The sequence below is a fragment of the Micromys minutus genome, assembly GCF_963924665.1.
Source record: "Micromys minutus genome assembly, chromosome: 10".
In the NCBI taxonomy this organism is placed as follows: domain Eukaryota; kingdom Metazoa; phylum Chordata; class Mammalia; order Rodentia; family Muridae; genus Micromys; species Micromys minutus.
In genome coordinates this window covers 42,956,160-43,098,642 of record NC_137979.1, presented here as the reverse complement: position 1 = coordinate 43,098,642, position 142,483 = coordinate 42,956,160, and the positions used below count along the sequence as shown (strand labels likewise).

The 142,483-nt window shown below is 46.1% G+C and overlaps 5 protein-coding genes and 1 pseudogene across 8 annotated transcripts; 2 read left to right on the top strand and 4 right to left on the bottom strand.

Annotated features, from left to right (window-relative positions):
• Positions 1 to 6,949: 6,949 nt before the first annotated feature.
• TTLL6 (tubulin tyrosine ligase like 6) lies at positions 6,950 to 31,794 on the bottom strand (the record flags this gene model as incomplete). The annotated part of the gene is made up of 14 exons (XM_080924410.1): positions 31,591 to 31,794; positions 30,636 to 30,669; positions 29,883 to 30,001; positions 29,659 to 29,789; positions 26,871 to 27,027; positions 26,025 to 26,168; positions 25,370 to 25,455; positions 20,943 to 21,168; positions 19,034 to 19,209; positions 14,215 to 14,403; positions 12,955 to 13,120; positions 11,456 to 11,734; positions 8,798 to 9,128; positions 6,950 to 7,188 (listed from the first exon to the last, which is right to left on the bottom strand). Exons 1-14 carry the CDS (start codon positions 31,768 to 31,770, stop codon positions 6,950 to 6,952), a joined length of 2,457 nt encoding a protein of 818 aa, XP_080780536.1. The 5' UTR covers positions 31,771 to 31,794.
• A 44,653-nt stretch (positions 31,795 to 76,447) lies between these two features.
• LOC308425209 (nucleoside diphosphate kinase B-like) lies at positions 76,448 to 86,265 on the bottom strand (the record flags this gene model as incomplete). The annotated part of the gene is made up of 2 exons (XM_080922431.1): positions 76,448 to 76,512; positions 85,824 to 86,265. 2 exons carry the CDS (start codon positions 86,263 to 86,265, stop codon positions 76,448 to 76,450), a joined length of 507 nt encoding a protein of 168 aa, XP_080778557.1.
• Positions 86,266 to 95,706: 9,441 nt separating this feature from the next.
• Positions 95,707 to 96,437, bottom strand: LOC308425617 (acidic leucine-rich nuclear phosphoprotein 32 family member B-like; annotated as a pseudogene). Its single transcript has one exon. The product of its transcript is annotated as an acidic leucine-rich nuclear phosphoprotein 32 family member B-like (transcript).
• Positions 96,438 to 98,982: 2,545 nt separating this feature from the next.
• Positions 98,983 to 101,636, top strand: ATP5MC1 (ATP synthase membrane subunit c locus 1). Of its 2 annotated transcripts, none has more exons than XM_080922223.1 (5): positions 98,983 to 99,016; positions 99,604 to 99,650; positions 100,579 to 100,656; positions 100,963 to 101,141; positions 101,423 to 101,636. In XM_080922223.1, exons 2-5 carry the CDS (start codon positions 99,612 to 99,614, stop codon positions 101,535 to 101,537), a joined length of 411 nt encoding a protein of 136 aa, XP_080778349.1. In that variant the 5' UTR covers positions 98,983 to 99,016; positions 99,604 to 99,611; the 3' UTR covers positions 101,538 to 101,636. The 2 variants fall into 2 exon arrangements, with proteins under 2 accessions (XP_080778349.1, XP_080778348.1); XM_080922222.1 differs by having other exon boundaries at positions 99,006 to 99,086.
• Positions 101,637 to 109,235: 7,599 nt separating this feature from the next.
• Positions 109,236 to 126,766, top strand: UBE2Z (ubiquitin conjugating enzyme E2 Z). Its single transcript, XM_080922212.1, has 7 exons — positions 109,236 to 109,741; positions 111,593 to 111,665; positions 113,496 to 113,683; positions 115,985 to 116,096; positions 118,290 to 118,402; positions 121,195 to 121,285; positions 123,919 to 126,766. Exons 1-7 carry the CDS (start codon positions 109,419 to 109,421, stop codon positions 124,087 to 124,089), a joined length of 1,071 nt encoding a protein of 356 aa, XP_080778338.1. The 5' UTR covers positions 109,236 to 109,418; the 3' UTR covers positions 124,090 to 126,766.
• Positions 126,767 to 126,803: 37 nt separating this feature from the next.
• On the bottom strand, positions 126,804 to 136,500 carry SNF8 (SNF8 subunit of ESCRT-II). 2 transcript variants are annotated; one of them, XM_080922210.1, is made up of 8 exons: positions 136,382 to 136,492; positions 136,058 to 136,108; positions 132,641 to 132,779; positions 131,240 to 131,344; positions 129,906 to 129,978; positions 128,770 to 128,911; positions 127,819 to 127,893; positions 126,804 to 127,021 (listed from the first exon to the last, which is right to left on the bottom strand). In XM_080922210.1, the coding sequence occupies exons 1-8, from the start codon at positions 136,433 to 136,435 to the stop codon at positions 126,884 to 126,886; spliced, it is 777 nt and encodes a 258-aa protein (XP_080778336.1). In that variant the 5' UTR covers positions 136,436 to 136,492; the 3' UTR covers positions 126,804 to 126,883. The 2 variants fall into 2 exon arrangements, with proteins under 2 accessions (XP_080778336.1, XP_080778337.1); XM_080922211.1 differs by lacking the exon at positions 127,819 to 127,893 and having other exon boundaries at positions 126,804 to 127,023; positions 128,765 to 128,911; positions 136,382 to 136,500.
• Between the last annotated feature and the right edge of the window lie 5,983 nt (positions 136,501 to 142,483).

The window sequence follows — 142,483 nt, the reverse complement described above, 5'->3', positions numbered from 1 at the left end:
TATGTGGTAAGTATTGAACCCAGGGCCTCTTGCATGCTGAGCAGGTGCTCTGACGGTGAGCCAAGACAGCCACAGCCTTACCCAGAGAAATTTTTACTTTTATTAGTTTTTCTTTCTTTTTTTAAAAAAAGATTTATTTACTTTTATTTATATGAGTACACTGTAGCTATCTTCAGACACACCAGAAGAGGGCATCAGATCCCATTACAGACGGTTCTCAGGAGACAACGTGTGGGTGCTGGGAATTGAACTCAGGACCTCTGGAAGAGCAGTTAGTGCTCTTAACCGCTGAGCCATCTCTCCAGCCCATTATTAGTCTTTCTTGTACGTACCAGGTGACATTTGGTGCCTGAGGAGACCAGAACAGTTGGGAACCGCCACCTGGGAGCCTAATCCATGTCTTCTGTAAGAGCAGCCAAGTGCTCTCCACCACTGGGCTGGTTCTCGTCCCTGTATCTGTGGTGTGCGTGCATGTGTAGGCACGTGTGCTATATAGCACACATGGGGCCATCAGAGGACAACCTGCAGGGGTGAGTTCTACCAGGGACTCAAGGAACTGAACTCAGGAAGGTCAGGGTTGCTGGCAAGTGCCTTTTCCCTCTGAGCCATGCTTCTAGCTGGCAGGATGGTCATTTTTTACAATTTGGTCATTAGGGGCATCTCAGTCTAGGTTGCTCTTTTAGGGTTGACCAGGGGACAGGGCTGCATCCAGATGCTCTATGGAGCAGATGAGCTGATCTGTGTTGCTCTCTTTCCTTGTTTCTTCTATACACCCAGCAGCTGAGTGCCAGCTCTCCGGTGTGCTTGTCGCTTGACACTTCCGTTTTCTTTCTTCCCTTTTTTCTAAAGATTTATTTATTTATTTATTTATTTAATGTATAAGAGTGCACTGTAGCTGTTTTCAGACACACCAGAAGAGGGCATCTGGATCTCATTACAGATGGTTGTGAGCCACCATTTGGTTGCTGGGATTTGAACTCAGGACCTCTGGAAGAGCAGTGACTGCTCTTAACCACTGAGCTATCTCTCCAGTCCCATGCTTTTATTTCTACAGCCTCATCTTCTTACACTGAATAAAATCTCTCATTCAAACCCTTTGAAGGTCTCCACTACACTCCGGATTATACCCCTCCCAGGATAGCATTTTAGACCAACTTCATACTAATTCATTGAGCAAACATTTATTGCATCCCTATTGAAGTTCTTGTCGCTGTGGTTTAAAAGCGAGGAGCAAGGGGCTGGAGAGATGGCTCGGTTATGTGAGCACTGGCTTCTCTTCCAGAGCACCTCACCATCATGAGGGGTCAGGATGGAGTCCCCAGTGTGGTCTTTCTCTCTCTGTCTTTCCATAGTCATTTCCCAGCATTCCTTGGTAATTCAACTACATTGCACAAGACCTTATATATCTATTATGTTCAGGGTTATTTTCTCCAAAGCTTCTCTACTGTAGCCCACATCCCATACCTATTGTTTAAAATCCTCTCTTTTATTTTTTGTTTGTTTTTAAAGACGGAGTTTCTCTGCGTAGCCCTGGCTGTCCTAGAACTCACTCTGTCGATCGTGCTGGCCTCAAACTCATGAGGTACTCCTGCCTCAGACTTCTGAATGCTGGAATTACAGGCTTGCACCACCACTGCCCTGAGCTTAAAATCTTCTTTATCCTTTTCTGACACCTTGAACTGAAATGGACTTGGCTACCAGATGGATGTGAGGGGCTTCCTTCTCAGTCATAGATCCTGGAGCTTAACTCCAGCTCGCCTGCAGCCTTCTCTACAACACTCCACAGAGCAAGGTATTATCTGTCCCGTCTCCCCCTACCCCCATTAGCATTCAGTGGACAGTTCTTTCTGCAGCCCATGGATGGGCAGAGCCACAAAGATAGCCTGCAATTTCCCCTTCTCACTGGAGAACCCAGAGCTCTTAAAACAGAAAGCCAAGTGCAGGATGCTCACACAGACTCACTGTCCAGAAATAACTCAGCTTTTAAAGATGGGAACCCCAGAGCATTAAACAAGGTCCCAACCCTTCTGTGTTCAGGGCTCTGAGTGACTGCAATGATTCCGCGTGTCTGTGTGAAGGCCACCGTGGCTCTAGCAGCAAGGGTGCAGGTACCAAAATGTCTGTTAGGGAAAATAAGTGTAACTTTATTATTAACAGAATTCAGGTCCTTGGATAATTTAGGTCTTTGGCTTGGGGATACTGTGGGATTGAATGCCCCAGACATTGCTGAGGTGGGAATCCCATTCCGTTGGAAATCCACAAACACTGTGACACAGCGCTCACCTGGACCCTCCCCATGCTTCCTCTACAAAGCTTCCTCACCACACTCATCCCTAGAAATCCAACTCCAGAAGACCAGATGACACAAAGGTCTTATGTCACATTCCTGAAGAAAGCACATAGTGAACGGGCTGATGGGAGGAGATGTTGTATATACCTAGGGTCTAGCTGAGGTTCTCTGCTAGCCAAAGGAGAGGTATCAACTATGCCCCTCAGACAAGTCAATACAGGACCCAGGATCCTAACAAAGAGAGCAGGGCTTCCTATGGAGACCATTCATCCCAAGAAATACTTCAAAAGCTCCTGACACATTTCTATAGGTCAGCGAAGGGTACTCAGGGCAACTACTGTCCCACCTCCCATTCTGGACCAGGCTCCTTGCTAGTATTGAGCATGACAATTTATTTTATCAATGTATACATGAGGGAAGACATATAATTTCTGCAGGTCAATGGAAGAATCGCCTGCAGGCTAGATACTCTCACATTACCTGTCTTTGCCAGCAAGACTGAAGGGAAGATAGCAGCAGGAGGCAATCAGGTGCTAGGGCGGCAGGTCTTTGGGCTGGAGAGGGAGGTAGTCTCTCTTCTGCTGGTGCATTTGAAGCCATCCTGCTTCGTTCCACCAAGACTCAATTCCACCACACTCATTCCTGACTTTGCCTTCCTTTTCTTTAGAGAGGAGGACAGGGTTGGGGGGGAGGAGGATGGGGACTAGCACAGGCTTGCAGGTGGAATGAAGGCTCTGGACTCCTGGAAATCATGAGTCCTCCCCTCACTCCTCCCTCAAGTTGCTTAACCCTGGGGGGAGTTTTCTGGATGACAGTGGCCATTGTGCGAGGGACCCAGAGGAGCATCACAGCTAAGGCAACTGGACTTTGTCCTAGGGAAGCAGTGCTCTACCCCTGCAAGTCCTGGTCCCACACACACAGTGCCGTGAACTAACAGGGGCAGCACAAGAGAGAAGACCGCTGTCCTCAAAGGTGCCAATTTCTAGATGTGGAAATGAAACTTCAGGTCTATTCTGTAGATGTTGTAAACACTGCAGGAAGAGACGAATAATTCCCTAGAGTAAGAGATAGGGAAGGGAAAATAGCGAAGATCCAGTCCGATTCTAGAAAGGAAAAGAAAATGATTTTTGTTTTTTTTTTTACATTTATTTATTTAATGTCTATGAGTATATTTCACTGTCTTCAGACACACCAGAAGGCATCAGATCCCATTACAGATAGTTGTGAGCCACCATGTGGTTGCTGGGATTTGAACTCAGGACCTCTGGAAGAGCAGTCGGTACTCTTAACCCCTGAGCCATCTCTCCAGCCCCAAAATGTTTTTTTCTTAGATTATCTTTTACAAAGGTTTCTGGAATGGTAAGGTCAGTTCGCCACTTTTTCTTTTCTTTCTTTCTTTCTTGTCTTTGTGATGCTGTGGATTAAGCAGGGCAAGTGCTCTGCACTGACCTATGACCCAGCCCTAAAGTCATCATCATCATTTCTACTAGTGTATCTATTGTATTGTGTAGGTATTTAGGAGAGTCACAACCGTACTCATCAGAAACAACTACCTGTAGCTAGGGGATTAGATACTGAGAGTACTGTCCTCATGTGCACAACCCCCACAACACAGATCATACATACATACATACATACATACATGCATGCATGCATACATGCATGCATACATACATACATACATACACACATACATACATACATACATGCATACATACATACATACATACATGCATACATACATACACACACATACATACATACATACATGCATACATACATACATACATGCATACATACATACACACACATACATACATACATGCATACATACATACATACATACATACATACATACATACATACATAATGTATATATGTGTGTGTGTGTGTGTGTGTGTGTGTGTGTGTGTAAAACTCAGAGGTTAGGAGCACTCACCTCGCTTGCTCTTGTTCAGTTCCCAGCACCCACATGGCAGCTCACAACCATCTGTAACTCTAGGTCCAGGGGATCTGATGCCCTCTTCTGGCCTCTGTGTGCACCAGACATCTGCATGGTGCACATACACAAATGCAGACAAAACACTTGTACACATTAAACAAAAAAAATACATATTGTTACACAACCCTAGCTGCCCTGGAGCTCACTGTGTAGACCAGGCTGGCCTGGTGCTGGAGCTCACAGAGATGAGCTGTGAACAGAGGCCGAGCGCTGGGGTTAAAGGAGCGCACCCGCACATCTGCCTGAAATACGTACGTAACTCTTAAAAATGAAAAGAATCAAAACAAAATGTTTAGGGAGAAAGAAGATAAGAATAAGAGTGTTTAGCCTTTCCTGTTCAGGTTCAAAGTTTTGTTCTATGGTCAATGCAAGAAGTACTTTAGCCTTTACCACACCCTCTTTTCACATTTCTTTTTTTCTTTTTTCTTTTTTCTTTTTATTTTTGAGACAAAACCGCACTCTGTATACTAGACTGGGCTTAAAGTTGACATGATCTGTCTGCTTCAGCCTTGCTAGGGTTGAGCTGCCACACTTGGCTGTCATGTTGTCCCACTATAACTACCACCCCCCTCGTGTGTGTGTGTGTGTGTGTGTGTGTGTGTGTCTGTGTGTGTGTGTGTCTTCTGACTCGAATTATTGCTTTTGTCATTATTATAATCACCTGTGGTATTGGGAACAGTGGTTAAAGTACTCATTGCTTTTCCAGAGGACTGAAGTCTGAGTTCCAGCATCCACATGGGGCATGAGTTGGCTCACAACCACCTATAGTTTCAGCTCCAGGGGATGCAATGCCTCTGGTCTTTGTGGGCATGTGTACCCATTGGCTACTGTTTCTGAGGTCCCAGGTTCAGTTTCCAGCACCTACATGGTAGCTCATAACATTCCATAACTCCAGTTCCAGGGGATCTGATGCCTCTTCTGACCTCCAAGGTCACTACATGCACATGGTATATAGACATACATGCAAGCAAAAACACTACATATAGAATAAAATAAAGATCAGAAATTTTAAATAATAAAAATAAACTCTAAATAAAAAAAAAAAAAAAAAAAAAACACGTGCAGGTCAAAAGACAGCTTCCTGAATTGGTTCTTTCTTGTCACCTTGTGAGATCTGGTGACTGAATTTGGGCCGTCAGGTATGTGGGCAAGATCCACCACCCTAGAAGCCCCTCACTGGACCTGAGTGTGAGTGAAAGCTTTCTGTGGTGTCGCTGCTCCACACTTTCTTCTTTTGTGAGACAGGGTCTCACGTAGTCTAGGCGACTCTCAAAGTGCGTGGATCTCTTTAACTCCTGGTCTTTCCGGCTCCCCATACAGCTATGAACTACCAGGCCCATCTTCTTTGAAACAGGGTCTCATTTTGTAGCCCTGGCTGGTCTAAAGCTTGCTATGTAGACTAAGCTGGCTTTAAACTTGTGGTGATCCTCCTGCCTCTTGCTTCCCAGTTGCTGGGATTACAACACCTCTAGCTGGATTTAAAAAAAAAAAGATTTACTTATTTTATGTATTTATGTAGCTGCCTTCAGACACACCAGAAGAGGGCATCAGATCCCATTACAGGTGGCTGTGAGCCACCATGTAGTTGCTGGGAATTGAACTGGAAGAGCAGTCAGTGCTCTGAACCGCTGAGCCACCTCTCCAGCCCCACCCCACCCCCAGCTGCATTTTAAAACCCATTTTTGCAGGGTTTTGCTGTGTCTATCCTTGCTTGCTTGTTCAGGATACATGGAGCTGCTGGCCTTCATACCTCAAGTACTGGGAACACAGGCATGAGACACTAGACACTAACTGCGCATTAAGAATCTTTACTGTGTTACTGGGGGTGGGGTGCACATTTGTGGAGGTCAAAAAGACAAATTGCAGAAAGCCATTCTTATTTTCTACCGTACGAGCCCTGGAGTTTGAACTCAGGCCATCTGGCTTGGCAGCAGGCACGTTTATCTGCTGAGCCGTCTCACTGGCTCTAGAATAAGCATTTTCACAAACACCCAGCTGATGCCCGTGGCTATTCTTACTCAGGGGTCGTCTACAGCATGAGCCACTGGTAACCAGGGGCCAGGTCAGTACATCTGGTAACGAATGATCTGGCTTCCGTGGCAGGAGTGGAGGTGATGGTGGACCTCTGAGCAGCACCAGTCTCTTCTCATGGATTTTTATACACAACCTTCCTTCAGAGGTCCCAGACTCTGAAAGAGTGCTCCTTACAGCCCCGGCCTTTCCACCCAGTGGAATCCTCCAGATTCCTCTGCCCCTTTCAGTACAGGGCCAGCCTTTGATGACAGTGACATAGGCTGGAGCCAAGCCTCTACAGCTTAAGAGACACGAGTGTCAGTCCATTGATGTTGACAAGCTTCTTTCTGGTTCTGGGACCTGTATTTATGGCTGTCTCAACTTCAGCCATAGGCAGACGGGCACGGGTAAGGTACATCTCATGACAGATGTAGTTCAGCACCATAGAAACAGGCCAAGCAAGGGGCTCGTTCTGAGGAGAGTCCCAGCTGTTGACTTACCTGTAGGTCTCCCTCAATCCATCTACCCTCCTACATCCTCAATTCTCCGGGGGAGATCAAGAGAGGAGCTGACACCGAGATGACCTGTCTGTGGAATAAGGATGGTACCTACCTGACGCCTCTCGCGACCTTTCTGACCAGACTTCAGGCAGTGGCACTGTGCTTTGGGTCCTGTGTGCCAGACTCCCTTGTCGTAGTGCCTGAATGGCCCCTGTTGGGCCGAGGGTCCAGACGGGCCTGAGTGGCAACTACCAGAAGGTCATTCAGAGATTCAGCACGGCTGTGAGAACCCTGTAGGACGATGATGGAGGGTGTATCCATCTTCTTCTTCCTGCTGGAGCTGCGGCTGTGGGAACACCGCTCCTTGGACAAGGATGGGTACTCTGCAAAGGCATAGTCAGTCAGCACGGATTCCTGGCGACCTCCTACCAGGCCCCCAGGCCCCAAACTGGCTGAAGGTCTTGGAATCCAGAGTCAGTTTTGCTTTTCTGCCTCCACTCAGTTTCTTTGATCTCTCAAGACTGGCACAGACAATAGGGCTTATCTGAACAGGAGCAGTGGATGTTGAGTACCAGCTGACTCTTGCTCAGTGGGGATGGAGACCCTCTGAAAGCATGAGCTCCATCTTCAGATAGAGAAGAGGATGTAACCTTTCGACCTTGGGATCTGTTCCAACCTCTTCCCCTCTCTTTAATCCTATATGATTTGAATCTTCTTGTCACTATTAGTTTTGTTTCTTTTTTTTGGGGGGGGGGTGGGTGGGTGTTGATTATTTGTACTTTTTTTTTTAATCGGTGTTTTGCATGTCTGTCCGTCTGTGTACCACGTGTATGCCTGATGACCACAGAGGCCAGAAGAGGGCGCTGAGTTACCTGGAACTGGAGTTACAGAGAGTTGTGAGCAGCCATGTAGGTGCTGAGAATTTAACCTGGGTCAGAACCAGCCAGTGCTCTTAACTGCTGAGTCATGTCTCCAAGCCTCTAGTTTTGTAATGTAAACCGTTGTACTATTGTTGTGCCTGTGCGTGTTTGCGTGTGGGTCCGTGGAGCACAGCACACAGGTGGAGGCCAAAGAGTAATTTTGTGGGCTCAATTCTTCCCACTCACCTTTACGGGGGTCCCAGTGACCAAATTCAGGAGGTCAGGGTTATGTGGCAATCACTTTTACCCACTGAGTCATGTCACCAGCCCTGGTCACTTTTAATTATTTATATTTTTAAACATTTTATTTGTTGGGGCTAAAGAGATAGCTCAGCAGTTAAGACACTGTGGCTGTTCTTTCAGAGGACCTAGGTTCAAATCCCAGCACCCACAGAGTAGCTTACAATTCATTGTCTGTAACTCCAACCCCAGGGAATCCTCCAAGGGTCTCGGGTATACATATAGTATGAAGACACGTATGCAGACAAATGGCCCATATACATAAAATAAGTATGCTATTTGCTTTTATTGATGTGTAAGCTCACACTCATCCATGGACCATATGGAAACAGGTGCTCAGAGAGGCCAGAAGGGGGCGTTGGATACCCTGGCCCTGGAGTTATACAGACTCTTATGAGCTGCCCATTACAGGTGCTGGCACTTATGTGTTTATTTATATGCTGGTGTTATCTATTTAATGTTTTAGAAGGTGTCCTGTTGTGTCTCTCAGGCCTCTTGGCTCAGCCTCCTGATTGCTGAGACTGCCGGCATTGTGTCACCAGACTGACCCCTAACAGTTTGGAAGTCGAATGTCACCCGATGCTCCTGAGAGGATATGGAACCTGTGTTGGCTAGCCATGAAACAAGTTGGTTTCACCCACCACTGTATGAAGGCACACTGCCACCCAAGACCTAAGACACTGGGTCTGTCCGGTCATCCACCAAGCCTTTGAAATCCATGAGCCTAAAACCAGCATATTCTCTTTAGACGTTAAGGACACGAGTCACAGTAAGAGAAAGATGACTTCGGTGCCTAAGCTCTTGGCACACCTCAGCCTACACTGGTACTCACGTGACTTGGGAGCTAGGAACAAGGGGCGTTTCTTCTTTATTTGAACCTTCTGCAGTATCTCTGACATCAGATACTGCCTCTTAATGTCATTCTTCATCAAGGTACAGTTCAGGTTCGACTGCCTGGATTTGGAAAACATGAGAGGCTTGCATTTCTTCTCCTGGATCGGTTTGTGGGAGGCCTTCTGCTGCTTGTGCTTGTAGGAGACCACGTGGATACTCTCGGGGCTGCTACACTCAGGGCTGGTGGAGAGGCTCGTGCTTGCCAGGGATTCCAGAGATGTTGAGATGGGGGCTGTGGCATCTGGGGAAGTCTCTACAGATGTTATGGGCTGAAAAAGAGAACGGCCTGGGATGAGACTGCTCCTGAGAGAAACATCAGAAATGGCCACAGTGGTGAATTAGGAGCTGCGCTCAGGGGCTGGAGAAGTGGCTCTAGTTCCCAATGACCCCTTCTGCTCTCTATGACTACCTGACACACATGGTGTACATGTAAACAGGCACACACACACATACACACACACACACACACACACACACACACATACACACACACACATACACACACACACAAACACACACACACACACACACACACACATATACACACACACGATTTTCATTTTAACGATTTGTCTTTGTTTTGAGATATTTTTAAAAGAATTATTTATTTTATTTTATGTATAGGGGCACACTGTAACTAACCGCCTTCAGACAAGGGCATCGGATCCCATGACAGATGCTTGTGAGCCACCGTGTGGTTGCTGGGATTTGAACTCAGGGCCTCTTGAAGAGCAGTCAGTGCTCTTAACCACTGAGCCATCTCTCCAGCCCAAGATATGGCTTTACTGTACAAACCTGGCTGTCTTCCAGACTGACCTCGAACTCACAGAGACCTGCCTGCCTCTACCCTCCTGAGTGCTGGGATTAAAAGGTGTATGCTCGCTACCCAATGTATAAGATTTTTGAAAATTAATCTCATTAAATCTTATTTTTTAAAAAGGCAGCGTTAGGCAGTTCTCGGTGAATTCAAGGCAATACTGGTCTACATAGTGATTTCTAGGCCACCCAGGGCTATCTAGTGAGACCCCATCAAAAACAATAACAAAAAATTAGAATCAAAACACGTCAGTAGAGAGACAGAGAGAGAAAGGATATGCCTTGGGGATCCATGGCTTTGGGTTTGACAGTGACTGTTGTTTGGTACAGCAACCAAAGCAGAAGTGGCTAGACTTCATCAAACTCACACCCTCAGAGTAATGGCAACAATTAGGAGAGCAAAGCAAATCCTGAATCTGATCAATTGTTTTCACTCGGCTCTGGCTGCGGGAACCAAACACCGTTGAGAGCCGTACAGATGGCTCTGCTGTGGACTGGAGAGGTTGGGTCAGCCATGAAAGAGGTTCCAGGTTCCACAAGACTGGGTTCAATTCCCAGCACCCACACGGCAGCTCAGAGCCCCAGGTGACCTAACACCTGCACACAGACACACACATGCAGGCAGAACACCAATGCACATAAAAAAAAAACCATTAAAAAGAGAGAGAAAGGATGGCTGTGTGGGTAAGGGTGCCTGCTGCCAAGCCTAGACACCAGGATTTCAATGCCGAGGACCCCGCGTGGCAGAAGAGAACCACATTCTGCAAAGCAGCTCTGAGTGTTTACAAACAGAAGAAACTTCGTCTTTTAGAGTACTGGAGGTTGAGAAGCTGAAGATCAAGGTGCTAGCTGGGTTTGCCTTTTTTCTTTTCCCCCTTAAAATTTTTTTTAAAATTCATGGTGATGGGATTTGAACCCAAAGCCTAGTGCCTCCAAGACTAACAGCCTACATCTGAGCCGCACACCCCTAGCCTGGTTTTGTGTCTTTGAATCCTAACTCTTCATAAACAGCCCATTTCTGTACCCTCACATGGAGGAAAGAGCTAGCTAGCAGCTCTCTCGGGCTGTCCTTTCTTCACAGGGCCTCACTATGTGTCCCTGGCTGGCCTGGAGCTTGCTGTGCAGGTCAGGCTGTTCTTAGACTCAAAAGACTCACTTGCCTCTGCCTAGTGAGTGTTGGAATTAAAGGTGTGCTCCACCACACTGCTTTGGTATGCTAAAAGAGTGACTCTGGGTCACTCTGGAGTCAACTTTTAGTGTGTGTGTGTGTGTGTGTGTGTGTGTGTGTGTTTGCTTGTTTTAAGACAAACAGGCCTCTCTCTACCCCTGGATGTCCTGGGATTCACTATGTATACCAGCTTGAACCCATAGAGATCCACCTACCTTTGCCCTTTAAGTGCTGAGATTAATGGGATGAGTCTCCACACCTAACCCAAGATGGAGGAAGAGAAGGATGACCTGGATCTATGTGGCTTTAATGAGCCACAGGTAGCTATGAATATCTTTTTTTTGAAGGCCTTTTTAAAAAATATATATATATTTATTATATTTATTGAGTACCCTGTAGCTGTTTTCAGACACACCAGAAGCGGAGCTGTGGGAGGGAGCCTCCTCAATCCATCCCAGCAGGTATGTGTTCCACTGTTTGAGCTTCATGTATGGGGAAACAGAGGCACAAGCAGTAGCAGTGGGTACCCAAAGAGCTACAAGTTAGGGACAGAAAAGGGACGAAAAAGCAAGATTCTCCCCACCCACTCCCAGAGCACGGCCCTCTGCTTACCTGGGCACTTCTGACTATGTTCACCGAAAAGGCCGACTTGACTTCCTTGACTTTGGAACTGGGCATATGGAAGTCCGACTCGGAGCAGCTGGGATTTGAACTCCTCAGGTCGGGGACAGAACTGTAGTTCCTCGCAGACACGGGCTTGCAGGGCATGAAGCTGGCCTCCTTCTTGGAGTCCTTCTGGTCCGGGATGCCCGCAGTTGCCGTTTTCTTTAGGCCTCTGATATTTAAGAGCAAGCCAGATGGGCAGGGCACTAGAGCCACCGGATGTAAGGACTGGGGAGGAGGAAAGCAAACACACAGCCCGTGGGGAACGGGGTCCTGTCCGCCATCGGAGTCATCCGCACCCTAGGGAAGGTGCAAAAGAGGCCAGGAGAAAGCAAACCGGAGACACCAAAGACTTTCTAATCTGGAGCTCTTGGCCTGGGTTCTGGATCCCTTAAAAGCTCATGGCTGGATTATGAGAGGGAGTTCACAAAGTGTTGCATAGCTTTCATGAGACTCCTAAAGAGTCTGTGATGCCCCCCGCGCCCCAACAGAGCTGAAAATCATCTCCAGCTCAGCTCTAGATCTGTCCTTCCAGCTGAAGTCTTCAAGACTAAGGAGATTCTCAGGCATGGTGGCTCACTCCTGCAATCCCAGCACTCCAGCAGGAGGATAGCCATGAGTTGTAGCATAGTCTACATAGTGAGTTCCAAGCCAGCCAGCAAGGGCTCCGCAGTGAGAGTGAGACACTTTGAAAGTAAATAGAAATTTGGAGGGAAGCTGGTGATATAGCGTGATTAGCAGGCTAGCATGCTTGAGGCCCTGGTTCAATCTCTAGCACCATTAACCAGGCTTCGTGCCTCATGCCCGTAATCCTAGCTTTCGGGAAGTGGAGACAGGAGGGTTAAAATTTCCACGTTATCTTGGGCTACCTAGCCAGTTTTGGGTCACGGGAGACCACTATCTCAAAACAAAGCAAACGAGACTGACAAGGTGCGCTGGAAAATCATCTGCGCCACTGAGGTAGAAGAGAACAGGAGGCTGGAGACGGACAAACCAGACTCAGATTCCAGGACAGTGAGGTGGCCACCCTGCACAGACAGCATGTCGGAAGCACCCTGCCCTGTTTAGTCACTCCCATGGGATGTCCTGAGGACCATGTCTCCCAGCAGCCCTCTGAGGAGCTTACTGAAGGGAGCATTCCCACCCAGGCTGGAGATGAAGGCATTGAGTATACACAGTTGGGGAGCACACATGCTAAGTCTCTAGCACAGCCAGGCAGCTCTCACTTCCAGAGACAGACCAGTGTGAGTATCCTCTACCACCGGGATGGAGGGATCATCGTCTAACAGATGCCGGGCTCTGAGTGCCCCTTTCCTGTAGTTCAGCCCTCCGGGCAGCCATCAGTGTGTCTGTGCTCGGAGCAGAGGTCTCCGTGGCCCCCTCCCACGGATCGGCCCAAGCCGGGGCAAGGTGCTGGCGACACACACCCCCCCCTCCTCGGAGTTTACTTGTTTGGGGGGACAGGTGGCCGTCTTGCACTTCGGCTGCTGTCTGTGTCGCTGGAGTCGCATGATTTTCTGCTCATCCGCAGACTCGCCCTGCATCTCTTCCTTCCTCTCCTTTTTTCGGAAGAACTTATTTTCCTGTTTCTGCCTCAGCTCCTGGATCAGCTGCCTGTCGATGGAAGAACAGGTGGGTGTCATGGGCGGGCGCTCCCCTTAGGGGACGGATGAGATGGAATGAAGAGGGGGCTGGAGAGACGGCTCAGTTTGAGTCCCAGCATCCCACATGACAGCTCGAAACAGTCTGTGTCTCCAGTTTCAGGAGATCTAATGCATTCTGGACTCTGCAGACACTGCATACATAGACATACAAGCAGGCAAGGCACCTATATATGTAAAATAGACAAAGAAGATGGGGGGGGGGAGGACCGCAAGCCTGCACACAAGTGACTGAGGGCCAAGGAGCAGAGCGGATAAGAAAGCACCATCCTTCCAGCCATCCCCAGTCTGGAGAATCGAATGTTTCCAAGGAAGGGCTACTTCTCAACACCACTGTGCCCTTGTCACTTCCCACTTCCCTGGAAAGAGGGACTGGGTAGGGGACTAAAGCAAGGGGCTCCTGTGTTGGGCCCCTTCATTTGCTGGACTCTCTGGCCAGTGAACCCTGGGCCTGGACCAAAGGCAGTGAACCAGATGAGATCACTCTAGAGAGTCAGGAGACAGGGTAATCCTAAGTCCTTCGGTGTCATCTTGATGTCTGACCTTCTCTATCTCTGTCTTCCCCTCTCATAACTGAGGTGCTTGGTAAGGACTGGACCTAATTGGATGGCTCTCTTCGAGTCCTTGGGTTCCATATAGTCTGGATTCATAACACATTCCTGAGACAGTTGTGGGCCGGGGTGTTGGTCTCAAGGATGAGTATCTAAAACAGAAGCTCATCTATTTAGTGACTTGCTGTGCTACAAAATCTCCCATGTCCTGGTCCTCTTGAGACTTGGACTGGGGCTGGAGACTTGGCTCATTGGTTAAGAGCACTGACTGCTCTTCCAGAGGTCCTGAGTTCAATCCCCAGCAACCACATGATACCCATAACCACCTATAATGAGATTTGGCTCCCCCTTCTGGTATTCGGGTATACATGCAGGCAGAATGCTGTATACACAAGTAAATAAATCTTAAAACAGAGAGAGACTCAGATTGTGTCACCTGCAGATCGAACACAGTTACCAGGACACCCTGTCCACCTCAGCCCCAGAGGGTGCCTACCGCGCATACAGCTCCCGGGCTCTGGAAGCAACCGTGTTCTGGAAAAGGGAGCTATTGTCCTGGAAAAATTTCTCATACTTCTCCAAATTCAGAGCAGGGTAGATGAGCCGGAAGCCGCCACAGTTTTTCATCTCATATTCCTCTGTTTTTTGTAACCTCGCCGCCTGGAAACCCTTGACTTCCTCCATCCTGTCAGAAAACAGAATGCAGGACTACAGTGATGTTCCCTTGAAAGGGACAGGTCCAAGCGGGGTGTCATCTAGGGCCCTGCACATAATAGTGGCTGGTCAGTAAAAAAAAGCAAGAGTGCTTCTGAAGGGGGCTTTAGCACCCCTGGGACAGCCAGTGTCACTATGTTGCCTGACGGGGCAGACTGCCGCCGCCTTCCCATTCTCCCTCCTACCCTTCTCTGGAGAAAAGAAGCTCATATTTTGCCACATTTGAAGGCTTCTTGGATGGACTTAATGAGCCTTTGTGAGCTGTGGTGACCTCACTCACCACGGGGGGGGGGGAAGAGATCAGGTAGGATAGCAAGATGGACTTCCCATACAACAGGGACACCAAGAGCTACTGAGCTATGGAGCCAACTGACACAAGGGAGGCCTGCGGTGTGGCAGCTAAGGTGTCAGAAACAGCGCAAGGCCTTCTGGAGTCCCAGGCAGCAGGTAGCCCCGGCTCTGGAGTTTAGAGCTGTCACCAGCCGGCTGAGCTCAGCCCATCCATATCAATTTCCCGTCAGGGATCCTGGTGTCTCTGGGACAGGACCACACTGGGCACACAGAGTAGGCATGGCACGAGGAAGTGCCGGGGAGTGTCTCCTGAGAGCAGAGCTGCTTTGCAGAAGCAAGACCCAGCTTTATGGCAAATGGTGGAGAGGGGGTGTCAGCACAGAGCAGGGCAGAGGTCGCAAAGGTTTGTTTGTTTGTTTGTGGGGTTTTTTTGTGTTTTTTTATTTGTTTGTTTTGTTTTTTTGAGACAGGGTTTCTCCGTGTAGCCTTGGCTGTCCTGGAACTTACTCTGTAGACCAGGCTGCCCTAAATTCAAAGAAATCCACCTGCCTCTGCCTCCCAAGTGCTGTGGAATTAAAGGCATGTGTCACCACCTCCCCACTGCTTTTGTTCCTCAGACTGGTAAGTTCTAAATCTTCATGTGATGTTAATCAATCTATTCCATATAATTATATGTATCCATCTTAATCTCCGGTTTCCAGGAACAAAGAAAGTCTTAATAAAACTGTTCAAGTTGCTAAATTCTTGCTGCAGGATATGTGATCATGTTGTGCACCCCAAGATTGTGTTATTTACTGAAAATACCTGTTTCTAGTTGTGGTGTGGCTCAGCCCTTAGCACATACCTTTAATACCTCTGGCTGGAATACAGACATACCCTTAGTATACACCTTTAATTCCAACAATGAAGGTAAAAGTTGATTGTAAAAGGAAGCACCCATGTTTGAAAGTGATGTTTGGGGAGGGGACATGGGGACAGGAATGGAAGGTGCAGGATCAGGTGTGGAAAAGGACAAGAGAAATGGCCAGATAGCCATGAAAATGAATGGAAATCTGCAACTGACAAGGGTGAGAAAGTAGGGGGCATCTTCATGATGAGAGAGATACCTGGAACAAGAGAGGTACCCAAGACTCAATGGGGTTGACCTTAGCTGTGACTCACAACACTGGGGTTGTGGAACCTGAAGGGGCCACCCCCGTAGCCAGGCAGGAACCCCAGTGGATCAATAGAGACACCAACCCACCTACAAAACTTTCAACCCAACATTTATCTTGCCTACAAGAAATTAGGCATGGGGGAGGGGGCAGAGACTCAGGGGATGGCTAACCAATAACCAGCCCAAATTGAGACCCATGCCATGGGCAAGCACTAATCCCTGACACTATTAATGATGTTCTGTTATGCTATACACACAGGAGTATGTTGTCCTCTGAGAGGCTCCGTCCAGCAGGTGACTCAGACAGACACAGACACCCACAGCCAAACAGTGGGTGGAGCTTGGGGACTCTTGTGGAAGAGAAGGAGGAAGGATTGTGAGCTCCAGAGAAGATGGGAACTCAAGGAGTCCCAGAGCAGTGCTGTTGCTGAAGCGCCCTACATACCCTCTCGCCCTCCCCACCCACACCATGCTCCGGTTCCTGCTTGGTCGTACTTGATGCAACGTGGTTGGAATGTATCTGCCTCAGAACCATGACATGACAAACCTGGCTAAAGAACTCGAAGAGACTAAAAAGAACCTGGAAGTCAAGAAGAAGCCCCCTCGTTCCTGATGCTCACCGGGCACTGCATCCTGGACCCACCAATTCCATCCTGGGGGTGGGGGGCTGCCTCCTTCATAGCCACATCCCAAGCTGTGTTCCTCTTAGGTCTGAGACCCTAAGGTTGTTTCAGATCCAACACAAGCCAGATGTAGAACTAGTTTTTCGTTTTAAGCATCCCCCCTCCCACCCCCCCCCCCGCCTTCCATATCTTCTGTCCAGCTGCTTCTGAGGCCTCAGACTGGAACTGTGGTGCTAGGTGAGCAAACACAACCATAACTAGTACCCACTCACCTGTGCTGTGGGAGTCCTGCCGTCTGTGGTCAAGAAATGACTGGATTTACTATCTAGAAGTGACAATAGGAGCTTGCTAGACAAACTAAATTTTGTTAAAATAACTAAAATGAACATGAATTAATTTATTATATACTGCTGTCAAGGAGGAAGAGAAGGAGGAGATAGAAACTCCACAAGAAAAAATAACCTGGACCTTTGGGGCTCTCAGAGTCTGAACCACCAACCAAAGAACACGCACCCTAGGCCTCACTGCACATATGTAGCAGACCTGCAGCTTGGTCTTCATGTGGGTCCCAAACAACTGGAACCTATCTCAAAAGCTGTTACCTGTACTCGGGATATGTTCTAACTGGGCTGCCTTGTCTGGCCTCAGTGGGAGAGGAAGCGCCTATCCTTGCAGAGACTAGAAATGCTAGGGGGTTGGGGTACTGAGGAAGGGCCCCACCCGCTCAGAGGAGAAGGGGAGGGGGAGATGGGAGAAGGATTGTGAGGGTGGGGTAACCAGAAGCGGGGCAGTGAGAGGGGATGTAACGTGAATAGTACAGTGGAAGAAAGGAGGCAGTTTTACCAAGACAATTTCACAGAGAGTGAAGAACGAATAAACTAGACACAGGCAAAGACAGACTGAGTCAGAGAAGGAGGAGCCAGAAGATTAGAACAGATTTCAGACTTAGTTTGAGGTCTGCAGAGCAATTCAGGAGAAGCTGAGAGAAGCCAGTTTGAATCAGTCAGTTTGAGCCAGAACAGCTGAGTTGAGCATCCAGAGTTTGGAAAGAACTAGAAAGGCCAGTTTATTCAGTAGTCTTAGAGGTGTAAAACATTCCAGGACTAGATCAGATCGTATGGAGACCAGAAACTTCCAGGACTGGGCCTAGGTTAGCAGCGGGAGGCAGTAAGGCTCCTAGGTTACAATTAGAGCTGGAAGAGAAAAGATACTGTTGCAAATTCTCCATCACAAATCAACTTTCTACACAGGATTATTATTTGTTAGCAATGGTCCACTCTATTGGGCATAGTGATAAACATCTGGAATCACAGTACTTTCGAAGCTGAATCAGCCCGAGTGTTGCAAGTTCTATGAAAGCCTGAGGTACATTAGAAGCCATCTTAAACAAAACAAAAGAAAACAACAACAACAACAAACTCACCAAAAGCAAGCAAGCAAAAAGATAAAAAACAAGGGCTGGGGACTAGAGAGATGGTTCAAGAGCTGAGGACCTGGGTCAGTATTCTCCCAAGAGCTGGGTGTGGCCATGCATGTCCACCCTTGAGGGCACACCAGCCTGACACCCAGATGCTGGGCAACAGCCTGGCTTCAGAGTCAATGAGGGACCCTGTCTCAAAGGAATGAGGGAGACAGTGACAGAGTACCTGATGTCCTTCTACAGCCGGCCCCATAGCACACACCCACAAAACTACAACAGAAATCCTGTCTCAAAACAAGCAAAACTACAACAAGCCTTCTATCTATTCTATCTATCTATCTATCTGTCTGTCTGTCTGTCTGTCTGTCTGTCTGTCTGTCTATCTCTGTGGTGTGTGTGTATGTGTGTGTCCTGTCTTTCTCTCCCAGGACCTCAAGCTCGCTAGCCAAGTGCTTTAACAATAAAATGCAGTTAGGAAACTTTTTTTTTTCCATTTGTCTGTTTAGTGTGTATCTATACATATGCATACACACTGGGTACATGGAGGTCATAGGACAGGTTGTAGAAGTTGGTTCTCTCCTTCTGTCCTATGGAATATAGGGATGGAATCCAGGACATCTAACTAACGGCATATGCCTTTTTTTTTCTTTTTGGCTTGTTTGTTCAGTTGGTTGGTTGGTTTCTTTGTGTAGCCCCAGATATCCTGGAACTCTCTCTGTAGACTAGGCTGGCCTCGAACTCACAGAGATCCACCTGCCTCTGGCTCCCAAGTGCTGGGATTAAAGGCGTGCACCACCATGCCTAGCTTGAGAGTCCCTTTACCTACTGAGTTGCCTCACTGGCCCAACACTCACGGACTTAACAGTTTCTAACAAACTATGGTACTGGTCAGGTACTAGGTCAGGCTTCCTGGGGATAGTGTCCTTCAGTCTCCCTAGCATCTTATAATCACATAGGCCCACCTCACAGTGAGGTCCCCAAGCCTCCAGGAAGTGACAAAAAGGCCACAGAACTGGCAGACTTTAGTCACAGCCAGGGACAAGACAGGCAGTCTTAACTGAGGGCCGGAAGGATGAGAACGGGCTGCCTGGAGCCAGGGGCTCTGCTCTACCTGATCTCCCGGTTTGGACACTGCTGCAGGAACCGCCCGCGCTGTTTCTCCTCCTCCAAGACTTTCTTTTTGTCACAGCTCCCCAGGTTGATGAGGACCAACGCATCATAGAGCAGGCTGTCTTTCACCTCTTTATCCAAGTCGGAGTCAGTGGAGAAGCTTGGAGAATGGTTGACCTGTGAAGAGATGACATCAACTGGGGATGGGGCTGACCAGTTGTGAAAGCAGAGATAAGGCCAAGACTCCACCTCCAGGTACCTCCAAGGACGGCCTCAGGGCCCTGACTGTGTACGTGGGACAGAGCTGAGAGCGGTCTAGACTGGAGTCACTGTGAAGAAAGCAGGGAAGACAGGAAGTGGAATTCCCTCTAGGGTAACCAGGAAGGATTTTGTTTTTGAGACAGAGTCTCTCTATGAAATCTTGGCTAGCCTGGACCTACACAGACCAGGCTGACCTGGAACTCACAGCAATGCACCTGCCTCAGTTCCCTGAATGTTGGGATCAAAGGCTGCACTCCCCTTCCCCCCAGTTCTATTTTAGTCCTTTCTCCTCTGGAAGCAACTAGAGTTCCTTCTCTATAGGTCCTCCGTCTCATGGGTGTGAGCAGCCATGTGTTCCCTCTCATATATACTGTGCTCTACACACAATGGGGAGGAAGGCAGAGGTCTAAAGCCACAGGTTTAACCAGACATAAGTGGCTCTTGCCTGTAAATCCCCCTCAGGAGGCTAAGGCAAGAAAAGAACCAAAAGTTTGAGGCTAAAATACAGTAAGTTCCAGAATAGTTTGTGCTATAAACTATTTCAAACAAACAAGCCACACACACACACACACACACACACAGAGAGAGAGAGAGAGAGAGAGAGAGAGAGAGAGAGTAGAAAAGACAGAAGGTTGGGAGGAATGAGGAAAAGGAAGGAGTGAGGAAGAGAAGAAGAGGAGGAGGGGAGAGGAAAATGAGAAAAGAACACCAGAGGAAGCAGTCCATACACTAATCCCAGCACTTGGGAGGCAAAAAGCAGGTGGATCTCCGTGAGTTCGAGTCCAGCCTGTTCTACAGGTGAGTTCTGGGTCAGACAGGGCTATGGAATGAGGAAAGGGGTCTAGGGAGGATAGAAGAAAATACAGAGGGAAACAGAGTTTGGAAGCAAAGTGATTCTTTCTAGAAGCCAATCAGGACTGAAGGAGATACAGAAGGCAGCTGGAAGACCAGTTCCTGCCCCCAGAAGAGTGCATGTGGTTCAGAAGTACAGTGGGACATTTGTGGAGTGCCAGCAGCTTCTGAGACTTGCAGTGCCAGCTCACTCTGTCCTTGGATGAGAGCTCCAAACAATGCCCCCTTCCCCAGCCTGAGAATAAGGGTTGAGCGGGAGGGAGGGAAGAGCCCCAGGATTCTACATCCTTGTCCCTCCAAGCGTGTTGAACGGTGGCTTCAGAAGGCTATGGAACCTAATCAGGAAGTAATTGGCTTAGAAATCTCTTCCTCTCCCTACCTAGGGCTTGTGCTTCCCCACTCTGACCACAGAATCACCTGTACTGGAGTTTGGAACTGGGTAGCTCACGTCCCCGAGAGTAAGGCAAAGCTGCTCTCATTTGAAACCAATCACTGGCAACCCAGTTTTAAGAAGGGACAGCCTCTTTGTGGGAAACACAGGAAGCAGAACGGTCTTTAGAATCACTCTGCCAGAGAATGGTGGCAGTGGTAAATCTGGTTGGACCTCAGAAGGGCACATTTCCCAGCCGTCTACCCCCCTCTGGTGGCCATTTCTCAGCTAAGCGTAACACCCTATGGGCATCAAGCACCACGGAAGGGGAAGTAACAGAAGTCAATCCAGGTGAACCAGGAAGTCAGAGTCCCCGGAGTTGGCTGACTCCCGAAATGGGAACAGTTTACATCTCCAACTAACCTACCTCCAGCAGCCAGGGTTTGAGCTTTCGGTCCAACAAGATGTCAAAGCCCAGGATTTCAAAGCAGGCACTGTTGATCGTGTGGCTCGGGAAGCAGGTGTGGTAATTGTGCTTGATGACTGGGTAAGCCGATATGAGGGTCTTAATGATGACATCCTCGATGCCCCTCCAGATCTGCTCCACATCGTAGCCGTGGGTCTTCATGTATAAGTTGAAGGTGGAGAGTTTCCTGAAGGGGAACACGGAGTATGGGGGAGGGAATTATTCCTGGTCGGCCAGTGTCCTGCATCATGAAAGCCAGGAACTTCTGGAGATGATAAGGCTCCAGATGCCGTGGAGAAAGAACATCCAGAAGCTAGAGTGACACCGAGGCTGGGTCAGAATGGAAGTGTTCATGTGCAAGTCACAGGCCCAGCCTCCTCAGGCCTTCAGAACATTGGAGTACACACCCTGAGAACTTTCTAAGAAACATCTGTGGGCTGAAGAAAGAGCTGTCTGAGGATTGGTTGGAGAGCAGCAGAAATGAATGTGCATTCAGAGACAGATGCTCTCTCTCTCTCTCTCTCTCTCTCTCTCTCTTTCTCTCTCTCTCTCTCTGTCTGTCTGTCTGTCTGTCTCTGTCTCTCTGTCTCTTGCTTTCTTGTCTCTCTCTGTTTCTGTCTCTGTTTTTGTCTCCCTGAATCACTCTCTCTCCTTCTTGCTCTATCTCTCTTGTTCTCTCTCTGTCTTTTTGTCTCTCTGTCTCCCCCCCCCCTCTATGTTTCTGTCTTTCTGTCTCTCATTCTCTCTCTCTTCTCACATTGCTGATTTGCTTTAGGAGCAATGGTTTCTCAGCCTTTGGTGACCTTTTGAAACAAGTAGGGACCTTTGAAAAACAATAACACCTTGGTTACACTTCAATCACTTGAGAGTCTAGGGAACCTAAAACCAAGTTCTGCTTTGGGGCTGCCCACAGAGAACAGCAGGCCCACCCATAGCATGTCCACACTTAGAGATACCAGCTGTCCCAAGCACACTACACTGTCCCCAATTTAAACACAAAGCCCCACATTCCAGGAAACCTTTGTCTTGGGAAGTCTGAGGTGCCTGGCCACCCTGTCAGAGAGAGTCACCTGCCAAACCTGATGACCAGAGTTTGATCTCCAGCATCCACACACAGAAAAGAAGAATTGATTCCTGCAGGTTTTCCTCTGACCTCCACGTGTGCACTGTGATACCATGGTATGTAGCCTCTCCCCCAAATAAATAAATATAATTACATTTTGTTTCTGTTTTTCAAGACAAGGTTTTTCTGTGTAGCCCTGGCTGTTCTGGAACTCGCTCTGTAGACCAGGCTGGCCTTGAACTCGGAGATCCACCCATCTCTGCCTCGAGTGCTGGGATTAAGTGCACCACTGACACCCGATTCTAAAAATGATTTTTAAAAAGCCGTTTCACTGGTTCCCGTGAAGGTTAAAAAGGAGCTGGCTGGCCAGTCAAGGGGCTTGTGGGAAGGGACTAACCAACAAGTGACCTCTGCACCTGCCACCTCTGTCATAGGAATGAGTCAGTACATGCAGAACACTCAGGATGTGTCTAAAGAAGGACAGACAAGCAAAGGCCTCTTCACACAAAGGGCTTTTCTTCACCCACCTTTGTCAGGTTGAACCGTTTTGCATAAATGGATCTTTCATATTGTTGGAAGAAAGCTAAACCTTTCTAGTGGGAAAATAAAAACTTTAATTTGCCTGATTGGGAAATAAAGTTTTCTGGAACAAGCTACACATTTCCCTGATTTCCTATAACACATGTTTCACAACACAACATAAGCCTTTCTTGATGATGCGGCACCCCTGCCTTGAAGATGCTCTGCCTGGTGATTTTCTTACGCTCCAGAGTGTCTCGGTTCACTTTGACACCAGGTGTGCCCCAGGCACACCGAAAGGCCCTCCAGTCTCACAAATTTTCTCTTTTCCTCTCCAACTGAATTCCTGCTCCTGCTGACCTTGAACCCCACTGGGAAGGTCAGGGCAAAACTGGGGGTGACCTCAGCTGCCAACTTTGAGGAGGCAAGATAGTTAGTATGGGAAACTGCCTATGTCTCAGCAGATGAGGGTTCTCAAAATGGGGGAGCAGGCAGAAAGAAAGGGAAGAAAGAGGGGAGGGGGCAGTATGGAGGCCGACACATATTATGGGGTGAAGAGGTTCCTCTAAGCCCAAGTGTTAGAAATGTGGCCCCCAATGCTGTAGTGTTGGGAGGCGACCTTTTTGCAAGGGCTCTGCCCTCTTAAGTGGATTAATCTTTGCATGGCTGAAAGGGCTGTGGGTGTGGCTCTGTTATAAAATCTCTCTGGCTGCACTGCACTTGCAGAGCTGAGAAGAGATGGGTCTCTAGGGGGAAAGGCTGAGCCAGGAGAGGACAGAGCGGAGCCCCTGGAGGCAGATGGCTGCTAGGATGGAGAGGGGCCCAGAGAAGAGGGAGAGGTCATAGCAGGGAAAGCATAGAGGCTGGGTGGGGAGGGGCAGAGGCTCTGGGCTGAAACACACATTTAGCATGTGTGAGGTCTTGGCTCCAATTCTACTACTGCCAGGGGGCGAAAATATTACCAGAAGTGTCTACATTTTATTCTGGTCTGGCCGTCCCCACAACACAGTGTCCACCAGAGCCAGAGGGCCTGAGGCCTGGTATGGTTTCAATGTTTTTACATTTACGTTTTCTCTCTCTCTTTCTCCCATCTTCCCTCCCTTCCTCTCTCCCTCCTCTTTCTTTCCTTTCTCCCTCTCCCCTCTCCTGTCTCTATCTCTGTCTCTATCCCCATCTCTGGTTCCAGGTCTCACTGTATAGCCCAAACTAGCCCAAAACTTATAATCCTCCTGCCTCAGTCTGAGAGCTCCAGAGTGCTAGGACCCAGTGCCACTGTATGTCAACCACAACGCCCGGGGAGGTGTCATTTCACACAAACGAAGGTAAATAAAGGCCCTAGGACTAAAGGAAACTAATAGAAACAGTACTAGGCTGCAGCATGGGTCACCTTGTCACACAGGGACCTGGGCAGGTTGCATCGTTGGCTGTACCCTAAAACCCAGGGATGGAGGCTCAGAGTCAAAGCAACTTGTACAAGCTTACTCAGTGGACAAACATCAAAGCAGGGGTTGACATGCCTCCCTGACCAGGATGCTGAACCAGTGCAGGGTCTGTGGCATCCACAGTCTGGGTAGGAAGAGGAAGTGCCAAGATTTTAAGACAACATGGGACTGCTATCCTCTAAAAAGGGGGGGGGGGAGTGGTTGAAGTTGAACATGGCAATGCACACCTGTAATCTTAGCACTTGAGTGAGAATTTGAGGCTACCCTGGGCTACAAAGCAAATTCTAGGCCAGCCTTAGCTACATATCAAGACTTATCTCTAAGACACTTGGGAAAGCAAAGGCAAGAATCAGGAGGTAAAAGCATCTTTCACTATAATCAAGTCTGAGGCCAGCTCTGGTATACACACATACAAAAACACACATGTACACACATATAGCAAACACACAATATACATACATATACGTACATACACACATATACACAGAACTCTCAAACAAACATGCACACATGCACACACACACAAATACATACAAGTATATACACACACACATACATGCTGTACTAATAATAGTCCATGTACAGAAACAGTGGACACAGCTGTTGAACCCAACTCTATCACTCAGAGCTGTGTGACTTCTCTGAGACTCAGTTTCCCTTATCTGGGAAACAATTGGTTGACCTAACATCACTCTCCACCCAGCCGTGTCCACAGTGTGGTGGTGAAACTCCAACAACAAATCCTTAGGCACCAGCTATCTGCCCCAACACCCAGACACTCCCTTTGCCCTTCTCTGCCCAGCCACACACACAGTTCTTGGTCTATCTATCTCTCAAATGCAAGCTGATGAATCAATAGCTTGAGGAGAAAAGCTGCATGTGGAGGATGGGGGTGTAAAACCAAACCCTTAGGAATCCCTTATTTCCCCTAGTCTGAAGGCTGGCTAGCCACAGGCCAGGTGACTCCAGGGCATCATGACACATCAGTTGAGAATCTGTAATGGAGTAACACCCCAGGGAACTACAGACCAAGGAATCACAGCTGCCAAGTCCTCCTCACTTGGCAGCCTAGCAATCAATAAAGTCTGTTGATCTGGAAATGTCAGGAGGGCAACTGTAACAAGGTATGTTTTGGTGTGTGTATGTGTTCTGCTGGGGAAACTGGTCATGTTTATCTCCCTCCTCCCAGCCGCCCAGGGTTTACGGCATGGCCTCCTTTTAATGATTAACAGTCCAGAGAGTCTGCTCGGGGCTGAGAGGCAAAGCAGGCTTTGCAGAGATCATGTGACCTGAGATGGAAATACTGGCAGGGACTGAGTGGGTTTGGGCAGAGCCCTGGAAGATGAGTGAAGCGGCCCTCTTACCTCTTACTGCCAGAGTAAGCATCTTGGATGAAGTTGGAGCTGTTCTTGTTGATAGAATAATTAGTCAGGTGCATACAGATCTCATCCTGGGGAAAGGACACAAGGCTGACAGGCTGAAGCAAGGGCCTTCTGGGTCCTTTTCCCCCCATATGCCCTGCACTGCCCCCAACCACTCCCATAGTTCTCGGGGCTTAATGGGAAGAGGGGAAATTTATAGGCATAAGCAAAGGGACAAACAGGAGGTAGAAACGTTTTCCCGTAGCCCGGAGTATAAGAGACTCCAGCTTTTCTAGGACTTGGGAGAGGAAGATTGGGAGCAGGGCTGCTAGGGAAGTGTATCCATGGTCTTTGCTTCTTGAGCACCTTTGGCCTGTAGCTCTGGTGTTGGAGTCAGGAAGGCCTAGCCTCAAGTCCCAGATGCAACACTTCTTAGCTGAGTGAGACCAGTCAAGTTCCCTATACTCTGCGAGTTTTAAGCTCATCTGTGAGCTGGAATACCAATCTCTGTCCTGGAGGGCTCCTGGTGGGATTGAATGAGAAACCCCGTAGAATCTGGGTCACGGTCAGTATTTATCTGATGCTTGCCAGCTCCCCAGAATCTGAGGATGCTACAGTGCTGAGGGGGAAGGGAAGGCCGCGTGTCCACTTGGCTCACCAGGTTGTCCGTGTTGGGGTGGGAGTAAGAGGTGGTGGCAAATCGAGCCAGTCCTTCATTGTACACAAAAACCCGGAGAGGGTCACAGGAGGTCACCAGCACATAAACCCGAAGGTCAAACTTGAACCCGTCGATGATGAAGGGCTGGGTAGAGAGGAGAAAAGTCACGCCAGCATCGGAGGTGACAATCAGAGGTGAGGATGTCTAGCCCCCATCTCATCAGGGATCGATTGCCTAGTGGTGTAACGAGAAGGCTGGCTTAGGGTGAGGAGCAGCAGAGACAGATGTGGGGTCGTCACCAGACCACACTGTGTCTTCAGTTCCTGAGCTATTGAATGCTTCAAGCAGTTCTCTCTAACAGCTGTCTCAGCAATGAACCAAGCTACAGAGTCCTAAAATGGGGCACACGTTCCCAGGGCTACATCACTTACTGCTGCCTTCTCCAAGACTCTTCCTGCCCCCCCCCCAACACTTCTAGAAGGATCCCTCCCTGAAGTGGGCTCTATCACATGTGGTCTGTGACTCCCCCCACCCCAGTCAGGGAGAAAAGCCGGTGACTATGAACTTCCCTAGATGACTCCCCTCTCCTAAATGAGACAGGGCTGCCACAAACCAAGCTTCTGCCCATTTGAGGGGGAGGTCGGCCTGTTGAGGCCAGATCTGTGGTGAACTGTGAAGGGTGAGGGACATTGTGATTTGTAAGGTTTGGGATGGGTCACATCCAAGGCATGAGACAGGCTCAGTTTCATCTCCACCTCTGCCTTCCACCAACTTCATTTCGAATTCTGTCCCACAGATCCCGAGGCCACCGTGGGCAATAAATACACAATCACAGTGAGGAAGTACCTTTGAGATATAGAGCTGACAGATCATATCCTCCCCTGGCTTGATTTCTTTCACCGACCGGGTAATGAATATGCCTTTCCCTTGGCAGCCCGAGTCCGGCTTACAAATGTAAGTCTTATTTTTTCTCATCCTGCTGTAAGTCTGCAAATCTCCCCAGCTGTCTCAGTAGGGAGAGGACAAGACACACCTTTAGTTTGGGAACCATGGCAAAAAAAACCCTAATCTTTATTTATTTTCATTTATTTCATGTGTGTGGGTGTTTTGTCTGTGTCAGAAGAGAGTGTCAGGTCCCCTAGAACTGGAGTCATAGACGGCTCTGATCCTATGGATATATATGTATCATATGTATATACTGCTGCTGGGAATCAAACCTGGGTTCTCAGGAAGTTAGTGCTCTTAAATCCTCAGCCATTGTTCTCTCTAGCCCCAGGAGGCTCTTTATGAAAACAAAACAGACAAGGTCCTGATGTGGACAGACAGACGCTCAGTGATCCAGCCATACAAACATTACACTTTAAAGGAAATTCATCCTGGGTTCAAACCTAGGCAACAACACTTCTCAGCTGTGAGACCTGTCTCATGCCTTCCTTTGTTCCATCACATAGATTGGGTAGAGTGATGTGATGTGCCCCAGGAAGTCTGACTTGGGTTTACACGTGAAAGAACTGAAGTTTTGCTCCCAGCTTGAGCTCTGACAATAGGACCACCTTCTCATACTGAACTAACGTCTGGACTCCAGTGCCTCACTGTGATGCCTCCCATTAGGCCAGGAGTACAGGAAGACAAATCACACTCTTGAATGCACTCTGAAAAAAGGGTGCTGAGGGATGGGGATGTAGGTCAGATGTAGGCCTAGTGTGTGTATGAAGCTCTAGGTTTAATCTCCATAGCCATATAAACTATGTAATGGTGTGTAATTGCGCAGGTCTATAGTTCCAGCGATCAAGAAGTGGAGGCAGGAGATCAGCAGTTCAAGAACATCCTTATTTATTATTTACATAGCATATTTAAGGCTAGCCTGGGCTACTTGATGCTATGTCTAAACAGACACACACACACACACACACACACATACACACACAACCAAAGTGTACTTAGAAGAAAGAAGGAAACCAGATTAGCACTGAATGTGGTAGTATGTACCTATGTTCCCAACACATAAAAAAACTAAAGCAGATGGACTGAGAGTTTGGCCTAGCCTTGGCTATATAGCAAGGTCTTCTCTCAAGAAATAAAGGGACAGGGATAAAGAAGCCAAATCAATGGATTATAGGTATTTCAGACATTGTTTTGTGCTTTAATTTAAAGGAATCTTCTGTGCACTGAGAAGTCAGAAAGTAGATTGCTCTAGGATGGCTGTGAAGCCTGGAGGCTCCTGTTATCTGAACAGCAAACATGCTTCCTCATTTACTTATGTATTTATGTGCATTGGTGTTTTTCCTGCACGTGTATCTGTGTGAGGATGTCCAGTCCTGGAGTTACGGACATCTGTGAGTCGCCATGTGGGTGCTGGGAATTGATCCTAAGTTCTCTTGGAAGAGCAGTTAGTGCTCTTAACAACTGAGCCACCTCTCCAGCTCCCTTTTAAATACTAGTTTTTTTTTTTTTTTTTTTTTTTTTAATTCGAGACAGGGTTTCTCTGTGTAATTTCTCTGGCTGTTCTGGAACTTGCTCTGTAGTCCAGACTGTCCTCTAAATGACAGACCCTGCCTGCCTCTGCCTCTCCAGCGCTGGGATTAAAGGCGTGCACCAGCACCAGCCAGCTAGCACAGGCTTCCTTTGAAGTTAATGCTATCCCTGAAGATTGTTCCAGACACATTAGGAAGAGTCTACAAGCTCCAGGGCTCTTGATTTGGGGGAAGACTTGGTGGAGAAGAGAGGATGAGATTCTTTGCAGCGTGAATATAATTTTTTGAAAACATTTCTATTTAATTTTTTTAGATGTAGAAGTATGTATGTGCATTGTGCTATTCTGGGAACCAGACCTGGGTGCTCTGCAAGAGTGACCACCAGTCTTAGCTGCCGACTGTCTGTCCATCCATTTGAATACGATCACTGCCACCACCCTTTCTTTGCAAGCCCTCATCATGCCCCAGGTCACACTCACGCCATCTCTCTCTGTCCCCCTTACTACTCCGGACAGGATCTAGAGGATTACATGTACTGGGAGTAGGTTTGTACTCTGAAAAAGGAGGGCATTCATTTGGAAGTGTCCATGCCATTGAATGGGACAGGCTAGGCAGCCTTCTCTGTTCTTGCTCTAGGTGCCAACCACAACCTCATTTTCTCCTTAGAAATTCAGATGGCTCAGTGGTTAAGAGCACTGACTGCTCTTGCCAAGGTCCTGAGTTCAATTCCCAGCAACCACATGGCGGCTCACAACCATCTGTAATGGGTTCAGATCAGACACCCTCTTCTGAAGACAAGTGAACTCATATACACACAATAGATAAATAAAATCTTTTTTAAAAGTGTTTTTAAAAATTCAGAAACTACACAGGCAGGTGGTTGGAACAAGTTCAAACCCAGCAGCTTTTGGGGGCAGAGCAAACTTTGATCCTAACTGTGGGTCCAGCCTCCAAGGCGCCCATCCCCGGCCTAATTGACAGCTCATTTTATGAGCTGTGTTTTCTCAACCTTGGACGCACCCTTACCCTTTTTCTTCCTGAACAGGAGGGAGAAATACAGAAGGTCTTATGGAAAGGGATTATGGCAGTTGGGAAATTGGGCAAGAGAGAAAAAAATAACAGTGGGAGGCGACAAAGGGGTGTGTGTCCTGGGCACTCACTCAGCAGGAAGACACCAGGTCCTGGGGAAGAAATGGAAGTCCTTAGGAAACAGCTTTAGCATGCGGCTCATATTCCGGGCCAGCAAGTCCTTGCGGCAGATCTCACTCATCCCAGGAAAATGATTGATTTTCTGCAAAGAGAGTGCCGTGAGATCCCTTCTAGAGCCAGCGGTACAAATGGGGTCACCACGGGCCAGATGCCACACATCCAGGGAGGCACATACCTGGTAGCTCTTCATCTCCATCACTCGCTCCAGTGACACCGAGTAGTCGGTCCAATAGAGAGTCCAGTCGTCATTGTCACCCGCCTCTCGGAGGCCATACTGCTGGGCGGCCCTGCGCACTGTGAAGAAGTCGAAGGGAAAAAAATGGTCTGGCAAGGGACAGAAGCAGGAGAGCTCTGTGCGGGAAGGTCCCTATCCTGTGAACTCCCAAATCACATATTGAAATTAGAGAGCTGGCTCCTTGGGACTGGAAGCCATCTTGCTTTATGGACAGAGTAAAGAGTGTGGGGAATGGACAAGGTATTGAAGGGTACATCTGAGGCTGTATGGGATGAATGTTAGGTTCAGCCTGGCTTCTTTTTCCCAGGAAAGAGTCTTCCAGTTTGTCTCCAAACGTTAAACCCTGGATGTAAACCAATCCTTAACCATAATCCAGGGCCAGGTTTAATCAGTGAGATAAACGAGTACAGAGGTGAGTCTTGGGCTAGCCTGAGTTACACGGTGAAATGTCTTGGGCTAGCCTAAGCTACACAGTGAAGCCCTGCCAACAAATGTGTGCATAAACAAGCAAGACTATACGTTGAGCATGTCACTGTGAGTTTCACAAGGAGATTTCCAGTTTCCTCTAACAGTTTATGGAGCCACGAGAACCAAGCATTTGGAGACCCTGTTTATCACCCTCGGGCATGCCCAGGACTGACCCATCCCCATCCTCCAGTCCCCATCACGGATCCCTTGAACACAGATGCTCACCACTGTCATACCGGCAGTTGGATAGATTGATCACCAATCATCTGGAAAAGAGAAAAAGGCAGACAGCAAGACACAGACAGATACCCTGGCCAGAACACAGGGCCCAGACCAGACACACATGCCCCACCCAGCTGCCACACTAAGCCCGGAAGGCCTGCCCCTCCCCCATCACTAAGGACAGGGCGCAAAGGACACAGAGCAGTAGGAACCCTGCACTCACAGTCCCATTATCCCGTGTGCTATGATGACGTTCGTGTTAACATCATTGCCTCAACCCCCTGCTTTAGTTTTGTCAGTGATGGGACTCGAACCCTGGGGCCTCCCGCCTGAACGTGAGGCACCCAACACTAGGCTACATTCCCAGTGGTCCCTGTGCTTTTAAACCATCAGCCCATCGGGGACAGGAATTTTAAAAAGCACATACTTCTAACTAAAATATTGTCTCCTTCCCCCCACTAAGGGAAGCTACTTAGAAGGTAGGCAAGCTCTCCACAAGGTAGAGAGAGAAGCTGAGTGCATGGGCTGCAGCCACCGGGGCTGGCATGTCACTGCGGTCCTGTGCAAGTATGAGAAATTCCCAGGACACACGCGAGCTTGCGCCTACGAAGGGAAATTTTTCTTGCTCCTTCAGCAAGGAGCTTCCTCTCCACCCTGTCTTTAAAAGGCATTGCAAACACAAGTGGAAGGAAAGTACTAGGTGTGATTCGAGGTTATACACGCTATTATGGGATGTCATAAAACAGAACGCTGAAAAAGTGGTGTGATCCAAACGAGACAAGCCTTTAGTGTCCCCTTTTCCCCTCATCAGCCAAGACTCTCTTCCCTCTTTCCTCCTGCTCTTATCAACACTGACAACACACACACACACACACACACACACACATACACACACACACACACACACACACACACACACACACACACACACACACCGTGCATCTTCGTTTTTCATTACTAACCTTTTTTTCTTCCTCTTTTTCTTGCCATGCTGCTGGGCGCTCTGGAGCTTCTTTTGTGTGTTCTCTCTCACAAAAGCCAGGGTGACCAATTCTTTTAGCTCCTCTAGATCTTCTGCGGAGCTCTCCTCCCTCTCTTTGGCCCCTTCCTCACTTTCTGAAGTCAGGCACTGTAGCATCTTCCTAGCCCTGGAGGAGGCTCTGGGGAAACACCATCCCTCCCTGGAGAGAAGGCAGAGCGATCAGCAGTTGCGTGGGTCCACCTGAAGGGGGCTCTCCTCCCTTGCTCATGTCGGTTCCCAACCGACTGGTTGGAGTTTATGAAAATGCTCCCCGCTCCAACTTCACTCCCGGTGTGCTGCGCTCTGGGAGAGAGCTAATTCCACCATTGCCAAAGGTTCTGACCTTGGGGACTCGCCTAGCAAACCCTGGCCTTGGTTTTTGCCATTTGGGATTTTCTGAAAGAGGCTGCGCTGTGTGCAACGGCATCACCTGGTAAACAATCTTATTATTAGAGTGAGTGTGTGCCTGGAGACAGCCTCAGAACTAAGCTTCAAGCCTTCCTAGCTGCTGGACTGAGTCCCAAAGGTGCGGTGGAGGTGGGCTGAGCTCTGTTAACCCTTGCAGTGCTGAATTCAGCCTCCCACAAGGCAAGATGCAGGCATGAATTAAGACACATGGGTGACTGTTAATCAACTGATATCCGTTCCCAACAATTCTGAGAAATGGAACTAAGAGCTTCTGGAAAACTAGTACTCTTAACTAGCAAGATATCTCTCCAGCGCGCGCGCGCGCGCACACACACACACACACACACACACCTCCAGTATTCTGCCTTCGCCTCTAGAAACACAGTCTGCCTCTAACCCTGGTCTTCCTGGCCACGTTCAGATCACATCCCTCACACTAAGGCTCTTGTGGCCTGTGGGGCCCATTTCCCAAGGCTCCCACCTCCTCCCTTCTTCCCATCAACACCATCAGGTCACCTTCTCTCCTTGATGTCCACAGGTCTTTTCTACTTACCTGCCTGTCCTGCCCACATACATCCTTTGGGTCAGACTTTTTTTTTTTTTTTTAATATAATATCTTTATCTTTCAGATTCTTGCTGAACTCATGTTAAAGGAGGTCTTAAAGCTTCTTTCTGCCCATTTAATATATCATAAAGCCCATTTATGCTGGCAAAGTTTGCATGTCTCTAGGTAAAGTATTTTGCATTCTCTCTCTCTCTCTCTCTCTCTCTCTCTCTGTGTGTGTGTGTGTGTGTGTGTGTGAGTACCCCATGGGAACTTTTACTATTTGGGCTAACTAGCACCAACAATAGGCAATTATAGCAAGCTCACCAGAGCCACGGAGTCTCTTAGGAATCAGCTCCCTTCTCTGCCCAACTCACTACTTCTAGACAACACCTATATCCCACGGCCAGCTCTTTGACCCCAGAGCACCTTACACTCCACTCTGCCCTCTGCCTGAACCTAACCTGGTGGTGATGGTTCGGTTCTAACTATGAAGGCTACCTATGACTAAGCCTTCATATGACATCATTGCTGCATTTTGCCAAAGGATTTTCAAATACATGTTCTGAGTAAATGCTCTCAACTCTGCTCCTGGGAAGGAGGGCAGAAGTGTTGCACTTGCCAACAGCCTTGCTGGTTTTTTCACTTTTGGAAAACATGGCTGCCCTTAGAACAACCAACAGAGAAAACCTCAGCCCTATGAGTCACTGTTCCCAGTGAACAGGCACACACTTGGCAATGTTTGAGAGAACTAGGGAACATCAAGTCTTGGCCTTGGGCTGCTCCCTTCCTCGAAGGTAAACCAGTTCCACCCCCTAGGCCTTTCAACAATGCTCCTCTTTACCAAGCCCTAGTGCAGGAGTGGCTCGTTTACCTAAAGGTTAATGTTAACTTGGGGAGAAACTGACCCCAAATTTGAACTCTGGAATTGAGGATTGTCTGCCTTTTTTTGAGGGCCTTGTCCGAGTGGTAAGAACAAATCGTGTCTGCCTCAAAGAGAAAAAGAGTTGTGTGGCTGAGGCAGGAGAATTATGAATTCTAGGCCAGTGTGAGTTACATGATAAGTCTCGGACCCTGTTACAAACACGCGCGCACACGCGCGCACACACACACACACACACAAAGTCAAAATCTGTTTGCTCTTGTGTGACAGAGCTCCAGCACACAGAGCAAGAGACCAAACCCGTGAACTCTTAGAGGAAGAGCTGGTCCATCAGCACCTACTTGCCCCCACCCTGCCAGTCCTGTGTTCCAGGCTGCCTACCACACAAGGGCCACCCAGACCAAGCCTAAAACAGGAGCAAGACAGCAAACAACAGTCTTGCTAAGTGTAAGCACTTTGGCTTTGGTCCCTATCTTTCTTCAGACTTGAATATTTTTATTTTATGTGTATGGATGTTTGCTTGCATCTGTTTGTGAGCTGTATTTGTGCAATGCCTGTGAAGGTCAGACCTTCTGGAAGGGAAGTTACAGATGGTTGCTAACAGCCACTTGGGTGCTGGAAACCAAACTCCAGTCCTGTGCACCCATCCCATGGCTGTTGTTTCTGACCTCGAGCTCCCAAAAGTTAGAATTACAGGTGAGAGCCACGCAGGCCCTCCCTTTGCTTTCTCTCTCCTGCTCAAACTCTGCAACCTGTTTTGTTCCCAAGACTGAATCCTGCTGCCTTCCCTCCAAACACTCCTAAAAGAACATCTCCTTTAAAATTATCTGCTTGCAGACTTGCACCCCAATATCTAGCCTATAGAAACACCCTCTGACCCACAGGAAAATGTGGCTGTGGCAAAACCGCAGCAATAATGTCATATGCAGGCTTACGTAGGAATACTTGCCAAAAAAAAAAAAAAGTTCCATTTCTTATAAAAGCTATGATTTCTATTTCTTTTGGGGAAGTGGGTCTCTATTCCTTCATGCTAATAGTTAAGAGCAGCTGGGCAGTGACTCCCTTAATGTTTCCTCCATATTACCATAGTGTCTATGATACAGAAACCAAGTGGCAAGTGGCTTTGTGTTTATAGTAGCAATGAGAGAATTGACCTTATTTTTCTTAGTGTCTGTGTGTGTGTGTGTGTGTGTGTGTGTGTGTGTGTGTGTGTATACACATGTGTGCAGGTGCATTTTCCCATGCGTGCTTATGCAGAGGCCAGAGGTCAATGTTGAATGTCTTCTCCTATTGCTCACTGTTTCAAATGTTGAGACAGGGTCTCTCACTGAACCTGGAGCCATTTTGTCTAGCCTGGCTGGCCAGTGAGCTCTGAGATCTGCCTGTCTCTGCCCTGCCAGTTCTGGGATTACTGGGGATCCGAAACCAGACCCTCATGCTCCCACAACAAGCATTTTACCTCTGAGCTGTCTCCCCAGCCCTTACGTTTTTGTTTTTGGAGATCATGTCTTACTGTGGAGTCCTGGCTGGCCTGGAACTTGCTGTGATCCTTCTGCCTCAGAGCGCCAAGTGCTGGCATTACAGGCTTGCACTACTACATTTGGCTCAACTCTGCATTTTCTTTCTTTTTAAAATTTTTAAAAATTGTGTGTGTGTGTGCGTGTGTTGCTGAAAATGGTTCTCTCTTTCCACCATATGGGTCCCAGAGATTGAACTCGGGTCATCAACCCTGGTGGCAGACCTTCTGAACTGCCACCCACACTCTTCTTTCTTGACCATGGGTGTTTCCATTTTCTCACAAGGCCTGGGACTCTATGTAGCAGTAGGTGGCCTTGAACTCAAACCTCTAGCCTCAGGCTTCAGAGTGCTCGGATTATAAACGGAGCCACCATGCCAGACCTGATTTTCTCTTGCAGCCCACGTCTCTTGTTGATACTATAAAGTCGGACCACTTACACATCTGAATTTACCAGTTTTGTGTCTGTTTATCATTAGCCTGTAGGCAGGTAGTCCGGTTTTTTTTTTTGTTTGTTTGTTTGTTTGTTTTGTTTTGTTTTGTTTGTTTGCAGTTCTAGGCGACTGAGCCCAGACTTTACAGGGCATGGGTAAGCACTCTGCTTCTGAACACTACATCAGTGCGCCTGCCGGGGGCGGGGTGTGTGTGTGTGTTTGTTCTTCAAGCAACTCTGAGTTAGAATAAAAGCTGCTTCATCCAGGGCTGAATCAAAAATCATTCGGCTGTTCATTTTTGTTGTACAGGGATTGAGCCCAGGGCCGTAAAAAAGCTAGGTACATGGCACAAGCTCTACTACCAAGCCTCTCTCCCTCCCCCAAAGCATTTTAATTTTCTGATATCAGAAAAAAAAAAAAAGAGAGAGAGAGAGAGCTGACCCAGCTAAACCCAGGCTGGGCTCAAGCTAGCTAAACATCTAATGATGACCTTAAACCTCTGATCTTCCTGGTTTTACCTCACAATTTCTGGCATCATGGGTATGTGGCCACCACACCCACTTTATGGGATACAGAGAACCAAACCCAGGAATGGATTTAGAACATTTTCTAAGCTCTCAAGGAATTCCTCAATATTACAGCAGGGAGAGACCTTGAAGAAATTCAGATTTAATCACTCATTGACTTTCAGGCCAGCCTTCCCTCAGGACAGAGATTGCACTTTCTAACTCTCGTCTGCACTAGGGAAGGGGAGCTGACTATCTAGACAAACCAAGTCATGGAAGCCAGGACAAATTTTCAGCTCCCCACACCCACACACAACATCTTTCTTTTAACAAGGACAACAGACAGACAAAATGGACCAAGTCCTTGGAGAGCTCAGGAGAGAAGGTTAAAAGTCAGGTATGGTGGTGTGTATCTACAGTCCAAGCACAGGGAGACTGAGAAGAGTTCCAGGCCAGCCTGGTTACATTCAAGACCCTGTCTCAAATATCTCAAATATATATAAACACACAGACAATGCAGTCAGACTCCTGTGAGTTCAAGGCCAGACTGATCTACACTGTAAATTGTAGGCTAACCAGAGATACATAGTGAGACCTGGTCTCAAAAACAACCAAAAAAACAAACAAACAAACAAACAAAACAAAACAAAAGAAACAAACAATGCCTCCTAAACAAACAGAAGTAGTTGTGAGTTTTGTTGTTAATGTATTAACAGACAACAGCATCTTTGTTTTCTCCTAGTGACATAAGAAATGTCCATTCCACCTTTCCAAATAGGACGCTTTAGGACAGTGTATACTGATGTTAGCACCAGTTCAACCTTGAGCTCTTCTAAGTTAATAACCAACCAACCAAATCTTAGTTAGACAGCATGGAAGTGAGCCACCAGGGGGAGGCAATGAGTACAGACAGGGCCCCAGTAAATGCCCTGCAGGTGATTTGGAAGAACAATTATTGGTGACTAGGTCTCTCTCTCTCTCTCTCTCTCTCTCTCTCTCTCTCTCTCTCTCTCTCTCTCTCTCTCTCTCTCTCTCCCTCTCTCCTTATCTCCCCCACCCTCTATGGAGGGAAAACTTGTATTTGTTTTGTTTTGGATTTTTGCTTTGTAACATAGGGTCTCACGTAACCCAGGTTGGCCAGCCTTGACATCCTGATCTTCCCCCTCCTAAGTGCTGGGTTCAGGAACAAGCACCAACAGGCAGCCCCTGTGTCCACTTCTGAAGGATTGTGCACAATTAACTACCCTTCTTCCCTGGCACTGTGTCAAAGGGAGGAAAACTCTTTCCTGCTAAGACTGAACAAATGTCGGAGCCCTGCAAAAAAAAAAAAAAAAAAAAGAAGGTTGATGAACAAGATTGCTGGGGGATAAAGCTATCTCACCACTTAGCCAAGCTCTTTCATCTCTGTGTTTGAAAGAACACGCTTTTCCCAGTCCACAGGAAACAGAGGAGAGGGCTCTCCTGGTTGCCTCCCCAGACTTCCTTTTTTCTCAACACAGGTTCCCCCCCCCCCCATTATCTCTCTTTTCATCTTTTTTGTCCTCTTTTCCCTACTAGGAGCACCTTAGGAAGGTCTCCAGTGGACAGCTGCTGGGAAGATATTCAAGGGAAAAACAAAACCAGGGGCTTTGGACCTAGCTTTGGCTTGGCCTCCTGATTTACTGTGGCACAAAAAGCCAGGCTACCTTTCCTTGTTTACTCTCTATCTTCTCTGAATACAAGAACACCGGAAGGATAGGAACTTCACATCCAGGGGTGCGGTGGCTCACCGCTAGAAGCCCAGCACTCAGGAGGCTGAGGAAGCTCCAAGTTAGCTTGAGAAACAAAGCAAGTTCTAGGGCAGGGAAAGGAGACCGAGGAGGTTCTGGGGGTTACACTGGATCTGCCCAGGCAATCCAACTAGTGCCAAGAATCACAGGCCGGGCAAGACTTATTGGCAACCGTATGATTCTGGTCCACTCGGGAGTCACCTTTTATTCTGCCAGGGACTGAGGACTTCTGTGATGCTAGAAGATGCAATTCTTATGTATTTTCTCATTCGTTTTTAAGGTGCAGTTTTCAGGCCGGGGTCACAGCCAGCCATTTCTTCCACAACTCTCAGGAAAACTATTAGCCAAGAGAAATCTGGCTAAGTCCACCCCTATTTCTTCCTTACCCTTCCTTTCCACGGGGTCTTACTATGCAGCCCTGGCTGACCTAAACTCTAAAATTCTCTTGCCTCAGCATCCGAATAGGCGGGGAGGGCAGGTGAGCGATGCTATGCCCAGCATTTTCCTGCTCTCTACAGTGGAGACCCTGGTTAACAGACTCTTTACTTCTCACTTTTCTCTTGAATAAGGATAATACTCATCTCACTAGGTAGTTCTAAAGACCATACTATTGTTTCTAATGTTCATCAAACAGTACTTGGTTCAAAATAAGCACCATACTGTCAAATAGAAGTGGGGGTGGCCAATGGCTTAGTATTGAAGCACTTGCCCAAGTCTCTGGGTCCAATCCCCAGCAACCCAGAATGATGATGATAATGATGGTGATGAGGATGACAGAAACGGTACAAATACCAAATAAAAAATTTTGGAGCATCTGCCACATAACAATGGTTAATGAATACTTAGCTCCTTTTCTACTTTATCCTCAACTGTAAAGAATATATTCCCCTAAGGCTCAAACTCAAGATAAGTTTCTCAAGAGTAAGAAGAGTATTCTTTCAGGATGCCCTCCCATCCACCCCCAAGTAAAAGACAAAAAAATAAAACATCAGGAAATCGGGCAATGATGGCTCAGACCTTTTTGGGACATAGAGGCAGGTGGATCTCAGTTTGAGACCAGCCTGCTCTACATACAGAGTGAGTTCCAGGACAGTCAGGGCTACACAGAGAAATTACGTCTCGAAAAACCAAGGAAGAAAGAACTGGAAAGGGAATGGAGCATCTGTGGGGGCGTGGGGTTATTCCAGGCATGAACAAGAAACAACAACAAAACCTAACTGCTTTCTGGGAGGATTCTTTGGGAAAAGGAAGAAAAATGATATAGAAAGGGGCCGGGCGCGGGGGGGGGGGGGGAAGGGGGGCACGGGGGCCGGGTGCGCAGTGTCCCAGAGATGGTTGGTATCTAAGAGATTGCCTCCAGGTGGCGTTAGGTGAGGAAAACAGTACAGAGTGAAGGGTTTATGAGGGGCGACACACCCTGCTCCCAGGCTTCCTTACCCGCGATGCTACTGCCCCGGCTTTCCCGGACTGGGAGGCTCAGATTTCCCGCAACCACCCTGGCCGGCCCATTCCTTCTCGGAGCAAGCAGCCAGGCTCCCATTGGCAGCCACACTCCGGGTTCTGCGACCCCAATGTGCGCCCCTCCTAACCTCGGGTCCTCCAGGCCCTCATATTTGCATATAGGGCCTCCCAGGCTTTCGATTGGCCCCTGCGGCAGGCGGCCATGGCCCCTCGGTCGGGAATCGGATTAACCGTCGCCGCGCCCGCAGAGGGTAATGCCAAGGTTGTCCCTGGAGACGCGGAGGACGCTCGGGCGACGCCGCCCTGCGCGAGCAGCTTGGAGACCGCTAGTCTCCGCCTGGTTCTCACCCCCACGGGGGTCCCCCCTGGGTTTGGGCATTATGGGGGCGTTCCCTACGCACAGGTGGACGGAACGCCGCAATCCAAAACTTCTGCACTTCAGATCAGCGCCACCAAAGGCTTATTTTGATTTTTAAGCTCTCTTGAGACAGTACTTATCCCAGACTAGAAGCTGGACGCTTGGTGAGAAAGCAGTGGATTGAAGGAACGAAATCAGTAATATATATATAGATACCAGGCATATTTGTAACTGTGGTGGCCTTGGGCTTTCCGGGGGGGTTAGCTTCTTTCCCAGTAAAATGAGTATTGCAACCTATAATGTGCCGCTCAGGGTTACAGAATCCTGACGTCGCCTCCAGAATTTGGAGGGGTCATGGTTTCCAATGAACTGACCAATAAAAACAAGTCCGGGCCGCCCACAGTCTGTGAGACTTAAGTGGGCAGGGCTCTCACAACAAAGCGCCTCACAACAATCAACAAAACAATTGATTGTATTTATGGTGGGGAACCTTGGTAGTGACTGGATTCAAACTATCAAGTCTTTCCTGCTGTCAAAACTTTTGCTACCCCCTGTTTCCCCCTCCCTCCCCACCCCCCAAAAAATGCTGTTCCTGCAAATGTTAATTCAGAATTTGTGGACCAAAGAATTGATTTGAAGCTATTGTGCTTTTAGATGGTTGGGTTTCTTGTCTCTTTTTTGTTTTGTTTGGGTTTTGGGTGGTGGCGGTGGGGGGGGGGGGCGGTGAGATAAGGTTTTGTCTGCCCTGGAACTCTTGCCTCTACATCTGGAGATCCTAGGTGTGTGCTGCTACTCCTGGTTTGGCCGTAGCCGGTCTATATTTAGCCATGTTGGGGACTGGTCACGGGGTACATTATGTACAGGATGCTGGACAAGCACTCTGCCAGCTGAACAGACCAGGTGAACTGGGTTTCAGACCGGGACAGGGGGCTGAGGTGCATATTTTACATCCAACATCCCTCAGTCCCTGCCTGGCATACCTGGTCCCAGGCCTGAAATTTCCAGCCCAGAGGCCAGGCTGCCTTTCCCCCCAGAGGCTCTTTCCTATATAATCCAGACATTTTGGTCTCCCACAGCTGATTTCTCTGCCCCTCCCCCCTCTTTCTTCCTCCCTTCCCTGACCTTGGTCTTTGGGGGGCCAGTGAACTCACCCCAGAGCAGCTTCCCAATAAACCTGATTATATACTCTAATGTGGCTTGATTTGGCTCATTTTACCAGCAGAGAGATAACTTATCATCACCCTCCTCATTTTTCGGTTTTTTTTTTTTTTTTTTTTTTTTTTTTTTTTTTTAGTGCTTGACTTGAAGTCACTGGAATATGGTCTCTTCTCAAGAGGATATTTTTTAAAAAGCCTTTATAAAAGCTTAAAGATAACATGCTGCCAAACAGTGAATAAATCCTTTCAGCTGGACCCCCTTGCAAGTAAGGAGAGAAAACAAGGCTAAAGAAATAGCTTTTTAAAAAGGAAACCTATAGCTGCAACCACGAAGAGAAGAGGCAGGCGCCCCGGGTTTGATGTAGAGCCTGCCCAAATTAGTCCAGAAAACATTCTGGAAGGTTGTTTTTGTTTTTAAAGCAGATTTCCTGGGCATTTTGTGCCCATTAGTATATTCTGGGGTTGGGCGATAATGGGCAGATCATGCAGGTGAGTTGGGGGTGGGGATGTGGGGACACTAAGGTAGGAGCCGTGGTGCACGTCTGCAATCTGTCATCCCAGTCTGAGTGAAATAGGATCTTATGCTGTAGCCAGCCTGGGTTACAGTTCACTCTGTCTCCGTGCCCCAAACAACCAAAATCTCTGCAATGAAACCCAAGGCCAATAGGCAATGAGGCCTCTCTGTCCCATCCCACGTTGACCTCATTGCTTTGTGCTGGCCCATGAGCCTTGCCCTTGAATGTCCTCTGAAGGTCCCTGGGAAGCCCCACATCCTTCTCCTAACTCTTTCCATAACTACACACAGGACAATCGCCAAATGTAACTGTAGTGGTTGTAAGACTCCAAGCAGTCTTAGCTCAGGACCACGACCCACAGCACACAATTAGACTATAAACCACTGCAATGGCAAGAGGTTTTTATTCCATGTACATGGCGTTCCTCATCCTCGCAGGGAGAGTCAACCCCGAACTCAAAAAAAGCATACATCTCTAATGCTTTTTTCTTTTCTTTTTTTTTTTTTTTTTTTTTTTTTTTTTTTTTGGTGAGGGGGGTGAACTACTGTTTTACCATTAGTCAGCAGTATAATTTTCAGAAAAAGGAGAGAAATGGGCGAGAGAAACTTTGGCAGTAAGGTTGTTGACAATTTGCAGTTCTTGGAATTCAGTACAGGGAGGGGTAGGAGAGTTGTTCCTAAAGCAGTCATTTTTGTTTTGTCTTAACTCAGCTTGGTCAGTATAGCTTGACCTGTCCACTAAAACTTTGTCTATACATTCTCAAAAACTTTGAGGGGGTTTAGGCTGATGATGATGTATATTTGGACTTTTCTGTGAGACCTTGTGGCTGTCAGCCAGTAAATTCTGTCCTTGTTTACTTTATCAAAAATGGGTGTTTTGAAAAAAATCTCAGAGCCCCTAAAAACTTTGTTTTTTATATCTCATAGTTCTGTCCTCAAGAGCCGCTTTCTGCCATTGCCCAGAGAGGAGAAGTTCCAAGCAGTAAGGTTTATTAAAGTCAGACACAGCAGACGGAGTGGTGGTGGTACACGCCTTTAGTCCTAGCAGAGGCAGAGGTGGGCAGATCTCTTGAGTTATAGGTCAACAGAAGTAGTCTACAGAACGTTTCAGATCAAGCAGGATTTCTCAGCCCTGTTTCAAAAAGCAGTAAAGAGGAGGAAACGAGATCACCCCCCCAACATAGTATAGAGTTATTATGTTTCAAAGTGAAAACATTTGCACTACATTGTATCAGAATTTGTATCTGAATTTCTGTTTAGCTGAATAAAGCAGCCAGAGCCATGACCCTAAGAGGGTTTGTCTATCAGAGAAACTTTCTACTAGGATATCCTAGAGTGTTGTGATGAGGTGTCTCTTAATGGCAACTTGCCTGGTAGGCACAGGGGCCTGAGTCTGGTTGCTAAGCAGTGGGAAAGGGGCATTGAGGGTTAGAACAGCTAATAAACCTTCATCCCCAGCTATATGGAAATCTAGTCTACAGAGCTGGTAATCTAAGTTGGAAATTGGCTTTTCACCAATTCTATACTGGGAGGAAGCTAGAGGCAAAGATTTAGCTTAACCTTGAGGATGGGGTACCCTGTGATCTGGTGACTACATTGTCCTTTGAATGAATAGAGACCAAGGTGAAATCAACAAAAGCCTACGGTTACACTTTCAGAAACCTTGATACCACCCACTCACACCCTTCCCTCTTTCCAATCTCCCTTCTAGTGCCCTAAGGGCCCAAGTGACCCCAATCAACTAGCCACCCCAAAGCTGTTTCCCGAAGACCAAGGGCAGGTCTCAGATCTCTTTGGTGAACTAGCTCCTCCCAGTAATTCACTAATCGGCTCTCTTTGACTGGGGCTCTATTTCCTGGCCATCCTGCCCCACCCTCATACCCCACCCTGCCCTTCTGGATTCGTATGGTATTGTGATGAAAATGAAGAAGATTCAGGAGGGAACTGCTAAGGTTTACAGAAAGGTTCCATAAAAATCTCTGGCCTCTGGTTGTTTACAGGAAAACTGTCTGCCTTGGGCAATGTCAAGGCTCTCCTTTCCAAGGAGCTGACCTGAGCAGGTAAGGTGAGCTGTACAGGCCAGAGCCAGCTTCAACTGTCAGGCATACCCATGGGACCAAGGGCCAAGAAGTCAGAGAGCCTTGGTGATTTGTGCTAGGTAAACCAGGGGATGGAAAACCACAGCTACCTAGAGGCTGAAGCAGCATTGGAAATCCAGTAGCCTGGATTCTGTAGAAAACTTCTAGGAGAGCCTGACTCCAAAAACAAACATAAAAACAGAGCAGATGTAGTCTTCATGTGCACAGGGTGTCGAGGCAGGAGAACTGTTTGAAGTTTGAGGCCAGCCTGGGCTGTATGGTGAGTTCTAGGCCACCCTGACTTAGAGTGAGACCCTGTCTCAAAAAAATAGGTTCGCACATGGTACTCCAGATGGCTGTTTCCCTGAGGTTCCCCCAAATGTGGGAAATGTGACCACATGCAACAGGAGATTATGTCCATGGGCCTTTTCCTCTGACAAAGTAAAAAGACCTATAAGTAAATAAATAAGTCAGGAAAGGTGAAAGGCAATGAAAGGTGTGGAAGGGTAGTTAAAGAGAAGAAGAAATGAAAGGGAGGGCTAGGCCTGCCAAGGCCCGATGCCCCAGTGTAGGGGAATGTCAGGGAAAGGAGGTGGGAGAGGGTGGGTGAGCACCCTCATAGAAGCAGTGGGAGAAGGGATGGAATAGGGGGGTTATGGAGGAAAAATCAAGAAAGGGGATAACGCTTGAAATGTAAATAAAATATATCCAATAAAAGTAAAATGAAAAAAAATGTATTTTTTTTAAAGAAAGGAAGGGCTGGAGATGTGACTCAACTGTAGAGTGCCTGCCTACCATTTGGAAGCCCTGGGTTTGGTTCCCCAGCACCTTATAGACAGGGTGTTGTGGCAGAGGCCTGTAACCACAGCACACACAGGGAAATAAAAAATTCAAAGTCATCCGCCATCTTCAACTTTATAGTTAATTCAAAGCCAGCCTGCATACTAACACCTGGGGAGAGAGAGAGAGAGACAGAGAGACAGAGACATGGGGAGGTTGGGGGGGGGTGGGCATTGACTGCTCTTCGAGAGGACCTGAGTTCAATTCTCAGCAAACACGTGATGTTTCACAACCATCTGTAATAGGATCAGATGCTCTCTTCTTGTGTGTCTTAAGACAGTGACAGTGTACTCACATCTATAAAATAAATAAATCTCAGAGAGAGAGAGAGAGACAGAGAGAGAGAGAGACAGAGAGACAGAGAGACAGAGAGGTAGACCAACAAGTCAGTTGCTTGGTAAGGGGCGTTTTAGACCTAGGTGTGAGAAATTCAAAGTGTTAAGGGTCTGTCCAGCTGTTAAAATATTTGGACTGGCTTCCACCTAAGAACTCTGTCTGTGTGTGTGTGTTTGTGTAAGTGTGCACCTGTGTGTGTGCTTGGGGAGGGGGGACAAACAGCACTGTTGAATTTTTCCTAAGGCACCTAGCAAACTCCTCAAATACATGTAAACAACAGGGATCCCTCAGGTGCGTCACCTGCTCAGCAGCTGATATTCCACCGGTCCTTTCCCAGGCCTGGGAGCCTTTCAAGTAATTACTTAGAAAAAAAATTAAGGATCTTTATTCAGATGCCCAAATCAAAGTCCATCCTGGCACCCCTTCTTTCTGTGTGGTCAAAATAAAGCCAAAAATGGATTAAAGGTGGAGTGTGGAAGAGGCGAGGGTACCAGGAGGTGACACAATACATGATGTAGGTGTGTTTTTCTTTTTTCTTTTTTTCCTATGTGTTTGCAGTGGTTTTTCTGTGTGGCCCTGACTGTCCTGGACTCACTGTGTTGACCAGGCTGGCCTTGAGCTCACAGAGATCTGCCTGCCTCTGTCTCCAGAGGGCTGGGGTTAACAACATGCACTACCATGCCCAGCTTCAGAAGCTTGAAATCAGAAGAGTTCTTGAAGACACTTCACCCTCGCCCTCAGAATGCTGCATTTTCAGATGGGGAAACCAAGGCCTAGAGAACTGACATGGGCCTTACCCCACCCCAGAGTACTCTTCCCTCCTGTTCACCTTCTCACCGGTAATGCCAGCAAAGCAGAAAAATAAATGGCTGCGGCCACCCTTCCTTCTTTTAGCTCCCACAGTTCACTGTGGCTGCTGGAAGACAGAGGCCAGGACATGGGTCTGCACAGCAGACCTCTGCCGTGCCCCCCTGTCCTCTCCATCCTCATATGACTTCTATGGAAGCAGCTTTCCTTGGAGAGAGCTGGTCATGGATGTTTTCAGGCATTTTCTTGACACACTCCAGACTACTTATGGTCCATGAGTCCTTCTATGTGCTGCAGGGCACATACAACCTCCTAGCCCAGTCCGTGGAACTGAAAGAAAGGCCCTCTGCAAAGTTGCCTTCTATTTTCTTGAAGCACCCATTTCTCCCTAATACTTATGGTGGGAAGGGTATAGGATTTCATGTAGCCCAGGCTGGTCTCAAACTTGCTATGTAGCCAAGGGGAACCCTGACTTTCTATATCCTCTTACCTCAGGCTCCCTGAGATAACTGTGTGACCCATAACATCTCTGGTTAAGTTAATGAATTTTTTTAATTTTTTATTAGATATTCTCTGCATTTACATTTGAAATGGAGTTAATGAAATTTTGACCCATGTTTTAAAAACTAGCAGTTTATAAAATAGCATGTTTGCTCCAAGTGTAGGTTAAAAACCAGTGATAACTCAGCTGAATCAACAGTACCTTTCTTTCTCAACCCCAGGCATGGAAACAAACTGTAAAGCCTATGTGATCCTTCCCTATCCTCTTTTTCCAGAATTCAAAGTTCAAAACCCAGATGGTCAGGGCCAGGCTGAGCAGGGCAGCAGTAAAGGTGGAGGGGAGAGTAGCAATTGCTACAAAGTAATTAGAATTAGCAAGGATGCTGCTCTCTTAAGAGGGAGCTACAAAGTGACTAGGATTAGCAAAGATGCTCTCTCTTTATTTTAAGGATTTATTTATATATGTAGCTGTCTTCAGACACACCAGAAAAGGGCATCAGATCCCATTATAGATGGTTGTGAGCCACCATGTAGTTACTGGGAATTGAACTCAGGACTTCTGGAAGAGCAGTCGGTGGTGCTCTTAACCATTGAGCCATTGCTCCAGCTGGCAAGGATGCTCTCCTTAACTTGCTTCTAGCTTCTCCTTTTTCCAGTTGTCCATACCTGATTCACCCAGACCCAGTTATCTGTACTAGCCAAGACAGTGATCACTTAGAGTTACCTGTGTCTTTCACTTCAAATGATATAAAATTCCAGTTTTTCTGGACTAGCATGACTCAGCAGGTAAAGGGGCTAGCTACATGAATCTGGTGACCTGGCTTTGAATCCCCAAACCCATTTAAAGGGAAAGCAAAGAACCAATTCCACGAGGTTTTCCAATGTTCTTTTTCTTTTTACTTCTTTCTTTTTTTCCTTCCTTCCTTTCTTTCCCTCCTATTTGATTTTTGAGACAGGGCTTCTTCTTCTTCTTCTTCTTTTTTAATGAATGACAAATAATACAAATTTATCTGAAATAAACAAAAATGCTTACACAGCTTTCACTTGCAAACAAACTCCTGCTTGACTGTATTACTGAGCAAAAAAAGAAAAAGGAAAAAAGAAAAGAAAAAAAAACCTGTTTTAACTTGTTTTTGGGGACAGGTAGGTAGGAAGATACTACTTGGTTTTTAAAAAAACTGACCTTCCCCTAAGGCCTGGTCATAAAAGTGTAAACAATGTGAATGAATCCACCGTTACCAGTTGTTAAAGATCATGTCACATTACCTGTGCCTTCTGAGATCACACACACATAACTGCCAACATACCTGGGAAGGTAGCTATATCAGGGTTACATATGAATTCTAGGCAGGTAGGATGAGGGAGAAAGAGTAACTTGGAATGAGCTTTACATGTTTAAAAGAAAGCACCAGCATTCTCTGAAATACCAGGTTATGACAGATGGATACTGTCTGGGAGCCCCCCTGTTCACTTTAGTTCATTCCAGCTTTGTGGGACACAGCTGTTTATTTGTCTGCTTACAGAACAATCCTACCAGAGAGCTTAAAGCACAGATACCTATTATTCCTTCACCTCTGTGTTTTCAGGTTTTATATTCTACTACATCCCCAGTATGTCAGCTGCTCTCAAATATGAAAGAGAAATACTTACTAATGGACAAAACTCTTCTGAAAATGCCAGCATCCTTCGAGGCATTCCAGCAGGTATTGCCACTGGCAAGAAAAGTGGACTCAGGATAAGAATGAAAACTTGGTGTAGGCTGACTTGGTCAGACTGGAGCATTAATCTCTTCCACCCCACCCCAATATTCTGAGCATTGTTTAGGCCCTAATACTGGCCTTTGTCTCTCAGTGACTAGAACTCATGCCTATTACATATCCTTCCTCTCTAGAATCTAGCTTAAGTTCTGTTTGTCAGTCAGTAGAGTTGTTTTTATTATATTATAAAGGTGCTTTACTACTTTGCAAGGGAATTTAGATGTAACCAGCCTGAAGCTTTGTTATGAGAATTGTCACACGGACACCCCCCCCCCAAAGTTCTGCCATGTTTAAATGTGTGGAAAAATTAAGACACAGGAGACAGGGTTTCTTTATGCAGCTCTGACTGTCCTGCTTCTAGATCTGTAGACCAGGGTGGCCTTGAACTCAGAGATCCACTTGCCTCTGCTTCCCCAGTGCTGGTTTTAAAGGCCTACACCACCATCGCCTGGCTCCATGGTTCCTTATGTGGGAAAACACCTAATGGTAGGTGACCCCTGTGCACTGGAGAACCACCATGACTTTGGGAACCCAGGATTGGGCTGAGATTGGGGGGTATCCTTGAAAGCATTCCTGTCACCAAGTTAGGCATCTTGTCAAGGACATAAAGATTGACTCCCTAGAGGAGATCTACCTGCTGTGGATATCATGGTAAGTTAGAGTTTGTGTATGTGTGTGTGTGTGTGTCTGTTTTGTTTTTCTTTCTGGGTTTTTTTTTTTTTTTTAAGATAGTGTTTCTCTGTGTAGCCCCATCTGTCCTTAGAACTCACTTTATAGACTAAGTTGTCCTTGAAAAAATCTACCTGCCATTGCCTCCAAAGTACTGGGATTAAAGGCACACACACACCACCACCACCACCCAGCCATATAGGATTTTATACATAAAAAATAAAGTGACCGGCTGAGAAATGGCGGAGTTAAGGGCATTTATTGTTAGTGCAGAAGACCCAAGTTCAGTTCCCTGACACCCAGATTAGGTAGCTGGTACTCCAGCTCCAGGGGTCTGATGCTTCTAGTCAACATGAGCACCTGTACTTATGTACACTCTGTGGGAGTGGCAAAGCCCTTGGTGAGGCCCAAAGGGTAGGCAAAGCTTTCCTGGGGCTCCAACTGAGAAAACCTGACCAGATAGTAAACAAATACAACTACAGCTTTGTCCTGATGTTTACAGCCTGAGACTGCTTACCTACAGACACCTCCCACAGAAACCCAATAACTCCTGTCTCTGTGCTCACCCTGATAAATATTCTGAGGTTCTGGGATAATGATGGTGGGGCTCCAACAGAGTTCACACAGCCCACCTGATCTCAGCTTCTCTGTGCATGGTCTGGACATCTGCCCTTTTTTTCATTTTCTCACTGCCTCTAGTCAAGGTTCTAAGACAGTCACATGGGATATGGCAAAAAAAAAAAAAAAAAAAAAAAAGAAAGAAAGAAAGAAAGAAAGAAAGAAAGAAAGAAAAAAGAAAAAGGAAAGAACCTGTTACTCATTATTGTGAGTGTTCTGCCACCGATCCCCAGGGTGGTCAAAAAGTGTGTCAAGGAAGTAAGAAATAGGCATCCACTAGAACTGGAGTTACAGATAGGTTGGGGGCCACCATGTAGGTGCCGGGAATCAGATCTAGATTCTAGCATATATGCCAAGATGGCCGTGTATCCAGCCTCAAGTTCTGTTTGGATTTTGAGGCAAGAACTCCCCAAGTAACTCTTGTTGGCCCAGAACTGACTACATTGTGTGGTGTTCTGGGTTACTCCGGAAAACTAGAAGTGGAACGTTTTAGGCTGCAAGGACATTTTATGCTTGTTACACAAAAGGTCTTTTAGCAAGTCAATTCCCCTTGCTAAAATATCTTATCTGATCTAGGCCTGTCTTAAGAAACCTTTACCTAAACAAACATAGTCAATATCAGAACTCCAGGTTTTCCTGGAATGTCCCAAGAATGAGGTTTTATGCTAAGGGCCTGAAATTCCAAGGAGGAGCAACCCCATAAATTTCACATAACAATCGCTGTTGATTTACAAGCAGATTACCTCAGAGTTAAGTGGTTGTCTCTCAGGAGTAAACACCCCAAGCAATGGCTCTTCTAGATTATAGAATTTATCCTATAGATACAACTTAGAGCAGGCTAACTCAAACTTTCAAAGATCCCTATGCCTCTGCCTCCCTAGTGCAAAGATTATAGGCTTGTACAATCCTGATTGGCAAGCTTTCCTTGCCTTCTGGGGGGGGGGTGAGACAGGTTCCCTGGCTGTCCTGGAATTCACTCTGTAGCTCAGGCTGGCCTTTAACTCCCTGGAATCCATCTGCCTCTGCCTCCTGAGTGCTGGAATCAAAGGCGGCAGCCATTTTCTCAGTTGTAATAGATTTGGCATTCTCTTGCCTGGGTGTATACAGAAAGTCCTTCATCTTCTCAGATCTTCTTTTTTAAAAATAAAAAAATGTGTTTATTGTTCCTATTGTGTGTTCATGACCATAGGCGGAGGGCATTGAGACCACTGTGGCAGGTTGTGTTGCCATGTTGGGTTTCTTCTGCCCTTCCTTGGACTTTGGGATAGAATTTGGGTCCCCAGGATTGTGCAGCAAGTGATTCTCTGATGGAACCATTTTACCAATCCGATGTCTCAGACATTATTGGAGACACTCATAGAGCATGCAGGAGGTACCCAAGACCTTCCTAGAAGGCAGAATTAGGATGTTTCCTCCCCTGTCTAAAATCTTAAAAAATGTTTCAAGAGCACACATGTTTTGGTTATGTGACACACATTTTCTTCCAGATTCAACTGTTGCAACTCCTTTGAGGACGGAAAGGACACTTCTGAATTTAATCTTCCATGGTCAGCACGCATTTAGAATCTTCTGAGTAATTACCAAAAAAAAAAAAAAAAAAAAAAGTAGCCAAGGTAGTGGTTCCTGTGATCTTTATAATCCTTGTACCTGAAAGCCTCCGGAGGCAGGAGGACAGCATCAAGGTCATATGCATCCCAAGACTGTTAAAATGGTTAAGAAGAATTTAGCAAGACAGAAGAGGAAAAAAATAGAAAAACCAAACCAAACAACAACAATAAAACCCAAGCAGATGTGGTGATGGTCCTTGTCTTTAACCCTAGCAGAGGCAGGGGATCTCTGAATTCAAGACCCTCCTGGTCCATAGAGTAAGTTTCAGGACTGTAGGGTTACGCAGAAAAACCTTGTCTTAAAAACAAAACAAAAAGAAAGGAAGAGATTCTGTTCACTCGGTGACTACAGCAGAGTGGAGAAGTCAGATGCTTACAGGGTCAGAACATGAGGATGCCAAGATCTTGGCCAACTTTGTCTACATAAGTTCAAAGCTAGCCAAAAAGAGGTCCTGTCTCAAACGCATAACCAAGGGGCTAAAGAGATGGTTCAGTGGTTAGAGCACTTGCTGCTCTTGCATAGCACCTGGGTTAAGTTCACAGCACTTGAATAGTGGCTCACAACCATCCACAGCTCACTTCCAGGGGATCCAATGTTCTCTTCTGACCCTCTGGGCACCAGGCACACAAGTGGTGGACATATATATATGTGCAGGCAACCCCCCATATATATAAAATGGGGGGGAGGGACTTTTTGAGTCAAGTCACAGGAGGCCCAAAAAGGAGCTTACCAGATTTCCTGTAAAGACAACCATGATTTTTTTTAAAAAAATTTTTAGACTAGGTCTCAGATAGCCCAGGCTAACTTCAAACTTGCTTTGCAACTAAATGTGACCCCAAACTGCTGATCTTTCTGCCTCCCTCTCAAAAAACAAAAACAAAAAAAAAAAAAAAAAAAAAAAAACAAAACACGCCTCATTTGTGTGCAAGTGTGTGTGCATGTGAGTGTGAGTAATGGGCTAAAATGCCAGTGTCTCACCCGTAGACTATTAGTGAATGTAGTGTTGTGGACAGGAAGGAGAAATAAAATAAACTCTCAAAGTCCTTTCAAGGACTCCAACTTTGAGCAAATTAAAATATAAAAAGAACAGGAACAACAACAAAAAAAAAAGTTTGTTCTAGTGGAGATAAAAATGCACACCCCAACTTGTCTCCAGAGGCACCAAGAGTCCTGTTGTCCAGCAGCGGGGGCGGGGCTTGTAAGGGTTGTGACTCCGAGGGCGGGGCCGAGCCATCCTTCTTTAATCAGGACCGCGGGGCTCTTTCCTGTGCTGCTGCTGTTTCGCTGCTGCTGGCAATTGCGCTCTCCTTCACCTGGTAAGTCCCTTAACTGGAGGGGTGCAATTGGGCCCTTGGAGTCCCAAAAAAACTCAGACTGAGACAGGGTCTACAGTTAGGACGCAATGTGGGGGCTTCAGTGTCACCCTGGGCCATCTTGGAGGGCTCGGTGTACCCATAGTGGTTGTGACCCCTTTCATATCCTGAGAAGCCCGGACCTAATTTCTCCAGGGGAGAGCCGGCCTGCAGGACTACTTTGCGAAGGTCTCCTGACAACCAGTTGCCTTATATTTGGGTTCGCGGTAGTAACCAGACCCTCCGTCCCAGTAAGCTGAGGTTCCAAACCCCCAGCCCCTTTACTGTGTCACCAGTATAGCCTTCCAGAGCTCTGCACCCCCCATACACAAACACACACACACACACACACACACACACACACACACACACACACACACACACACACACACGGCTCACCCTAAGTTGCTTTCACTATATATAATAAAGCCAGCTTTCCCTCTGTTTCAGCAAATTCGAGCCCTGAAGTCACTTCCCACTTGTGTCCTGTAACTGTAGGTTGCTCTAGATAGCCCAGATAGGAAAGGGGTCAGTTTCCTACTAAATTATCTTCCATTTGAGTTCTTTGCCCCGATCGATGGAAATCAACAAGTGGCCGTGGATGGAGCTTAGGAAAATTTTAGGATGTTGTATTATAACTTGGTAATTTTTTTTTTTGAAAACTCACATAACAAAGAACTTTATTCACCTATTTGCTAGGCAGTTGGTAGTGCATGCCTTTAATCTCAACTTGGTAGCACTTGAGAAGCAGGCAGGCTCTCATGTGGTTGTTGGAAAATTGAACCCTGGTCCTCTGGAAGAACAGGCAGCACTTAACCATTGAGCCATCTCTCCAGCCCCCTCTTCATTCCTTTTTTTGTGGCTTATGTACCAGGCACAATTACGCATACCTACACAACTTGCTGGACCGAGTATTGTCAGTTCTTGAGTGTTTGGAACTTTTTTTCTGCTAAAACTTGGAGCTGTGTTTTGCATACTCACCCTGAATGAGCTGTGGGCCTGGCTGTTGCTGCCTTGCTTCATAATAAAACCGATGCTTCATGGACCACAACTCATTAGGTGACAATGTCCGGTTTTCTTAGGTGACAAAAGTCAGTTCCTGGGACTCCAGACTCCTGAGCTCTGGAGTTTCCTATAGCCGTTTTTCTTTTTTTCGACAAGCAAGAAACAAAGCTGTTGCTATTTCTAAACGTAACCAGTTTTTTTTTTTAAGATGAGGAAGATAGGATTTCTTTTGACTGTACAAACCTCAGTGCATTAGCTTTTGTTCTTTGTGGGTGGGCTATCTGATTTTCAGTGTTTAGTGAGCTGCTTGTTTTTCTTCTAGATTTATTTACTTATCACTTAGGTACCTATTTTGTGAAGTGTACTGGTCTAAGGTCTGGGTACTACTTTATTTCACATAGGCCTCATAGCACCATTTAACAAGGTCATTATGGTCACAGCCCTGCTCAATTCCATCCTTTAGAAGGTGGTACCAGGGATACTGTTTAGCATTTATCTTAGGGTTTATGTTGCTGTGATTAGATATGACTCAGAGTAGGGGAGGGCTTATTGCAGCTTTATCACTGAGGGAAGTCAGGGCAGGAGCTGATTCGGGGACCATGGAAGGGGGCCTGCTCAAGGCTTACTCAATGGCTTGCCCCACCCACTTTTCTTATGGCCCCCATGATCAGCAACCACAGAACTCAGCCCTCCTTACCTCTGTCACCTATCAAGAAAATGCACACTAGGCCAGTCTGCTGGGGCCTTGTCTCAGCTGAGGTTCTCCCAGAATGACTCCAGCCACTGTCTCATTCTCCATTGCTTAGATAGAATGTCCATGGCGGGGCGGGGGTGGGGGGGCTAGAAATCTCCTGCAAACCCTTTGTGAGTTTATTAATCATTTAACTTTTCTACCGAGGCAGGTTCTGATACTCTCTCTTCCATATTTCCCAACAGGATTCCACCATGGAGCAACATCCCGCGGTTAGCAGGCTGAAAGACAGCAGTTACCCTCAGGTCCTGTTTAACAATGTGGAAGCTTGCTTTGCTCCTGGAGACATCACGTGCCTTTACACCTTCACTGAAAAGTTCATCCCTCGTAGCAAGGACTGGATTGGCATCTTTAAAGTGAGTATTAAGACTAGCAGTGAGTCTTAGTTAGGTTCCAGCTATATTATGTCTGCCCAACTAGAAATTCTAAACTACAATTCTATATATCACACTGGTTTGTATGATCCTAGGGGTTTTTGTTCAAGACAAGATTAATCTGTGTACCCTTGACTGTACTGGAATTCTGTAGACCAGGCTGGCCTTGAACTCAGATCAGCCTGCCTCTGCCTCTGCCACCCAAGTGCTGGCATCAAAAAAGCATGCATCACTTATGCCCAGCCAAGCCTGCTTTTAGTTTGTTTCAGCCTGATTTTTTTTTTAAATTCCAGGTGTCGGGAGGTAGAGGCAGAATGGTTTCTTCATTTGAGGTCAGCCTGGTCTACGTAGTGAGAGCCTTCTCTAAACCAACAAGTTTGCTTTCAGTCAAACTAAAAGATGAAAGATTCTACAATTCCCAAGTATTGTGCTTTCGGAGAGCAAATCTAGATTTAAATTTTTTGAGGGTTGGAAAGATGGCTTAGAGGTTAAGAGCACTCACTCACTGCTCTTCCAGAGGACCTGGGTTTGATACATAGCTGCCCCACAACAATCTGTAACCCTAGTTTCAGGAACTCTGATACTCTCTTCTGACCACCTAGCACCATACACAGTGAATTCCATATACAGATAAGTGCAGGCAAAGCACTCAACATTAACAAGTCAGAACAAGTTAAAAATATAAATGCATTATCCTATATTGAGATGTGCAAGTAGGATTTGGTAAGATGGAAGGATCTAGACAGGGTCTTATTGCTCCTTCCCTCCTTCCCTTTTCCCCTCATCCTGTCTCTCTCCCTGTCCCTTGCCCATGTCAGTGACTTTTAATTTGACCTTCAGTGTGCTACCTGCTCATGTGCCTGTGCTGTTCATCCAGAAATCAGATACCATCCTTTAATTGCTGGGAAGAAACACTTGATCCTTTACATCCTTTGTCTTCATTGTTTGGAAAACCCAGCTTATTGCTGAAGCATTGGTATCCAGAGGTGTGGGCAGGACCTGCAGGACACTGGCAGCTTCTTCTGGGACATAGTCATAAGACTATGTTCTGACACAGCGGGTACCCAGAGCTTTCATCTTGGAGAAGACACCCTAGGTGTTCCTGGTGTGAAGCAGAGTACACAAAATGGCCAGACAAGAAACAAGGATCTTCTCATAATGAATTCATTGTACCTTCAGTATATACAAATATACTGAAGCTTTTAAGAAATTACTGCAGAGGGCTGGCGAGATGGCTCAGTGGCTACTCTACCAGAGGTCCTGAGTTCAATTTTCAGCAACCACATGGTGGCTAAATCTTAAAATTAATGCATAAATAAGGCTTATTCAAGTGGTCAGGGCTGAATGAGTCTCTTGTTCTTGCAGGTCGGGTGGAACACGACCCAGGATTATTACACCTTCATGTGGGTTCCTGTGCCCAAAGACCTAGACATGGCATCAGTCACACAGAAAATCGAATTCAAAGGTAGGAAAATACTAGGTCAAAGATGCTGAGAATTGTCCATGACTGGGACAGGGTTTTTGTCTTTTTAAATGGGATAGCTCATTTTGTATTAAACACATTCTGCTTTCAGCTTATTATCTGCCCAAGGATAAGGAGCTCTACCAATTCTGCTATGTGGATGAAGATGGTTTGGTCCAGGGATTAAGTTACCCTTTCCAGTTCCATCCAGACCCTGAGGAGGATATAATGGTTGTTATCCAAAAGGTCTGTAACCATTTCCCCTCCAGCCTTCCTGGAACATAGCAGCAGTTCCTGGTCAGTACTGACTTTGATTTTGAAGTGACTATATAGTGTTGGAGAATCCTACGGTGCCATTCTAACCCACTCAGCAATAACTTAGGGATGCTTTTTTTTTTTAAATCAAACAATACACAATTTCCCCCTTCTCTCCTTTTAAAGACAGAACTATGACCCAACCTGGCATAGATAGAATTCAGGGCTGCCTCGGCCTCTGGAGTTAGTCCTAACATCCCAGTAGTGGTCATTCCACTGTTTCATTTTTTATGGCCTCAAGTTTTGCTCATCTTTCCCTGAAGGCAACCTCAATGCCTGCGCACAGCGTAACTGCTCTGTAGCAGATACATCCTCCCTGAGAATCACACTTAACAGCCTGTGGGAAGGACTTTAAAGTTACCTGCCTTTCCTTACAGGAAAAGGTAGACAAGATGGAACAGCTCAGTGAGGAGCTTTACCAAGAAAACCAGGAACTAAGAGACAAGTATGCTGACCTCAATGAGAAGCTGCTGAAGAAGCAGGTAAGATGCAGCCTCAGATGGCCTCAATCTGTGGGTCAGAACCACAGACTCTGTCCCAGAGGTTTTCTGTCTGATCTATCATCCCTCCTTCAACACCAGTGGTTCTCAACCTTCCCAACACTGACCCTTTAATACACACAGCTCCTCATGTTGTGGCGACCTTTAACCATGAAATTTTTATTGCTCCTTCATAACTGCTTTGCTACAATCGCAATGTCTGGGTTTTGGGAGATAGAGGTTTGCCAAAGGGGTTGTGACTCACAGGTTGGACAGACAGCTGCTTTGTTTTGTATCCGGTTTAAAAAACAATACTGCCCCCCTTTCAATGTGGCTTATTTTTCAATATTTGTGTGGGCTGAGATCTGATACCCTCTGTTGTGTCTGAAGACAGTGTACTCATAAATAAATGTGATCTCTCTTCACTCCAGGTGGCACTGGAGGAAACACAGAGGATGAATAAAAACTTAGTACAGGAAGTGGAATTGAAGACCTCTTGGGAGAATGAGAAGCTCCAGTAAGTATGGAAGGGGCTGATGCTAGTGGTAGGATTGCATGTCCTAGACCATGAATCAGAAGTTCAAGGCCATCCTCAACCGACACAGTAAATTAGAAGCCAGCCTGGGTTACATGATGGCCTGTCACAAGACTAAGTGTTTAAGAGTAATTACATTTAGGCCAAGCCTGTCTTAAATCACTTAGGTTCTGGTGGAATTAGTCTGGAGTCTGTAAATAGTCATTTCTACTTTGTAGCCTGAAGGAACTCATCCAGAAAATAACCTCAGAAAAGGCGGACATGGAGATCAAAATACAAAGGCTTCAGGTGGGTGATTCCCTATGTTTGCCAAAAGAGGATGTTCTCACCTTTCCTCCAATTAGCAGGCCAGAAAGGACCAAATATCTAACTGTATAAAGCTAGACACTGGAGGGACTAGTTGGCAACAAGGTAAGAATCCACCGTGAAGAGAGTGTGGCAGAGTGAGTTTAACAGCACAGCCTCCAGGAGCAAAAAAGCTCCACCTAGCAACCTTTCTAATACTCATGTATTCTACCCAAGTCCATTGAGGTAGGATTTCCCCCTTTATCCTCATCAGAAATGTCTTCAGGGGGGAGGGAGTGGGATAGAGACATGGTTCAGCACTTAAGACTACTATTATTCCAGAGGTCCTGAGTTCAAGTCCCAGCAACCATATGGCTCACAACCATCTAAAATGGGTGTGTCAGACAATGTACTCAAGCATAAAATGTCCTCTAATACGTCAGCACTGCTCAGTCTCCTAAGCACTTCCCAGTCCTGACAGTGTCGGACTCTAAGGTTACATATTTTGTATGATCAGTCTTCAATTTCAGATCATACTCCTTCCTGCATGTTAAATAATGGCCTACAAGGAAATTTTCATGTTATGTATACCATGAGTTAACTTTAAGGATGCCAGTCACCTATCACAATTTTCAGTCATAAGTTTTTTCAAGCAAAATCTTAACTCAAGCCTGTATTATAAAGCAGAACTGCTCTGTTTAGGGGGAAAGATATAAGAAAAATGCACTGGCTGTTGCTCATTGAAGGTTCTGAGAGTTCTTTGCAATTGGGAGTTGCTAAGGTAATACCTTCCCTCTCTGTACATTAGAATGGTGGTTTTCCTTCATGTCTTCCTCTTATTCTCTATGGTTTTAGACCCAGCTGGCCACCCTAGAAAAAGAAATAAAGGATCTCAATTTGAGAGATCAGATAAAGATGAAGGAGATAGAAGATCTCAAGATAGAAAACTGCCAGTATGCGGTCAGAATAATTAAACAGGTAAAAACAGGAAAACACTTCCAAGAGAATAACACTGCTCTTTTGGCTCTGGGGAAAAGTTTCAAAAGAGGCCTTTTCTTACCTCTACTACTTTGAGATGCCTTTGGCTAGCCTGGAATCCAGGTTTTCTCCCATCTTTAGTTCTGGGATGTTGCCTTTCTGGGATTAGAAGCCATGTTAGGAGGTTCAGCAGGTGTGTGTATCTGTCTGTCCCAGCAGTGGTACTAAAGTCTGTTTTCTGTGCAGAAGCAGCACAGCGAGATGCTTGAAGACATGGTGGAGACCTTGAAGGAGGAGAAAACAGCATTAGAGAAGAATTGGAAGGCGCTAGAGGCATGTTGTCTGCTTGTATGACTGTGTGAGAGTCTGAGAGAAAAGGCAGGTCTGTCTCCAGGACATACGATGTCAGGATAGTTGTCACCTCAGTGTTTTAGTTACTTTTTCTATCTAAAATGACATGGAATCTGCCATTGAAAAGATGCTTCAGAGACAGATGTGTCTGGAAAAATGATCAAGGAGTATTGAAAATCAGCACAGACAGTAAGTTAGGAGTCCTTGAGTAAGGAGCCATAAAAAACCTGCTCCTGGTTATGTGAGGAGCAATTAATAACTGGAAAAGAGCCATACAACAGAATTTGAACACCCAAAGTCAATTTTGTTATAATTTTAGCAATGAGAAGTACCTATGTAGCAATGCAACCCTAATTAGCTAGTACTAATTTCCTGTATATAGAAGTTCCTGGAAAAGAGGCCTCATGATGTCTGAAGCTGTCTCATTGTAGCTGCTTCACCCTTGCTCATCCTATTTGGTCAGTTTTTGAGAACTGACAATATAAAAGATATTTACAGCTCCCTCTTACTGTCCCAGGCAGATGGACAGTGGAGCCAAGAGACATGGGAATTCAGGGTCCTCCCTACCTGCACAATGGGTTTGAAGCCTGCACACACTATGATCAGCAGCCTAAACCCTCAAGTATGAAAGGTGAAGAGCAGGACAGAATTTGCAAACTGACAGATGTCGGATTCCCATAGGCTTTGAGAAACTGAATTACTTACTTCCCAACCTTGACCAGATTTTCCTACATTTCTTTCTGACTTCTAAAATGGTATCACCTGGACCCATTTAACATACATTACTGCCCTCTACTGCTCAGTCAGGGACTTGGTGGCTAGAGGGGTCACAGTTTCTCTGAGGATATAGTTCGCTGGTTATTTGTAGCAATGAGGATTGAGCCCCTGGCTTTGCATGTCCTCCCTCAGCACCCCAGGGCTTCTAGTCCATTCATATTCATTCAAACCACTTGTTACTACCCTGCTAGGCATATGTGAGTTTAAGTATTGAAGCAGGGGAAACTTTGTAATTAGTCTAGCTTTCCTTGTAACTTTTCAAAACCCAGGGACTTTGATGAGGAGGGTTTGGTGCCATGTTCAGCCTCTTAGGTCTGAACTACAGTCCCTTGCATAGAGTCTTTGTTTCTCAGACTAAAGCCCTCTAACTGCAAGGACTGTGTTTTACACTTCAGGAACCTAAGAAGGCAACAACAGAAGAGTTAGCGAGAGAGGTGGATCCCTTAAAGTTGAAAGTAGAGGCTGAGAGAGCCTGTTACATAGAGAAGTACAAAGAATGTCAGTGACTTCACAAGCAGATCAGGCAACTGAGGGCTTCTACAATGGTAGGTGGCAGAGTTTGGGGGCCCAAGGAAGTAAGGAGTGTGAAGGCCAAGTCTAGAAGATGAATACCATTACCGGGTTTGGGGAAAGGAAAGACCCTGCGTACTCAAGCCCACCCCTGGATTCCAGGGATAAAGGTAATTATTTGAGGAGATTCAGTGTAGACTCAGCCCTTTCTGCCTTTTGAGGAAGCTAAGCAGGACCAGAAGAGCCAGCAGGAGCCAGTGGGGATGGGGAGCACTGTCATTGGGTAGCCCCCTCAGGGTGCGCTAGAAGCACACAGTTCGGGCACCAGCATTCAAATAAAAACCACAAGTAGTAGGATTAGCTGAAGTGTGTTTGTGAGATGTATGCACTAATTATGTGTACAACAAACTAGACACGGAGGCTACAAAAGCATGAGGTAAAGTCACCCCATCTATCTTTCTGGGTGACTTAAGAGCCTAGGCTGTTTTCCTTGTGGAACCTGTGTTCATATCTGGAGAGTCCTCCCCAAGCAAGCAAAGCCCAAAGTAGTACCTCAGGCCTTGTGGAACTAACAAGATTATCATTGCCTCTTGCCTTACCTCTCTTCCGCTGCCAGTCAAACCAAATACTACAGCATCTCATTCATGCCTAGTCAAGCACTGGGTTGGCTAAGTCACCAGCACCTCCCTTTGGAAGCAAGCTCCTGTAGTCTCATACCCTGGGAGGCTACTTTACTGGCTTAGTTAGGTAGGGTTTTATTGTGGACAGATACCATGACCAAAGCAACTCTTAGAAGGGTAACTTTTAATTGGTTCAGTCCATGATCATCAAGCACAGCAGCATCCAGGCAGGCATGGGCTTGAGCTGAGAGTTCTACTGAAGGCAGCTAGGACAAGGATATCAAGACCCATGCCCACAGTGACACCACTTCAAGGCTACACCTTCGGATAGTGCCAAACATACAAATCCCCAGAATTTCATTATAAGATTCTAATCTGAATGTCTTTATTGTTGACAGGAAGAAAACTGGGTGCTGTGGGAGCAGCTCAAGAATTCCAAGTTCAATTTCCGCAGTCTGCGTGAAGAGAATGAGAAACTAATGAAAGAAATACTTGTAAGTGTGGATGGGGAAAAATCCCAAGGTTTCAGAGGGAAAGGCTGGGCATAGTAGATCATGTTTGCACAGTATGAGTCTAGATGTTTAGGGAAAATCTGGATTTGTGTGTGTGTGTGTGTGTGTGTGTGTGTGTGTGTGTGTGTGTACTGCTAGGCAAGCACTTGACCAGCTTAGAGAAACTGTAGCCAGTTTTTTTTTAAAGAGGTCCAGCCTGACCTCAAACTAGAAGCAATCCTGTCTTCCTCCCAAATACTAGAATTGTAAGCATATCACACAGTACTCAGTACATTTTCCTTTTCGTCCTTAGCTTGACAGTCTTTAACTCATAAGAAGCAACACTGGGCTAGTCATTCAGTCGCCCAATCCAATATTATGTGTGTATGCTAAACACACTGAATTGTTGACTTACAGCAGATAAAATGAACTACTTCAAGCCCCAAGTTTTCATTTCTACTTAGAAAAATGACCCCCACATAAAATTCATTGCTTTAGGTTTTTTTTTTAATTTATATGAAAGTACACTGTAGCTGTCTTCAGACACCAGAAGAGGGCATCTGATCCATTCATTCCAGGAGGTTGTGAGCCACCCTGGGGTTGCTGGGCGTTGAACTCAGGACCTCTGGAAGGGCAGCCTGTGCTGAGCCACCTCTCTAGCCCCTGCTTTATGTTTTTGTTTGGTTTATTGAGATGGGTTTCTCAGTAGCTCTGACTGTCCTGGAAGTTACTCTCTAAACCAGGCTGGCCTCCAGCTCATGCCACCTCACCTGTCTTAGCTTGGTGACCTGAGTTGGATCCCCAAGACCCATAGACTTCATTCCTGGTTCTTGTGACTGAAGAAAAGATTTAAGGTTTGTACTGCCAGCCTATATAAATGGTGGTACAAGCCTTTAATCCCAACACACAGGAGGCAGATAAGTCTGAGTTAGTTAAAAGATAGCATGGTCTATAGAGCACCAGAATATTCAAAACATAGAGAGACCTTGTCTTACTTAGATTAACATACATACAAGCTTAGGACTAGCCTGAACTTTGAGACCCTGCTTTAAAGAAAAGCAGCGGGAACAGCAAACAGTGGGCCACTAGCAACATGGCTCAAAAGGTAAAGGCGTTTTTCATGTAAGCCTGATAGCCTAGTTAGATCCCCCAAACCCATGTTAAAGGAGAAAAACGGCTCCATAGAATCACTCCATAGTCACAGCCACACTTTGGAACTTGCATGCCCCCACTCCCATGGTGCCCAGAAAAAAAAAATCAAACTTTATGTTCCTGTCCCTCAACATAAATTCTTTGCCTTTAGCGCCCGAAGGATGAGAACAAGGCACTACAGAGCTCCCCGAACAAAGGTCCCAAGGTCCCTTCACCCCAAAGAGCTGCTACGCCCGAGATCCCTTCAACTCAAGGAGCTGCTAAGCCCGACCAAGGAGCTGCTAAGCCTGAAGTGCCTTCAACTCAAGCTAAGCCCGAGGTCCCTCAAGCCGCTAAACCCGAGGTCCCTCAAGCCGCTAAGCCCGAGGTGCCTCCAACTCAGGGAGCTGCTAAGCCCGAGGTCCCTCAAGCCGCTAAACCCGAGGTCCCTCAAGCCGCTAAGCCCGAGGTGCCTTCAACTCAAGCTAAGCCCGAGGTCCCTCAAACCGCTAAGCCCGAGGTCCCTCAAGCTGCTAAGCCCAAGGTCCTTCAAGCCGCTAAACCCGAGGTGCCTCCAACCCAGGGAGCTGCTAAGCCCATGGTGCCTCCAACTCAGGGAGCTGCTAAGCCCATGGTGCCTCCAACTCAGGGAGCTGCTGCTAAGCCCATGGTGCCTCCAACTCAGGGAGCTGCTAAGCCCATGGTGCCTCCAACTCAGGGAGCTGCTAAGCCCGAAGTGCTTTCAACTCAAGCTAAGCCCGAGGTCCCTCAAGCTGCTAAGCCCGAGGTCCCTCAAGCCGCTAAGCCCGAGGTGCCTTCAACTCAAGCTAAGCCCGAGGTCCCTCAAACCGCTAAGCCCGAGGTCCCTCAAGCCGCTAAACCCGAGGTGCCTTCAACTCAAGCTAAGCCCGAGGTGCCTCCAACTCAGGGAGCTGCTAAACCCATGGTGCCTCCAACTCAGGGAGCTGCTAAGCCCGAGGTGCCTCCAACTCAGGGAGCTGCTAAGCCCGAAGTGCTTTCAACTCAAGCTAAGCCCGAGGTCCCTCAAGCTGCTAAGCCCAAGGTCCTTCAAGCCGCTAAACCCGAGGTGCCTTCAACTCAAGCTAAGCCCGAGGCGCCTCCAACTCAGGGAGCTGCTAAGCCCGAGGTGCCTCCAACTCAGGGAGCTGCTAAGCCCGAGGTGCCTCCAACTCAGGGAGCTGCTAAGCCCGAGGTGCCTCCAACTCAGGGAGCTGCTAAGCCCATGGTGCCTCCAACTCAGGGAGCTGCTAATCCCGAGGTGCCTCCAATTCAGGAAGCTGCTAATCCCGAGGTCCCTTCAACTCAAGAAATTATGATGATGAAAACATGGTACTATTGTAAATATGGTAAGACAACTTCCCATCTTAGTTGGAAGGTGTAACCAGTGTTAGCCACTCTGTAGGTTCTCCTCCTTCCCTTCCTGACACCTTTTCTTCCACTCTTTCAAACCTCCAAGGCTAGGGAAGGCCAATGAGTAAAGCTGGGTTGTGATGCTATGCTCATTAAGTACATTGAGTTCTTGGTAAGTTTCATCAAGGTGTATACCCCCTGTGGGAGGGGGTGTGAGTGTGTGCTAGAAAGGTTTCTTCCTTAATGGACTGAGCAATGGCGAGAGGCCAGTGGAGGAGTTAAGGATGTCTCCAAACTAGGCATCTGGGCCAATAATCATGATTTAGGAGAACTTGGTCTTGTTGGCACAGTAATTACATATATAAGGCACACCAAGGTGGATGTCCACTACCCAGGCTGCTTAGGGCCACAGTGACCACTGAGCTGCCCTCCCGACTGAGCTGGGGAAAGGGCTAAGTAAAGCTCTTTGGGGTCTACAGCTAGAGGCTACAACACTGCTGTAAGCCCAGTGTTCCCATAGTGATACATGAGGCTAGGCTATGTGAATGAGACCTGCTCCATTCAAAGCAGACTAGGCCATATGGATCGTACTTTGTCCTCTCTCTTGACAGCACAGCACCCCATAAGCCAGCAGTACAGGCGCCTTACATACACAATGTGTATAAAGCAGCAGATTCTAACAAAAGAGCCAAGATTGAGCCCCCTCCAAAGATAGCCAGGCATAACAGCATGCATGCTTAATCCCAGCACTCAGACAATCTGCACAGTCAAGAGTGGTCACAACTTATCTACTAGAAAACAGCTGGTGTTCAGGCTTGCTAGTCTTTTTCACTAAGTGAAATCCTTTTTATTCCCCTAGGTAACAATGGAAGTTCTCGTTTACCCAGGGTATGTATTGGGAGAGCAGTTCATTTCAATGGCTACAGGGGTTCGCTGGCACAATCTGTCCTGAGCCCAGGGACTGGGTGGCTTGTTGAAGGAAGCATTGCTCAGGGTCTCCGCCCAAAGATAAGCTGTGACAGTAGAAGGGGTGTGGCCTGGGAAGCCAACCAACCTAAAGCTAAGCTGTCAGTGAAGGGGTGTGGTCTGGGAAGCCCACCAAGCTTGGCCTGCCTAGTTAGTGTAGTGAGTGCCCTTGCACGCTATATCGACTGTTCTGGCAATAGTTGAAGCCTAGTTAATTAATCCCTTTCAGTTCCTGTATCACGCCTTTCACGCGTCCTTATGCCAGATAGAATAGGGTCGCCACGATGTGATGTATACATTGGTTCTGAACTCCTCCATTCTTTCCACTAGTACTCACCAGACTGGGAGCAGCAGGAGCCCCAAGATTTGTATTGTCCGTTTTGTAAGAAGACCTACCGAGCAACAAGGAAATGGGTCGCCTGGCACTCGGGTCCTGCCCTGATCCCTGCCTGAGCACCTTAGCCTGCAAGTCTGCTGGGCCAGATTCAGTGTAGAAGACTGAACTGGAAATACAGTTTCTACTGTAATTTAATCGGGATCGGGAGGGGGTTCATGTAGAACTGCTGTATCAAGCAGCAATATCAAATTATCCCAAAATTGCACGGTAGATACAAGTTGATTCATTTTGTTTTATTTTCTTCTAGATACTTGCAATTGACATGTTCCTTTCTATACATGTAGCATGTATTAGGTCATGGTGGAGATTTTTTTTTTCTTACTCTGGCTAATCTGGAATTCACTGTAACCTGGGCTGGCCTGGGCAAACCTGAGTCACCTTCGTAAGTGCCCAGACTGGTCCTGAGACACTGTAGGTCTCTTGGTGGCCAATTACAAATTGTTAGGGAGTATGTGGGCTTGCAACCTTCTTTATAGCTAATTGAGTTTGTATGAATGAGTAACCTATTAAAATTTTCTCAAGCACATTGGTTTTGTTTTAAGATCATTTCTGTTTCCCCGGATATCCTGGACTCTTCCTTCCTGGAAGCTGCAATACATATTGTTCTAAAACAAAGGACTGGAAAGATGGTTCAATGGTACCCACTACCTGCTTTTTCAGAGGACCTGAACTGAGTTCTCAGAACCCATGTTGGCAGCTTAAACTCCAGTTCCAGGAACTTTGTAGGCTGGTGCATACACATGAATAAGTAAATTTTAAAAGGGGGCAGGATAGGGAGAAATCAGTGAATGAAGATGGAAATCTGGAGACCCAAGTTCCTCTGGAACTGGAATTAGTTAATAACTGCCATGTGGGTGCTGGGGATGAAACCTGGGTTTTTTAAAGAGGACAGTGAGTGGTCTTAACCTGAGCCTAGCCCTCATCTAATCTTATTGCTTGAATACTTCAAACATAAGCTTTAAGTCCACCCCATTTCTTCCCCTGATTCCATTCCAGTCCTGTTGGTTGTACTTGGTGTTTGGGTGTGGGGCTTGGGAGTACATACCAGAGCTTGATAGACCTGTGAGGGTTGCTTTCCCCGAAGAAACCGAGCTTTCTGCACCAACCCTTCTGACGCATTGCATTGTGATTTTTTCAGTGTTCCTACTCTAGACCCTCCCAGTAAGTTGCAAGAAGTGAAAGCATGGGTTCTCGTTAAGCTGTTATAGCCACCCCTGCTTCATGGGGTCTATAGACCACAGGCTGTTAATTCTGACAGTCCTTGCTTTCAGTTCTCCATGTTGAAATTCAATGAAATAGTGTTACTCAAACACCCTTAGTCCCCTGAACCCGATGCCCTGCAAACCCTGTAACAATGGGAACATTGCAGATGAAGAAGGCACCTTTCCCCAATATGACTCTCATCCCTGGACAGTTCTCAAAACTGCAGCTGCATTTTGCAATCAGTTCTTAATTAAGCACATGAGAGGAGCCATGGAGAACATGATCCAAAAAGGCCGTTTTCTGGTGAATTACCCACTCTACCCCTGCGGCCCTGAGGGATTAGCAGCAGAGTTCCTCTGCAGGTTGAGACGTTAATGAGCCTTTTGCTGGGTCTTTAACCACTGTTCAGTATCTCCAGCTGCTCTTACCAAGGCTGAGAAGGGGATTTTGCTCCAGGCCACTGAGTAGTAAGAGACGTAGGATTAAATAATTCACTGCCCACCTATCTTTCCCCATCCCCTGTGCAGCCCCTTATTTCATAGTTACCAGGCTGGCCTCAAACTTGAAGACCTGCTGCCTCTACCTCTTATGGTCTAGCGTTAAAGGCATGTGCCACCACAATGGGCTGCCAATAGTTCTTATCTGAAGTACATTTCTGAATCGTTGCAGTTTTTCCTTCAATGTGTTTTCCTTCATTCTCTTACCGAAATCTTAGCTTGATTGCTAATGACATGTGGATAAAGTCACATTGGAGTGGTCAGTAGCCTCAGCCAGGCATGGTATACACCTCGAAGGCTGAGGCAGGAGGATTGCAGTTGGAGCTATATAAGGCCTTTTCTCAGAAAACCAAGGGTTAGGGGTGTAGTTGCTAAAGTGTCTGGCATATATATATGACCTTTGGGTTGACCCCCAGTACCACCAAAGGAAAAGAAAGGCAAGCCGAAAATCAGGAAAAGTACAGCTGGCAAACACTGAGGGGCTCCGATCTTTAGTAATAGGGTCAGCTTTAAGATTATCTTAGCGCCGGAGAGATGGCTCAGTGGTTAAGAGCACTGACTGCTCTTCCAGGTCCTGAGTGTCAAATGCCAGCAACCACATGGTGACTCACAACCTTCTGTAATGAAATCCGATGCCCTCTTCTGGTGTGTACAAAGATAACTATAGTGTACTTACATACAGTACATCTTAAAACAACAACAAAAAATAAACCCAAAACAACAATTTCTTTGTCCTAGTAAAAATTGGAATAAATATTCAAATGCTGTTCCATAATTGTGTTTATGGCAATTTACAGTGGCAGTAGTTTTCAATAAGTTTGGATGAGAACCTTTTGTCCCTTGAAGGACCAGTTCCAAGACAAACCCTACTCCACAGTGGAAAGAAATGCCATGGGCTAAGAGATGCAACGTGTTACCTAGGAGAAAAAGAAATGGACATCTGAGGAGATGAACTTCAGCTTCCCCGCCTGTTTACCTCAGCTGGCTCAGGGACATGCCGCACTTAGCTGATCTCAAATATTCAGATATTTACACACTATAAATGTATAGTTTAGGTGTAAGTCTCACCTTCCCTGCATACCTCTGACAACCAACCCTCTTACTGTAGCTGTTAAGTCACTTCATGAATAAGTTGAAATATCAAAAATAACCCACCGAGAAAGCAGAAATAAAACAGTTGACTGCGAATGAAGCTCTCGCTCCTTTTCCCTGCTGCCACCAAGTTGTGCGGAGGCAGAGGCTCCGGTGCGTTCAAGATTTGGCATCACCCGTAATCCACCACCACGGCCAAGGGAGGCATGGCTGCTGGAGACATAGTGGATGTCAACACGGCTCTACAAGAGCTTCTGAAGATCACCCTCATCCACAATGGCCTAGCATGCCAAAGCCTTAGACAAGCGCCATGCCCATCCTGTGAGCTTGCGTCCAACTGTGACAAGCCGGTGTACGTCAAGCTGGTGGAGGTGCTGTGTGCTGAGCACCAAACCAACCTGATAGAGGTTCACAACAAGAAACTGGGGAAATGGGTTAGGCCTCTGTAAAATCAATCCAGTAATCAAGAGCCATGGCAAAGGATCTCAGGCCAAGAATGTCATTGAGGAATACTTCAAATGCAAGAAATGAAGAGATAAAACTTGGTTTATTGAACAATAAAAAGAATGAAGGTCTTAGCCAGGTGGTGGTGCACACCTTTAATCTCAGCACTTGGGAAGTTGGGACAGAAGGACTGCTACAGTTTGGGGTAAATAGTAGCAGGCCAGACAGAACTATATAGCAATACCCTGTTTCAGAAACCAAAGAAAGGAGAAGGGTAATTGTGAGTATGGTAATCCACTAGAAGATTTGCTTTCTTTTTCTTTTTTTTTTTTTAAAGATTTATATATTACATATAAGTACACTGTTGCTGTCTTCAGACACACCAGCAGAGAGGCCATCTGATCCCATTACAGATGGTTGTGAGCCACCAATTGGTCACTGGGAATTGAACTCAGGACCTCTGGAAGGGTAGTCAGTGTTCTTGGCTGTTGAGCCATTTCTCCAGCCCCTGAGATCCACAAAATTAATGGAGACGTTCACTCTGCCAACAGGGAAACTCAGATTTTCTGTCTCCAAGTCTAATGGGGAAAGGAGACATCCTTTCATCAACTTCAGAGCCCAGAAAAAAGAAAGGTCTTTGACAACAAAGGGACCTGAAGAATCATCTCACTAATACGGGAAGGAATGGGTGTGTGCAGGTGTGTGTGTGTGTGTATCTTGATATGGTCTAGCTGTAACCTAAGATGGGCTCAAACTGCAGCCTGAACACTGGCCTGGAAGTCAGTTGTAATCCTCTTACCTCAATTTCCCAAATGGTAGGATTATAAGCATGACCTCCGTGCCCAGCTAATGCAGTGGAGGTGACTAGGTACAGAATTATTCTTACGAGATAAAGGGAAGGGATGGCACTGTGCAGCTGGAGTCAGTATGGGCACTGGGAAGGGAGGCTGATACTCTGGGAGGTACTGAGCCATTGCTTCAGCCCAAGTGTTGCAATTTTGCCATTTTTCCAGACAGTCAACTGGGTCTGGCATCGTGTCCTTGGACTATGAACTTTGGCCCCACACCTAGAAGAGAAGCATTTTGCTTATTTCTGTGTTACTGGGGTTTGAACCTAGGGCCTTGTATATACTGGGCAAGAGTATTGCCTCTTCTGTCAACACCAGCATGGACTATCTAAGTGGCCTTAAATCCACACAGCAAACAGGTGATAATACTGGGAGCCAGGAAACAATGACAGAAGGGTGACTCCTCCGCCACTGTTCTAGTGTTGTGGATCAGACACCGTGCATTTCATTAGGGGCGTAGAGTTTCAGAGGACCAGTCTGTGGTCATCAGGGCAGAAAGCAGGGTGGCAGGAAGGGAGACGATATGGGGTGGGTGACTTCCAGTCTGAGTGTGGACTGGGGAGACCCTGTGTGGTTGGGGTGACCTGCAGAAGAAGTTGCTCTACCAGTTTGATCTGTGCAAACACCGGATACATTTCACTGGGTCAATATTTTGCTTCCCGCCCCAGGGTCGCATTGTGTACATCTGTCCCCAGGAATGTCCTGTGGTTCTAAATTATGACATTCGAGGACTTCCCACTGACCAAGTTGCCTCCTAGCTTTTTTTCACCCTACAGCTTCTGCCCATGCCAACACTTGCTCTAAAATTTCAACTAGCTGCACCCTCCACTTAGAAGTTCCCGCTAAGGCTCCTAAGCACAGAGGGACCAGGAGAGCAAGTTGGCTTCTGCTCAATCTAGTGACCATTGAGTCTTCAACCCTAGTCTCTTGTCCTTTCTATGTGTGCCCGTGTAGCTCAGGATGGTCTTGAACTCACTACGCAGCCAAGGGTGGCCTCCTGTTTCCGCCTCCCAAATTCAAGGAATGCAGGTTTTGCGCTTTCTAATTACATGTCAGTTCTCTGGCCCCTACCAGTGGACTCAAAATACATTCTAAGCCAGCACCCTGTTCACCCCCTGTAACTGACTCCTTCCCAATGCCAGCTTGAGGAGCTCTGACAGCACACACTGGTGAAACATCACCTGGAAATAGATAATGAGGGAAAAGCTGAGCTTGGCAGTTCCCATCGGTAATCTTAGCACTTGAGAAGCTAAATCAGAGACTCGTAGGTTCAAGGCTAGCCTAGGCTATAGAAGACCCCTCACAAATTAAAAAAAAAATAAAACCACATTAAAACGCAATTTAAAAAAAAGAAAATAGGAGCTAGAGAGATGCTTCAGTGGTTAGTGCATGAACGGCTCTTGCAGAGACCCTGAGGTTGACTCCCACCACTTACGTTGATGGCTGACTCGCAGTTGCCTGTAACTCTAGCTGGGGTGGGGAGTGGAGGGAATTGGACACCTTCTTCTAGCCTCCACAGGCATCTGTACACATGTGATAGCTGAAACACCGACAAATGAAATTTTATTTTGTATATATGTATACTGAAGTAGAAATTTCCGGTTGTGTCATGTGATGCAGACTCGTGATGTTTCACTGAAGCAGACCCATCAGAGGAGATGTGATGTTTAGAGAGTAAAAGTAGAATCCAGCAGACAGTGATGGAGCACTTGCATAGATAGCCATGCCAAAGCTTCATTGTTCTCACGTCTTTGCAGATCCTTGATTCATTGAGATCGGCACAGCCGAGAATGTCTCCTGGCATTCCAGCTGTTTCTGGTCACTCCTGTTGACTGGTATCTATTTGGCAGAGGCCTGGCTGTTTCTGCTAGGTCATTCTGCTATCATGTTTGATGATATTTTTGAACTGGACTGCTGGTATTCTGACAATGAAGATTAGAATCGTCCCCAAAGAACTACTAGACAGGTCTACATCCCCATTGTCCTATTACCAACTTTTCTCTCCTACATTCGGATGGTGGGATAGAAAGGGGGATCAAAATGTAAGATGATGTCTTTATGCAGAAAGGCAGGTACAAGATAAAATGAGGCCTGTCTTTGGATGAGAAGGAAGGATGGGTGGGAACAAAGTTTTAGAAAGAGAGGGAGGTGTGAGAGCAAGGGGAGCTGGAAGCAACGTGGAGGCAGACGTAGATGTTTCTCTCTGCACGTCTCTGCATAGATACAGGTTGTTATGAATATTTTATAGGGGATGGGTGTGTACAGAAGGATTTGTGCTGTCTAGATGATGGGAAAATTATATCAGTTGGGTCAGAGTTTATTGTGTGGTATTTTCCTTCATGTGGCAACTTAATTGAATTCAAGAGAAGATGCAGTGGTGGGGACACACCAAGCCAACCAAGAAATTGGGATTCATGGGCCTGGTTTGGTAACAACCTACCAAGGGAAATGTGAAAGAGGCTGCTGCTGAGATGTGTGTGTGTGTGTGTGTGTGTGTTTGTGTGTGTGTGTCTGTGTGTGTATGTGTGTGTGTGTCTATATGTGTCTATGTGTGTGTATGTGTGTGTCTGTGTGTGTATATGTGTGTGTATGTGTGTGTATGTGTGTGTGTGTGTGTGTGGTTCCATATGGCTCCCTGGTGCTGGAACTAATGCCAGGGAGCTGCATGGTGAGGTGCCACGCTGGAACAGCTCGCAGACTGCCTGGGTCAGAGAGTTCTTGGGGGCCAGCGTGGAGCCGCTGAGATAAATTGTTAGTTCCATATGGCCCGACAGAGCTGGAACCAGCATGGGAGTGACCACCCAGGTCAGAGAGAGGCGGGGGAGCAGCACAAAGCAGTAACACGCAGAAAACAGTCAGGTACCCTTTTTATTTTTTACTGCACCATCGAAGCATTTGAGAACCCTTAAAGTAGGTTTTTGAAAACTCTAAGCCTGCAGTCTATGTGTATGTGAGTGCAGGTACCCGTAGAGGCCACAAGGGGGAGCACTAGATTCCCTGGAACTGGCGGACAGATGTTTGTGAGCCACCTACCAACATGGGTGTTGAGAACGCAACTCAGTACTCTAACCACGAACACATTGAGCCATGAGCAATCTCTACAGCCATAGAACACTTTAAAGAGTAACAAAATATAAAACAGGTGAGCATATGTTCTTCTCAAGATTGATGCTTTTGCTCCTCACAATTAGCAAGGCAAGAACATAAGGTGCCTAATTGTGTGTGTGTGTGTGTTAGGGTTTTTGATTTGTTTCACATTTGTTGTTGTTGTTTGAGACAGGGTTTCACTGTACAGCCCTGGCTATCCTAGAACTTGCTCTGTAGACCAGGCTAGCCTTGAACTCAGATCCACGTGCCTCTGCCTCCTAATTGTTGGGATTAAGCGCATGCACCTTTCATCTTCCACCATAGCCCCAACTGGCTTGGAACTCACTATGTAGCCTAGGCTCTCCTGGAACTTGTGGCTTTCCTCCCTGCCTCAAGCTCCTAAATGCTGATATTGTAGGTGTGAGACTCTGTACCTGGCTGTTTATTTATTGTGCCCAGCTATTTATTCATTTATTCATTCATTTATTTATTTATATAAGTACCTGATTTTTTTTTAAAGATTTATTTATTTTATTTATACAAGTACACTGTATTTGTCTTCAGACACACCAGAAGAGGGCATCTGATCCCATTACAGATGGTTGTGAGCCACCATGTGGTTGCTGAGAATTGAACTCAGGACCTCTGGAGAGCAGTCAGTGCTCTTAGCCACTGCACATGAGGTCAAACACACTAAGACATATAAATAGGCACTTTGGTACAGTCAATGCTCTAAACCACTGAGTCATCTCTCCAGCCCCAGCTATTTATTTATTTGTTTTGATTGACACATGCCTCTTTTGTTCTTCTAACTGTTCCTCAGTTACTTTGTTTCTGCTCCTAAGTACAAATCTTTGAGCCTCTGACTCATCACTGGTTGAATGTGCTGTGTGTTGAACATTGATCATAATTGAGTTCTACAAATGAGGGGGCCAAGACTCAGGGAGAGGCTGAGCAGTGAGGTGTGGGGTTTTAGCACCACCTAGGGAAAGGGTGGAATCCAGTTGTGGAAGGATGGGAAGAAGGCCAACTTTCTCCCACTCAACCTTTATCTTCTGCCCAATAAAGTTCATAGTCCAGAAATTCCCTGCAAGTGGCAACTGCTCTTAACTGACCCTGAAGATAAACACTGCCTCACCAGAACCTCTCTCACCTCACACCATGCCCCAAGCTCATGCTCTTTAACTCTTTCTTTGCCAGTGGCCTGACCTTTCCAGCTTACTTAAAAAAACAGTTTACTTTAGGGCTGGAAATATACCCTCAGCTACTAGAGGCTATAACTTACTACCAAACATCAAGATTTTATTTTACTTCTATTTATGTGTCTATGTGTCAGGGGACCATATATGATGGAAACACACTTGGGGAGCCAGAAGAGGGTATCAGGTCCCCGGCATCTGGAGTTACAGGCAGTGTGAGCCACCTGTCATATGCTGAGAACCAAGCCAAGCCTATCCTCTGGAAGAACAAGAAGCACTCCACCTTTGGAGGAGGGAATTGCTTCCTAAAGAGATCCTGGAAAGGTCAGAGCTTGACTTCTCCCCAAATACCTGGGAAGCCATACTACACCTCGACCAGAACCACACCTCTCTCCACGCCTATTCTTTGCTTCTTCTTGGAGGTTTTATAGTTCTTTCTGCTCCCATCAGCCAAAAAGTTAAGTAGTGCTTGTAACCTCAGAACTTCAGGAGACCTGACACCTCTGACGTCTGTAGGTGCACACATGTGCACACACACACACACACCTGAAGAAGAGAGAAAAGATATGGGGAAGGAATGCTGGGATCAAAGGTATGTGCCACCACCAGCCAGCTTAAAAATATCTTAAACACCATAATCCCCTATCGGCCACGTGAATTATGATATATAAAAGATTTATGGGGGCTGGAGTGATGACTCAGTGGTTAAGAGTCCCAACTGCTCTTCCAGAGGTCCTGAGTTCAATTCCCAGCACCCATATGGCAGCTCACAACTGTCTGTAACTCTGGTTCCAGGGATGCATGCAGGCAAAATACCCATGCATAAAATAAATCTGAAAGAAAAAAAGGAAGGAAGGAAGAGGATATTATGCAGAGATGGGAGCCCTGGTTTTGAAGTCAAACAGCCTTGAATCCTGATTCCCATTTATTCATTTACTTAGACTGTCTGCGCTTAAGTGTCTTTCTTTGGAAAATGAACTCATAAGACCCCACTGCTCCTGAGGGTTACCGAGAGGACAGAGTGAAAGATAGTACTGACAAAGGGCCTGGTACAGGGGAAGATTCACAGTGGCCATCTTAGGACCCTCGTGGAATAGCAGTATAGACAGAGGTGGTGATGCCCCATTGGCTCTGTAAGGCTCAGAGACATGCCATGCATTTTTCTCTCCTATTCAGTCTGAGTCTGCTCTTAAAAAAAAAAAAAAAAAAAAAAAAACAAGGTATTTATTTAACATATGTGACTACACTGTAGCTGTCTTCAGACACACCAAAAAAGGGCATCAGATTTCACTACAGATGGTTGTGAGCCATCACATGGTTTCTGGGAATTGAACTCAGAACCTGTAGAAGATGCCGGGAATCCAGATTCCGGTCCTCATGCTTTTATGGGAAGCACTGTACCCACCAAGCTGTCTCCCTGGCTCTCTTGATATTGTTTTCTTTTAAGATTATTTATTTTATTTATGAGTATACAGTCACTGTCTTCAGACACACCAGAAGAGGGCATCAGATCCATTATAGATAATTGTGATGCTGGGAATTGAACTCAGGACCTGTAGAAGAACAGTCAGTGCTGTTAACCTCTGAGCCATCTCTCCAGTTTCTTGTTTTGTTTTAAGAAAAGAAACCACCCAATAGTTAAGTGTTTTCCTAGCATGCATAAGACTTTGGGTTCACCCTGCACTTCACAAACAAAGCCAGAAAGCATTTTAGCTTCAGTTTTGTGGACTGAGAGGCCTAACATTGAGGTGTTGGTGTCCACTGGGTTCTTCATGACATATCATTTCATTTGGAAGAAGAAAGGACAAATGAATATAAAAGCCTCCAGAGTAGCAGAGGGCATTTCTGTCCTCCTTTCTCCCCATCCCACCTCCTGAGCTGAGAGTCCCAGAGACAGAGCCTTCTCAATCTCTCCTTGGCTTTAGACCCCACCTTGTGTTAATATTCCTCCCAACTTTAGTCTGAGGTCAGGGAAGATGCCGGACAGTGGACAGTGCAGTCTATGTTACCGAATGCTGGAGGTTTGCTTGTTGCCTCTTGGAAGGAGGAGATAAACTCAAGCCTCAGACTCTGTCTAACTCTAAAGGCCTCAGGTGGGAGTCTGCGGTTTAACTCAATTATGCTCCATTCTGGCCACCCAGGCATGGAGTGACACACTCACGTGGAATGTAGCTTATACACAAGTTTCATACAAATTGAATTGCAGCTGGCTGGATAATATCACAATTTAATCTATTTAACTCTATAATGTGGCTTTCTTTTTTTCATTTTGAAACCAATAACGTTTCCAGGTTTCAATCGTGGCCTCCAAACCTAAGACTATGAAGTCTTAGAGTAGACCAATGTTGCCATTGCTAAAGCATCCACTCACCGATTCATGCAAGCATCCATCCATCCGGAGGGTCTGTGGTAGAAAAGGTAAGCACGGTATGAGACTGCCCTCTAGAGGTTGCTCTGGGAAGGTACAGGTGGGGAAGTTGAGATCCTCCTCTATCGGTTACTTTCATTTTTTTTTAAGATTTATTTTATTTATTTATATTTATTTATATATTTTCTGTCTTCAGACACACTAGAAGAGGGCATTAGATCCCATTACAGATGGTTGCGAGTCACCATGTGGTTGCTGGGAATTGAACTCAGGACCTCTGGAAAAAACAGTTAGTGTTCTCAACCACTGAGCCAGCTCTCCAGCCCAAGATTTATTTATTTTATGTAAGTACACTGTCGATGTCTTCATACACACAGAAAAGGGCATCAGATTTCATTACAGATGGTTGTTAGCCATCATGTGGTTGCTGGGACTTGAACTCAGGACCTATGGAAGAGAAGTTGGTGCTCTTAACCACTGCACTAAGATATATAAATAGGTGTTTTGGTGCAGTTCATTGCAATGACTACGTGGGTTGCATTTGTGCACCAGACCCGCTGGGAGCACCAGAGAAAGACCAAATGTCTCAAGTAACAGATGCATGCATTTCAGGGGTACTAGCGCTCAGTCTGGGCCTCAAAGGGTGTCCGGGACATTTCCAGGTTTCTCTGTAGAGAAAAGCTATTCTGAGTGAGAGGAACACCTCTACAGAATGGCAGACCCACCTATCAGGGGAGGGAGGGCCCCATGATGAGGAAACCCACCCAACAAACGTGTCCTGGGCTCAAGGATGAAGCCAGAGTACTGGTTACAAAGCTGCAGGATCTTAATCCTTGGAGTGAGGGCACTGATTCGTTCATTCGGTTGGTATTTGCTGAGTGAGCACCTCGTCTCTGCCAGGAGCTATTTTAAGAACAGTGCGTCCAACAGGCAACAATCCTACCCTTGAGCAGTTTAAAACGTAAGCGTGCTCAAGAGGACGAATGTTTGTCATGCTAGAAGCCGGCCAGGAGTTCAAAAGGAGCAAAAGAGGGTAGGCAACCGAAATGTCTGGACTAGACAGGGAAGAACCTGTCTGGGAAGGGCTCTTCCCTGGGCTGGAAAGTTCAGGGTTGAGAACAGAGGGTGTCAGCCCTACCCTGTCACAGGTAGGCACCGAGGAATGCTGGGAGAACCTTGAGACCCAGGTCCACATTGATCTGTTGTCCTGGGTTTGAAACAGAGCAATTACCGTGCCTACGGCTCTTTGCTGTATGCTGAATAGAGTTAATTAAAAACAAAACAAAAGAAAAACGGAGAGAGTCTCAGTGGTTGAGAGCTCTGGCTGCTCTTCCAGAGGACCCTGTTCAACTCCCAGTACCCACCTGACAGCGCTAACTACTGTCACTCAAGTTCCAGGAAACCCACCTGCTCTTCCATGGCCTCCTCAGACACCAGTTGTTGGCATTAGGATAGCCCCCTCCCCCAGCAATGGCTCCACCCACAGGTGACAGGAACCTAGCACATCAATTGCCATGGAAACAGCCAAAGCATTCCCAGAAGACATCAGTTCTAAATCCCATCTCCACCTGGGAGCAAGTGACGTCACTACCCCTACAAAAGGCCGAAACCCTTCCTTCTCTTTCTCTTTCCTCTTCCTCTCTTCGCCCGGCCTTGACCCCTGCCCTATCCCGTTCTATTAAACCTCTCCACGTGGAACCGTGTTTGGTGTGGTCTGTCTGGGCCTAGGCGAGAAATCTAATTTACAACATTGGTGGCCCGTACGGGGAGCCAGATTTTCTCGCGACCAGTCCTTGCCGGCCACTCCAGCACACCCCGGCCCACCCCATCGGGCTCGGCATAGCGGCAGCTGCATGGCGGGCACTGTGGTTGCCTATTCCTCTTAACCGAGGCCACTGCCTCGAGTTCCCATACTGCCTCTTGTTCTGCTGACTGCCGCAGTGACCGTCTCCCGCCGCTGCTGCCGCCGCCGCTGCCGCCACTGCCGCCGCCGCCGCCGCCGCCGCCGCCGCCGCCGCCGCCGCCGCCACGTGCAACCCGTCTGCCGCCACAGCTGATCTACCAACAGCTGCCCGACTCACAGACTTCCAGCACGTGAGTTGTCGCCATTACTAAAGCTCTAGACACTTGCTGGCCACTGCTCTGCCACGTGTGCCAATAGCTCCTGCCACGCGGGCTGCTGAGATAGATCAGCCACACGCCACACGGTTTCACTTTTCCTGATACCAGATCGTGGCTAAGGCTCCCGCACAAACATCGGCAAATTGGTAGGGATTGTCACTCCAGTTGGTGGAGAGAATCCCCGATTTCCCAAAAAGGCCTGGCCAGCTTTTTCGGGCAAAGAGGGTTACTTCTCTATAGCCACAGTTTTGAGACAGACATTGACCATTGAGAAGCTCGTCGGGAGTGCCCTTCACTCTTTTTCCCTTCCCCCAGGGCTCTAGCAGCCGGTTCACTCAGCCGAAGTCCAGGCCTGGCGAGGGCACTCTCTGCCAGATCCAGGATCTGGCGAAGCCACCAGGAGTCCGAGTGACGACTCGCGACCCCTGCGCATAGGCGAAACTTTTCTACCGAGTTTCATCCACTGGGACGCTGGATTGGATGGCTCCGTAGCCCCCTCCCTGTACCTTCCCAATGGGCAACTCAATGTCTCAAAACGTGTCACCAGGCTCCCCACTGGGATGTCTCCTGGAAAATTCCAAATCTCTAAAACTAACACCTCAGCTAAAGACATCAAAATTGATACACCTCTGCAACAATGTTTGGACTCAATATCCACTAGATAATAACTCAAAATGGCCGAAAAATGGCACCCTAGACTCGTTAATTTTACGAGACCTCCACTCATACTGCCAACGATCTGGTAAATGGAAAGAGGTTCCCTATGTACAGGCATTTACCTACCTCCGTTCTAATCCTTCTCTGTGTTCTTCCTGTAATCCCACTCACCTCCTTTTAGCAATGAAGAAAACACCAGATGACACTACAGCTCTTGACCCAGCCAATGAGCCACCCCCACTTCGCCGCAAAACCCAGACTACTGTTTTCACTCCTCCACAGCCGGTGCCAGCTAGAGGCCACTCTGCCTTGGCACCTAGTTTTACTCCTCCCATTACTCGTTCCAAGGCCATGGCCAAACTTCCACCTGACTCTTCGTCACCAGAGACGCCAGGCCCAGCATCAGTCCTTCCACTAAGGGAGGTGGCTGGCGTCGACGGGCTAGTCCGTGTCCATGTTCCTTTCTCGCTAAATGAGCTCTCCCAAATAGAAAGCAGGCTGGGTTCCTATACCTCTAACCCATCTGCTTTTATTAAAGAATTCCAATACATTACCCAATCTTACAGTCTGACATTCCATGATGTACATATGATTCTTACTAATAATTTACTTCCTGAGGAACGCTGGCGAGTTTGGGAGCAGGCAAAAACGCATGCAGACGAAATCCATCAAACAGATACAACATACCCAATTGGATCTGAGGCAGTACCTGACCAAGATCCCCGATGGGATTACAATTCCACGAGTGGTATCTTGGCCAGAGACAGGTTCATAACCTGCCTCCTGGCCGGTCTCCGCAGAGCAGCCTTAAAACCGGTAAATTTTGAAAAGCTACAAGAGGTTTTCCAAGACAGACAAGAAAACCCATCCCAATTCCTAGAGCGCCTCACAAAGGCCCTGTTACAGTACACTAACTTAGATCCTGAAAACCCAGAAGGTAAACAACTGTTAATGACATATTTTTTTTCCCAGAGCTACCCCGACATAAGAGACAAGCTTAAACGGCTGGAGAGGGGGCCCCTAACTCCACAGGCAGAAAGAAGTCTTGGCGCTGGCCTTTAAAGTGTACCATGGGAGAGATGAAAAGGCTCGCAAACAAAAGTACCATATGCTGGCACAGGCTGTCCGACCAGCCACTGCTACAAACTCCCGGCCTCCGAGGGCAAAGGGACCACCGGCTCCCTGCTATAAGTGTGGTCAGAAAGGTCACTGGGCAAAAGCCTGCCCTAGCCCCCGCAAACCAAAGGGGCCATGTCCTAGATGCCATCGAGAGGGACACTGGGCTGTAGACTGCCCTTATGTCGCGCAAGACAGGGGGGCATCACACCCAAATAACTCTCCAGCCGATCTCCTAGGCTTGGCTATGGACGATTGAGGAAGCCTGGGCTCCCTTGACCCGACCACTACCATTACAAACAGGGAGCCACGGGTAGCTATCATGGTATGTGGGCGGCCCATCTCCTTCCTCTTGGACACTGGGGCCACTTACTCGGTCCTGACGGAGTTTTGGGGACCCACTTCTCCCTCCCGTTTTCCTATTGTCGGGGTAGGAGGACAACCCTATCTCCCTCACCAAACCCCACCACTTAATTGTACCTTCAGGGGCATACCTCTCACCCATTCCTTTTTGGTAGTGCCTACATGTCCTGTCCCCTTATTGGGAAGAGACCTTCTAGTAAAGTTGGGAGCTTCCATTTCCTTTGCTCCCCCCACTCGCCTAAACCCAAGCTCGCCAGCAACCCCTCTGCTTCTCCTCCTAGCCAGCCAACCTACTGACACAAACATGCTGCTTCCTTTACCAGCTTCTCAGGTAGACCCCCAAGTCTGGGACGTCCAGAACCCCTCTGTTGCTAAACATCATTCTCCTGTTGTCGTCCAATTACTGGACCCTACCAGGTACATAACCCAAGCTCAGTACCCTCTCTCCCTCCAGAGCCTTAGGGGACTTAAACCTATCATTTCTGACCTCTTAAGGAAAAAACTTCTTCGCCCTACCTCTTCTCCTTTTAACACCCCTATACTAGCAGTTAAAAAGCCCAACGGAACCTATCGTCTGGTTCAAGACCTCAGGCGCATCAACTCTGCAGTGGTTCCCCTTCATCCTGTTGTGGCTAATCCTTATACTCTTCTTTCCACTATCCCCTCAGGGACCTCCCATTTCTTAGTCCTAGATCTCAAAGATGTGTTCTTCTCCATCCCTCTAGACACACAGTCACAGGACATATTTGCCTTTACCTGGACAGATCCAGACACCCATTTCTCTACCCAGCTTACCTGGACTGTTCTACCTCAGGGGTTCCGAGACAGCCCACACTTGTTTGGCCAGGCTCTGGCTTCTGATTTGTCATCTCTGCCTCCTCTCAGATCTAAGGTCATACTTTATGTAGATGACCTTCTTCTCTGTAGTCCTTCCTCAGAGATCAGCCAGGATGACACCTCCACTCTCCTAAACTTTCTTTCCAGTCGAGGCTACAGGGTCTCACCTTCCAAAGTCCAACTGTCCACTTCTCAGGTCACCTATCTGGGACTAACAATTACCCCAACCCACAAAGCTATTACCTTAGATAGAAAAAACCTAATTCAGTCCCTAACTGTTCCTTCTACAAAGGAAGAAATTTTATCATTCCTAGGGATAGCTAGCTTTCTACGCTCCTGGGTTCCTTCCTTTTCCCTCCTCTCTCGCCCCCTATATGAAGCAGCATCAGGTTCCATCCATGAACCTCCCCTCAAGCCTGTTACCAGGCCCTTTCGAAGGCTCCAACAGGCCCTCCTTAAGGCTCCGGCCTTACATCTCCCTGACCTGACTCGCCCCTTTTCCCTCTATGTAACTGAAAAGGAGGGATTTGCCCTTGGAGTCCTAGGTCACCAACTGGGGCCATCTTTTGCACCCGTAGCATATTTGTCAAAAAGACTAGATCTAACCGTCCAGGGATGGGCACCCTGTATTCGCACCTTAGCAGCTGCTGAACTCCTCATTAGAGAGTCAAAAAAGCTAACCTTTGGTTCGCCCATAACTGTTTTCTCTTCTCATAACCTGTCGCAGCTCCTGACTTACAAAGGCCTACAGACCCTGCCCCCTTCCAGGGTTCTTTCTCTCCAGGTAGCACTAATCGAAGACTCTCCTCTTAACATTTCCAGCCTTCTTCCTCCGCCAGATACTAACTATCTATCACTGCTTCTTGCAAAATCTGCCAGGCGTCAGACCCTAGCTCAAAATATCGTAGTACTCCTTTTCCTACCCATCAAGCCCGAGGTTCTCTTCCTGGAACTGACTGGCAACTTGATTTTACCCACATGCCCACTGTCAAACGAGTCAGATACCTCCTGGTCTTGGTAGATACTTTCTCAGGGTGGGTAGAGGCATTTCCCACAACCAACAAGAGGGCTCAGACAGTCTCTGATCTCCTCCTCCGAGAGATAATTCCCCGATTTGGTGTCCCAGCTTCCTTGCAATCAGACAATGGTCCTGAGTTTACCTCTCAAATCTCTCAAAACCTGTCTAAGGCTCTAGACATCCCCTGGCATTTTCATATCCCCTACCACCCTCAATCTTCAGGGAAGGTAGAGAGAACTAACCGCTCTTTAAAAACCACCCTTGTCAAGCTGTCACAGGAACTTCACCTTGATTGGGTAAAACTCCTACCTCTGGCTCTTTTCAGACTACGAGCTCTTCCCAAGCGACCTCTTCAGGTCTCACCATTTGAACTCATGTATGGGCGTCCGGTCCTAACTCCTGGCCTCTCACCTAAATGCTCTCCCCTCCCAGACCATCTACTCACCCCGTTACTTTGCCACCTTCGCTCTCTCTTGTGGAACTTCGCTGACCACCATCTACCCCGACCACACACTGAACCTTGCCCACTGCCTGTAAACACTGGAGACCAAGTTCTTCTATCTCCTCCAGACAATCGGCCCTCATCACTCTCCCCTAAATGGCAGGGCCCTTTTAAAGTGATTCTCGCGACACCTACAGCAGCCAAACTGGAGGGACTCCCTCACTGGGTCCACCTGTCCCATCTCAAACCTTTTATTCCCCCACCTAAACATTCTTCATACACATCGACCCTAACAGGACCGTGCTCTGTCAAGCTCCAGAGGACGTCGAGACAATCCACGTTACCCTCGCTTCCAGAAAATGAGACCCCAACACCACTGGATTAGACATGGGCTTCTTATCTTCCCTTTACTGTTTGTCTTTATCCAGGGAAGCCCATATATCTGGAGATTTGAGGTTCAAGAGACTTCTGCAGATAACAAACAGTCCTTCCAAATAGGTTCAGGAAACTGCTCTATGGCTGGATGTCAAGAACCGATTCAAATCGCTGTCGTCCCTGTGTCGGTCATCCCATCCAAGTACTATGATCTCTTTACCTGCTTTCTCTTTGACCAGACAGCAGATGTTTGTAAGAAATGGCCAGATAAATATGGGGGTTGCCCATATTGGTCTTGCCAGATACACATGCTAGGATCACGGCCCCACCACTTCTTCTACCAACAGCACAAGAAGCTCTTTTTCTACATAGAAGATCCATGGGATCCCAGGTGGGAGACTGGAGTTGTCGGTAAGCTCTACCGTAAAAACCAACCAGGATCCCCAGTTTCAAGAAGTGTCTGAAACTCTGCTCACCATCCAAAAACAGATAGATTCCCTGGCAGCTGTGGTTCTTCAAAACCGACAGGGGCTGGACCTTCTAACAGCTAAAGAAGGTGGCCTTTGTCTGTTCCTCCAAGAAGAATGCTGCTTCTATGTCAACCAATCCGGGATAGTGAGAGATAAGATCCAAGAGCTACAATCTGACATATAAAATTCCAGGGAACGTGAGACCTCCAGTTTCTGGACCTTCGAAAACCCTATATGGAAGTGGATACTCCCCTTCGTAACCCCTCTTCTAGTCATCTTTCTAGCATTACTATTTGCTCCCTGCCTTATCAATCTTGTCTCTACATTCCTTCAACGACAGATACAAAAAATTTCTAACCAAACCATTAATCAGTTCCTGTTGCAGGACTACAAGCCATTGCCTATAGAAAATCCTGATGTTAATGATTACCAAGTGGAACCCGATGGCGAAAACCAGCTACACCCCTACGACGCCCCAAGACAGCAGGAAGCAGTTTAAGAGACCCGACGCCCCTATTCCCTTTTCACCATCGGCTTCCCTACCCTCCCCTTTTCTCTCTTTTTATATAAGAAAAAAGGGAGGAATGTTGGCATTAGGATAGCCCCCTCCCCCAGCAATGGCTCCACCCACAGGTGACAGGAACCTAGCACATCAATTGCCATGGAAACAGCCAAAGCATTCCCAGAAGACATCAGTTCTAAATCCCATCTCCACCTGGGAGCAAGTGACGTCACTACCCCTACAAAAGGCCGAAACCCTTCCTTCTCTTTCTCTTTCCTCTTCCTCTCTTCGCCCGGCCTTGACCCCTGCCCTATCCCGTTCTATTAAACCTCTCCACGTGGAACCGTGTTTGGTGTGGTCTGTCTGGGCCTAGGCGAGAAATCTAATTTACAACACCAGTCATGCATGTAATACATAGACATTTATACAGGCAAAACTACCCATACACGTAATGTAATAAAAATTCTACATAAAGTCTGTTGACATGGTATAGGCCTTTAATCCCAGAATTTAGGAGGCAAAAGCAGGTGGATCTCTGAATTCAAAGCCAGTCTGGTCTACAGAGCAAGTTCCAAGACAGCCAGGGTTACTCAGAGAAACCTTATCTCAAAAAGAAGTTATACATAAAAATAAGTACACACACACACTCAAGAGCATTTTAGTTGCATGTCTGTATACCACACATGTGTCTGATTCCTTTGGAGGCCAGAAGAGGGCATCAGATACCCTGCAATTGGAATTAAAGACCTAGTGACCCACAGTGTGGGTGCTGGATCCTCTGGAAGAGCAGTCAGTGCTCTTAACCATGAAGCCATCTGTCCAACCCCTCTCTCAGGAGGCCATGAAAGAGTATTGGGTCGCCTGGGACTTGAGTGACAGTAGTTAGAGCTGTCAGTGAAGACCAGCAAAGAGTTTCAAGGAGAACCAAAGCAAGCGCACCGTCCACTGTGTTGGATTATATCTATACCCTTTGTGAACATCACGTGTCCTTCCAAGTATCCACTCCAGCAAAACATCACATGTCCTTTCACCAGGCAGCTTCCAGAAAAAAAAAAAAAATACCATGTATGTGTTCTCAGCAAGACATCCCTCAGAGTTTGCAGAAAGACTTCGAATTGAAAGACCCCCGAATTAGGGAAGCCCCTCACCCAAGTACCGGGAGAACTCGAACCCAAGAATTCACAGAGAGCCTATCTTGCTGCAATCAGGTAAGAGGTTTATTTAGGCCAGAGCTCTGGGGACAACACGTATTTCATGCAGGAGATAGAGGAGTCGACACCGAACTCAAATGGGGAGAAGTATTTATAGGGAAAGTCACATAAGCAGTTAGCAACAGGCGCACAGCAACTTCATTGGTTCATTCAAATTGGCACAGTCTGTCTATTTTGGACTCAATTCAACTCTAGGTCACTCTATTTTGGGGCACACTGACCTTCGTACTTGTTTTTCTCAGGACTGCAGAGCCAGACCTTATCGAGACCAGGTGGTCTGCGGTTTTTGTTCTCAGCCTTGAGACATGCTTGTCCTCAAAGCAGGGATAGTGGGACCAACTTAAAATTTTAACTCTTTCATGACAGACACAACTGAGTCTCCAAGGAAATCAGAAATTCCCACTTTACCCCTCTTCTTTTTTAGATAAGGTCTCCAGCCCGAACTGAAGTAGCCCTGGATAACCTTGAACTTCTGATCCTTCTGCTTCTACAGATCCACCAAACTCCAGGTGTGGTGTGTCACCACACACAGTGCCCGAGGTGCTGAGAATTGAATCCAGGGTTTCATGCAAACTAGGTAGCATTCTACCAACTAAACTACATCCCTGGCCAAAACTAGCTTACCTTTTACAATAAGTAAATAAAAGCATTGTAAGGAGATTAGGGATAATAGAGATTGGGTGACTGCCATATTAAATAGGAACAAGCTTTCAAGCAAGACCTAAAGAAAAACACCTTGAGCGCTGTGGCTGTAAAGTGGCAGTCCTCAAGTTGTGGGTCTCGATTCCTTTGGGGTTCAAATGACCCGTTCATGGGAGGTCACATATCAGATGTCCTGCGTGTCCGACACTTACATTGCAATTTGTAACAGGAGCAAAATTAGAATTATGAAGTAGCAATGAGAAGTCCTGGGTGGGGTCACATAACGTGAGATACTGTGTCAAGGGGTTGTAGCATTAGGATGGTTGAGAACCACTGTTATCAAGGGTAAGGGACCAAGAGCCAGAGCAAAGAGTCCAGTGGAAAGAAGTGTTAGTAGACAATGGGATGGGGTGAGAAATTTCACACTTGGGCTGGAGAGATGGCTCAGTGGTTAAGAGCACTGACTACTCTTCCAGAGGTCCTGAGTTCAATTCCCAGCAACCACATGGTGGCTCACAACCATCTGTAATGGGATCAGATGCCCTCTTCTGGTGCATCTGAAGACAGCGACACTTATATACATAAAATAAATAAATCTTTTAAAAGGAATTTTTATATTTTTTTGTTTGGTTGGTTGATTTTTTTTTTCCTTCCCAGTTCCAAAGTCTTTATTATTTTAGAAAAGATGATCCATCCGGGCAGTGGGATGTGTCCAGGAACCCCATCAGTAGTGCCGAAAAGGACAATGGTTTCTCCACGTCTACTTGTCACCCAGTCGTGGGCACAAGACTTATAGTCAACCAGTTCTTCCGGCTTAAACCATAGACCGATCTCTTTCTCAGCATTCTTCACTGAATCGCTGCCATGAATGATGTTCCTGCCAACTTGAATGCAGAAATCCCCGCGAATGGTGCCTGGTTTCAAATCAGCTGGATTCGTCTCCCCCAGCATCACCCGGCCAGTTTTCACCACACTGAGCCCCTCCCAGACCATGGCCACCACAGGTCCTGAGTTCATGTACTTCACCAGCCCCGGGAAGAAAAGGTCAATGTAATGCTGCTTCAGGTGTTCTTCAGAAGCCCGAAGGAACTTCATGGCCACCAGGTGGAACCCCTTCTGCTCGAATCGCTTGATGATCTCGCCCACTAGGCGGCGCTGCACGCCATCCGGCTTGATGGCAATGAAGGTACGCTCGAGGTTGGCCATGGTCCGAAAGCCAGTGGGTCTGCTGGTGTCCGCGATGAGCGATGGGAGCAAAGAGACAGTTGGTTGGTTTTTTAACACAGGGTTTCTCTGCGTAATCCTGGGTAATCCTGGCTGTCTTAGAATTCACGCTGTAGACCAGATTGGCCTTGGACTCCAAGATCCTCCTGCCTCTCCTTCCAGAGTACTGGGATAAAAGTCGAGCACCACCACCACACAAGAACTTTGATTTTTACCCTAATGATGACTTTAATAATGGTATTTAAGAATAGACTGAAGCCAGGTGCAGTCGCACACACTTACTGTTTTCCTTGGGAGGTATCCACAGAAAGATCAGGAGTTCAAAGTCAGCCTCATCTACATAGCTAGTTCAAGGTTTCATCTGAGTGGCCAGACAGCTCTGTGGATAAAGCTCACTGCTGTCATGACTGGCAGTGAGCTCAAGCCCAGGGACTCACCTGTGAAAGGAATGGATGGCTTTGGCAAGTTACCTTCTGTACTGGCTGGGGTTGTTTCTTGTGTCAACTTGACACAAGCTGGAGTTACCACAGAGAAAGGAGCCTCCCTTGAGGAAATGCCTCCATGAGATCCAGCTGTAAGGCATTTTCTCAATTAGTGATCAAGGTGGGAGGGCCCACTGTGGGCAGTGGTGCCATCCCTGGGCTGGTGGACCTGGGTTATAAGAAAGCAGGCTGAGCAAGCCAGGGGGAGCAAGCAGTAAGTAACATCCCTCCACGGCCTCTGCATCAGCTCCTGCTTCCTGACCTGCTTGAGTTCCAGTCCTGACTTCCTCTGGTGATGAACAGCGATGTGGAAGTGTAAGCTGAACAAACCCTTTCCTCTCCAACTTGCTTCTTGGTCATGATGTTTTTGCAGGAATAAAAACCCTTTTCTTTCTTCCTTTCTTTCCTTTTTCTTTTTCTTTCTTTTTTGGGCAAAACCCATTATTTTTATGTCATATGCATTGGTATTTTGCCTGAATTTTTATGTCTATATGAGGGTGTCGAATCCCCTGGCGTTGGAGTTACAGACAGTTCAGTTGCTATGTGGGTGGTGGAAATTGAACCTGGTCCAACTGGCTCTTCTCAATGAAGTGCCATCTCTCCAGCCCCAGCACTCAGGACGATCTCTGTGAGTTTAAGGCCAGCCTGATCTCCAGAGTGAGGTTCATGACAGCCAAGGTGACACAGAGAAATTCTGTCTCAAAAATAAAAATGCATAAATGAATGATGAAGGAATACATTAATTAATTAGTTAACTAATGCAGTTCTCAGGGTTGGAGAAATGGCTCATCAGTTAAGAGTACTGGCTCCTTTTCAACAGGATGCTAGTTTGATTCCCAGTACCCACATTGTGACTTACTATATCTGTAAATCCAGGGCATCAGATGCCCTCTTCTGGCCTCTGTGGGTACTGCACACATTGGTGCACAGACATCCATGCAAGCAAAACACCCATACACATACACCTGACTGTTCTTTCAGTTTGTGATGTCTCATTGTGTTGGTTAGGCTAGCCATGGATTCTTAGACTCATGTGATCCTCCTGTCTCAATTTCATAGCTATGATTAGAATTGTGCACCGCCATACCCAGCTGTATTGACATCAGTGCCCTACTGCTGTAAATATTTAAATATGATAACTTATCCTTTAATTGGCCCCCCACAGTCTCACTCTGCAGACGACGCTCTAGTGTGGAGTGGAGCGCTTGGACTCTACCTCAAGCCGCCTTCTCCACAAGGTTCCCTCCCCAGGCGGTTCACTCCACCCTGCCTGTTGCTTCTGTCCCGGATGGACACAGCCACCCAGCATGTTTCTTTACCCTACCGCCAGGTAGCTTTTCATGTAGGTTTATATATTAAATTCTCAATCCACAAACCCTCTCCACAATAGGATTATATCTAATGGATAAAAATACAAACTGCTCTTCTCTATGAGATAAAAGACATATAGAATCCTTTAAAATATTCATATCTATCTAACGCCAATTAAGTCTACCTGAATCCAGATCGCCCTTCTTGAACTTCATCTTGATTTTCTCACAATCGCTCTCTCCGCCTCCTGTCTCCACTTCCCCTCCTCAACCTTTTCCCGCCTACCTCTCTCCTGTCCAATCATGTATCTCCTTAACAGAAATCTACAGTGCCCCACTACAGAAACTAGTAGATAATCAACAAGGCAATAGAAAGTGTGAACAACACTATACGGTAAGGACCCAATAGAAGCCAGATGTGGTGGTGCATACCTTTGATTTGGATACTTGGGAGAGGGAGGCAAGAGGATCTCTCTAAGTTTGAGGCTAGCCTGGTCTACAGGACAAGTTTTAGGCCATCCTGAGCTGTCTCAAATAAATAAGCAAAGTAAGACCTATTAGATGCTTGATTATGATGTTTACAATTGTCAACTTGAGAGAACCAGGAATCATTTAGGAGACAAACCCCTAGGCATGTTTGTGAGAGAGATTCCAGAGTAGGTTCCTAGGTTGGAAGACCCAATTTAAATGTTAACAGTACTATTTGCTAGGAGGGATCCTGGACCGAGTACAAGGAAGAAAGGGGGTGTCAGCAATTTTACTCCCTGCTGATTGACTGGATACATTGTAACCAGCCACCTCCAGCTCCTGTTGTGAGGCTGTCTCTGTTGCCATTGGCAGTACCCACAAACTGTAAGCCAAAATTGACTTGTCTTTCCTCGAGTTGTTTTTGTTGGGCATTCTGTGTCAGCAGTGAGAAAAATCACTAATAATCTTAAAGAACAAATCAGCAGCTAACAGCAAAGCTTAGGTTCTCAGTCACTCGGGGATCAGTCCAGAGGCGTATTGGGCAATAAAACAAGCTTCACTAAACTTAGAAGTATAAAGATAATAAAGAGCTCTGAATGAATAATAGAATGAATAATAATCTCAGCTTTGAATGAAATAGAATGAGTTAGCTGAGTGTAGTGATGATGCATTCCTGTAACTCCAGAATTGGGGAGGATGAGGCAGGGGGATTACTGTGAGTTTAAGATCAGCCTGTGATATAAAGCGACTCCTATATCAGACTACAGAATGAGACCCTGCCTCAAACCCCTCTCCAATGCAGAGGGAGTACTGCATACCCATAGATAAACAGTGAGCCCCAGATAAGTTTCATCCTTACATAGCACAGGGTAGAACTAACCCACACGAGAGCCACTCTGCCACACGTGAACATGGTCCACAATGAAGAATGAATGGGTCCTAAGACAAAATCCGGAGGCTGCCCAGATGTGAAACAAAAGGACCACGGGAGGCCATGTAAGCTCAGGCACAATTGCATATAACTGTAAGGCCAAGGCAAGAGGATTTTCCCTAGCACAAGATCATCTAACCTTCAGTACACAGCAGGACCCTTCTCAAAAGACATAGGAAGGGCTGGGTGGTGGTAGAGGCACCTTTAATCCCAGCATTCAGGAGACACAGGCAGGCAGAACTCTTAAGTTTGAGGCCAGTCTTGGTCTACAGAGTGGGTTACAGGGTAGTCAGTACTACACAGAGAAAGCCTGTTTTGGAAAAAAAAATGTATGTATGTATGTATGTATGTGTATACATACACACACACACACACACACACACACACACACACACATATATATATATGAAGAAAGGACAGAAAAGAAAATAAATAAATAACTTTATCTGAAGGCTGCCTCATCCCTTTCACCCCATGAAGTGTCAGTAATGTGGTAACTTGAAAGAGAATGGTCCCATAGGCTCATATATATGAATGTCTGGTCTCTAGTTGATGGAACTGTTTTGGAAGGATTGGGGAGTGTGACCTTTCACCTCTGGGTGGCATTGGGGATAAGCTTTAAGGTTTCAAATGTCCACGCCAGGCCCAGTCTTTTTGTTCTCTGGCTGATGCTATTGGATCAGATGGAAACTTTCAGCTACTGCTCCAGGACCATGTCTGCCTGCCACTACGTTCCCCTCCAGGACAGCTATGGACTGGCTCTCTGAGGTTATAGGCAAGCCCCCAGTTAAATACTTTTCTTATAGGTTGCCTTGGTCTTGGAATCTCATCACAGCAGTAGAACAGTGACTAAGGCAGGCAAAGAGTGAGCATCTTGAACACAGAGAGCAATGACTGAGCCTATGGGCACCTTGATGTCAGACTTCCCAGCTTCTAGAGCTGTGAGAATAAATTCCTTCCTTCCTTTCTTCTTTTTGTTTTAGTTTGTGTTTTTTCAAGCCAGGGTTTCTCTGTATAACAGCCCTGGTTGTCCCGAAACCCACTTTGTAGACCAGGCTGACCTCAAACTCGAAGAGATCCCCCTTTCTCTGCCTGCCAAGTGCTGGGATTAAAGTTGTGCACCACATGAGACTAAGTTTCTTATAGCAGCTTGAACACACTAAAGTGATACACAGAGGGCTAGTGAGCCCAGAGGGCAAAGGAACTTGTTGCTAAGCAGGCCATCCCTGGAAGTTCAAGACCAGCCTTGGCTACAGAGTGAGAAGAGAACTAACCTTGACCACCACATGCACCCACAGCACTCAGAAGACAGAGCAGGGTGGATTTCTTTGAGTTCAAAGCCACAGCCAGTCTGGGGGTTGGGGGCTGAGGAAGAGGAGGGTTAAAGCATTCTCCTTGCGACTTTATCTGTAATGGACGGGTTCCAAGACCCCAGTAGGTACCTGAAACCAATAAACAGGGACTTTGATAACTGGATCTGGAACTGATAACTTAAGCTATGAGGTAACAGACTTGCTGCCAGCTTGTACTGATAGACAAGCTGGGCGAGGGGAAGATCGTCTCCAGGAAGGCGAGGCAGGGAGAGGCGGGCAGCGCCACGTTTCATCCCGCAACGCAGACTGCTGTGCAGATTTTAAACTGACCTTCTCCATCTGTCACTCTCCTGTCCTTGAGTTCTCTCTGGGGACGGTACTCATGTAGCTCAGCTTTGAACCCAAGAAGTCAAGGAGCTTTAACTTCTGATCCCCCTGCCTCTGCATTGCAACAGGGGGTGGGTGGGATCACAGGTGTTGGCCATCCTGCTGTAGCCGGAACTCAAAGCTTCAGGAGTGCTAAGAAGAGCGCATCAGCTTCCCTGGGGCTGGAGTGGCAGACAATTGTGAGCAGTCATTTTAAAGCCTTTATAGGAAGCCAGAGTTCTGACTTTTCAGATTCAGTTTTCATTTTGTTTCCAACAGGATGCGGTACTGCAGCCCAGGCTACCCTAAAATTCATGTCAATCTTCCTACCTCAGCTTTCTGAGTATTAGGATTACAGGCATGAGTCAGCGCACCAGCCTACGCTAATTTTAAATGTTTTTAATAGATGTACAATCACACTTGTATAAACATTATTCAGCCTTACTATACAATAAAGAATTAACGATTAGGAGGGATGAGGAATTGGTTCATTGGTTGAGAACGCTTGTTGGTCTTTGTACTGGTTAGTTTTGTGTCTGCTTGACACAAGCTGGAGTTATCACAGAGAAAGGAGCCTCAGTTGAGGAAATGCCTCCATGAGATCCAGATGTAAGACATTTTCTCAATTAGTGATCAAGGGGAGAGGACCCAGCCCATTGTGGGTGGTGCCATCTCTGGGTTGGTAATCGTGGGTTCTTTAAGAAAGCAAGCTGAGCAAGCCAGGGGAAAGCAATCCAGTAAGAAGCACCCACTCCATGGCCTCTGTATCAGCTCCTGCTTCCAAGTTTCCCCCACCCCCTGTGAGTTTCTGTCGTGATTTCCTTCAGTGATGAATAGCAATAACTTGATTCTTGGTCATGATGGTTTGGGCCGGAATTTCAGACCTTGACTAAGACAGTCTTCCAGAGGAACTGGGTTTGATTCCGAGCGCCTGCATGGTAACTCACAACCATCTGTAACTCCAGTTTCAGGGAATCCAAGGCCCTTTTCTAACCTTGTAACCACCAACTACATAGACACAGTACAAGATACACATGGAGGCGAAACACTCATACATATTGTATTATTAATACAAAAAAACATCTTTAAAAATAAATTTAAGAGGGCTGGAGAGATGGCTCAGTGGTTAAGAGCACTGACTGCTCTTCCAGAGGTCTTGAGTTCAATTCCCAGCAACTACATGGTGGCTCACAACCATCTGAAATGAGATCCGATGTCCTTTTCTGGTGTGTCTGAAGAGAGTGACAGTGTATTTGCACACATAATAAATAATCTTTAATAAATAAATAAATAAATAAATTTTAAAAATTAATTAACTATTTGGAATTTGGGCTATTCACAACCACCTGTAATTTCAACTCTAAGGGGTTATATGCCCTCTCTGGTGGCTTCCTTGAGTACCTACACACATGTAGTATTCATTTAAACACACGCACACACACACACACACACACACACATACACACACGAAATTTAAAAGAATTATCTTTGAGATGAGGTGTGGTGGATTAAAATTAATTAAAATTAAAGGATTAAAATGCCTTTAATCCCAGCATTGAGGAAGCAGAGGTAGAGGCAGGCAGATCCCTGTGAGCTTAAGGCCAGCCAGACCTATCTCAAACAAACAATCAAAATCTGAGGGTTGGAGAGATGGCTCAGCAATTAAGAGCACTGGCTACTCTTCCAGAAGACTCAGGTTCAATTCCCAGCACTTCTGGAAATGTAGTTAAAGACAATGTTAACTGTCTGTCCTGTGGATGCTGGCAGACAACTCTCAACTGTCTGTAACTCCAGTTTCAGAGTATCTTTGGCCTTTCAGGGCATTGCACGTACATGGTATATAGCCAAGCAGGCAACATACCCACACCCGTAAGAATAAATCCATGCTGCAGAGATGGCTCAGTGGCTAAGGGCATTGGCTGCTCTTTCAAAAGACCTGGGTTCAGTTCCCAGCGCCTACATGGAAGCTTGAAAATGTCTCTAACTCCAGTTCCAGGGGATCTGACACCCCCCCCCCACAATCTGGCAGAGCGCCAATGTACATAAAATAAAACCAAGTGTTTTTAGAACAAAATAGAAAGACAAAGAATAAGTAATGTCACTGCTGGAGAGATTGCTCAGCAGTTAAGAACACTAGCTATTCTTCATTCCTAGCACCCACATGGTGGCTCACAACCATCCCTAATTCCAATTCCAGGAGATCCTTCACCTTCTTACCTCCATGGGCTCTAGCTATGTGCCTGGTGCAATTGGATCTCTACCGGGATACCCTGAATGAGACTCACAGAGGCAGTGATTGATGCAAAAGCAAGAGGATCTTTATTGTTCCAACACTTTGGGGCTGCCCCGCTTCAAGAAGAGACGGCCCTGAGCAGACTCTAACAGGGAATGCTATACATTTGATAAGGGCAGAATTCAAACAATTGAGTTGGAATTCAAACAATAGTAACTGTCCAGGGTACTATTGGCAAAGAGAAGCAACATTCAAAATGGTCAGTGTTCAGGACTTTCCAAGTGGGATTGGTTGGGAGTCATAGGTGGCTTTGTTTGACAGTTTGGCTTGTAGTTGTTCCAGGAACTAAACTAGTTCTACCCTTCCTGGAAGGGAGGGGTCTTTATGCTCACAGGTTTGTGGTAGAATTTTCCCATTGGCCTTAGACTGACCCCCAACTCTGGCTCTTTCAGCGCACATATAGGCACGCAAGCAAAACACTAATACACATAAAATAAATAAATATTTTAAAATATTTTAAAAAGACACATTGTTTAAATTTTTAAAAAGTAACTATCAACATCCCATACTCTTCTAGTTTATTTTTTTATGGCTGTGATAAGCAACATAACCAAAAGCAACTTAGGAAGGGTTCATTTTATCTCACAGTCTACAGCCTGTCATAAAGGAAAGCCAGGGTGAGAAGCTGGAGGCAGGGATTGAAGCAGAGACCAAGCAGGAACACTGCTTAACTTTCCACTACCCCACAGTTCACTTGCTAGTGTCTTAAAAGTCCAAGACCATTTGCTCAGGGATTCCACTATCCACAGTGAGCTGAGCTTCCCAAATCAATCAGCTACCAAGACGATGCCCCACAGACTTACCCACAGGCCAGTCTGACGAAGGCAACTCTTCAGTTGAGGTTAGTTTTATGTCTCAACTTGACACAAGCTGGAGTTACCACAGAGGAAGGAGCCTCCCTTGAGGACATGCCTCCATGAGATCCAGCTGTAAGGCATTTTCTCAATTAGTGATCAAGGGTGGGACGGCCCCTTGTAGGTGGTACCATACCTAGGCTGGTAATCTTGAGTTCTGTAAGAAAGCAAGCTGAGCAAGACAGGGGAAGCAAGCCAGTAAGCAACATCCCTCCATGGCCTCTGCATCAGCTCCTACTTCCTGACCTGCTCGAGTTCCAGTCCTGACTTTCTTTGGTGATGAACAGCAATGTGGAAGTATAAGCTGAATAAACCCTCTCCTCTCCAACTTGCTTCTTGGTCATGATGTTTTGTGCAGAAATAGAAACCCTGACTAAGACAACTGGGCATGATGGTGCATATCTGTAATTCCAGAACTCGGAGGTTGGCGACAAGGGGATTAAGAATTCAACCAGAACCTGTACAGAATTGACAGCCACCCTAGTCTACGTGACACCCTGTCAGAAGGGGAGAAAGAAAGAAAGAGAGAGAGAAAGAAAGAAAGAAAGAAAGAAAGAAAGAAAGACAGGCAACAGACAGAACCTCATGACTTTATTTTGTGTTTATTCTTGCTTATTTTGAAGATTTCTTTTATTAAGTATGTAAGTTTGTGTGTCTACATGTGGACATGTGTGCCTGAGTGTGGGTGCCTGCCGAGGCCATAGTTTTGGGTCCCCTTGAGATGGAGATGGAGTTACATGTAGGGAGCTGTGCGCACAGCGCCTCTGCGCCGCGCCCTAAGATGGCACTGGTGTCCGCCCCCTCTAAACAGTAAACACCCGAGGAGCGCATGCGCCTGTATCAGGCCACATTATGGACCAATGATGCTGCGACACCTCAGCTATCAGACGGGCTCGGATGGGTGGGGAGGATAAAACGAGAGAGCCTCCGGGGCTCAAGGCTCTCGGGATCCATCAAAGCATCAAGAAGGTGTCCTGAATATCCTTGTGGGACAAGGCTGGGCGCAACAGTTACAAAAGTTAATCCACCCCAGGCTTTATGGTGGATTACCAAGTGGCTAAACGGAGCGGGAACTTTCTTTGACTCTTTGGGTGGGGGTTTCCTGGGGCTTGGATCACAGCTGCCTAACCCATGAGCAGTCCAACCAATGCTCAACAGTTATGTTTCTTTCTCTCTTTTTCTTTTTCTTTTTGAAGATTTATTTATTATATTTACATGAGTACGTATGTTGTCGCTGTCTTCATACACACAAGAAGAGGGCATCAGATCTCATTGCAGATGGTTGTGAGACACCATGTGGTTACTGGGAATTGAACTCGGGACCTCTGGAAGAGCAGTCAGTGCTCTTAACCACTGAGCCATCTCTCCAGCCCAACAGTTCTGTTTCTTGCAGGTTGTTTCAGGTCTTAGTCATCTTCTCCTTTGTCGTCTGTTTCTCTCTTCTCACCTTTCCCACTTTCTTCCTCCTCTTTATTCTCATCTTTATCCTCATCTTCATCAACTTCTCTATCACATCCAAATTCTTCTTCCTCCCCGATGACTTCAACTTCATCATCTACTCCTTCTATATCCTCATCTTCCTCTTCACCCTCTTCTACTTCGTCCTCACCATCCTCATCCCCCTCTTCCTTCTCATCTTTTCCTTCTTTATCCACTTCCTCTTTGTCCACACCATCCACCTGAGTCTGGTGCTTCCTGGTCCTCTCGGTCATAGCCATCCAAATAGGATAGCTGGGGCAGGAGCCTGAAGACAGTTTCCTGGTAAACACTCCGGGTAGTGACCTCACATTCAAACAGACCCAGGCTTTTCAGACAATCCAACTTTCCATCTGCTCCAATGTGCTGATATCATTCAGGTTATTTCCACTTAGGTTCATATATGTGAGACTTGGAAGTTCTTCTGCTAGTCTGTTCAGACCTCTGAAGATTCTATTTTCACTGAACTCAAGTTTTTTCAGTTTAAGTAGCTTCGGGAGTCTGAAATTGAAAACAAGCTTACATTTTTTAAACAGGAACTCTAAATTCACAAATTCATTTGTTAACCCCTCAATTTTTTCATCAATTGCTTTACAATTGTTCAAGACAAGTTCTCCATCCGGTTCCTCAGCTCCAGGTAGATCCGCCTCTTCATGTCCATGTTCCTGTTGTCCCTGCTCTCCAAATTTAACTTTCAGCTGTGGGGGGCGGAGGGTGAAGAAGGAGGCGCTGGAGGAGGAGGCGTGGTCCGGGGCAGTGTGCCGGTGGGCGAGTGGAGTCCCCAGAGCCAAGTTCCAAACTTTCAAATATAGTAACAAAATCAAATCAAATCAAATAGGGCCAAAGAGATGGCTCATCAGTTAAGAGCACTGTCTGTTCTTCCAGATGACTTGGAGACTCAGCACCCATGAGGTGAGTCAAATATCTTTACCTCCAATACCATGAAGTTTAATGCTCTCTTTTGGCATTTGAGGGCATCAGGCACATATGTGGTACACATTCAGGCGAAACACCTATGTACTCTTAAATTTATGCTTAAATATATATAGTTTATTTAAACATTTATTATCAGTGTGACATTTACTTTCCCATTCAGTAAGCTCTGCACAGGACATGGTAGCAAATGCTTTTAATCCCAGCAATTGGGAGACTGGGAGATTTCTGTGAGTTCCAGGACAGCCAGGGCTACAAAGAGGGACTCTATCTAAAAACAAAAGCAAACCAGAACCAACAACAGAAGATCTGCAATGTTCACTTTTTTTCATCAGAACCTTTGCATGACGTTATTTATTTAGTGCAAGTTCCTAGAAGTGTTAATACTGGCTCAAAGAGGGTGGAGCATTTAAAGGTTCTCAATTACTCAAGAATTACTGGGTCAAAGAGGATGGCTCATTCATAGCATTTCAAATAAAAACATTACCAAACTGCTTTCCAGGAAGGCTTTCTAATTCATAACAGTTGAGTGGTTACTGCAGTCCTGTTTTTCTGTTCCTACCCTTCATGCTTGTGTGCATATACATGGTTTTGTTTTGTTATTGTTTCAAGCAAGGTTTTGCTACTTAATCCAGACCGACCTGGAGTTTGTGCATGGTCTTCCCACTTTAGCAGCTGTTGTCTGGAATTACAAACATACACGACCTGACTTCTTTGCACACTTCGTCCTACTGAAAGACCCCCGGAGGGTATCTTCCGTCTGAAGAGACCCCTCCCAAGGAGCAGCGAGACCACTCACTTCAGATGCAAGTAGCAAGAGGTTTATTTACACAGGTACCTGTGGGCACACAGTCTCTCAGAGGACTTGTGCGCCGGACAAAGGGGCAGTCCCCTTTTTATAGGGCTTGGGGGGCAGAAGCAAGGTACAGAAGCAGAAGCATAGGAACAGGGTTTTAATTGGTTAGTTTAAATGTGGCCAGGGAGTGAGCCCAAGGACATGGCTCCAAGGAAACAGCTCCTGATACCAGCTGGGGCTGCAGCTCCTGAGAATAGTTGCCTTGGGCTTATCTAAGTGTGGAAACTATGGCAGACATATGGCTCCAAGGACACAACTCTTGGTTCTAGTCGGGGGCTGCAGCTTATCTGAAAGCTGGGCTTGTCTGAATGTCTTCTGTTCTTTGTCTATTGCTAGCTGGCCGCCCACCGGTATCTGGCCACCTGGGACCCCGACCTAGCCTGCACAGCCTTACAGACCCAAGTTCTCAGAAGAGGAGGGCGGCCTTGGCCCCTCCTTTGGGACAAGGAGTTGTTTTTCGTCCTTGCTTTGGTCCAGGTGGTCAACTGCAGATATTTTTGTTCTGACAGAGACTGGGCTGTCCTCTGGCTCACTTTTGTTTCAGTATTATTTTTTTTATCCCTGCCTGCTCTGGGCCTAGCACGAAATGGCATTACTGCAGCTAAAGCAGGAGGGGGGTCTTTCACTACCAAATTATTGTTTTCGCTTTAGAGTTCTTCCCACTCCCAATACAATTGTCTGGCCCACATTGTTTTTTGTCCTTTTAACCTAAACTCATGAATCTTAGTCTGGCCTTGAACTCCTGACCTTCCTGTCTCCACCTGCCAAGTGCTAAGATTTCAGGTATGAAATAGCAAGCCTGGCTTTACTTGTGTGTGTGTTTTTCCTTTCAACATACATGTTGACGTGCCCACAGGGTATGCTCACTCCTTAGAAAATTCGCAATCTGCCTTAATTCTTGGACGGAAACGGGGACTTTTACCAATCACTATGGTGGAATGTACTGTAAAGGCGTCGGCTCTCCCTGCCAGACAGCAACATCTCGCGGGACATCGGTGGTCCTTGAGTCCTCGGACAAGACTACAAGGCCCAACATGCAATGCGCTCCAAGGTCCAAGCGGCCAAATGAAGGCTAGGAGCCCACGTCACGTGTCCGTTTACGTCAAGCGGCCGGTTGTCACTCCCACGCTTTTTTCTTCCGCTTGCACCTTGGTCGCCATTTTGTGTTGAAGGTTGTAGAACTTGTCGACTCTATGGTCAAGCATTTCGGGATTCGACCAATCGTAACACCGATCTCGGAAAAAGAACCCGCCTTTATCCGCAAGGAGGCGGGAGTTGCCACGAAGCTCCTGTGGAGAGAAAGGAAGAAGCTGAAAAAGACCAATAAGAAAGGCGGAGTTGATGACGCAAACCAATTGGAACATGAGGAGATAACGGCCAATGGGAGTGGAGGGACCCCGAACACGTGGGCGGGGGAGCTGTGCGCTGAGACCAAGGGCTAAAGCTGCGAGGTGAGTCAGTCACCTTGAGCAGGGAGTGTGCTGTGGGCCGAGCCGGGGCTGCAGGGGAGTAGGAGTGCAGGTGACTTGGGGCCGGGAGACAAGGGTCCGCAAGAACGTGGGCTGAGCCACATGGAGCAGCATTTACCTCTAGGAATAGGGAAGGAGGGCGAGAGTCTTTAAGCCTTATCAATTAATGTTAATTACCAACGGTAATGAGCGATAAACGGCCGCTGGGGAGAGTAAGGGACAGCTATGTAATATGGGCAGGATCCTGCACGACGTCTGCCAGTTTCTGCCTCCAGTCTTCCCAGGAGACCATTCCTTTTCGCAACATATCCTCTTGGGGCCTGAGCCACGTCCTTTTACTTCCGTTCTTGGTTGCTGTCCTTCTGCAGACCCGCTGCGCAGAAAGTGGTTGACCCAGGAATCTACTCTGTCCTTCTGACCTCTAATGTTCTCCTTAGCTGGGGTATAGGAAGAGGGTCGGGGAGAACGATTGGAGGTGGATGGGGACGACAGGAGGTTGTCAGTGTAAGCAGACACCCGGGCTTTCATAGGAATTACGGTTTTTTTTTTTTTTCACCCCCTTCTTGCAGATTGAAAAATGCAGACCACCAAGGCACTGATCATTTCTCCAGTTCTGGTAAGCAGTGGCTCCGGGTTTCCCTGTAGTGCCGGGTATGGGAGCAATCTTGTTTAATGAATGGACTAAGAGGAGCTGGCGTTCGGTGATGATGATGATGGCTATTGGGGGAGGGTATAGGATGTGTTGCAGTAACCTATACTTATTCAGGCCTGTAAACCAAGCCGTCGTGGCTTTCTGAGCGTCCTCAGATAAGCTAGAGTTGACCTTTTATCATAGACCTGGTTTGGCTAGAGCCAGACAACTGGAAAACAGCTTTTCTCAACCTTGGCTGCATGTTCAGTTAATCTGGAAAGCCTAACGCTCCCAATGCCCAGACTACACCTCAGACCAATTGCATCAGTCTGAGAATGAAGGGGGAAGCCCAAGCAATTTTGGTAGAACTCCCCAGGTGATTCCAATGATCTGCCAAGTCTGAGAGTCATAGCACTGAATAATATGTCAAGAAATTCGTGTCACTGTGAGCTTTTCTAAGATGGCTGTTCTGAGAGTCTTCATGAAGGATATATGCTGCTGTGGATGCATTTTAGTAAAGCTCCCCCTTGGTGCCTTTTGTTACCTCAACAATTGATTGGGTGTTTGAGTCTTACTCCATTCTGGGAAACTGATTAAGTCTGTGCCCTTGGAAGTGAACTTTGGCACCTGGTTTGGTTTGGGTTTAGTTCTAAGGATTGACTCCAGGGTCCTGTGACTGCTCCCCAGCCTGGCACATTATATCAAATGGTGATGTTGCCACTGTGGGCTACTACAGACCATCAGCATAGCTGTCTCCGATGCAGACCTGTCTGAGAAAAATAAGAACAAGTTAATTGACCTTGAAATTCATTGGACTAATTGTGACAAACTCCTGCCACTTAGGTTGGGTTGGTATTTTGTTTGTTTGTTTGTTTTGCCTGACTTGGAGCAATATATCTTTCTGATTTTATAGATCCGCTCCTGTACCAGGGGACTAATCAGGCCTGTGTCTGCCTCCCTCCTGAGTAGACCAGAGGCCCCATCTAAAACGGTAAGGAAGTCAGGCCCTTCAGGATGTCCCTAGGTGATGGTCCCTTCAGGTAACTGAGGCACTTTTAGGAGAATTAGAGGACCTACGACACCCTTGTAACTTCAAGACTCAGATGACAGTTATAGGTGTAACTAGCCCTGTCTGAAAACATCCTGGGACTGACATTCTCCCTGCACACAGAGCACTCTGCCCTTTGAGGCTGTGTGCCAGCTGCTTCGTAGCTCAGGTGGGTGGGGAGAGCATGGAGCACCTGACAGCTGCCTTGCTGCTCCTTGCTCTCTTCCTGACTGCCTCCCTTTCTTCCAGCCTTCCTGCAGCAGCTCCCCTCTCCAGGTGGCCAGACGGGAATTCCAGACCAGCGTTATTTCCCGGGACATCGACACAGCAGCCAAGTTTATTGGTGCTGGGGCCGCCACAGTTGGTGTGGCTGGATCAGGGGCTGGCATTGGCACAGTGTTTGGTAGCTTGATTATTGGCTATGCCAGGTAAGTTTGGGACTGCCTGTAGTGTTTGTTTCTCCATATAAGTTCTACCCCATTTTGGGCAGAGTCTTAGCAAGCAGGAGTCTCCAAGTTGATGTTCTTTTACCTCCTATTTCTCCACTGCCCTAAGTTAGAATTGAAGTATGCCACATGTAAACTTGCCAAGTTGCCAGTCTTTTCCTGTCCAAGTCCTTAGGGTAGATGTAGGCTGGCCCCTTTTGGAATAGTAGCACACTTTCTTTCCCTCGTCTGAACCCTCACTCACCCTTTCCTGTCTCCGGCAGGAACCCATCTCTCAAGCAGCAGCTTTTCTCCTATGCCATTCTGGGCTTTGCCCTCTCTGAGGCCATGGGACTCTTCTGTTTGATGGTCGCCTTCCTCATCCTCTTCGCCATGTGAGGCTCCATGGGGTCACCCAGCCGTCCCTGCTGCTTTGACTCCATGCCAGTCCTGGTGCCGGAGTGTGCTGAGCTTTACCATTAAACAACATTTCTCTAAGCCATATGCCTGTGCCTATCTTTCTACCCTGGGGGGATGGGGGGCATTGGAATGGTGAGAAGTGACACTTGGGTCAGCCTTGGTGATAAGAAGCAGGCAGAGTTGGGGCTGGAGAGATGGCTCAGTGGTTAAGAGCACTAACTGCTCTTCCAGAGGTTCTGAGTTCAAATCCCAGCAACCACATGGTGGCTCACAACCATCTGTAATGGGATCCGAAACCTTCTTCTGGTGTGTCTGAAAACAGATACAGTGTACTTATATATAATAAATAAATAAATCATTAAAAAAAAAAAAAAAGAAGCAGGCAGAGTATGGAAGGGTTTCATGTCTTCTGGAGGATATGAAATAGTCTGGATAATGATATTGATACTTTGTCCCTTTCAAGTTTAGCATATTGACAGGTACCATTTTGTAGGATTTTGCTTATTTAGGGAAGGGGGAGATGCGTTTTGTTTATTGATTTATTTATTTATTTATTTGAGTCCTTAAGGCCTTGCTGTATGGCTCTGGCTGGCCTGGAACTTGCTATGTAGATCAGGTTAGCTGTATAGAGACTCCCCTGCCTCTACCTCTCTAGTGCTGGGGTTAAAGGCATGCACCCCCTATTGTTTGCAACTGGTAACTTTTTTTTGAGGAGCTTAATTTACAACAAGCTCCTTATGGAGTGTTGGAACTGCAATCCTGTTAAGCATAACAATTAGGTCTATTTTATACATGAGAAACCTGTGTTTAGGAAGGCAAAACAGTTTGCCCACACCCCTGAGCAGAGAAGGGGAATTAGCTTAGATTTAAAGGTGCTACTCATTTGTTGTTCCCCTCATCCTCCATCCTGTTCTTACTTTTGCCACACAATTTAAAATATTATAGAAAAACACATTAAAGGTAGAGGTGTTGAGCAGTCAAGATGGTTCTGTGGGGAAAGGTTCTTTCTTTGTTCTTTTATTTTTGAGACACAGTTTCTCTGCAAAGTTCCAGCTGTTCTAGAACTCATTCTGTAGACCAGGCTAACCTTCAGCTCACAGAAATCCTCCTGCCTCTGCCTCCCGTGCTGGGATTAAAAGGTGTACCACCACAGGCATCTGAGTAAAGGTTCTTGTCACAGTAGCCTATGGATGCACAAAAGATGAAGGGGGAGACTGTAGACCAATGAATCTTTGGCGTCCTGAAGCTTCTTTTTCTCTGGCCTGTGCCTAGACCTTCCTTTGTCCTCATTTGTCTAAAATGGCAATGATAGCCCGGGTGAGATAATGAGTAATCTGTTGCCACCACCATCATACACACACACATAATAAACATACATGTTTGTGTATGCAAACTGGCAGGGCAGGAGAGTTTTAATGTCTGTTCAGGCCAGAAGGCCATCAGATCTGGAATTGGAGTTAAAGGCAGATGTGTTACTGGGAGCAGAACCCACATCTGTAAGAACAGCTTCAGCTCTTTTTCTTTTTTGAAAATTAATTTATTTCTATTTCACGTACATTGGTATTTTGCCTGCATGTATGTCTCTGAGGGTGTCGGATACCTTGGAACTAGAGTGACAGATGTTCTGAGCGTCATGTGGGGGCCGGGAAGTAAACCCAGGTCCTCTGGAAGAGCAGCCTTAACAGGCTCTTAACACTGAGCCATTTCTGCAGTGCTCAGCATGAGCTCTTACTGTCAAGCTGGCTCTCGTCTGGAACAAGTCATTTTTTATAAGAAACCAAAAGGAAAGCTCAGAGGGGTGGGGCATCCTGCCTAAGGTTGTATAGCTGGTTAGTAAAGCTGTCGTTCAGACTCTGTACATCTTCTTATCACTCTGCTGACTCATCCAGAATATAAGTTCAATGACTTGCCCAACACCATGCAGCAAACCCACATTTCCAACCTGGGTCCATTTGACATTTATTCCTGTATTTCTCAGCTTTGTTGTATATGGGGCCTGGTAGTGTAACTTCAGTGCCTTAGTTTCCAAATGACCACTTTGAGGCTTACATTTATTTAAGAAATGCCTAGTCCATAACTAGGCTGCATCCCCCAACTAACTTTTAACCTGTCTGGTTTATTTGAACCTGAGTTCAGCCACATGGCTGGTTTCTTTTTCTCAGTTTCACATGTCCAACTTCCTCAGAGTCTGGGTGGCGAATCTTCCTTGGCCTAACTCCCAGAATTCCTATCTCTCTCCTGGAACTCCCATCTACCACTTCCTGCCTTTCACTTATAGGCCTGTAGGTCATCAACTCCATTGACAGGTGATGCTTCCCCACAGTACATAAGATAACCTATGAGGCAGTTTCAGTAGTTGCCTTGAGGGGTGTTTCTGTTCAGGGAGTGGCAGGAGCATTCCTAACATAGCCACCAGATACCGGTAGCAACAGATTCTCAAGTTGACAATCACCCTTTTAGTTTGACCTAAAGTAACTCCCTCAGGGTTACTGGCCAATGGTAAATCCTGAGACAGCCTGGCTGTTTCAGGCCAAAGGAAAGGGACTGAAGGTGACCTGGCAAAGTGTCACCAAGGGAGCAATAGATTAACTGGTAATGCTGTTACACAAACAGAACACCATAACCCTTGGGGATATGACGCTGGCACCCTTGATGGGTCACTTGCTTTGGAGGTAATCAAGGAACACTCCCCAGGGAAAGTAGTTGCTTTTTCCTTTCTGTGAAAGACCAGGAACCTGAGAGGCTGGTAAAGATCTTCCATCCCATTCTGGCCTTCGAAGAGTCTTGGGATTGGCTGGACATAACAGATGGGCAGGACTAGGAATCTAGCAAGTGGACTCTTGGAGGGAGAATGCTTTCATATCTACTATAGGCTAGTTAGTATCATCACCTCTAAGACTTTTCTAGATTTGTGACATTAGCTCCGGTGCATGGTTGAGACCATTTTGCTTAGTGCAAAATGTCTGTAAGAATGCAAAGATGGTTTGATCTCAGGGGGGGAAGTAGAGGGGGGGATAAACTGCACTCTGAGAAGGACTTGGGAACCACAATCAGGAGCTGATCATGAGGCTGGCAGTGTGGCTCAGTGGTAGACTGCATGCCTAGTGTGTTTGAAACCCTGAGTTCTGTTCCTAGCTAGGGGACAGGGAGATCAGAAGTGCATGGGCTTGAGAAGCAAACAGAAATACAAATCTCAGCCCTGCCCCATCCTAGCTAAGATGTTACCGTCTCCCTAGTGGTGACTTCTTCATCCCTTCAATGAGGATGGTGATTGTAATGAAATGAAATATTTCAGGTAGTATATGGAGATGAGGTAGCATTTGTATACTCTCCCAGTTTCACATGCTGCTGGGGACCAGGGCAAGCATTCAACCAGGTGAATCACATACCTGTCCCCATCCACGTTGTTTATTATGTGTCTGTGTCAGTGCAGGTGCTTCAGGAGGTCAGAAATGTTACATCATCTGGAGTTGGAGTTTCAAACAGTTGTGAGCTACTCAGCGTGGGTGCTGGGAACCAGACATGAGTGCTCTGCCTGAGTAGTTATGAGCTCTTAAATTCTGAGCCATTTCTCCAGCCCCTCACACCCAGCTTTTACTGGAGATCCAAACTCAGGATCTTACGAGTGGGCAGCAAGCCCTTTATTTACTGGAACCATTTCCCAGCTCACAAAATAAATGTTTTTTACTGCACTATTAAACAACTATTGTAAATGGTCAAGGTTGCTTAGCCTAGTAATCCCAGCACTAGGAGTTTGCAGGCAAAGGTGTCAAGAAATTCAACAGGGGCTGGAGAGATGGCTCAGTGGTTAAGAGCACTGACTGCTCTTCCAGAGGTCCTGAGTTCAATTCCCAGCAACCACGTGGTGGCTCACAACCATCAGTAATGGGATCTGATGCCCTCTTCTGGTGTGTCTGAAGACAGCCACAGTGTAGTCATACACACACACACATACACACACACACATATATATATTGAATAAGTCTTAAAAAAGAAAAAAATTCAAGGCTAGCCTTTGCTATAGGTCCAAGCCAGCCAGGCTTCAAACACTGCCAACCAAACCAAATATATTCATGTATGTGTGCACATGGATGTTGTGTGTGTGTGTGTGTGTGTGTGTGTGTGTATAGAGAGAGAGAGAGGGAGAGAGGCATTTTCAATTATTAAACACTTTAAAATATCTGGTCCAATTCTGATTTTTTTTTAGTTCAAGATTTATGACCTAGTAGGGAAATATTTGTGTATTCCTGGCATAGCACCAAGAAACAAGCCTTGCTGGAGGGGAAGGGATGCCCCCAGACCGTGGTGGGACACACTACTGGGAAGCCAGAGATGAGTCTTCACGGTTCATCTCCTCAGAAAGGCCATCTGAACACTGGTCAGCCTCTAGCATCTGAGAATGAAGCTTGCAAAGTGCCGCCAAATTGTGTTGGCCCAGTGCAGACACACATGAAGCTGGGGAGGAAGGAGATTTGGAGCTGTGCTCCTATGGGAAGCTGGCTCAACTATCAGCCATTCCCAGGGGGCATAGAATTAGTTCCAGCAAGCATGCTATTGCCCGGTGGCCAAGTTCCCTATGGAAAGTAGCCAGATGTTGCCTTGAGAAAGTCAACGAACACTGGAGGAAGTTGGCTAGCTTACTGTGTGTTCACCTTCTCTGGACCCTTATGTCATCCCATGATGGCTGGTGAGCTGGCTCTTTAAGCACCTGCTATCTCCAGTCTATCATGCCTTGACTTGCAAGTTCTTTGTGCAAGTTTGGCTCAGCACTTTGAAATCACTCACACCTAAGGAAGAGAAGGAGAAAAGGTGATGTGCTAAAGAGCTATGGCAGTGGGGGTGGGGGGTGGGGGCTGGGGGGGAGGGGAAGTGGAGGTTGGGGGAGGGACCAGTGGCTCCCATGCTGGGCCTATTTCCATCCTCCTGACCTTTGTGCAGTATCTTTTGAACATTAGGCCCCGGAGCTAGGTGTCCTGTCCTTCCTGCTCTAGCGGAGGCCCTAGCTGGTGGCCAGATATGAGTAACCAAACCACTGAAATAAAACTAGCAAGAGCTGTAATAAAGGCATGAATAACCCAACCTTAAGAACCTGAAGAGGGAGTAATTAAAACTAATACATAATAATAGTAATATGCCTGGAAATGTTACGGCTTGGCAGAGACAGTGGATGTGCAACTGGCTTTAAAGGACCTGTAAGAATAATAGTTAATAATAATTATTATTGGCCCTGGGCAGTCATTGTGCCCTATTCATTATCATATTGTCTGCTTTTAGTATCTTCACTTGTTGTTCCAACTTTACTAGGATGAGCAGAGGTTTGGAGAGGTTAAGATTTTCTTTGGCTAGAGATGAGGGGCAGAGTATCGTAAGCATAAAAAGTATCAGGAAGAAAGGCCTAAAGTAGCTGCACATTGATAGTATAGGCTTTTAAACCCAGTACTGGGGAGGCAGAGGCAGGTGAACTGCTGTGAGTTCAAGGCCAACCTGGTCCACAGAGTGAGTTCCAGAGCTGCATAGTGAGACTGTCTGAAAAGAGGTGAGGTAAAGAGGGAAGTCAGGGAGGTGCCAATTAAAGTACAGTGCTATCACCTTTAAAAACATTAGTGCAGCCCTGTGTGCTAGTACACACCGTTAGTCCCAGCAGTCAGGAAGCAGAGCAGGCAGATCTCTGTGAGTTCAAGGCCAGGCTGGTCCACAAAGTGAGTTTCAGGGAAGCCAAGGCTATTTTTCCCTCTATAACCCTGGCTGTCCTGGAACTAGCTTTGTAGACCAGGCTGGAGATCAGACTCACAGAGAACTGCCAGCCTCTGTCTCCTGAGTGCTGGGACTAAAGCCACGTGTACCACTACTGCCCAGCAAAGTAATTTTTAATAAAAATATTGTTTCATTTAAAAAAATCAAACCCAAACGAAGATACATCAACGAAACATGGAACCCCTATAAAATAGTGTACTGATTAGTTTTATTTCATGGTACTTTCCTAAGCTGAACTATACTGGGGAGCTTTGGCCAGACTTTGGAACAAGAAGGATGCAACATAAAGGTTAGGTCTCGTGGAAGCCTGATAAAGGCTAGCTGATTAGGTTAGGGAGAAGATTCTTTGCCCACCAATTGTGTTATCTGGCTAGTTCTAAGATAATAAAACAGTCAATGTTTAAAAAAAAAAAAAAAAGATGAACTATACTAAGCTGCATTCACAAATAAGACACAAACTAGAGTCCTAGGTGTGTGCATGTGTGTGTAGCAAAATGACAACATCTGGGATCAGATGCAGCTCTGTGCCCTGCTCGGTGTGATCCTATGTGTGTGACTGACTTCTGTCTGCCCATTGTTGTTCCGTCTGTTACAAAAGGCTAATAACAGTCCTTACATCACCGAGCTGGGGAGCAGGACAGGTAAGATAAAGCACATAGAAAATGTGTAGCCTCAAGCGCTCAATTAATGGCAGCTTCAAAATGCATTTACTACTTCCAGACCCCCCAGACCATTTAAGAAAATGCACGGATGTCAGTTGGTTTTGTTTTTTTTTGAGATAGGGTGTCCCTTTGTAGCCCAGATTGGTCTTGAACTCAATTTGTGGCCCCAACTATCTTACATCTCACGACCCTCCTGACTCCTCACCCTTCCTAGTGCTTAAATTACAGGCATGTGTTGCCACAGGAGCCAAGCTTCTCTGGGAGTAAAAGAAAGAACAAGAGTGCTGAGAAAGCAAGATCTGTGAGGCTCTGGCTATTTGTTCTAGAATGAGTATTCATAAATAAATGTACTAAAGTTAATAAAGTAATACTAAAGTTAACATTGGATATGGTGGCTTATACAGGTCATCTCAGCATTAGGAAGGTTGAGGTAAGCAGCTACATATGGAGACCTTGTCTCCAAAAAAATATTCATATTTTGCTGTAAAAATATCAGTATGTTGGCTATGGATGTTGTTTCACAACAGCTGAAAGGGTTGTGTAAATTCTCGGTCATGTGATACCTCTGGTTTTCAGGCAATGAGCAAAGACACACACACTCTCTCTCACACACACTCATATTCCTGTCAGTTTTCTCCTTTAGTCATAGAATTTTCTTATTACAAATCTCAATATAGTTCTAGAAAATCGAGAACTTCAAACCCGTAATTCCAGGATTAGCGGGTAGAAAAGGTACTGAGCTTGGAATCCAGCTTGATGCTTGCTTGACTCCTACCAAGCTGTGTCGGTATCTCCAGGGCAATGCCTAGCAACAGCTCCTGGCCTTTAGTATGCCATTCATAAATAAACACTGAGTAAACTGAAATGAAGTGGTGTTTTATTCGTAAGTTCTGATTCCATTCTCCTTCTTGGTCCATCCGCAGTTAGGGGGCAATAGTAGTCGTTGGTAGGAGAGAAAACTTGACATGATCCTCACAGAGCCATAGGGATGTGAAGGGCCCAAATTAGTCAAGATCTTCCTTCGATTGCCCTGCTGGGAAGCTGGACCTCAGTCCTGCCCCAGGATTGAGCATCGATGGTCCCTCCCGTTAAAGGAGAAGCTGTGGCTCTCCATCTTCTTTGAACTAGCCTCTCCTACACCAACACACCAACATAAAACCTTCAACCAAGGTGAACGGCCAGCGTCTCCTGCGGAGCGCAGACTTTGCGCCAGCCACGAGCGCCCGCTAGCCCGCTAGCCCCCGCCCCCCGCTCTGGAGGACCGTGGGTGGACGCTCTGGCAGCACGCCTCTCGCTGGTCCGGGCGGAGGTGGGCGGAGCTAGCGCCACCCGGGCTAGGGAAGCGGAGGGTGGGGACACTCTGGCCCGGCTCTCGGTGGTGCGGGAGCAGCGGCCGCTCTGGTCGGCGGACGTGCTGCTGAGCAGTCCCGGAAGCGAAGCAGCGATGGCGGAGAGTCCGACTGAGGAGGCGGCTACGGCGACGGCGGGTGCCGGGGCAGCAGGCCCAGGGGCGAGCGGTGTTGCCGGTGTGGTCGGCGTTAGCGGGAGCGGCGGCGGCTTCGGGCCGCCTTTCCTGCCGGATGTGTGGGCGGCGGCGGCGGCAGCGGGCGGGGCCGGGGGACCGGGGAGCGGCCTGGCTCCGCTGCCAGGACTCCCGCCCTCGGCCGCTGCCCACGGGGCCGCGCTGCTTAGCCATTGGGACCCCACGCTCAGTTCGGACTGGGACGGCGAGCGAACCGCGCCTCAGTGTCTACTTCGGATTAAGCGGTGAGCCGGGGTTTTTCCTCCCTCACCCCGGAGCTCCAGGGCTCGACCTTCCCCGCCCCCCACCTTTTCCCCATCGGGGCTCACTCCCGCCTTATGTCTTCCAGGCCCAAACCCTGCGGGCCTCTATCAACGGGGCCATAGTGTCGCCCTTTCCTCCCTCCTCGGCGCCGGGCCCTGCAGCCCAAACAGATCCACGATTGCCCTCGGGCCTACCCCGCCCCTTAGCGACCTCCGGTGAGCCCTGCAGCTCCATTCGGAGGCCCTATCCCTACCCCTCCCGTTCACCCGAAACCTGACCTCTTCTGTAGCACTCGGTTCCGCCCTTCCGCACTTCCCCTCTAACCTACCCCACCAGCTTACCTAAAGGCTACCCTCTGGCCCCACCCATCAGTCCCCCAATCTCTGGAGTCCCCGCTTGTAAAACATACTCTACCTGCGTTGCCCAGTTGCAGACTGGAGTCAGTCTTCCGTTTTTACCTTTCCTTTCCTCATTTCCCCACCATATGGTCCTTTCCACGGATCCAGATAGCCTCCTTGACTTTCCAGATCATCTCTTGAACCCCCTTTTCGGACTCCCCAAAGCTGTCTCTCACACCTGTACCAGAAACTCAGCGTTCCTCCCATCTCTTAGTATCATTCTGGATTGTAATATCCTATTCAAAAACTTTTTTCCTGTATTTACCCCCTAGATTGTCTAGTTTACTTCTGTGAAGCAGATGTACTTTGTTCAAATAAAGCAACAAAAGGCCTAGGGCCTTTCTGTGCTTGTTTCTTGGGTGACTGATCTTAGATCATATCACTTCATAGATAAGTATGTTTTTGCAAAACTGCTCACTTAGTATAGTACCTATTGCATGGCAAAGGATAAGACTGTTGAGCTTTTAATTTTGAAACTTGTTTCCTGGTGACCAGACTTACTCTTTTCATGTCCCTTATCTGGATGTTATCCCAGACATTCCAAGTCCCCTCAGGTGTCTGCCTAGCTACAGATTTTTCAAATTTTTAATTTAAAAAATGTTTAAAAAAAAGAAAAGAAAACCCACACCATGCATGTAAAGTATCTGGCAACCTCACAGATATCGACACCTCTAACTTAAACTCGTAACTCTCCGCTCCTTAGCCATTTGATTCTCCTAGTCTTGATAAAGCTTTGAGTTTGGCCTGTACAAACTTCTTTGTTCAGCTACCCTACTGTGTCCCCAGACTTTCTCATAATTGACTTTTTCTGAGCCAGTTCTCAACTGATCCATTCTAGTTGATTAATGATCCAGAAGTTTTACCCATCCTAGTTACTAAATGTCTTCCTTCAGGGATGAGATTCTGGTCATTTCGGAGGATTCCCTTTTCCCCAGAACAACTCTATCTTATTAGTTTCCCTACACACAGGCTTGTTCCTGCTCTCTTCACACGGTCTCCTTACCAGCCAAACAAACTCTTGTGGTTTATGGAATAAGTTTTGTAGCTGACATACTGATGACTTCTCATTAGTTTTGAGACAACAATCTCTGTGCTCAGTTGTATCTGGGAACCTGGGAGATGGGAAGTAATGAGTTTCCATGTGGGGGAAGTGAGAGTAAGTGGGGTGTGGCTTTTCCAGGGTGACATATGATACCACTGGGATGTTGGTTTATTTTTCCTCTCCCAGTACCCCCTCCCCCAGGAAACAATGCCCCTTTGATAATAATTTGCTCTCTGCCTGCCTGACAAGTATTCAGCTGAGATTTCTCGGCCAAGAAGACAGTGCAAACATTTTCAGTACCAAGCACCACTTTCTCAAACCCTGGGCTCACTGAGGTGATAATAGCTGTTCCTCTCAAGGGATTTCCCTCTTCCTTCCTCACTGTTATACAGGGATATCATGTCCATTTATAAGGAGCCTCCTCCAGGGATGTTCGTTGTGCCTGACACCGTTGACATGACTAAGGTAGGTAACGTGATGGGGGAGGGGCAGGGGAATAATGTGAAAATTGGGCCCATAAAATTGAAAAGACCTAAAAATAATAAATCCGCTTTCCTCTCTGGTTATACAGATGAAGAAATCAAAATCCTGAGAAAGTAAGTGGCTTGCCCAAGGTTATGTACAATGAGAGATAGTGCAGAATCTTAACTGGAAAATCCTCAGATCGACAATCTGTACCTCTTGTTCCAGCTAAGCTATTAACAGACCACTCTTTCCTCTCAGATGCTCCACTCTAGGTGATACATATGGTCACCTACCCATTGTCCTCCCTGTCTCTGTTTCATCTCAGCATCTTGATTTTGATTGTAGTGCTGCAAGTCAGGTACAGAGAAGGCAAGGATGAGGCCATCTTGGCTGAAGTGTTCGTGGTCCAGATTCCTAGTCTCACTAATTTGGAGTATCTCTCACTCCAGAGACTTATCTCTTGTCCTCTACAAAGGAAGCTTCTACATAATAGTCATGTTCTGACAAATATACCTAGGCTTCTCTGTTATTAAATGCCTTACCCTTGGGAGTGAATTGGACATAAGCTGATATTAGGGGGAGTGAGATATCCTAAATCTAGGGTTTTAAGCAAAAACCAGTAAGTTCATATTTCCTAAATTAAAAACTTAGCTTATATATTGTTACAAACTTTTATTTTGAATAGACTTTCTTTTAAATTATTTTTTTTTTTTTTTTGTTTTTATGTGGTTGGAAATATTTTTCCAGTGACATGCTGTCTCCATTTGAATGCTGGGGTAGTATGTTAATCTCTGAGGCCTTAAAATTGATGCCAGTTACTTTACTATTTCAGAGTTTGAGGACTAGAATATAACCTACTGTGTTGCCAGAGCAGAGTAGGATTATAGATTTGAGGCATAGGAGTACAAGGCCTTTTTCCCTCTTGCTGTTTAAATTCTGAGCATACTTAAGTCATCAGTTAGGAGCTTTTGGAAAAAAGCATAGAATTGAGTCAGCTCAGGTTTGCTTTTCTTTTTGAAGAAAAAGTGTGTTCAATAATGGAATAATTATGGCTGTGGAGGAAGAGAACTGAACTTCATGTTATATTTTTAGGAATACTGGTTTATTTATTTTTACAACAGTGTTAGAGAAACTTGGGGAGGATGGTTCATTGGCCATGAGTGAATCTGAACTTGTGTGTGTGTGTGTATGTGTGTGTGTGTGTGTGTGGTCTTTGACCCTCTGGAGGAAGCAAGCAGACAGCCTTTGCATACATGTAGTCGTCAGTTCTGCACTGTTGTTGGTACTGGTGCTATCTCCTCCAATCCCCTTCTTCCATTCACCTTCCCTCCCCTTCTCCCCTTCCTATCACACAAACACAGAATGGACTTGCATCATAAGCATGATTAACCTTGGCAGATCCAAGCATCTCAGTCAAAATATGTACTGATTTTCTAAATGGAAAAACTTACCAATATTTTATATTGCATATTTTATATATTTAGGTTCTATTTGTTGTCCATAACACCAATCAGGGAGGTCTGGTGGGAAGAACAAAACAAAAACTTGTTTTAAGCTAATATTGATGAGAGGGTCACTTTTTACCTTGGGCTTAAACTTTTGAACATAATCTCTTGAGTGTGGCATATGATGCTAGTCCTCTGTAATGGGATTTCCTTACATTGAAGACCTACTTACATGAATGAGCCCAGGTGGTTAACTCTGTATGGTGAGGATGTGGAGCAATGCATGCTGTTGGTGACTGCTTCTGGTGGGGGGAGCAGGTGGAATCTAGGAGGGGTTGTGGTGGGGCATCACCTCACAATTTTGAGATGGGGTTTTATTTTGCAGATTCATGCATTGATCACAGGCCCATTTGACACTCCTTATGAAGGGGGTTTCTTCCTGTTCGTCTTTCGGTGTCCACCCGACTATCCCATCCACCCACCTCGGGTCAAACTGATGACAACGGGCAATAACACAGTGAGGTTTAACCCCAACTTCTACCGCAATGGGAAAGTCTGCTTGAGTATTCTAGGGTAAGAGGAGACTTCTAATAGGCCAAGATATTAGCAAATAATCATTCTAGGGCAGCCTTCATCAATTAGGGTTTCTCTTCTGAACCCACAGCACAGATGTGATTGAGTGCTCAGTTCTCAGGATGGCATATGACTCTAGATGGAAAGGAGTGAAGTCACATTATTACAAATAAGAAATGTCTTATAAGGTGGTTTACTAAGTGTGGTCCTTGAGCTGCCACAGCAGCATCTGAAGATTTGGAAGTCCCATCCTAGAAGTGTATCTCAAGCTCTGGGGTGTGTCAGCAGTATGCTTTCTAGAGGCCATACAGGTGATTATGCTGTATACCCCTTTGAGAACTACTCCCTTGAGAAACATTAGGGCCTTACTTTTTCCCCAGAGGCTTGAGAAAGGCTCCAGGTCTGCTGCATTCATACAGTGGGTATCTGATTGGAGTCTATTAATGGGCACCTTTGGAGGCAGTAGTGTTAACAATGATTATGATAATTTAACAATTGAATAAAAAAATCAGAGCTTGGAAATCAGTAGGAAACAGGTGTTGCACAGGAAGTTGCTTTGTGGAGTTCTTATTCATTCCATACCAGTTGCCTTTGTAAGCTTACAATTCAGAATAAAGACTGTCTTGTAGCCTGTTTGGGATTCTTTTGCAGTCCAGGTTTCCTTGAGGTAGAAAGTAAGTATGTAAGTATGGGTTGGATGTTGAGAAAGTTGCTATAACTGGTGATGCTGTTTGTTTCTTGCATCCAGCACATTTCTAGGTTTATGTGTGACGCACAGTAGAAATGTGGTATGTTCTGTCTCTCTGTCTCTTCCTCCCCCTCCCGCCCCTCCCTCTTTTCCCCCTAGAACTCTCAAGTCTAGAGGTATGGTATGCTCTACTAGGATTATGCCAGGTGGAAAGTCCCATAAGTGTGTCTGCGGTGGGATTGGGTGTTTGTATGTGTCCCTTGATAGTGTGGAAATTGAGTCATGAGTTTTGGTATGAAGTGTTCTTGGAAGTATGTGTGTAGTAGGTTCTCCCTTAGTAAGCTAGTATAAAGCCATTCTGGATAGTAGCTCATCCAAAGATGGTGGTTGCTGAAAGCAGCAGAACTGTGTTTTATGGATATGAAAGATCCACCCTGACATAGAAATGTTACAGTTATGAGTCATGGAGTAAGAAGGTTCTTACGTAGTTTTAGTTGGCTACATTAGCTTTTTGGCCTAATTCCCTCTCGTCATACCTAGAATAACTGCCAGGGTGACTAGCTGCTGAAATAAATGGAATGAGAACTAACCGTGTTGGTGGGAAATCCGCGTGTAAAGTAGGGAACAGCACTAGGAGAGAGCAGTCTCGAGTTTCTGTTCCACACCTGTGACTTCCTCAAGTGTAGAAGGGAAAGGGCAGTGGTTACTTAATTTAAATAAACCAGTCAACGCACGGCTCAGGTTGTGTTCTGTTTCCATCTCTCATGCCATCTTGTTAATTAGCTAAAATAAATACATGGTAGAACAGATTTCTGGAAGTTCAAGAACAGCTTAGTCTATTGACGTTCAAGTGCCCCACTCTAATACCTAATGTTATTTAGCCAGGAGTGGTGTAGTACATGCTTCTAATCCCTGGCATTCAGAAGACAGAGGCAGGAGGATTGCTTTTAAGTTTAAGAATAGCCAAGGTTGTATACCTTGTATGTGGGGTGGGGGGGCAGGTTTCTCTGGTGTTCAATTTGTATTCTATCTGATATTTTAGATATTGTCAGACTCTACATATTCTGAAAATGCGCCATTGTTTCTGTCTTAGCAGAGTTGTGTGTCTTCAGAGAATTTGACTCTGCTTGTCTTGTTACAAAGCTGAGTCTATAAACTTCAACATGTATCCTCACAGGCAATGGCTTCAGTCACCTTTATGCCTTTGATTAGCTGCTCTCCCTTTACCAACTCTGTTAGCACCAATAACTAATTATAAGCTCTTTGAAGTCACAGGTTAACATTTAGACAGCCTTTAGAGTTATTTTCCCTAACTTAGGTTCTTGTTTTGGTAGCGTAGCCTTCCTTGGCCACTGTTTCTTTTCTAGATCAAAGAGCATCTTTTCAAAGGTGTCCTTCTCACTTGCTCTGCTTTCTTCTCTCACTTGATAAGAGAATTTAGGCATTTGACTATTCTGGTGAATGAGGGTAAAACAGAGGCTGGGAATTTCCCAAGCATTAATAGTGAAAGAGCAACTTACGGTGAGTCACTGATGGTGGTGATGCTGCTGCTGTCAGGGTGATGCTGCACAGGCTGTTCTCTGCATCACCCTCTTCCTCTGCTGTGTTTGCAGTACGTGGACTGGCCCTGCCTGGAGCCCAGCCCAGAGCATCTCTTCTGTGCTTATCTCCATCCAGTCCCTGATGACTGAGAATCCCTACCACAATGAGCCGGGCTTTGAACAGGTAAGGACTGTTGGTCCTTGTGCTGAGGCCTGCAGTATTAGGGGCTATAGGTGCTCTGAGCTACCCTGGAGAGTCCTTTTCCATTCTTCTACCTAGGATAGCCCCTACATAACAGTAGTATAGAGAGAAAGGGAAATGACATAAGTGCTCTATATCTGCAAGAATTGCAGTATCAGCTGTGCATGGTGAAGCACACCTTTAATCCCAGTCTAGAGAGACTGAAGCTAATGGATCTCTGAGGTTAAAGCTACCATATTCTGTGTAGTGATTTTCAGGACAGCTAAGACTTCCTAGTGAGACCTTGTCTCAAAAAAGGAAAAGAAGAAAAAAAAAGGAAACAAATGTTAAAATAAGATTAAGCATTTAGCTTGGGTTAGCCTACTTAGTGGAACAAATCAATACTGTCATTTGGAAATCAGTTTTGAGCCTGCATTGGGAATTTTTATTTGTTTTTTAATTTATTCTATGTATATGGGTAGTTTTTTTTCTTTATCTACATTTGTGTACCTTGTGAGTGCCTGATGCCAAGGAAGTCAGAAGAGGGTATCAGGTCCCCTAGGACTGGAGTTAGAGACATCAACAACCATGTGGGCTCTGAGAATCAAACCCTGGTCTTCTATAAGAACAGCAGGTGCCCTTCACTGATGAGCATCTCTACAGCTCCATGACAATGGGTTTTTTAATGTATTTGCATTCTGCAGCATGGCTTTAGTGACTACTGTCCTGCTAGCTCCCTCCTCCCTTATAATACAAGGATTGAGTTTACAGAACTTAGCCATGAGCTACTTCCCTAACCCTTTGAGTTTTTTATTTTGAAACAAGTTCTCAGGAATTGAATAAGTTGGTCTTGAATTCTCTATATTCCAAGCAGACTTAGAATTAGAGCTTTTTTTCATAAAATGAGTTTTTGTTATTTGTACTTGAGTGTGTGTTGTCTGGTGTGCATGCATGTACATGCACATGGCATGGAAGCCAGAAAAAGGAGTCATGTGGAGCTGGAGTTGTAGTGGGTTGTGAGCTGCTAGATATGGGTCGGGTCCTAGGGTCCAAACTTGGGTCCTCTGGAAGAGCAGCAAGTGATTGTTACCACTGAGTCATCTCTGGCCTCCTAGGCCTTGAACTTTATCCCTTTGCTTCAGTCTTTCCTGATGATGGGGATCACAGGCCTGTGTCACCAGGTCTTTCTCTAGCTATCTGTTATTTTGGAGATAGAATGTGTAATTAATTATTTGCATAGTTAAAGTACCTAGTCATTAGCTAAGACGGGAATATTCTAGTTGGCACTGCAAAGAAAAGGGCATAGGAAATACACATTTGCCAAGAGTAACGCTATATGCCAGGCTCTGTTAGTCATATATATATTAATATATATTAATATTTATGCTAATTGTGAGGGTAAATATTGTCCTAATTTCAGGTGAGGAAATAGAGGTTTTTTTCATTGTTTTGTTTTATATTTATTTTTCCCCAGATGGTCTCATGTAGTCCATGCTTAACCTGTGTGTGTGTGTGTGTGTGTGTGTGTGTGTGTCTTAGTCACATGCATGTTTGGATAGAACCGTAGGGTCAAAGTATCTTATAACTTATTTGTATCTGTCTAGCTCCCAACTTTAGACTCTGTTTATTTGGAATGTTAAAGATTTTTACTTTGATGGTTGGAGAGACGGCTCAGTGGTTAAGAGCACTGACTGTTCTTCCAGAGGTCCTGCGTTCAAATCCCAGCAACCACATGGTGGCTCACAACCATCTGTAATGAGACCTGATGCCCTCTTCTGGTGTGTCTGGAAGACAGCAACATTGTATTCATGCATAAAATAAATAAATCTTAAAAAAAAAAAAATTTTTGTTCCTTTGTTAAGTTTACAGCACTTCAGAGATAGATGAACCTACAGAGAAGAAAAATTAATCAGGCAGCTCCAGAATTGTTTCCCATTAATTTTTACTTAATAAGCCTTTTATTAAGACTCAGAATAATCTGATGAATCTAGTTTGCTGATTAATTTTTCACCTATAATAGAATAGATGTTTTTATGGTAAGGTCAGGGGTCCATGGCTTAGTTGTCCTGGATTTACAATGGGAAAGGTATTCTTTGTATATGTTTGGGTCGTGTGCTCTGTATTAAACCCTGAAGTATCTTTGCACTGGCTTTTCTCTTTGACTAAATGGGTACTGTGGTATCTGTCAAATTACAGGAAAGACATCCAGGAGACAGCAAAAACTATAATGAATGTATCCGGCATGAGACCATCAGAGTTGCAGTCTGTGACATGATGGAGGGCAAGTGCCCCTGCCCTGAACCCCTGCGGTATGTGTCCAGAGACAGGGTGTCAGTATGTATGTAGCCCTGGCTATCCTGGAACAGGCTGGCCTTCAATTCACAGAGATCCAGATGCCTCTGCCTTCTGAGTTCAAGGATTAAAGGTGTACATCACCACACCTAACTTCAAACCTACAGTCTTTGCTTGCTGGGCAAGCACTTTACCACTAAGCTCCAAACTTTTGTTTTCTTATGCTGTTCCTTGGGTTGTGTGTTTCTGCACATTTGTACAGGCACATTCACCTGTGGGTGAGTGTGTGGAGGCCAGAGGTCAGCATTGGGGTCTTCCTCTTTTCTCTATTTTTTGAGATGGGGGATTTTTTTTCTTTCCTTTTTAAGATTTTATGTTTGACATATATGAGCACACTGTAGCTGTCTTCAGACACACCAGAAGAGGGCATCAGATCCCATTACTGGTGGTTGTGAGCCACCATGTGGTTGCTGGGAATTGAACTCAGGACCTCTGGAAGAGCAGTCAGTGCTTTTGACCGCTGAGCCATTTCTCCAGCCCAAGATGGGGATTCTTTACTCAAGCTGGAGTTGACCATTTTTGCTTGATAGGCTGACTAGCAAGATCCCGGGATCTATCTGTGTGTTCCCTGGGAGCATTAGAGTTATAGATGTATGCCACGCCCAGTGTTTACATGGGTACTGGGAATTTGCATTTGGATCCTTATGCTTACTTCGCAAGTTCTCTGCCTACCAAACTGTCTTTTGGTTTGTTTCCATACAGGCTTTTAATTTTTAGGATAGACACGTCTGGAACTCCTGATCTGCCTGCCTCTGCCTCTGTAGTTCTAGAATAACAGACTTAACATCATTGTGCTCAGTCTGGTTCATGCTAGTTTATTTCTTTCGGTTCATGCTTTTGAAAAGCAAGTGGCTGCAGTTACCCAAGAAATTATACAAAATGTTTCTGTTGTGGGGTATTTGGGGGGGGGGGGCGTTTCAAGACAGAGTCTAACTGTATAGCAGCTCTGGCTGTTCTGAACTTCACTGTTTAGTCCAGGCTGGCTTTGAACTCCTAGATCTACCTACCTCTACCTCCCAAGCTCTGGGATTAAACGTATGTGCCACTCTGCTGGGCTTCTCAGTTCTTTAAGAGTATGAAGTATGATGGGAAAAGCAGTGAGTATCTTCACAGAGTCTCTTGATAGCTCCCTGATGAAAGCTAAAGAGCCAAATGAGAGTAAACACCATAAAAACCCACTCGAATTTTATTTCTGAGTGCCAAAGCTACATGAATGGTGTCAGTGCAGACTTCCTAAGAGCGTGGGTATATATGTGCATACTCACTCCATAGCTTGGATACCAGAAGTCATATCCCCTGGAACTTGAGTTACAGACAGTTGTGAGGTGCTGTGTGTGTTAGGACATAAACCCACCTCCTCTAGAAGAGCAGACAGTGCTCTTAAATACAGAGCCATTTCTCCAACCCCAAGGAGGGTAATTTTCTTTTCATATTTTTATTTGTTTACTTGAGTCAGGATCTTATTAGATAGACTTGGCTAGTTTTGAACTCACAGATATCCTTGCTTTTGCTTCTTCAGTTCTGGGACTAAAGGTATATGCCAAAATGTGTATCTTTATTTTTTAATTTTAATTACATGAATGTATGTGGATACATTTCATATGGGTGCAGCATCCAGGGAGACTAGAAGAGGAGTGTCTGGCTTCCTGTAGCTAGAGTTCACAGACAGTGTGAGCCATCTGACATGGGTGTTGAAAACCAAATTCTGACTTCACCAGCCTACAATTATTTAACTTTGTGTGTGTGTGTGTGTGTACACATTTGTGCATGCTGTGTGAAAGCCAAAGGTCAATTTCAGGTGCCTTTTACTCTATATCCTCCTTTCTAAAATACTGGGGAGAGATGCCATGATACATGTGTGGAGGTCAGAGTTCAGCTTTGTGGAGTTGTTTTTCCCTTTTCACCTTTATATGGGTCCTAGGGATTGACCTTAGGTTACCAGGCTTATGTAGCAAGTGCCTTTACCTGCTAAGTCATCACCAACTCACTTCCTCAGTATTTGAGATGGGGTTTTTCACTGAACCCAGAGTCTTCCAGTGATTAGACTGACTAGCCAGCAAGTTCCAGACATTCTCCTGTCTCTGTATCCCTGGTGCTTAGATTGCAGGTGTGTGCCACCACCCCCACCTTTACTGTGAAAGCTCAGGTCCTGATGTTTACATAGATGACTGAATCTCCATAGACATTCTCTCTTTTTTTTTTTTCTTAAGATTTATTTATTTATATAAGTACTGTAGCTGTCTTCAGACACACCAGAAGAGGACATCAGATCTCATTACAGATGGTTGTGAGCCACCATGTGACCTTGTGGTTGCTGGGAATTGAACTCAGGACCCTGGAAGAACAGTCTGTCCTTTTAACCACTGAGCCATCTCTCCACCTCCCTGTTGTCTATTTTTTAAAACTGTGTGTAGAAATCTGAATCTGGAAATGCTCATTCGTTTCCCTTCCCCTCCCTCCCTTCCTCTCTCCCTCCCTCCTTCCCTCCCTCCCCCCCCTCTCTCTCTCCCTCTCTCTCTCTCTCTCTGTGTGTGTGTGTGTGTGTGTGTTCTGAGACAGTTTCTCTGTATTCTGTAGACCAGGTTGACCTCGAGCTCAGATCTTCTTGTCTTTGCTTCCAGAGTATTGGAGGGAAGGGAAAGGCCAACCACCACCAGCCAAAAATGCTCAATTTTTAATTGGTGTTAATATTAGGAAGTAAAAGAGGGACCTGTACCTCATGTTTCTGACTTCTCTGTTTAATTTCCAGGGGAGTAATGGAGAAGTCTTTTCTGGAGTATTATGACTTCTATGAGGTGGCCTGCAAAGATCGCCTGCATCTTCAAGGCCAGACTATGCAGGTAAGATAGTCTCTTGTTGCTAATTCTATAGAACATGGACAGTCCCCTCACACAGGTTGCATCCACATCTCATAAAATGTCACAACTAAAAAAAATCCTTTGTCATGTGAGGTCAGAGAGAAGACTGACTTGCTTAAGAACATAGAGAGATGGTTTCTAGTTCTACTCAGAGTCAAGTAGGAATGATCTGTAATAAGGTACATTATAAGTCTTCCTTTTTTAAAAAAAATATTTATTTATTTATTTATTTATTTATTTATTATATATGAGCACATTGTAGCTGTCTTCAGACACACCAGAAGATCCCATCAGATCCCATTACAGATGGTTGTGAGCCACCATGTGGTTGCTGGGAATTCAACACAGGATCTCTAGAAGAGCAGTCAGTGAGTGCTCTTAACCCTGAGCCATCTCTCTAGCCCCGAAGTCTTCCTTTCTAGGGAAGCCCTTTAAACTCTTCCAAGAATATCCCTGCTCAAAACATCAAGGATGATAAAAACAGTCACTGTAGGGAATTCTGTTCCTGACCCTAAGAGCTGATGGAGAGAAGTGACTTAGGGTAGCAGAAGTGTACAGTATGATGTGGATTCCTGCTTTAAAGGTAGTAACAAGTTCATTCTCCACTGAAGAAGTGTATTCCGGCTTCGTATAAGAAAGAATAGGGGGTTGGAGAGATGGCTCAGCAGATAAGAGCACTGTCTGCTCTTCCAGAAGTCCTGAGTTCAATTCCCAGCAACCACATGGTGGCTCACAACCATCTGTGATGGGATCTGACACCCTCTTCTGGTGTGTCTGAAGACAGCTACAATGTACTCATATACAGTAAATAAATAAATAAATTTTTCTCTCTCTTTTTTTTTTTTTTAAGATTTCATTACAGATGGTTGTGAACTACCATGTGGTTGCTGGGAATTGAACTCAGGACCTCTGGAAGAGCAGTCAGTGCTCTTAACTGCTGAGCCATCTCTCCAGCCCCCAAATAAACAAGTCATTTTTTTTTAAAAAAAGAAAAAAAGAAAAAAGAAAGAAAGAGAAGAAAGACTAGGCTGTGGAGCTGGGAGATGACTTAGTAATGAAGAGAGCTGGATGTTCTTCCAGAGGACTCCGGTTCAGTTCCCAACACCCACATGGCAGCTCACAACTGTCTCACTCCAGTTCCGGGAATCTGACTCCCTCACATATACAGGAAAAAAATGTATATAAGATAAATTTAAAAAGAAGAAAGGAACAGGCTGTGGTGGCCAATAAGATGACTTGATGGGTAACAAGCCTGTTTGCCTGAGTTTAGTGGAACCCTGAATAGGTGGAAAGAGAACTGGCTCTCCAAGATTGTCTTTGTCCTGTATGCATGTTATACGATAATAATGAAAGATAATAAAGGTCATATTTGTTTGAACTCTGGCCATGGGAATTTGCTGCTATTAAATCCCTATGTAACACTCTCTGTCTCTGTCCCTTCCTCCCTTCCGCAGACAGGGTTTTCCTGAGTAGCCCTGGCTGTCCTGAAACTAGCTCTGTAGACCAGGCTGGCGTCTAACTCAGAGATCATCTACCTCTGGGATCCAAGGCAAGAGCCACCAAGGCTGTCTTTTTTAAAGACACAGTTTTACTGTGTGACCCTGGCTGGCCTGGAGCTCATTCTTATATATTATTTTTTAAAACTCCAGTTGGTTGGTTTTTTTTTTTTTAAGTATACTTCGTTCTAGCTATAGCTATTTTTGATACTCTGAAGACAGAGCTACAAAATTTTATGTTTTTTATATTTATACAAAATGTTTAGTGATCTTTGGCTAGGTGTGGTGGTGAACATCTTTAATCCTAGTAGTTGGAAGGTAAGGATAGGCCCAAAGGCCAGTGTGGTTGACAAACTAAGCTCCAGCCACAGTTACACAGTAAGACAGACCCTATATCAAAACAAAAAACAAAAAGTTAGCGGTCTTGATCTAGAAGGACACAGAGGTGGAGGCTGGCTTGCTCTGGAGCATCGCCCAGAGACCTAGATAGGAATGTCATGGCAGGTCTCTGGGGAAATCAGCACTCCTGACTTTAGACCTATCTGTGACCTTAGACAAGCAGAGTGTGCTTTGTGAAGACAGAAGATAGAGGGAGATTATTTTTTGAGTTTTCATAAGTTGAAAACACAGGCCTTCAGGGCCAGAGAGATGACTCAGCAGTTAAAGAGCACTACCTGCCTGTCCAGACTCCCGGGTTTGATTCCCAGCACTGATCCAGCAGCCGTCTATAACTTTAGTTCCTGGGGATCTGCAGCTGTCTTCTGGCATCCGTGGGCACTGTACCACATGAGTTGCACAGACATACATGTAGGCAATGTACTCATACATACGAAATAAAATCTCAAAAACAAGTAAAAAGAAAGCACAGGCTCACCTAAGGATTATGATCTCCTTTGATAGTTCATTGAATTCCCCCATATCTTTTGCATATTAGCTTCTTTTCAGAGTGCAAACCAATTGTGGTGTTAGCCCTAGCTAGACTGTGTGGGGCAGTAATGCACTATTTTATTTGGACCATTTGGACTACATGTGCTTCCTCTGTCCCAAAGCTGCACTGAAGCAAGAGACTAATCTTACATCCCCTTGTGCGCTTTTTGTTTGTTTGTTTTTCTTCCACAGGACCCTTTTGGAGAGAAGCGGGGCCACTTTGACTACCAGTCCCTCTTGATGCGCCTTGGACTGATTCGACAGAAAGTGCTGGAAAGGCTCCATAATGAGAATGCTGAAATGGACTCTGACAGCAGCTCATCTGGGACAGAGACAGACCTGCACGGGAGCCTGAGGGTCTAGACCCTGCTCCCCTGCCCCTCCCCCAACTCGAGTCCCAGCAGAGCCCCTCCCCTCACCCCAGGGAGGGAGAGGCACTGTGCATCTCCCTTCAAGTGTTGGCATCCCGCAAGATGGCAAGAAGCAAGCAAACTCAATCCCAGGGTATGGGAGTGGGGCTGTTCCCAATCTGACCTCCTTGGTGCTGGAGCACCTAAGGCTGTAGTCAATCCTGGATCAAGGCCAGGGTACTTTTTCTGAGAGTACCCGTAGTGATGGCCTCTGGCAAAGCTAAACAACCAACACACCTCTCTGCAGGGCCAGCTAATTAGGGATAGGAGAAGACAGAAAATGAGAACCCAAGGGGGAGCATGCCCAAGTGGTTTATAGGGATATCTGGGATATAAGGGTGGGGGTGCTGTCCATGACACTTAAGCAGTCTGGTTGGTTATCTGTTTGTCTTCAGTCTTGAAGCAGGTCTTCCCAACACCCTTTTCTCCCCTCCCCAATTCTTTCCTATGGGCCAGCATAACTTTTGCTTTTCCTAATTTATATAGTCACTGTTCTAGACAGACCAAAGACAAGGAACAGTGGTGGAGTCTGGGCTGCTGATCAGTAAGCTTTATCTAGCACCTGAGCACCTTCTCCCTCACCATTTCCTCCAAATTTTAGGTTACAGGTAGAAGGTAAGCCAGCTGGGACTGAGCCCAGGTCTCTATGAAGCCTGCATGGGAGTCAGGAAGCTGCTCACTGTGTCCCTACAATCACTGATTTGAAAGGTTCCCAGCACAGGCAGCTGCAGCGTGTATGGGGTTTGAGCCACTACATAAAATAGTCTCTTAGAGATTTTCCTAAATAGTAGTCAATGAGGGTGTTTTCTTGGGGTGGAGTATGGGAAGACTGATGCTAGTCCCTATTTTGTTTAGCTGTTTTTCTGTAGTCCCTGTCCTCCCTTCTGCTCCACCCCCATTCCCTGGGGATTGAGCATGGACAGCCAATGGCTTGAGGGAATTGTGGCTGGGACTGGAGACTCCTCCCTTTATCTTCCCTCCTTGTCACTGGCACCGTTCCTTTCTTTGGATTTAGCTAGTGATCCTTCGGCTGGTTGAGTAAGAAGTACATTTTCAGTGGCTTGGGGTCAGAGAACCCACCCTTCCCAGTTTGATACAGTTCACACTTTTCAGGTTTGCTGTTCTGGTTCCCGGTGGGTGGTTAGTGATCCACATGATGCAGGCCTTCTGCTCAGTGTCCAGCCCTGAGGAATGGAGAACTGCATGCCCTGCCCGCTGCTATAAAGGTCTCTGCCTTGTGGATCATGGGACTCCCTTGGAGAGATAGGGAGAAGATAGGGCACAAAGAGGGACCTCTTGGGAGGGCAGAAAGCAGAGGACTGGACAGGGACAGGTCACTTGGGGAGCAGTTTTGGTGACAAAGGCTGGATTATGTGGAGATTTTAAAAGGGACCCTGCTTCCAATTTCCCTCCTCCATTCCCAGAGCTAGTCAAAGGCTGAGAATGCTTTTGGTCTGTGGGTCCAGTGTTGTCTGTCATCCATTAAGTGTTCCCACTTTCAAGTGACAATCTTCTCCTTGGCCCTGCCATGGGGCAGAGCATGTCTGGCATAGCAGCCTGACTTTTATGCCCTAACTTTAAGTTGAGGAAATATATGCACAGGAGTCAAAGAGATGTCTTTATATCTGACTGTACATAAATGAAGTTTTCTTTTTTTTCCTTTTTGGTGCAATAAAGTTTGTTTTGGCAGAAGGAGGAAGCTCCTGTGGGTGTGGGAGGGGTTGTGCAAAGAAAATACAAAGTCACCTGAGCCAAACTGTCAGGAGGGAGGGCCTGTTTTCTAGAAGCTTAGAGTGGAAGCATCTGTGGAAAGAACTATTTGTGGTTAGTTTTCTATCTTTTGGAAATGGAGGGCTGTGCCCTCAACAGTCAATGACAAGAACAACTAAGCCTGAATGGATTCAAAAGCAGCTTTCAAGACTGGGGATGAGCACGTCCTGTGAGGACAGATGGGAATGAAGATGGGCCCAGGCTACAGGATGTGGAGACATCACTGACCCAGCACTTGGGAACTGACGGCTTGTAAGAGGGTTATAAACTCAAGACTCTTCATTACCATCTCGTTCACATGCTAAGGGAATTTTTCTTTCTACCAGATGGCTTTTCCTCTTGATTGGTCATGAGTGCAGAAGAACCAGTGCACAGCCTGTACTCAGTACAGTGATAGGGTACCGTAAGCAGGTAGAGCCACCCCACTGTGAAACAGATAACTGCTTAACTGAAGGTTGCAGTGAAGTGTCCAGTGTATATAAAGGAGGAGTAAGGGATTTGGACAAAGTGTTCAATTGCAGTGAAGTGCACTGCTTGCTTTCCCCTACCTAACACCAGAGTTTCCTTTACACAGTTTGGTCTCTAATCTAGAACCTCTACAGAAGACTGAAAGATAAGTCATGGTGACTTCCTGTGAGCTGAAGTCACTAGGGTAGGAGGAGATGAGGAAGAGGTTTGCATCAGTGGAGTGGTAATTTGTTTAATAGCTATACCTCAGGCTAGCCACAAGATGCTGCATCTTGGCCCAGCCTGAATCTGTAGATGTTCTATGCAAGTCGTTTTATGTGCTTGCTATCCCTGCTACTCAGTTTATCCTCACTGGATAGCTGAGGCTTCTTCCAAAACAGATGAAATGTTAAGGCGCGTCTAAAAATAAATACTGGGGGAACAAAAAAAAAAGTTGGAATGAACTTTTTTATAAACAAAATTGTCCAGGTTTATTCATAGACAGGATGTCTTCTGGCCCTCACACTCAATCAAGGGAAGGCTTCTTTGGCCTCCTCAGCTGATATCTCCTGGGAGTAGAGATCTGTGAAGAGAGCTGGCAGCCAGTAGTGGGCCTCCCCTGGAGCCTGCAGGTCCAACCAGGCCAGTCCTTCCTTCAGCAGGTGTTCCTGTAGGGAGGAATAGGACTGATTTGAGAAAGGGGAAGTTATAGTTACATTTGGGGAGCTAAAACAGCCTCCATACCTACTTTAGCTTCTGGGATGTTTTCAGACAAATGTACCTTCATTTGTTCACACACCCAGATGGAATCATATTTGGCTTTAGGCTAAGTCTGAATGACACCAAGTATTTAACTTGTTCAGATGCAGTAAATGTTAGCGGGAAGAATGCAAGGCTCCAACAGTATATATTGGTACAGTGTCTCCAACTCCCCAAAGTGAGTTGAGATCGGTGTTCTGGATGGCTTTCAGACAATTTGCAGGAAACAACAAACAGGAAGTACTAAAACTACAGTCAGTTCCTTAAGATAAGCTGTTGACTTTCCAGTCAACATTTTAGGCACATATTTTACAAATAGACGTGCAAAGAATTGCTCAGAAAAGGAAAAGGTACTGAAACTATTCTCTCCCTTCTGAGCCTAAGTGTTTCACTAATACAAGTTTGTATATGCAAACTTATCTACTATATAATAGGCAGTTTGTAATTATAGATAATTATCTTCAATGGTTACCATTTCCCTTTGCTCTGTACTATTTCCCGTGCAAACTATATTGTCATGCTGATCAACAGCTCCAGGTTCCTTGTCTCCAGGGAAGTTAGTGGGTCCAGTGGTCCCTCAATAGCACGTGTGCATTATCAGAAGGGGCCAGTTTAGGGAAGTTCACTCTTCTTAGTGTTACTGGCAGAGATGCTGGGCTTCCCAATATGAAGTTAGAAGGTAACCCCAGGGCCATCTGACACATACCAGCACTTGCCGTGCTCGCTCCGTCTCCCATTTAAGACTGGCTTTGATTTCACTGACAGTCACATACCCGTTTTTCTGGAGGAAGGAATGAACATGAACAGTTAAGAGTGTTGTCTGGAGCCCAGCGCCTGCCTAGAAAGAGGACATATATCTGGACAGGCTGCCCTTAAACAAGCCTGCACATGGAGGAAAAGAATGTGAGAGTTCCCAGCAGAGAAAGGTGACTTTCAGTTGTGTTGTTAAGGATTCTATTAAACAAGCACACGACGAAGAGTGTCATTGCATTGCTTCTATTTTATAGCTTAGCTCTGGTGTCTGGCTATCCTGTAACCCGAGAGGTGACTTTCAGGATGGAGACTGTTAAACCTTAAAAACTGGACACAAGGCACTAAGATACCAAATTACACCTCCATAGAGAACTCTGGAGCACACCCCTATGAAGAGAGTCAGAATGATTAACCAAGAAGGAATGGGGATAATCAAAAATTTCATTAAATATTTAAATACTAAGCTGCTGTACCACCTTACCCTATTATCTTCCAGCACAGAAAGCCCCTAGTTTTGTTTTATATTACAGAATTAAGAAAAATGGACACATCTTCCCTGTTATGGATGTTATTTTTGTGCTTCAGGCATGCTGAGAAACCAGGGCAGGGGGATTAGGTTTGTGAGGAGCTCACAAATTAAGACATCAGAAGGTCTGTCTGCCCCAAGAAATGTAGTTGTCAAGATGTCTGACTACATGGTAAGCCCCCAAGGGGAGGGCCTGTATTAGCCTCTCTATTCCACAGCCTAGAAAGATGCTTTGCACTGCAGGTGCTCAATAACCGTGCTGAATGAGCACAGGCCAGAGTAGGTCGTCCATAAGACTATCTCTGCACAATGGGCAGGTGGAAACCACTCCTGACTGCCACCCGGGCTGCCCCTCAGTACTCTGAGAACATACCCTACCTCGGCCAGCTGCAGCACAACAGTGTGATCCATGTTGAGCTCAGCTGGAACAGACTGAATGAGGTAAGTGCCTCCCACAGGGATGATGCCGAATCCAGTGCCCAGGGCTTTCAGCTTCTTGATGGCCCTGATCAGGTCGTCTCTGAAGTGAGTAAGAGCAGCGTAAGGACCCCGGGCAAATCAGGCCTGACACTCAGATACGTTACGCTAAGCAGAACAGCAACCTAAAAGCCCACAGGCAGTAGTGTACACTACGGCAAACTAGAGAGTGCTTGTCCATTTTTAAAGGGGCAGCAGCTGATTTTCTAATTGTAGTTGGCAACTCATGAAGAGATAAAAAACCCACAGGACATACGAAGATCGCACGCAGTCGGTACACGAGAGGTTCACTCCCCTTGCCAGGGAAAGGACACCTATGGTGTGAATGCTCTTCCCGGTATCCTACAGGAGCAGACTCAAGTCTGTTTGAATATACTGGCTTCCCTCTCTTCTGAAAACTTGATGTGCAAAAAAGAGCAAGGCTAGCTGCTTTCTGCTACTGCTTACTTCTTAATATTCCTGGTCTTCAGTACATCACTTGAGTCTGGTCTCTAGGAATACTTACTTTTTTTCCCCTCAACTTGGATTTGCACAGACAGGTCAACTAGGTCAACCCATGCCCTGTCACCTGATCCTCACCTTGGTTCCCAGTTTTTAGGTGCCTGCTCTAGTCTCCTTAACACCAAATAAGTAATCTCAACACATTAAAAAAATAACATACACCAGAAGTGGTGGCACACACCTTTAATCTCAATACTGCTAAGGCAGAGGCAGATGGACTTCTGTGAGTTTGAGACCAGTCTGGTCTACAGAGTGTGTTCTAGGCTGTGAGATCCTGTCTCCAAAACTCAATTGTTTTTAGAGGGCCAGGGATATAGTTCAGAATATAAGGACCTAAATTCAATCCACAATACCACCAAAAACAGGAAAAAAGAATGTAATTTCATCATACAGACTAAGAATGGTTCTAAAACCAGCCTAGACATTGGAGGACTAGGAAGAAAGAGTGCTGCATGATTACAAGCATGTGCCGTCACTGTCTGTTGAGACCCTGTCTTTAAAAAGTTCCTTAATACTGGGTTGGAAGCAGGACCTACTGGCTGACATCCTGAGCAAACTTGCCCCTTCCTTTTAGCACCTGCTGATGTAGCTCCTCCAGAGTTATCAGACCTGTTGGAGAAAGGGACAGGAAGAAAATGAAAAATTACCTAGATGGTTACAACTTGAGATACATGAACAACCTCCTCTACAAGGAACAAATATCACTCATTCCTCAGTCTCTCTTAAAATAACAGGTCAGACCATGAGAAAGGACCTGAGACCTTGCTAGGACTTCCAACAGTGGAAACCCAGGAAAGTCTGAAAGCAAAGGCGGCAGATGAGCATGGTGGATCCCTGTACTCAGGAGACTGAGACAGACAAGTTCTAGACCACACTAGGCTACAGAGCCAGACCCTGCCTTAAAACAACAACAAAAAAGATGGCTCTACCAGATGGCAAATTCGGTTGTCAGATTTTTTTTTTTTTAAAGACAAATCTCTGCCAGATAGCCCAGGCAAGCCTCCAAGTGTAGTCAGACAGTGAACTTTGTGTTGAAAGACAGAGTCTCTCATTATATGGCCTGGTTCACCTGGAATTCACAAAATTCTACTTCTGCCTCCAGAGTGCTTGGGATATTATTTATTTCATTGAGATACAGAGTCACTATGTAACCCTATGAAGCCTCGCCTTCCTATAGAGCCCAGGCTGGCCTCCAATTCATTATTCTGCCTGAGGTTTTTGTAATGAAATTACAGCTGTGAGGCTGGAGAGATGGCTCAGTGGTTAAGAGCACTGGCTGCTCTTCCAGAGGTGCTGAGTTCAATTCCCAGCAACCATATGGTGGCTCACAACCATCTGTAATGAGATCTGATGCCCTCTTCTTGTGTGTCTGAAGACAGCAACAGTGTATACAAATAAACAAAATCTTAATTATTTTTTTACTTATCATTACTGTGTGCATTATGTGTTGACATTCGTGTGGATATGTCAAGATGTGCATATAGAGCTCAGGAAACAAGTGCGCGGAGTCCGTTCTCTCTCTCCCTCTTTATGTGGTTGTAGGGACTAAATTCCTGTAATCAAGATGGTAGCCTCACTGGCCCCAGGTGACCACGTTTTGAACTCAAAGGCTGGGCTGGCCCCACCATACTTAAGAAAGGTGGGTGAGGTCTACCTATAGTCACAATGAGAACTTTATAACACAGACCAGTGTATTCCAGAGTATCAGGCCAACCTCCTACCTCATACCTTTAAACGTGGCTGTAGAGATTGGCCATGGAATTGTTAAGATATGTCTCAAGACCTTACAAGCCTGCAAGCTACAGAATTTTATAAAAGAAAATCAGAAACTAAGTCCAAAGCCGAGTTCACAAGTTCCAACCACCCTTACCTCCATTCCGATGTTTTAGGGCCAGGCACACTTCAATAATCTGGACGCCCAGTTCATAATAGAAGTCCCCAACACCCAGCATCTCAGACCAAAACCCTTTTCCAGCTAAGAACAGAAAAATAAAAAGCTGTGTTATTCATTCATTTTCATCTCTTCTCTCACTGCTGGATAGAAGCATCTCCTTGTGTAGAAGTTATGCCCTGCTTCTTCCTCCCAGCCTATGTTCCCAGAAATAAGACTCTGATTCAAACCCTGCCTAATCCTAAGTGCTGCTGTGCTTATTACTGAAGAGCCTCTGAGCCAGGCACATGCCTGCAGAGTGCACACCAGCAATCCCAGCATTCTAAACGGGAGGCAACAAGGTAAGCAGGTTCAAAGTCATCCTCACTGCATAGCAAGTTTGAAACCAGCCTGGGCTACTGGAACTCCTATCTCCAAGAGGGGGTGAGGGGGCAGCAGAGTATCTCAGCTGGTAAAGTAATGGGTCACAGCAGCCTGTAGCTCCAGTTCCAGGGATCTAAAACCACTTTCTGGTTTCCTTGAGCCAGAATATGGTTCACAGGCAAACAAAACATTCATACACATAAATAAAACATGTTTAAAATAAAAGGTGTGTGCCACACCTTAAATCCCAGAAGTAAAGAGACAGAGGTTAGTAGATCTCTGTGAGTTGGAGGCCAGTCTAGTTTATGTAGTGAGACCCTGTCAAAAATTCTCTTTATGGTGCTTCCCTTTAGGTGGCTCAGCAGGTAAAAGCTTTTACTTGCTTGTTCAGAGGCCCAAGTTCCATTTCCAGCACCCAAGGAAGCAGCTTACCACAGATTATAACTCCAGCTCACTGGCCTCCAAGGGCACCAGTGATCACATACAAATTATGCTGCCTCCCCCTACACATAAAACAAATCCTTAAAATACTCTTTCTAATAAGAGGAAAGTCATTGGGGTTGGAGAGATGGCTCAGCGGTTAAGAGCACTGACTGCTCTTCCAGAGGTCCTGAGTTCAATTCCCAGCAACCACATGGTGGCTCACAACCATCTGTGATGAGATCTGACACCCTCTTCTGGTGTGTCTGAAGACAGCTACAGTGTGTGTACTCATATAAATAAAATAAAAAGAGGAAAGTCATGAAAAAAAAGGAAAAGTGTACTAAAGATTGTTCAAGAAAAGATGGTGCCTAGACCACTGCCAGCATTCCAGATCTCTGCCTTCCCCCTCAGAAGGGCAGGCACAATCCTCATAGACATTCCCTATACAAATATTCTCCATATTTCCTTGAAGGCCCATCTAGAGATGCCCCACAGAAGAGACAGTAACAGGTGACCTGCTACAGAGCCTTATAGGAACAGCAGACCCCACAGGCAATCCTGGTGGGAACAGCAGACCCTACAGGCAATTCTTACAGGCCAGGGGATCCACCCCAATGGTAGCACACATGTCTTGGAACTGTACTCGGAACTCAGGATTCTTCCGGATCTCTTGTTTGTGCTTGCTTGCAAATTCTTCTAGGTTGGTCTTGAACATGTCCAATTGTTTTGACATCTGTTAAGGAAGACAAAGAGATCAGAGCAACTCAAGTATAATCAGAGGATAAACATTGGTCCCCAGCCTAATGGTAGAAAAAAATCCAACATAACCAATTTCTGGCTGGCAAGATGGCTCAGGGGGTAAAGGCTCTTGCCATCAAGACTGACTACCTGGTGCAAGGAGAGAAGCCATTCCTATAAACTGTCCTCTGACCATCTCACATCTATTGGGGCAGGAGCCCATACAATACACACAAATAAATGTAACAAGAACAAAACAGCCAGTTGCCTGCAGATCCATCATTACCCTATTTATCCTGTGCTTTCTCTTGTGTCATTGTCCTTATTCTGAGACCGGTCCATAGAGCCCTGTCTGGCTTGGACTCACTTAACACAGTGGAAGATGACTTTGAACTCCTGATCCTCCTGCCTGTACTTCCCAGATGCTGGCATTACAGGCCTTTGCCATGCTCAGCTTGGTGCTCCCTCTCCCAGCAATGCTCCTGCACAGCTGTGCTGCAGGCAGAACGGAGGTGATGTTGGTTCCTCTGTTCTAAAACCTGTGTGTTTTCACATGTCCCAGTTCTGATGAACAACATACACGACTAATGTGCTTTTTCTCTTCTTCCTGGAAAAATTAATTAAACTGAAAATATAACAATCTATTTCATTAAAAAAAAAAATGGAAGAACAGCCAGGCAGTGGTAGCACATGCCTTTAATCCTAGTGCTTAAGAGGCAAAAGCAGGCAGATCTCTGAGTTTGAAGGCAGCCTAGTCTACAGAGTGAGTTCCAGAACTCACTCAATGTAGCTAGGGCTACATTGTAAAGCCCTGTCTCAAAAAATAAAGTGAAAAGAGAAGACTTATCTCTATTACCTCTAAAAAAGAGTTATCTCTTTTTCTCTAACTAACAAAGAACTTTTAGGTCACCAAGAATAATCACTTCTGACCCAACATCTCTTCATTTACCACAAAAAAAAAAAAAAAAAAAAAAAAAAAAAAACTTAAATCTCTATATTTTTTTAACCACTGTTCTCAGTTAGAACTGACATGCTGTCTTCCCTATAAACAACAGGTTCTTTGTTTCAGTTTTTTGGTTTTGTTGTTGATGTTTGGTTTTTCAACAGAGTTCTCTGCCTGGCCCTGGTCGTCCTGGAACTTGATCTGTAGACCAGGCTGGCCTCAAATGCAGCCTCAGATTCACCTATAATGCTGCCCTGTCAAACACGAGCTTTCATTTATTAATCTTTTATTATTTATCTTAGGTGTGCATGTTTGAGTGTGTGTATATGCAGCACATGTACAGGAGCCTGAAGAGTCATAAGGTTTTGGATGCCCTGGAACTGGAATTGCAAGCACTTGTAAGCTCCCGTGTGGGTGCTGGGAATCAAACCCAGAACCTCTCTGCAGAGGAGTAAGCACTCTTACCTGATAAACTATCTCTCCAGTCCTCAAATAAGTGCTTCTTAAGGCATAATCAGGAGCTGGGATGTGGTCCACACCTCCAATCCCAGCACTTTGGAGGCAGAGGCAGGAGGATCTCTGAGTTTGAGGCCAGCCTGCTGTACATAGAGAAACCCTGTCTCAAAAAAACAGACTAAAAGCATAATCTAGATGGGCTTGGGAAGTTGCAATGAGAGGATCCAAGCTCAAGGCCACACAGGGGCTACAGGATGAGACCATGCCAAAAAAAAAAAACCACTGCTGCCTCTGAAGGGACCAGAGTCTGCTTCTCAGTACCCCAGAACACTGCGTGCCTCACTACCTACTCCGGGGTCCTGACACTCTCTTGGCCTCTGCAGGTTCCTGTATACAGATGTGCACAGGCACACTGACAAATATATAAACAAGATAATAACGTTTTTTTAAAAAATTACCACATTCCCTGATGTCTATTTTCCCTTAGATCAAGAGCCCATTTCAAACCAAACCACCTCTGCTTCTTCACCAATCACAATACCCAAGTGCATTCAGAGTCCATACATGAAAGGGTGAGGTTAGAAAAGGGACTTGAACCCTTCACTCATCCACCCTCCTGCGTGTTACAGGTGCCACGGGTCAGGCACGTTTTCATCACTGTGAGGCACTTGAAATAAAGGCCATGCATTGAGGTACGGTTTGGTAGTGGGACACATGCTCAGCATGTGCCAGGCCCTAGATTTGATATAAAGGATGTGAGCATGGTGGTATAGTCCTTTAATCCCACCCCTGGAGAGACAGAGACAGAGGCAGGAGGATAGCCTATTTTAACCACCCTGTTCAACACAGCTAGTTCCATACCAGTGACGGGCAGTAAGAGACTAACTCTTTAAAAAAAAAAAAAAAAAAAAAAAAGCCAGACATGACGCCACATGGCTTTAATCCTAGCATTTGGGAGGCAGAGGCAGGAGGATCTCTGTGAGTTCCAGGCCAACCTGGCCTACATTGTAAGTCCCAGGGCTGTTGGGACTATATAGAGACCCTGTCTCAACAAAACAAATAAACCAGAATTTCAAAAAGAGGCATCGCCCAGCAGACTGTTCAACCCTGATCAACACTTTTCTTATTATTAACCATTATGATTAACTATTATCATTTCAAAGTGTCTCAAGTAATACTGATGATTTTACTTTTTGCCTCAACTTCTTTAGAAATGCACATGAATCCTGCTGGCTTACGCTTTCTCAATGCCATTCCCACTGCAATGCTATTAAACATCAGCATCCTTTTTTATTTTGTTTTTTGAGACAGGGTTTCTCTATGTAGCCATGACTGTCCTGAAACTCCCTCTGCAGACCATCTGCCTCTGCCTCCTGGTCATGGAATTACAGGCATGTGCCAGCACTGCCTCGCCAAATATCAGTACCCTTAAGAGAAATTATCATTCTGATTTTTAAGGAAAATTTGTTTAAATTTTTGCTGTGCTGAGAATGTGGCCTCAAGTACTTGTGGATGCTAGCTAAACACTCTACCGTTGAGGTATGTCCCCAGACCACTGGATGAATTTTTAAAATCTAGGTTCACATGAAATTGTAAAGAGGATTGAACATGACTATGTATGTAAAGAAGCCACAAGGCTAGGAGTGGTGGCATTTGGTACTTATCAGACTGAGACTGGAGAATAGCAAGCTAGGAGCGCAACCTTGGCAGCAAAGTGAGACATCTTTATAAAACACACACACACACACAATAATCAAATAAAATAGAAAGGGGAAATGCACAAGTCTAATGCTCAGTGGAACAATCTATACCAATGGTATATTGAGCAGCCCTGTTCCATCTCTCTTCCTGCCTGGAGCCTTACAATCACTCACCTGGGCCAGCTGGTCCTCAGCCAAGACATTCCCTCGCTCCTTATACTTGGCCTGTCAGACAAAAAGACCGGCATGAGTTGAGACAGTGATCGCTAAGGCTCCCATTGTGCTGCCACAGCTTTAGTATTCAAGAGTAAGAATCTGTCTTATACAGTGACTTAATCAGCGGCCTCCTGACACTTCAATGCACTCATCCCTGGGCTCCGAAGAAGCCTGTCATCTATAGATAGTTTTAAGAGGCGATTTAGGGGAAGGAACTGCACTCCGGAGAATTCGGTGTCTCCAGGGCAGAGCAGGCTTCAACCCGGCTTCCTTCCCGCTCACCTCGGCGAGTTTCTTCTTGGCAATGGCGCCAGCACCCACCCCGCGCCGGTGCATCCCCACCCCAGGCCCGCGGGCCGCCCCGCTGCCCCGACCCCAGCTCTCCGCGTCCCAGGTTCTGTAGCCAGCTCCCAACACGGAAGCCGGGTGCCAAGCGTCATCTGAGCGCGCCGGAAGTCGCGCTATCCACTTCCTGCTGTGGAGTCTAGGACTGTCTTGCAAGGGCCCCAATCCTCGCCTTAGCTGTGGGGCCACGTTCCACGAAGCCCAGACGACATCGAAGGCGCGAACCTCATCTCCTATCGTAATTCCCCATGCATCCTACCAAGGTGGGCGCCTGGTGTTATACTACTCCAACGCCCGGAGAGCAATAGATGCTTCTGGGACATGATCGAGCGCTCTGTTGACCATTGGAATGTGCCTTTTTTTTTTTCCATCCAGGGTCTCCCAACGTAACCGTGGTTGGCGTGGAACTATGTAAGCCAAGCTTACTTTGAATTCACAGAGATCTCCTGCCTTTACCTCCGAATGTTGTAATTAAATGCATGAGCCACCACGCTTATGGGTGCCACCTTAAGCAAAAGCCAATAATAAAACTAAGTCTTAGATAAGAAAGGAAGGAAGGAAGAGAAAGAAAGAGCTAGCAGGGCTGGAGAGATGGCTCAGCGGTTAAGAGCACTGACTGTTCTAGAAGTCCTGAATTCACAACCATCTGTATTGAGATCCATTGCCCTTTGTGTCTGAAGACAGCTACAGTGTACTCATTTAAATAAAATAAATAAATCTTTAAAAAAAAAAAAAAAAGGCGGCAGTAGCATCTGATAGTTTTGTGCTACGCACTGCACAACTTCCCTTGTTCTATACTTACTTATTCAAAACCCTCAATTTCGAGAGTTGGTATTGTATTTCACAAAAGATTTGGGAATCTGCCTTAAATTACTCAACTTCATGGAAAAGGATTAGCTATGAGTCAGATGACTGAAATTCAAATTTGGGGACAGGATGTTGAGACTGTTTGGTTTTGTTTTTAGGATTTTTATTATTATTATATGAGTACACTGTAGACTTCAGACACACCAGAAGAGGGCATCAGATCCCACTACAGATGGTTGAACCACCATGTGGTTACTGGAATCTGAATTTAGGACCTCTGGAAGAACAGTCAGTGCTCTTAACCACTGAGCCATCTCTCCAGCCCCAGAGTTTCCCAATAAAGCCTTGGCAGTCCTAGAACTCACTCAATCTGTAGATGACACTGGTCTTGAACTCAAAGATCTGCCTGCCTCTACCTCCCCAGTTCGTGGGCCACTGTGCCTTCCCCTAGTTGTAAATTCTTAACCCAACTCAGAATTTCTGCAGAAGAAACCAATAGGTAAATTTCATCACGTCAGGGTTTGTTCTGTCCATGTAGCAGACAGGTTTACTGTATGGACTTCTACTTTTCTACCTAACATGGGCAGTGTTGTATCTAGTAAGAGGACTGGTGAGGATTTAAACATGATTATTATGATTAAAAAATGATGTTAATAGACAGTCTTTTACAGTGGCCGGCTTGGAGGCAAAACATACAAATAAAGGGTGGAAAACATGTAACTCTTTGAGGCTTTGACACTCCCTTCAGATATCCAAGATGCCACAAATGTAAATTCAAACTTTTCCATTGATATATATAACTGTCTCTGTGTTAGTGTGTGGGCATACATACCATAGTACATGTGAAAAAGTCAGAGAACAGCCTAGTGAAGTCTGTTTTCTCTCTCCACTTTTACTAGGTTCTAAGGACAGAACACAAGTCAAGACAATAAGTTCTATCATGAATAATCACTAAAACACAGTCACTTTAAAAAGTAATTCCTAGGAGATAAAGAGAGGGTTCAGTGGGTTCATTGGTTAAGCACACCTGCTACTTTTGCAGAGAACTGGGGTTTGAGTAGTATCATCACATGGTGGCTCATAACTGTCTATAAGCCCAGTTCTGGAGAATTCTACAGGTATACATGTACTGCACACCCATATATGTATGTAACTATTTCATACACATAAAATTAATCTTTTTTAAAAGCAATTTTAGGGGCTGGAGAGATGGATCACCACTCAGAGCACTAACCACTCTTCCAGAGGTCCTGAGTTCAAATCCCAGCAACCACAAGGTGGATCACAACCATCTACAATGGGATCCAGTGCCCTCTTCTGGTGTGTCAGAGGACAGTGTTATACTCACATACATAAAATAAATAAAAACTTTTTAAAGCAATTTCTAAGCCAAGAGTAGTGGCTCATGCCTTTAATTCCAGTACTCAAGAGGCAGGCAGAAATCTTAGAGTTCAAGGCTAGCTTGGTCTACATAATGAGTTCCAGGACAGCCAAAGCTATATAGTGAAACCCTGCCTCGAACAAACATGTGATTTCTAGCTGGTTAGGTAAGCACAACTATAATCCAAGCTCTTGTGAGACAGGAGGATCAGGGTCAAGGGTCAAGATCCGTCCTGGCTACATAGCAATTTAGAGGCCAACATGGGTTCCATGAAACCCTGACTCAAAACAGAACAAAACCATTAGGGGAGTTGAGATGGCCAAACCTGAAGACCTGAATTTGATTTCTAGGACCCACCTGGAGAAAATTGCCTCTGCCCCAAGTTGCCCTCTGACCTCCACATGGATGCCACCACACTCCTACATCCACCCAAAACAAGCACTGTGGGATATTTAAGTATTCATACACAAAGAGAAATAAATGAAAAAAAAAAGTTTCAAATGCTGATCACCTTCAATTCCAGCACTCAAGAGGCAGAGGCAGGCAGATATCTCAGTCAAAGGCCAACCTGGTCTACAGAGTGAGTTCCAGGACTTCCAGAGCTACATAGTAAGAGCCTCCATCTCTCTAAATAAATAAATATCTAACAATACTATTTTTCTTTTGTTTTTCGTTTGTTAGTTTGTTTTAAGACAGGAGTCCTCTCTGTAACCTTTGCAGTCCAAAGTAGCCTAGAACTTAGAGATTTTTCTGCCTCTGCCTCTCAGGAGCTGGGGTTAGAGGCATGTGAGATTATGCCCAGCTTAATAATTGTTCTTAAGCTAAGGTAGAGAGCTCCTGAAGGAGGAAAACTGAGGTTGTCTTCTGGTTTCCACATGCATGTACAAGCGCATACACACATGCACACACATGTATACATACATACACAGGCACACACACAAACCACAGACACAGAAACACAAAAATCTAATAAAACCTATTTTAATAAATGCTGTTTTATTAAAAAATAATAATAAGAGGACAGTATCAAAGGACACTTGCCCTGATGTCAATTTTGATAGCCAGAATTGGGATCCTGTAAGTCACAAAGTGGAAGGAGAGACCAACTCCTAAAAGTTGTTCTTTGTCCTCCGTAAGTGATCTAGTGTACACACCCATGGAAGCCTACCCCATATGCACATAGGCATGCACACACAGACACTCAATAAATACATGCACAAACACACAATAAATAAACACACAAACTACTTAACAAAAAGGAAGGTATAGTTCAGCCATCAACTGCTGTGTAGGTCCTGGCTTCTAGCCCTAACATCAATCTTCTGAGCAAAGATTGTCCTTTATTGCATGGTACATACTTCATAAACCACAGAAGTTTCGAAGGGAAGAGACAATATCATCAAAGATACATGAAAACTAAGAAGTCTGATGGGCGTATTGGCATACCCCTTTAATCCCTTTAATCCCAACACTTAGGAAGCAGATCTCTGAGTTTGAGGCCAGCTTAGTCTTTAAAGTGAATTTTAGGACAGTCAGGGCTGCACAGAGAAACACAGTCTGGAAAAACAGAAAGAAAAAAAAATCAAAATAAGAAAGCGAAGATGGCGTATGGAGCAAAATCTCGTGTAGTGCAAGTCTGATAACCCTGAGTTCAGACTCCACAAGTCCTCTAAGTGTACAGTGTGGTGCAAACAGGCCCATGCATACGTATCACATGCACACGAAGTTAGTAATAAGTAAAATAAACTCCTACAAGTCAGCTGAAGTTCAGAGATTGTAAACTGGCAGGCCTCGGCTCCAATTCAATTCTGGGAATTCTGTGAGGATGGAAACATAGTTCAAGGTGTGATGCTTGCCTAGTGTGCTCAAAGACTGGGTTCTCCCATCAACACTATACACACACACACACACACACACACAGAGAGAGAGAGAGAGAGAGAGAGAGAGACAACAAATACAGACACACACACACATACATACACACATGTACACACACACACATACACACACACACACACAGTCTAACAAGTTCCAGATCAGCTAGGGCTATATGTTGAGAGCCAGTCTCAAATTAAAGAAAGAAAATAATTTAAAGTGTACTACAATATTTTATTTGAGTGTGAGAAATATGTTAATCAATGCTAATTTCTCCTGCCAACATACTTTATGTCAGACATTATCTGAATAGGGACTTCAGCCTGTGACCTATGAAGTGATCGGTGCGTGAGACTGGTCTGCTAACACAACTTGATTAAGAAGAGGGGACAACACTCCAGGCAGGAAACCCAGACATCGGGAGCAGCTGCTGTCTACACAGCAGCTGTAATGGCTGAAAGTAAAGGGTGCATGTTGGGGTTATTTCTCCACTTTCTTCTCTCCTGCCACCACCACCACCTGCACCTCACAACTTCATCCAGCGTGTCACTATAACCTCTACGGTGCAAGCCAGTGTTTGAGAATGCAAGTAGACTCCCAGACATGCTCCTTCAAAAGACTGAGAACTTCAGTCTTAGGATAGGCATGGCGGCACATGACTTTAACCCCAGCGCTCAGGAGGAGGAGGCAGAAGTTCAAGGGCAGCCTGGTCTTCATAGTGACTTCCAGAACAGCCAGAAATACATTGTGAGACTATGTATGTCTCTCTTACACACATTCACACACACATGCACACACACATGCGTGTGAATACACACACACACACACAAACAGATATAATTAATTGAGAAACCTAAACAAATTTTTAATGTTTTTAAATTTTATTCTTATGTAGGTTTTGCCTTTGTGTATGTAAACCACTTGCATGCCGTGCTCTCAGATGCCAGAAGAGGGCGTCGGATCCCTTGGGACCAGAGCCATAAACAAGTGTCTTGTTCATGCTGGGAATTGAATCCCAGATCCTTTGCAAGATCAGTGTTCTTTACCACTGATCCATCCCTCCAGCCGCCCCACCCCATAATTATGCATGAATATATAGTATAAAATAAAATATATGATATAGATTTTATTTCAAATTTCTCTTTTTGTTGTTGTTTTGTTTTAAGACAGTTTCTCTGTAGTCCTGGAAAAAGGTTTATAAACTAGGCTGGCTTTGATCTCAGAGATCCACCTGCATCTGATGCTGGGATTAAAGGCATGCACCATGCCAGGAAGTGGTGGCACATGCCTTTACTCCCAGCTCTAGGGAGGCAGAGGCAGACAGATGGCAGATCTCTGTGGTTCAAGGCCAACCTAGACCACAGAGCAAGTCCCAGGACAGCTTGGGACACACAAAGAAACCCTGTCTCAAAAGAAAAAAAATCAACAAAAACATGAGGCATGTATAATTCCAGGATTCTTTCTTTCCTTTCTTAGACAAAGTCTAACTTTGTAGCCCTTGCTGGCCTTGAACTCACTGTGTAAGCCAGGCTGGCTTTCAAACTCCAAGAGATCCACCTGCTTCTGGCTCCAGAGTGCTGGCATTAAAGAGGTGGTGTCACACCCTACATGCATTTTACTTTATTTTGAGACAAGGTCCCACTACATCATTCTAACTCCGACTGTGAAGCCCAGGCTGCTCAAACTCTCAGCAATCTTGCTGCGTATTCCCTATACCCTGAGGTCTCAGCCCCGCCTCCTCACCCCCCACACTGTACTTAACCCATTGCTCCCCTTCTCTTTTATTGACATAGGTTTCTGTTTCATTTTGTTTTTAGTGTATATGAGCACTCCATAGCTGTCTTCAGACACACCAGAAGAGGACATCAGATCCCATTACAGATGGTTGTGAGCCACCGTGTGTTTGCTGGGATTTGAACTCAGGACCTCAGTGCTCTTAAGCCAAGCTATCTCTCCAGCCCAACATAGTTTTCTAA

Coding starts and splice junctions, on each gene's coding strand:
- SNF8 (XM_080922210.1), bottom strand. CDS start 136,435: ATGCACCGGCGCGGGGTGGGTGCTGGCGCCATTGCCAAGAAGAAACTC. Junction 136,109..136,381: donor CCAAGAAGAAACTCGCCGAG/GTGAGCGGGAAG, acceptor TTTGTCTGACAG/GCCAAGTATAAGGAGCGAGG. Junction 128,912..129,905: donor TTTGCTCAGGATGTCAGCCA/GTAGGTCCTGCT, acceptor TACTCACTTCAG/AGACGACCTGATCAGGGCCA.
- ATP5MC1 (XM_080922223.1), top strand. CDS start 99,612: ATGCAGACCACCAAGGCACTGATCATTTCTCCAGTTCTG. Junction 99,651..100,578: donor TGATCATTTCTCCAGTTCTG/GTAAGCAGTGGC, acceptor CTGATTTTATAG/ATCCGCTCCTGTACCAGGGG. Junction 101,142..101,422: donor TTGATTATTGGCTATGCCAG/GTAAGTTTGGGA, acceptor TGTCTCCGGCAG/GAACCCATCTCTCAAGCAGC.
- UBE2Z (XM_080922212.1), top strand. CDS start 109,419: ATGGCGGAGAGTCCGACTGAGGAGGCGGCTACGGCGACGGCGGGTGCC. Junction 116,097..118,289: donor ATGAGCCGGGCTTTGAACAG/GTAAGGACTGTT, acceptor GTCAAATTACAG/GAAAGACATCCAGGAGACAG. Junction 121,286..123,918: donor TTCAAGGCCAGACTATGCAG/GTAAGATAGTCT, acceptor TTTCTTCCACAG/GACCCTTTTGGAGAGAAGCG.